At 47.3% G+C, this 135252-nt stretch overlaps 14 protein-coding genes and 1 non-coding gene across 29 annotated transcripts in view; 8 read left to right on the top strand and 7 right to left on the bottom strand.

The window, feature by feature from the left end:
- The window catches only part of ZBTB33 (zinc finger and BTB domain containing 33), an 8031-nt gene extending 7646 nt beyond the window's left edge, over positions 1 to 385 (bottom strand). The window contains exon 1 of the mRNA XM_051629940.1: positions 228 to 385. Coding sequence (XP_051485900.1) covers positions 228 to 255 — 28 coding nt within the window. The 5' untranslated portion in view covers positions 256 to 385. The remainder of the gene's footprint in view (positions 1 to 227) is intronic.
- Positions 386 to 428: 43 nt separating this feature from the next.
- On the top strand, positions 429 to 4447 carry NKAP (NFKB activating protein). Its single transcript, XM_051629944.1, has 9 exons — positions 429 to 695; positions 1764 to 1844; positions 2234 to 2307; positions 2524 to 2643; positions 3113 to 3158; positions 3316 to 3431; positions 3577 to 3652; positions 3915 to 4064; positions 4177 to 4447. The coding sequence occupies exons 1-9, from the start codon at positions 454 to 456 to the stop codon at positions 4349 to 4351; spliced, it is 1080 nt and encodes a 359-aa protein (XP_051485904.1). The 5' UTR covers positions 429 to 453; the 3' UTR covers positions 4352 to 4447.
- A 4572-nt stretch (positions 4448 to 9019) lies between these two features.
- Positions 9020 to 9896, bottom strand: NDUFA1 (NADH:ubiquinone oxidoreductase subunit A1). The gene is made up of 3 exons (XM_051629939.1): positions 9724 to 9896; positions 9377 to 9466; positions 9020 to 9115 (listed from the first exon to the last, which is right to left on the bottom strand). Exons 1-3 carry the CDS (start codon positions 9823 to 9825, stop codon positions 9095 to 9097), a joined length of 213 nt encoding a protein of 70 aa, XP_051485899.1. The 5' UTR covers positions 9826 to 9896; the 3' UTR covers positions 9020 to 9094.
- Positions 9897 to 9982: 86 nt separating this feature from the next.
- On the top strand, positions 9983 to 17939 carry UPF3B (UPF3B regulator of nonsense mediated mRNA decay). Its single transcript, XM_051629938.1, has 10 exons — positions 9983 to 10220; positions 10367 to 10473; positions 10563 to 10669; positions 12471 to 12569; positions 12911 to 13021; positions 13737 to 13780; positions 14437 to 14625; positions 15107 to 15258; positions 15959 to 16271; positions 17091 to 17939. The coding sequence occupies exons 1-10, from the start codon at positions 10047 to 10049 to the stop codon at positions 17235 to 17237; spliced, it is 1443 nt and encodes a 480-aa protein (XP_051485898.1). The 5' UTR covers positions 9983 to 10046; the 3' UTR covers positions 17238 to 17939.
- A 173-nt stretch (positions 17940 to 18112) lies between these two features.
- On the top strand, positions 18113 to 20680 carry RPL39 (ribosomal protein L39; the record flags this gene model as incomplete). Its single annotated transcript, XM_051630607.1, has 3 exons — positions 18113 to 18286; positions 18571 to 18674; positions 20347 to 20680. Coding segments are annotated over 3 exons (327 nt in total), but the record flags the coding sequence as incomplete, so codon positions are not given.
- LOC127389868 (small nucleolar RNA SNORA69) lies at positions 19828 to 19958 on the top strand. The gene has a single exon (XR_007890724.1). It is a non-coding gene; the product is annotated as a small nucleolar RNA SNORA69 (small nucleolar RNA).
- A 2123-nt stretch (positions 20681 to 22803) lies between the features above and the next one.
- On the bottom strand, positions 22804 to 25274 carry SOWAHD (sosondowah ankyrin repeat domain family member D). Of its 2 annotated transcripts, XM_051630199.1 has the most exons (2): positions 24184 to 25274; positions 22804 to 23303 (listed from the first exon to the last, which is right to left on the bottom strand). In XM_051630199.1, the coding sequence occupies exons 1-2, from the start codon at positions 25250 to 25252 to the stop codon at positions 22957 to 22959; spliced, it is 1416 nt and encodes a 471-aa protein (XP_051486159.1). In that variant the 5' UTR covers positions 25253 to 25274; the 3' UTR covers positions 22804 to 22956. The 2 variants fall into 2 exon arrangements, with proteins under 2 accessions (XP_051486159.1, XP_051486160.1); XM_051630200.1 differs by having other exon boundaries at positions 22804 to 25274.
- A 2084-nt stretch (positions 25275 to 27358) lies between these two features.
- Positions 27359 to 55120, top strand: SEPTIN6 (septin 6). 6 transcript variants are annotated; one of them, XM_051630727.1, is made up of 11 exons: positions 27359 to 27470; positions 34090 to 34204; positions 41325 to 41520; positions 42066 to 42252; positions 42485 to 42646; positions 45866 to 45962; positions 46194 to 46362; positions 46920 to 47052; positions 47714 to 47904; positions 49807 to 49850; positions 52372 to 53362. In XM_051630727.1, the coding sequence occupies exons 1-10, from the start codon at positions 27444 to 27446 to the stop codon at positions 49808 to 49810; spliced, it is 1281 nt and encodes a 426-aa protein (XP_051486687.1). In that variant the 5' UTR covers positions 27359 to 27443; the 3' UTR covers positions 49811 to 49850; positions 52372 to 53362. The 6 variants fall into 6 exon arrangements, with proteins under 6 accessions (XP_051486687.1, XP_051486686.1, XP_051486684.1 ...); XM_051630726.1 differs by lacking the exons at positions 49807 to 49850; positions 52372 to 53362 and adding an exon at positions 54602 to 55120; XM_051630724.1 differs by lacking the exons at positions 49807 to 49850; positions 52372 to 53362 and adding an exon at positions 53419 to 53536.
- A 659-nt stretch (positions 55121 to 55779) lies between these two features.
- Positions 55780 to 63984, top strand: NKRF (NFKB repressing factor). Its single transcript, XM_051630720.1, has 3 exons — positions 55780 to 56190; positions 59603 to 59724; positions 61635 to 63984. Exons 1-3 carry the CDS (start codon positions 55985 to 55987, stop codon positions 63620 to 63622), a joined length of 2316 nt encoding a protein of 771 aa, XP_051486680.1. The 5' UTR covers positions 55780 to 55984; the 3' UTR covers positions 63623 to 63984.
- Positions 63985 to 66365: 2381 nt separating this feature from the next.
- UBE2A (ubiquitin conjugating enzyme E2 A) lies at positions 66366 to 75316 on the bottom strand. Its single transcript, XM_051630728.1, has 6 exons — positions 75054 to 75316; positions 74715 to 74795; positions 74564 to 74589; positions 69218 to 69307; positions 68180 to 68268; positions 66366 to 67780 (listed from the first exon to the last, which is right to left on the bottom strand). Exons 1-6 carry the CDS (start codon positions 75095 to 75097, stop codon positions 67652 to 67654), a joined length of 459 nt encoding a protein of 152 aa, XP_051486688.1. The 5' UTR covers positions 75098 to 75316; the 3' UTR covers positions 66366 to 67651.
- A 1057-nt stretch (positions 75317 to 76373) lies between these two features.
- STEEP1 (STING1 ER exit protein 1) lies at positions 76374 to 79267 on the top strand. Its single transcript, XM_051630480.1, has 7 exons — positions 76374 to 76735; positions 76846 to 76963; positions 77122 to 77163; positions 77274 to 77412; positions 77926 to 78015; positions 78141 to 78233; positions 78800 to 79267. Exons 1-7 carry the CDS (start codon positions 76612 to 76614, stop codon positions 78860 to 78862), a joined length of 669 nt encoding a protein of 222 aa, XP_051486440.1. The 5' UTR covers positions 76374 to 76611; the 3' UTR covers positions 78863 to 79267.
- A 5837-nt stretch (positions 79268 to 85104) lies between these two features.
- SLC25A5 (solute carrier family 25 member 5) lies at positions 85105 to 88396 on the bottom strand. The gene is made up of 4 exons (XM_051630056.1): positions 86928 to 88396; positions 86352 to 86838; positions 86094 to 86234; positions 85105 to 85499 (listed from the first exon to the last, which is right to left on the bottom strand). Exons 1-4 carry the CDS (start codon positions 87441 to 87443, stop codon positions 85342 to 85344), a joined length of 1302 nt encoding a protein of 433 aa, XP_051486016.1. The 5' UTR covers positions 87444 to 88396; the 3' UTR covers positions 85105 to 85341.
- A 95-nt stretch (positions 88397 to 88491) lies between these two features.
- Positions 88492 to 105262, bottom strand: SLC25A43 (solute carrier family 25 member 43). The gene is made up of 5 exons (XM_051630057.1): positions 104894 to 105262; positions 101758 to 101999; positions 100611 to 100783; positions 90935 to 91069; positions 88492 to 89841 (listed from the first exon to the last, which is right to left on the bottom strand). The coding sequence occupies exons 1-5, from the start codon at positions 105163 to 105165 to the stop codon at positions 89638 to 89640; spliced, it is 1026 nt and encodes a 341-aa protein (XP_051486017.1). The 5' UTR covers positions 105166 to 105262; the 3' UTR covers positions 88492 to 89637.
- A 4514-nt stretch (positions 105263 to 109776) lies between these two features.
- On the top strand, positions 109777 to 120778 carry LOC127389488 (A-kinase anchor protein 17B-like). 9 transcript variants are annotated; one of them, XM_051630007.1, is made up of 7 exons: positions 109777 to 109818; positions 110933 to 111027; positions 111748 to 111831; positions 114201 to 114327; positions 115973 to 116209; positions 117469 to 118984; positions 119548 to 120778. In XM_051630007.1, exons 5-7 carry the CDS (start codon positions 116120 to 116122, stop codon positions 119682 to 119684), a joined length of 1743 nt encoding a protein of 580 aa, XP_051485967.1. In that variant the 5' UTR covers positions 109777 to 109818; positions 110933 to 111027; positions 111748 to 111831; positions 114201 to 114327; positions 115973 to 116119; the 3' UTR covers positions 119685 to 120778. The 9 variants fall into 9 exon arrangements, 8 of the variants coding, with proteins under 8 accessions (XP_051485967.1, XP_051485975.1, XP_051485970.1 ...); XM_051630010.1 differs by lacking the exon at positions 109777 to 109818 and adding an exon at positions 110059 to 110599; XM_051630013.1 differs by lacking the exon at positions 109777 to 109818 and adding an exon at positions 113797 to 113945 and having other exon boundaries at positions 110059 to 111027; positions 114218 to 114327.
- A 2617-nt stretch (positions 120779 to 123395) lies between these two features.
- PGRMC1 (progesterone receptor membrane component 1) lies at positions 123396 to 130183 on the bottom strand. Its single transcript, XM_051630016.1, has 3 exons — positions 129761 to 130183; positions 127684 to 127839; positions 123396 to 125550 (listed from the first exon to the last, which is right to left on the bottom strand). The coding sequence occupies exons 1-3, from the start codon at positions 130077 to 130079 to the stop codon at positions 125453 to 125455; spliced, it is 573 nt and encodes a 190-aa protein (XP_051485976.1). The 5' UTR covers positions 130080 to 130183; the 3' UTR covers positions 123396 to 125452.
- Positions 130184 to 135252: the final 5069 nt, after the last annotated feature.

Below are 135252 nucleotides of genomic sequence, written 5' to 3'. Positions count from 1 at the left end.
AGGCCGGGCTGGCACGTGCCGCATGAATTGTCAACAACCGGCCGAGCAGCCGCCGGGCCCGGGGGGAGCCCCGCGGGCTCCGGGGAGTAGGGGGGCCCGGCCTCCGTCCCCGCTGCGGCAGGGCGGGCCGTGAGCTGTCCGCCGAGCGGTGCTGCTCCGGGGCGGCCTGGACACCTCCCGCCCGCCGCCCCCGGGGCACGGCCCCGCCACCACCCGCGCCGCCTTACCTGGCACCCCCGCTGCCCGCACGTCCATGCCGCCGGGGCACCGGGCCCGGCCGCCGTGGAGCCGGCCCGCCGCCGGCAGCACAAAGGGAGCCGCCGCCGGGAACGCCGCCGCCGCGGCGCCGCGTTTCCGCACGGGCGGGCGGGGCGGTGCGCCAGGCCCCGCGGGAGGGGCCGCCCCGCCGGAAGCCGCGCGCCGCCCGGAAGCGGCTCCCCCGCAGCGGCCGCCATGGCGCCGGCGTCCCGTTCCCGCAGCCCGCCCGCCGCCAGCCCCGAGCGCCGCGGCCGCAGGTCCCGCTCCCGCGAGCGGAACGGCCTGAAGCGGCCGAGCCACCGGCGGAGCCGTAGCTGGTCCCGGTCCCGCGAGCGCACGCCCGGCGGGCCGCGCTCTGCCGCGCACCACGGGCACCACCACAGCAAGGCCTGGCCCGAGTACTACGAGAAGGAGAAGGAGGAGATCCTGCGGCAGAGGTGACGCCGGCCCGGGCAGCGCTTTCCGCTCGGCCTGTCGCGCCGGTTCCTCCCGCCGCCCGGAGGAGCTGGCTGCCCGGGAAGGGCGGGGGCTGCTCCGTGCGGCCCTTCCGGGCCTCCGCGCGGGGCTTGGTCCGTCCTCGCTGGTTAAAAAGCCGGCCGGGCCCGGGGAGCTGCGGGGCCTGATCCGGCTGGCAGCCGGTCAGCGGGCGTGTCCCGCGCTGCTCGGCTTCGGGGCCGGTCTTTGTTCACCGCCCCTGTCCGTGATCTGGGCGAGGGGCACCCTCAGGAGGTTCGGAGGTGCCTCCAAGCTGGGTGGCGGTGCTGATCTGCTGGAGGGTAGGAAGGCTCTGCAGAGGGGCCTGCAGAGGCCAGTGGCGCGGGGCCCGGCCCGGCCCGGTGCTGGGCCCTGCCGCTCGGGCACAGCCCCCCGGCAGCACCGCCAGCGCTGCTGCAGGGTCTGGAGATCAAGTCGTACCAGGAGTGGCTGAGGGAGCTGGGGCTGTTCAGTTTGGAGAAGAGGAGGCTGAGGAGACCGCATTGCCCTCTACATCTACCCCAAAGGAGGTTGTAGGGAGGCGGGTGTTGCCCTGTTCTCCCAAGGGAGTAACCACAGGACCAGAGGAAGTGGCCTGAAGCTGTGGCAGGGGAGGTTTAGGCTGGATGTGGGGAAGAATTTCTTAATTGAAAGAGTTGAACAGCCTGCCCGGGGAGGTGGTTGAGTCACCATCCTTGGAGGTACTCAAGAAATGTGCAGATGTGGATCTTCAGGGCCTGCTCTAGTGGCCGAAGTTGTGGGGGTTTTTTTGTGTGTTGGGGGGGGGTTTAGTGGAGTGTCTGGATTGGTTTGGGTTTTTTTTTGCTTTTTGTTTTGGTTTTTGTGTATTTGTGTGTGTGCATGCCTAATAGTTGGACTCGGTGATCTCAGAGGTCCTTTCCAACCATGATGACTCCATGATTCTCCTGGCTGTGGCTGCTTTAGGCGGTTAGAAGGTGGCAGGAATCAGGCTTGCAGTGCTGATGTGCTGGGTGTAGCACACGGGACTCAGTGAGGTCTTCTCATTACAGGAGGCTCAATGAGAGAGAGAGGATTGGAGAACTGGGAGCACCTGAAGTCTGGGGACTGTCACCAAAGGTTCCTGACCCTGAGTAAGGCACATGCTTCTTTCTTCTGGTCTTGATGATATTTGGTATCTGTGTCAGTTTAATTTAGACAACCATCTCATCCCTGTGCTAGTCCCTTTGCCATCATTCATGTTGTGTCAGTTCGTTGCTGAATCGACTTTATGACTTTTTCCCAAATAGTTCCAACATACCAATGATGCAGGATATGATTTATTGTAGGTCAGGTGCCCTTTGTATATAGTAGCTCCAACCAGGACATTCTGAGAGTGTTTCCCATGCTGCAAATTAGCTGTGTGATAGTTTATTGCAAGAATTGATTCCAAATCTGCACACACACCTTTATGTCACACGTGTGCCTTTGGTCTTGTTACTACAAAGTGGATTTTAAATGGCCAATTTTAATTTTTATTCAGTTCCGATGAGCATACACCGGTAGAAGACGAGGAGGCAAAATCTCAGAGCAGTTCTTCAGATTCCAGCTCAGAAGGTATTTTGTTTTGTTTGCACATCTTGTTTCAAAAGTGGGAAGCTACTGATGTCTAGAATCTGCTGCTGTTGCCTGCAGGAGGGTGACTGACTGACAGGTGGAAGACAGTGTGGTGGGCTCCAGTTCAAGGCAGAGTGTTGTTTTGGGAAGGTCAGGAAATAAAGATGGAGCTAGCAGATCTCTCTTCTCTAATGCTACTTTTTGAAAACATTTTAGAGGAGAAAAAGAAAAAGAAGAAGAAAAGGAAGAAGAAGAAGCGGAAGGCGTCCAAGAGAAAGCGCAGGAAACACTCTGAGGACAGCGACAGCGAGTCGGAGTCGGAGCAGAACTCCAGTGGTAAGAGAAGAGGGTTTGGGCTGGTGTGTGTGCTGTGGAGCTCTGCTTCTGCCCCTCTGGACATGCAGGGGCACTTCTGGCACTTGCTGCACACCTGCAGTGATCAAAGCTACGAGGCTGCAGCATCAATCTGTTGGTCTTTCCTCTCACCGTCTTGCTGGGTTTGCGGTGCCCCGCATGCTGGCAGGCAGGCCTCAGGAGGCAGGATTGCTGCACTTAGCACCCACTGGATGTCTCGTGCCAGAAACATGTTTGGTCTGTTCTCACACAGAACAATACTGCTGGCAGCTTTCTGCTGAGGCTTCCTCAGTATTCTCTGGTAGCTAAACTGGTCCCCTCTAGGCAGCTGTGTTCTAAGGCATGCTGGGTGGAGGCAGTGAGTAATTCACCATGCAGCAAACTACTTATTTGTAGCTAATAATATATATACTTTTTAATATATATACCCTTTCTTTATATTTTTTTTCAGATGAAGATAAAAAGAAAAGCAAGAAGAAGAAAAAGAAGAGCAGAAAGTAAGTTTCCAGGTTGTTGTTTGTAATTCGACTTGCTTTCTACTAGAGGGCAGCACCACTTTCTCAGCAGGTAGTGAGGGAGCCTGAGCTCTTACTCGTTACGGCGGTAGATGCTGTCGAATAATTTTAAACAGCCTGTCTTTGACTTTTATCACAGGAAGAAGTATAAGAAAAAGAAAAATAAGAAGAGCAGGAAGGAATCCAGTGATTCAAGTAGTGACGATTCTGATGATGAAACCTTTCAAGGGGAAGATCTCTGGATTGAGAGATCAAGTAGGTTCACCTGACTTTATACTTGGATTGAAACTTTTTGGTGTCCTTTTTGTGGATTGTTAAGTGTTGCTGACCTGTGTAACTCTTCTGATAACAAAGAACAATGGGAACAATATTAATCTTCCTCATTATTCAATTGTTGCAGAAAATACAGAAGCTGATAGCTTGATTGGCCCAGAAGCTCCCAAAACTCATGCATCTCAGGATGACAGGCCCTTGAAGTGAGTAGTCAGCTCTTAACAGTGCTTTGATCAAATCAAATAAATCAAGGTGGAAGGACCTTCATTACTGTTTAATCAGAATAGATTCAACTGGTGATTTAAGGTGTTGCTAGTGTCAGCCATAAGGACAAAACAGGCCAATGTGTAGGAAAGAATAAGAAAGTCCTGTAGCAAGTAGTGAACAGGGAAGTTGGGTGTTTATCTCCCACTCTCTGTGTTTGGGACTGGTTGAAATCACTGCTTTTGTTGGTTTTTTTTAAAGCTATGGACATGCCCTCTTGCCCGGTGAAGGGGCAGCAATGGCAGAGTATGTGAAGGCAGGAAAACGGATACCCCGGAGAGGTGAGATCGGCTTGACCAGTGAAGAGATTGCATCGTTTGAGAGCTCTGGTTATGTCATGAGTGGCAGCAGGTATGGTTTAGGTGATGGGGATGGTTCAGTGACGTTTGCCAGAGCTGCCTCCTCTGTTGGCTCTGCATCCCCAGCCCGTGCTGACGCGCTCACTCCCCCGTCCCGCCCGCAGGCACCGCCGGATGGAAGCCGTGCGTCTGCGCAAGGAGAACCAGATCTACAGCGCGGATGAGAAGAGAGCTCTGGCATCCTTCAACCAGGAGGAGAGGAGGAAACGAGAGAATAAGATCCTTGCGAGCTTCCGAGAGATGGTCTACAGAAAGACTAAGGGCAAGGAGGAAAAATAATTCTTCATTTGAGCTGTGCACCCTAAATTCTACCAAGCAGGAGCTAACCTGTTCCAGGCACCGTTCGCTAAAAGCTGCAAGTGCTGCAGTGCCTTTCACCCAACAGGGCCAAGCCTCAGGAGTGGATTACAGGTGTCAAGGAAACAGTTACTGTTGTCAGATTTTTATGGATGATTTGTTGAGTGTCTACAAGGTATCCCTGTAAAGTGAAAGGCTACAAGGCAGGAAAGGCAGGAACAGGCAGGGAAGATGAGAGCTGCCAGTGTTCTGTGCTCACTTTGAATCAGACAAGCAGGAGGATTCCATAGGAGGGCTTTGTTACCTGATGCTGATAAGTGAAATTTTCCATTTATTTTGCCTAATGAGAGTAGACTGGCCATCAAAAGCAAACTACTAGTAACAGCAGCAAAAAGGAAGGCACTTCTAAGTTCCTGTGTAAGATCTCAGACTGTCCACGTACGTATTTTTTCCTAAGTCTTTTTAATTTTTTTTCTCAAAACAGTTGACTTTGGTTTGTGGTTCAAACTAGACTTGTAAATAGAAATGATTTTGTAATTTAATACAGATGGGCTTCAGTTCTTTTAAAGCAAGCAGTTGGCAATTGGGGTCTAAGTATAGTGATGGTGGGTCTGATCTCCAGTCCACCACAGCCTGTGATGAAGAACTGAGCTGCTTGCTTCCTTTTCCCCTATGTTATACATAGGTGTCAGAGCAGTGGGGTGCAGTGACTGTAACCACTGGTGTACACAGGTGGTGACAAGGATGTATCTTTCCTTTATTTTAATTTTGTTCCTCTATGGAAGTATTGTAGATTAAAACTTTATTTTAACTCCTGTGGTATTTTAATTTGGTCTGTTTCAGCAGTGTTACTTGGCTGTTGTTAAACTCTGTACTCAGAGGCCTGCTCTGGGTAGTGCTTCTGTGGTGGTTGTCTGTAATTCAACTGCCTCTTTCCAAACATAGCCTCCTTAGCACTTATTTTTTTCAAATGCTTTTAAAAACAAAGTGTTACCTAGAGGGACATTTTTTTTCCTCCCAAATCTCTGTGTTGTAGTGTTGCGAGCCGATGCCAGGGGGGCACATGTAGTTTTGGCAGCAGAGATGTCTTGTATATTTGTATAAAGAAAATAAAAATCCTGTAAGGTTTACCCTGGAATTTGCAAACAGCAAGTCCAGCCCAGCAGCCTCTTCCCATTTACACTCCAGAACCTGGTTCCCTCCTGCTGTACCCACCCATACCTGCAAGGGACCTTCGTGTGGAGCCAGCTGCCAGGTCAGGCTGTAGTTGATTTTGCACAGATTGAACAATTTTAATGTATCCACAAAGCAGAAATGCTAATCAGGAAGAGCCATTCTTTCTTCATCGTGTGTATTTGATTCTCCACAATGCATTGGTGATGGTGCATTAGAGCTGTTTATTGGGAAGTAGGTCTTTCCATGAGGATTATTTTATTTTCAATGATGTCCTTAAGCCACTTTTCATTAAAGTGACACTTTTCTGCCCTGGAGGATGAAATAAAAAGAGGGTGAATGGTAAGAATAATATTGAATCCGAATTTGTCCAGCTGGCCTTTCTTTACAGGGCAAGCCTGTCAGCTGAAAAAAAGACCACCTCCTAGACCTGTGTAAACCCAGGACAAATCCATTATGGAGTAGGCAGATGCTCATGGGGTGGCTGTCCATGTGTGTGGTGGAGTGAAGCCAATGAGAAGCAGGGTTGTTTGGTTTTGTGTTTGGTTTTTGACAGCTTCCTCCACCTCTCTGCTGTTATTGCAAACTTACTTGCATCAACCTCTCAGGTTTTTTTTGGCATGAAAAAGCTTGCTAGAAGCTCCCAGGCTGTGTTAGTGATGGAAGAGTAATGACATTTACCTGTGAATCAGCCTGCTGCACTCCAGAGTGAAGAAAACCTCCACAGGTGAGGTCTGCAAGAGAGGGAGAGGCAGGGCAGGGTTGACATACAGGACCTCAAAAAGCAGATACTGTAATTAGGTGAGGGCTGCTACCTACTTTCTCAAAAATAACCTGTGTGTTTATACATTTCTGATATGGTTTAGAATAGTTTTGGTTTAAAACCTCTGAGTATTCTCTTGCGAAAGCAAAGTCTCAGGTGTTAGAATTTTAAGCTTGTGCTAGGATACAGGATTTCTGAGCAGTGTCCATGAGCTGCTGTGCTGGTTTTGGCTGGGACAGAGTTAATTTTTTTCATAGTAGCTGGTGTGGGGCTGTGGTTTGGATTTGTGCTGAGGACTGTGTTGATAACACAGGGACGGTTTCGTTATTGCTGAGCAGAGCTTGCACAGAGCTGAGGCCTCTTCTGCTCCTCACCAGTGAGTGGGCTGGGGGTGCATGAGAAGTTAGAGGGTGACACAGCCAGGACGGCTGACCCCACCTGACCAAAGGGATATCCCAGAGCATAGGACACCATGCTCATCAATAAAACTACTGGAGAGGTCAGCAGGGGAGGCAATGACTGCTAGTTCCACCACATTTTAAATTTCCCACTGTTGCTCTGGTGATGCCCAGGCCTCATCAGCATCTCTCCTGAGAGTTTCCTGCTCCTGGCTGGTCTCTGCTGCCCTGGCATTTCCTTAGCTCAGGGACCTCCCTCTTCCCCCCTTAAAGGACTGGTGCATGCTATTTCTGAGCACTTACAGCAGGTTTAATTTTGGAGATCTCTATAACAAAGTAGACACTTGCTGTTGCTTGTGGGATGGGTTTTCTGCGTGTTGGCATGCTCCAGCAAACTCTGTAGTGGTACCTCTTCCTGTCCTCCTGTTCTTCTTCCTGGAGAAATTCTGTCCAGTGAAGCCAGCTCTCGTGAACCACCCATGTCTACAGAACAAACACAACACTAAGATTCCCTCTCTCTAGCAGAGGTGACTTGAGAGAGGTGCTAAAAAGGATCTGAGCTGCTGGTTTCCTTTAATTTTTCCCACTTCTCAACAGTGATAAGGTGTGACCTTACTGAGTGGGTGGAATTGTCACTCACAGAAATGACTTCTTCAATCTGCTGCTGTCCTGCCTCCACTGTGAAGTTGTTGCCTGTGACCCACTTGATGTTTTTCTCTTGGTTTTGGATTCTAAAATAGATAAAATGCTGATAAACCCTTCTGGGAAGACCCTGACACACGCAAATAGAGCAGGCACCCTACCTTTGGCTTTCTTCTCCTTCTGTGGAAGAGGTTCCTCTGTACTGCTTCAGTTTTTTATCAGAATGTAAGATTTTCATCACTGGCAGCATTTTCTGCTCCCTTGTCCGTTGTCTTCACCTTTAGAAAGAGAAACACACAAATATCTTGAGAGAGAGGGTTGGTCTTCAGAGCTGTAGGACACATCTGAAAAACTTGAGGATGATCTGGATGGGGGTTCTGAGACAGCAAGAAGAGCAACAGGCCCGTCTCCCTCTCTGAGCCCTCATTCCCTAACTGCCCTCCCCTCAGCCCACCCTAACTGCCCACAGCAGTTGCTGTTGTTTCCAAACACTCCTGGCCAGGCAAGTAGCAGCCCAAAGGAGTCTGGTTCCAGACAGGGGTGGCCAGGGAGCTGTGCTGGGGCCCTGGCAGTGTCACTGGTCTCTCCTTTCCGCTGCACCAGCCAATCCCTGGAGTGTTTGGTTGGTGTTGCCATGGCAAGGCAGCAACGGCAGGGCCGGGCTCCTGGGTCCCCACTGGGAGAATTCCTCCCCAGCAGCCATCGTATCCCGGAAGGGGCAGGCAGTGGGACAAAAGATGTGGGATCCTGCCAGATCCTGTTTGCCGTGTTTCTGCCAGTCCCCAGGCCCCTGCTCTGCCAAACTGGCTCAGTCCATTATGGAGTGTTCTCCTCATTCCATGGTACCTATTCCTCCAGCCCAGTGGACTGTTTGGCTGGTGATGGAATGAGGTGTATTGGCCAGGTGGAGTCCTAGATTTTAGAAAACTCTCCCTTGCTTCAGCCTCACTCTGAGTTATGTGGCCTCTGCTGCTCAGACAGTTGCCACAAGCACATCACTCAGCAGATACAACCCAGGGAGGTTAGTGGTGCAGCAGATACCCTCCTGCAGCCTGGGGAGGACCCCACACCAGAGCACGTGGGTGCCTCGAGAAGGCTGTGACCCCACGGGAAGCCTGTGCTAGCAAAGGTCCCCGGAAGGACTTTGGACCCATAGAAAGAGAAGCCCGTGCTGGATCAGTTTTGCTGGCAGGATTTGTAACCCTGCAGGGGACTTCACGCTGCTGGAGCAGCTTGTGGATGACTGTCTTCCATGGGAGGGGCCCCACAATGGAGCAGAGGAAGAGTGTGAGGAGGAAGGAGCAGCAGAGACAACGTGTGATGAACTGGTGACATGACCCGTCACCCAGCACCACTGTGGGTAGAGAAATGGTGAGTGAAGATGAGCCCAGGAAGAAGGGAGGGCTGGGCAGAGGTGGTTTAAGATTTTATTTTATTTCTCATTACCCTGCTCCAATTAGATTGGTAAGAAGTTCAGCTAATTTCCCCAGGTCGAGGCTGTTTTGCCCATGACAGCAGTTGCTCAGTGATCCCTCCCTGTCCTTATCCTGACCCACAAGATACATGTTATATTCTTCCCCTCCTCTTCCACTGAGTAGGGGGGTGATAAGAGCAGCTGTGGTGGGCACCTGGTGTCCAGCTGGGGTCAGCCCATCACACCAACACAGACACAGGTTGAATACGTAGATATCTTTATTAAGGACTAAATCATTTTATATAGGTATGTGGTTTCTTCAAAGTGCTGCCACCTTAGTCGATGTTCTCCAGACCCTGAAAAATAAAAAGTAACGTTTGTGTCTGCACTGTTCTTGCTGCTGACTTGCAAGAAGCCAGAGCTGGAAATACAGGTGTTCAAACTACGCTTCTTAAGTACCCAAGCCCCAGTCAGAACAAGGCAGATCCCCTCAGAGAGATCAGCTGCAGAGCAAGCTCAAGCAGCCCCCAGGGCCGCCCCCGCCCCTGCAGGGCTGTGGGACCCCCGGGGAGCAGCCCAGGGCTCCCGCTTCCCCACCCCACGCCCCGAGCACCTGCCTTGGAGACGTAGTACTTGTTGACACCCGAGAGCCGCCTGTCCCTCTCCATCAGGGTCCACTGGTAGGGGTAGCGGGCAACCCGCTTCTCCTGCGGGAATCCACAGCGCTGCCTGGGACGGGCCCCGGGAAAGGGGCTCCCCGGGGATCCCAGGGGTGCTGAGGGAAGGGGGCGCGGGGAGGGAAGGGGCCCCAGGGGGAGAAGGGTACTGAGGGGGGGTGGAATCCCGGGGGAAGGGGGATGCAAGAGGGAGGGGGGCCCGGGCAGACGGGAGGCAGGGGAAGGAGGGCCCCGCGGGGGAGGCCGGGCGGGGCCTTGGCGGCCCGGCGGCCCCGCCCCGCGCTGACCTTGCCGCCGTTGCACCAGCGGTTCATGAAGACGGTGGAGAGGCCGGGGATGCTGAGGCAGACGCCCATGATGGCCATGCCGGGCAGGATCTCGTACCACATCCCGCCGCCGCGCCCCGGTCGCTGCGGGCACTCCCGGCCTGCCCCGCGCCTGGCCGGCCTGCCGCGCGCCGCGGGGCCCGGTGCACGCCGGGAGCTGTAGTCCGGGGGCCCGGTGCACGCCGGGAGCTGTAGTCCGGCGGGGCCCGGGCAGGCGCAGTCGCGCGAGAGGCGCGAGGGCCAATGGGCGCGCGGGGGCGCGCGGCGCGGTCCCGCGGCCCGGGATGAAGGAGGACAAGGAGAACGCCAGGCCCAAGGAGCGGCGCGGGGCCGCGGCGGGGCCGGGCGCCCTGCTGGGCACGGGGAGCGGGGCGGCCGCCGGCAGCGAGGGCGGGGCCGGCGCGGCCGAGCTGGAGCGCCTGGAGCGGCCCAAGGACAAGAAGGAGACGCTCAGCAAGGTGAGGCCTGCGCCGTTCCCCCCGGGCCCGGGAACGGGCCTCGCTCGGCGGCCGCGGGGAAGCGGGGAGAGCCGGGGCCGCCCCGGAGGAGCGGGCTGGGGCAGCGCCCGGCCCCCCGGCCGCCCCAACGCAGCCGCTTGTCGCAGGTGGTGATCCGGCGGCTGCCGCCCAGCCTGACCAAGGAGCAGCTGGAGGAGCATCTCCAGCCCCTGCCCGAGCACGACTACTTCGAATTCTTCGCCAACGACTCCAGGTAGGGCCGCCGGACCCCCCCGCTGCCGCAGCCGGGCCCCGCGAGGCGCCGCGGCCCAGTCAGCCATGCTCTGCTCTGTCTCTCCGCAGCCTGTACCCCCACATGTTCTCCAGAGCCTACATCAACTTTAAGAACCAGGAAGACATCGTCCTCTTCAGGGACCGCTTTGACGGCTACGTGTTTGTCGATCACAAAGGCAAGTGGAGGCGCTCGCTGCCCGTCCCCGTCTCTCCCGCCGTGCGCGGGGGGCTGGGCGGGTTGCGGGGGGGGGGGGTTCGAAGAGCAAAGAAAACGTCCGATGTTTTGTAAAGCTTTGTCATCTAAATTTGATTTTGTATATTTCTGAGTGGACTTTGTGCGGTGTGTGTAAACCCCAGCGAGGTGCGTGTCCAGGAAGCAGGGCTATCAGTGCACGAGCAGTTGCTGCCTTGCCGAGGTTAATACTTGCATTGTCATGTCTGAGTATTAAGACTGAAAAGTGAAAGTGGGTGGTTGGTGCTGCTGTCCAAACCAAATGAAGCTCAGGTTAATGATGCCACCCTCAGCTACTCCCCTCACCTGTTCTGCACTCTTCTAACAGCGTGATGTGATCTTTTTTCATCAGTCTTTAATTCAAATTATTACTTGTTCCAATTTACAACGGAGTGAACCATCTTGGCTCAGTAAAAGGAACGTTTTGTTCCTTGCAGTCATAAGTTGTGGAAGTGACTGCTCTCTGGAGACATTAATATGTAGGGAACAAATACTTAGTTTAATTCATTGGTTAAATATCCAAACATTTAGTTGTCACCTTTTTTCTAAAAACACCTTGGGTATTTAGTGCATCTCATGTTTTTAAATTTTGTATTCCAAAACTGCTTGCATTGGGTAGCACTGGAAGTTGTTAGTCTCTCATCAATAGACCTTAGATGTGCCTATTTAGCAGAAGCTTTAATGAGAGTCTTTCTGTTGCCTTCCACAGGCTTCAGGGAGACTTTATAAGCAGCCTTTCTGTACCTGAAGGAGCTACAGGAAAGCTGGAGAGGGATTTTTTACAAGGGTCTGGAGAGATAGGACAAAGGGGAACATTTTCAAGCTGAAAGAGGGGAGATTTGTATTGGATATTAGGAAGAAATTCTTTACTGTGCAGGTGGTGAGACACTGGAACAGGTTGCCCAGAGAGACTGTGGATGCCCCCTCCCGGGAAGCGTTCAAGGCCAGGTTGGATGGGGCTTGGAGCAGCCTGGTCTAGTGAGGAGTGTCCCTGCCCATGCAGAGGGGTTGGAACTAGATGTTCTTTAAGGTCCCTTCCCAAACCATTCTGTGATTTCACCTGGAACTTAGAAACCAAGTCCATGTGTTTTACATTTCATCCAGCCAGATGTTTTAGGTGACACACAGCTCTGTCCACAAGGTGCTCCTTTATGTAGGAGAGTTGCATGACAAGGTTGTTAAGAACACCTGGATCTTTTAACTAAGCTGGTTTGCAGTGTGGCAGCACACTTGTGTTTGCCATCCCTGACAGCAACAGGGGATTTATGCAGCTGTCAAAGAATCCTCCTTGTCAGAAGAGATAACTGTAGAGCCTGCCTGAAATGTGTTGCTTCTATTGCACTTTGCAATTGAGATTTGCCTCCATTGCATTAACTTAAAGTATTCTCTCCTGATTGCACAAACAATGCACAGTCCAGGATGAGGGTCTGTTGGGGTCTGCTGTATCTGAGCTAACTGAACTGTCAGTCCTAATTGTAGGGTTGCCTTCTTGTTGTGAGTCTGTGAATTTGCTGTTTTGTTAACATAGTGAGAGTGTTTAGATCATGAATTCTGCTGTCTCTGAAATATTTTCTTATTAAATGGCTTTTGAAGCACAAGACTCTTTTTGTGCTTTCCAAGTAGTCTCTTCTGCTATTGCCCATTTCTTCTGAGACTTCTTTTTCTGCTTTACACATGGACAATATACTCTATTTTATATCTGTTTCACCTCTATTTTAATGTGTTTTCCTGTCTCCTCACAACAGGTCAGGAATATGCTGCCATAGTTGAGTTTGCACCTTTCCAAAAAGCTGCGAAAAAGAAGAGTAAGAAAAAGGACGCGAAAACTGGAACCATCGAAGATGGTAAAACAGCTGGCTTGTTTGGTTTGCATGCCTAGATTGGAAAGTCCTAGAAGTAATTTGAATATAATGTTTTTACTGTGACACTGTAGTTTATCAATAGAATGTTTGCTTAATTACATATTAAGCTTATTAGCAGCTGCAAATCTGTTAAATACGCTTGTCCTTGGCGCACATATTGCAGCAGCTCATCCGAGACCTGCCAAGTTACAAAAAGGTGACACATAAACTGCACAGCTTATGCAAATCTCACCCAGCCTTCCAATGTAAATTATTTTCATGCTACAGTGTATTTTTTTTTCCCTTTTTTTTTTTTTTTTTTTCCTCTTTCCCCTCTCCTGTAGACCCAGAGTACAAGAAGTTTTTGGAAAGTTACAGTGCAGATGATGAAAAATTAACCTCCACTCCTGAAACATTGTTGGAGGAAATAGAGGCAAGAAACAAAGAGCTAATAGGTATGGAAATCTATGTACTCTACTTATATTTTCCTGGAGCACAAAGAGATGTACGTGGTGTAATTTGAAGCTGTGATTTCTCAACCTGGAGGGGACTGAATTCTTTTGTGTGCTTCCTTGGTATTTGTTAAACCTTTAGGCTAAAATTATTCACTGTATTTTATTTTGCTTCTGTGCTCTAAATTCTTCTTTAGGTCTAAGTTTTGTATGGTAACTTTCCTGCCTGTTCTAAACTGCTAGTCAGATGTTTGTTAGCCAGACTAGGCCATGGAGTGGCTGCATTTCAGTGAGATGCAGTGATGTTTAACCAGAATGCTGTGAGTAGTGATGGTCTGTGCAGGCACCAGCTAAGAGAGACTGTAGTTGGGTAAAATACAACAAAAATGCTCTTTATCATAGAATGTTCTTTTTAAGCCTGTTACAGGTATCTTTTTCAAAGCAAGAGAATCTGGGAACAGCCTAGACTGAATATCCTTCTACAGATGGGTGCACTGGATACTGTATGTGTCCTGAAGAAATTTATGGAATCCCAGTAGTTGCCACTGTTTGGGGATAGCAGAGAGCAGGATACTTGTTTCACTGTTGTATTTTCTCTGTGTGAGAGGAGAGAGGCAGGGTAGTCCCTAAGGCTGCTCCATTTCATGTAGGATTTTGTTGTAGGTGTTTCAGTGTTGGATAAGGCACATTGCTTACATTTGTTTTATATATTCTCTAGCTAAAAAGACTACTCCTTTATTGAACTTCTTGAAAAATAAACAGGTAAGACTTATCTCCAGAATTTTCTTGTTGCTTGCAAGAACGATTTGCTCATTTATAGCATGGGTGTGTATGTTGCAGTGTGTACATTGGTATGTTTCTACCCTTCCTTTTGAAGAAGGTGCTTTAGACCCAACTGACTTGTTAACATTTGGGTCAGGTATTTTAAACAATGAGAACTCTGGCAGGTGTTTTGTGAGTGTTCTGGTCAGAGCTGAAGGTCCCTTGTGGTTTTGCCAAAGCAGATTCCCTTGCAATGCTTTCCTTTTTAGTGAGGTTATGACTGAGGTCCTTGTAGATCATCTTTCTCCTAGTACATAAAACCATTTTATCTTTTAGCAATGGAGGAAATCGCAGCTGGGGCAGACGAATTAAAATTAAAATCATAAAGGCTGAGGCTAGTGCTGTGTTTGGGTTCTTTCAGACAGATTCAGTACAAATCAAGGTTCATGAGCAAGAGAAAACAACCAAAGTGCTGCTTTAACATGTTCAGGTTCACAACAGAACAACAGAGACAACAGCTTTTCTTTTAAAATAGATACAGTTTTGAGGTCAGTTATGTGGGGATTAAGTACTTCATGGCAGGGTGTTGTGTTAGGCTTCAAGAGATGATTTCTAGTGTGGAAATACAGTATTTCTCTTTGCTTTTACACACACAGAGACTGAGAGAAGAAAAAAGAGAGGAGAGGAGGAGGAGAGAATTGGAAAGAAAAAGACAAAGAGAAGAAGAGAGAAGAAAATGGAAAGAGGAGGAAAGAAGGAAGAGAAAAGAAGCAGAAAAACTGAAGAAAGTAGACAGATGTCCTGAAAAAGAAAGAGACCGATCAAAAGAAGAACCAAAGATTAAGGTCTAGAACAGTTCTTTATTATAAACTGTTACACTCCCTTTCCCCTATTATTTGTATATCAGTCTCTCAAAATGTGCTTTGAGTATTGTGTGAAGAATCACATGAGTTTGGTGTTAGTAAATTGCCACTTTTTTGTAATATTCAATATTAGGCATTGTAAAGGTTTCCATGCTGTAATGCTTCATAGCAATATTTAAAGCTTTTGTCATGTGACTGTTGTACATGCTGTGGTAAACAGAATTGTAAATTCACTATGGAATGGAGACTATTTTTAAGCTGTTTTAGGAGAAAAATCCTAGTCTACTGTGTGAATTATGCTTACTCATACACTCCAGCTTTTAGAAATACTATGATTTGCAGTAATACTATTTTAATGTTTATTTCTTACTGGACTGTGGCTCCTTTGATGCAATTTCGGTGTTGTGCCAGACAGTATGTGTTAGAGTGAGCTTTTTAGTTGAGACTTCTGTTTTCTTTGTAGCTACTTAAGAAGCCTGAAAAAGATGAAAAAGACTTGGAGAGAAAAGAAAAATCCAAGAAACTGGAAAAAGAGACTCTGAGGGAGGAAAAAAATGCGAGTAGTGCATCTGCCAAACGATCTGATGGGGAGACAAAAGAAGAGAAGGCAAAAAAGTATTCTAGTACTTGCTATAAATATATCTATGTATATATTACTTGTTTCCTGATTGTACTGAGGCTTAAGCAGCTCTGCCATGACCATGTTTTGAAACTCCTTTGCAATTATTTTTCTGATCTAAGGCATGGGATGTGTTCTCTGTGGCAGCGCACGCCCCCGTGGCTACAGAAAGCGGTGTGAGTCACCTGACAATTCTTCACTGGTCTACAGATTTTAATATTTTTGCAACTGATTGTAGGAGCTCTCCAGAGAAGCCCAGGTGTAGGTGGCCTGCAACAGGCTGTGAGCACTGTCCTTGCAATGAACTATAACCATGGCAAGAAGAGAGGGGTACTCCAGCTACTAGTCCCTTTAAGTCTTGGTAAACGGTCAAAGTGGAAAGTGTAATTCTCAACAGCTCCATGGTCTGTACAAGGTTCAGTTCTGCCATGTGAGAAATAAGAGATGAGACAGAGAAACTCAGGTGTTTTCCAAAGCCAGAGGAGACTCTGCCAGCTATGTGAGCAGAAGGCAAGGAAATGCTAGTGTCATCTCTGCTTATCATGCATGACTCAGGTTATTGCAGCTTCCCAAAAGCTCCCTAGAACCTACCAGTGTGTCGTCTTCGTATTGCAAATTTACACCAGTATTACCTTGATCTCCCAGCTCTGTTTGATGAATCTTTTGAGCTTAATTTTCAGTTTTGTTTTCATACAGATCAGAAGATGAGTGTGTAAAGGACTACAGGGACCGAGATAGAGATTTTGAAAGAGACAGAGAATATGAGAGAGCACAGAGGGAAAAACTGAGGCGCCAAGAAGAGGAGCGTCGGAGGCAGAAAGAGCGCTTTGAGAAAGAGAAGGTTTTTAGAAGAAAAGAGGAAGAGGTGAAAAAGGAGAGAGACTTGCTCAGAGAAAAGGGAAAGAAAAGTGATCTTACAGACTTTACCAGCAGCACGGACAAATCTGAGAAAGTAACCAAAGATGATAAAAAAGAGGATACAATCAAGAGGGATCGTATCAGAAACAAGGTGCTGGATTTCTTTCAATTCATGCATTGATTCGTAAGGATCAGCTTTGTGGGTTTTAGGATAAAAGCAGTTCAAGAAAATAACCATGTGGTTTCTTTGTTGAAACTTTTCTCCCTGTTCTGGTAACAAGCTCTGCATTGCTAGAAAGTTTACCTGTTTGTCCACTAAACTTTTGCTAAACTGTGACGTTTCTTGTCACTTTATAGGAATTAAGCCAAGGTGTCATGGGATAAATTACAGACTGATCCCTTTTCACTCCCTGCCTCACACCCCTTCAGGGGTCAATAGAGCATCAGTTGATGTACCTGTATCTGCTGATGCTTCGCATGCCTGAGAATACTTACCAAAGTGGGAGTGTAATTGGACAGGTTCCTCCAAAACAGGGACAAGACTGCTACATGCAGAGTATGACAGCAGATCTCCTGTAGACTCAATAAATCATGTCTTAAGTTTAGTTTTATATACTCTGCCAATCTGTTTCTGCAGCATTGGTATGCAAGTTTTCCATGTCACTTCAGTGTTACTGAAACTCGGGGTTAGAAGTTGGCCTCTATTCTGAGAGAGGGTGAGCTGAACTCCTCTCAAGAGGAAGCTCTTCACAAATGACTTCAGCTTTGTGCAGTGTTCTTTGTGACCTGAACAGGGACGTTTCTTTACAACAGAGACAACCTCGATGGGAGTCGGTTGAAGTTACGTTGCCACCGCGGTGGAATAATTTAACTTAGAACACCTTGAAAAGTGTGCACTTCAGCCATGTCTAGTATCACTGAGGCCAGCGTGGGGCTATGAAAGAGTCTAAAGAGTTGTGGTTTGTTTCAGGACCGCCCAGCGATGCAGCTGTACCAGCCGGGCGCCCGCAGCCGCAGCCGGCTGTGCCAGTATGAGGAGAGCCCTGGGAAGCCCTCGGATCCGGGCGCTGAGCGGAAGCTCGAGAGTGAGACCAGTAACATGAAGGAGGAGGAGTGACTCGCATGCAAGCCTTATGTGTTCTGACTGTCTGTGCAGCCAAAGAGCATGTACTACGCAATCCAGAAGTGCCTTCGAAGCGAAGAAGGAACAAAGGAAGGAGAGGGGGCTTTGTGCTGTTGGATGTTTCTGGTTAAAGAACCTCAGTTGTAGATTCGGCGTATGAAATGTGTTCTCATTGTATTTTCAGTTATTTGAGTTTATTTTCCTAGCATCCAACTACAACAGAGAAGAGAATCTTTGCAAAGTAGAAAGACTTTATGGCCTTAAGTATAATAAATGAGTCATGTGGTCAGGAGAAGATGACGCCTGGAGCTAAAGCCAGAGCTTCACTGAGAAGCCATGGGAGCCAGTGTTCGATGCGCTGAAGCAGAGGGAGCTTGGAGTTGGCCAGAGTGGACACAGGTGTTGTGATGTGCGGTGCTCCTGCCTGAGGCAGTGGCAGCTCAGTTGTGCTGGTCTGGCACTGAGGCAGGTGTGCAGGTGGGGCTGTGGAGCTGCCATGAGCAGGAGGGGGGGTCACCTGGCCCCAGAGGCATGGCCTTAGGGAGGAGAGACCTTCCTCTCCAGTGGTTCTCTGGATAAAGTAACTAAGTTGGAGTGTATGAATAAGCTGGCTTAATTCTTGACAAATTCTCATGTAAAATCTACTTACATTGAAATGCTTATTTTGAATGAAATGTAGCTGGTTTGAGCATCCCATTCTTTTCCAGCATTCTCTGAAACGTTTCCTAACTCCTGCCCTCTCGGTTCAGCATCATCTTCCCTCATAACTTGAAGTGTTGTTTTACAGCCCAGAAAGAGACTTCACCAGTAGCAGCTCCTCCTAAGCTAGCGAATTTTAGCCATAGCTCTTTTGTACCGAAACCCAATAAACTGGCAGAAACTGCTCCCGCCGCCCTCCCTCTCTGAGCCCTCCGCGCCGCCAGGGGGCGCTGTGCGCGCCGGGCCCGCGCCGTCCCGCCGCCGCCGCTCTCGCCGCTTCTCCCCGCCCCTTCCGCCTCTTCTGCCGCCGCCATCGCTGGGACGCCGGGCCGCTGCGCGCCATGGTGAGACCATCCGCCGCCATCCTCTGCCGGGACGCGATGTTCCGAGCCCTCTCGCCACCGGGGGCTGGTTTGGGATTCCCGGCAGGGGGGAGCGGCCGCGGCGGGACGGGAGGGCCCCGGGTCCATCCTTCCCGGTCCCGGCTGGCTGAGGCCTTGCAGCCCGCGGGCCGGTGCCGGTGCCTTGCTTCGGTGCGGCTGAGCTCCCGCGGCGAGGCCGGCCCAGGCCCGGTGGGGCTGCCCCCCGGGGGCTGCCGCGTCGAGCTAACGGCTGCTCTCTCTTCCAGTCGTCCCACAAGACCTTCAAGATCAAACGCTTCCTTGCCAAGAAGCAGAAGCAAAACCGGCCGATTCCGCAGTGGATTCGCATGAAAACGGGCAATAAGATCAGGTAATGCGATGGGCTGCTGGTTTTTGAGGAGCTGCAGGCTCTGAACCCGCCTGCCTCTGTGCTGCGGGCTGCAGCCGGGGGCTGTAAAAGCGTTTCTGAGGTGCAGTTTGTGACCCTGAATCCCACACAAACATGCTAGTGCAGGTACACAGTTACCCGGTACTGGCATAGAGTCATAGACGGGTTTGGGTCGGAAGGGACCTTAAGGATCGTCTAGTTCTAACCCCCTCCCATGTGCAGGGACACCTCGCACTAGTCCAGCTTGCTCCAAGCCCCATCCAGCCTGTCGGCCCGGTGTGTTTTCTGGAGGCAGAGTGGGGCTTTCATGCCACTTCTTCCTGTAGCAGTTCAGTTCATTCCAGTGCTCTGCAAGTATCCACAGATGTGAGGTGATGGCACGTTGAAACTGAAACCATGAACTGTACCTGTGGCTAATTTTCACACTGGTAACCTCTTTGCTGCTGACATTCCCCCTCCCAACCCTTTCCCCTCTCACAGCCATCACTGGGTTCCTGTGCTTTCAAGCATCAGAATCTTGCTGAGGGTGGGTGTCCTGAGATACAGAAGATGGTGTGTAAGGGAGCAAAGGGCTGTTAGGTGTATGGGAGACCAATAAGATCCTTGGCGTGTGACTGCAGAATTAGTCTGCAGCGGTTGCTTTTTGATTGCATGTAGTGCTCATTTTCAAGCATTGTACTTAGGAAAATGCAGTAAGAGAAAACTGCAGAACTCAAGGGAAGTGTGAGACATGCTGAAGGTGATGCATATCCAAGCCTTGTGGTTTAAAGCCTTCAGCTAGTGTGGTTTGGTCACTCACCCTGTGCAGTAGATTTTTATCTCGTATCCTTCCTTCCCTGTCTAGATTTTTTTAAGGGAACAGAATTCTTCTACATCATTTTTTTTAAATAGTAAGGGCAGGGACAGTAGCACTGGCTGGCTCAGGTGTTAAACCAGCACAGAATGGCCAGGTTCTATTCCTGTTACTTCTCCTAACTTGTTTCTTTCTAGGAAAACTCGGTGTTGTGTGCTCCAAACTGTATCCTTGTCTTCTAGAGGCTGATTTAGCAACATTGCAGTACCTCAGAACACTCGTATTGTGGGGCAAAATCCTGATTTTCTGTCTTGTGGCACTTCAGTACCCAACCTGTATGCTAAAGCAGGCTGCAATTGCAGTGCCCCATCCCGTGGGAATGCTGCCATGTCCCTGCTGAGAGCAACTCTGTTAACACTGGCTTCGGTTTCGCTGTGTGCTGGTGAAACCATTTGTTCTTAACAGGTACAAGTACATACTCCTGAGGGAATATACTTCCCTGGAGGAGGGTCTTTTCCATGTGCTGCTCTGCTTTCAGATTTTGAACAGTAATTACACTTTCTGTGTTAGACTATGAACTATATTCAAGAGGTGCTGATGCATCGCTGCAGGCTTGTCTGTCTCTTTGAGGTTTAGACTCTGCTGCAGTAACATGCTGGTTGGTTAGTGAATGAGGAAAGTGATGCAGAGGTGGAAATTTAGAAAAATGAGTACGCAGCTGATTATTTTGGCAGCTTGCCACTGTGTTGTGTTAGAAACATGTCAGTCCTTTACTGCTGAGCCAGTTCCAGGTGGTTGCAGTCCACCTGGATCTTCAAATGTGTGTCTGAACTTGGCTAATTTACATGGCTCTTGTTTTAGGTACAACTCCAAAAGGAGGCACTGGAGAAGGACCAAACTGGGCTTGTAAAGAGAAACCATCTCCTGGGAACTCTAATAACACTTGTCTTTCTGCATCAGATGGGTGTAGCCCATACGCTGCTTGGCAACCCCACGTGATTCCTTCTGTAGTGTTGGACTGCAATCCCCAGTGGTTTTTTTATAAATTAGTCTGGGATATTGATGTTAACTGGGAAAATCTGGAAGTAATTTGCATCTGAAACATGAAGACTGTGTTCTATTAGTGTTCTTTCTTCAGGCTTCATTGTGAGTGTTGACAGTGTACAGGCTTACTAATAAAGATGGACCTGAATTACTTGGTTGAAATTATTTCATATATATGTATGGTGGGGTTATAATAGAGAACAAAAACTAAGATTATTATTAATATAATCTGACTTAGTTTGAGAAACCTTGTCAGCTCCTTTCAGGTAGAGTAGGCTGTGTCATCACTTCATGTAAACCTTTGAGAGCATGGTGTACCATTATTTTAAAGAAAAGGGGTAAAAATCAACTGATTAGAGGAATGAATTTGAAGAAAATATTTTACTAGATAAACTGAAATACTTTAAAAATAAAGTTCTAGCAGCAGGTTTGAAAAAGGCTGCTGCTCCTTTCCCTTCTGCAGGACGGACCTGAGAGCTGCAGTGGTCAGCAGGCAGCAGCCAAAGGTGCCTGTTTTTGGATGTGGCTGTGGCAGAGCCCATCCTGACAGGGCTGTGAAGTCCTCTCGTGCTGTTTTCTGTGTTCAGGCTGCTGTGGTGGCTCAGTTCTTGGGTGGCAGCTTCCTGAGGAAGCTTCAGGCTGCCACACCTGTCTTGCTGCTTTTCATGTTGAAGATAAATAGATTTATGTCTGCATTACAATTCATAGCTAATAATGCTGGGTGCAGCATCTGCCAAACACACTTAAATGCATAACAAATACCTCACTCAGGGGTCATGGCAGTTTCTCCCTCTTCAGCCATGCTGGAGGTTTCTCAGGACAGGGAAGCAAGGCTGGGATTTTACCCACTTCAGGACACTCCAGAGGCATCTTCCAGTTTCTTTTCCTGTCTGGTAAGAGTCTGATTTCTACTTGGTTTCAAAGGGAAGCAGTAAGTCACTGCAACAGGAAAGCAGCGACCAGCATTGCCAAAGATGTTTCAGTAGAGGCCCATGTGCTGCAAACACTTTGACCCTGATGTTTTAAATTACTCTGTGCTTTTCTCTTCAGGGCTTTTAGGAAATAACAGCTCAGCCAAGGATCGAAGCTCAGCCTTGGAGCCTGCGCCTCTCCCCAGCACCACTGCTGGCAGGCAGAGCTGCTCCCTGAGCTCCTCTTTCATTGTGTCTGTGAGGACCTGGCTGAGGAGGAAAACTGTAATTTCTTGGACTCAAGAATGGAAAGAAACAGTTTTCTCCATGGCATTTATGGGAAAGCTTTTCTGAGCAATAGGTTGAACTATTTATTCCTATAGTCTCCCTATTACTATCATTACTGTACTATTCTTATTAGATGGAAGCAGCTTGTACCAAGGAGCTGCTCTGGAGAATAACCACGTGTATTATTTTTCCCTGTTTGACTGAGTCTGCTTTTCAAATTGGACATTAAGGTATAGCACAAAGTAAATTTAATAAATTATAATTGGGTTAAAAGCAATCTGCAGCACCGTAACTAGCAAAACTACCTCTGGGTTTGAATGATCTGTGTTCCTGTGGCAGCTCTTTTCCCTCGTCCCTGGGAGAGGGAGGATCAGGGATCTGTTTAGAGCTGAGCTAAGACATGATGACTGACACATCAACAGAAGCTTTAAAGAAAACATCTAAATGAAAGGTAAAAGCTGCCTTTAGGGGTTTGTGTTAGCTGGCAGGGGGAGGCATGTACTACACATCATTTAGTCCCATTTAAGCCTGGCATTTGCCAGTTAAATTTTACTTTCGAATGGAACGTTGAAATCCATGTTTCCTGGTGGAGCATGACTAAGCTGCAGGTACAAATGCCAAGGAGACATTCCTCTGTTTACTCTTACTCAGAGGAGGATGTAGGAGCGATCCCGTGCCCTCTCCCCGCAGCGTGCTGCTGCAGCAGGGGGGCAGAGGCCTGGCAGGGCTGAAAGTTCTTGGTTAGACCTGCACCCACCTGTCTTATCAACAGCACTTGGTCACCTCTGCAGACCCTTGGAAAAACAAACCACACCTCCCCTGTGAAGTGTCCCCACCAGTGCTGCTGCTCTGCGATGGGGAACAGAAACTCCCCAGCTGCTGCCTGAGAGTCACTTCTCAACTGGGACTGCTATTTAAGGGAGTAGAAACAGTCTCATGCTGATGAAAAAGAGGAAGAGGCAGTTGTTTTTCTGAAGACATTTTGAAGCAGCCCTGGCCTTCAAGAATGTGAACAGCAAGTTGGAATCAGCAGGGCAGAGCCTCATTTGATGAACAAACCACAAACAGGCCAGCAGAAGCTTTGCCCTTTTAATGCAGTTACCAGTACATACACATGGGGTTATGCTGCTGTAGGGATGTTTCTCAAGAGTTTCGTTTTTGAGCATGAGGACAAGCAACAACATAATCTCACAGCCTTCTTACATTTTCCATGGTTTTGAGCAATGAATCATCTTTCCAGAGCTGCTCTTGGACTCCAGTCCCCATGGGAGCTACTGCATGACACCCCACTGGGTGTCCCTCCTGCCTCCTCTGCTCTGGCCCCCATCTCCAGTGGGGCTGAGCATCTCAGGTGCCCCTGGATGGAGATGCCCAGGGAAGGGGATTTGTCTTGTACTTGAAAGGCTCCTCTGGCAAACCAGGCACCAGCTCTTGCTTTACTGAGAAACAGCTTATCTGTCATAAACAGACAGCAACCCAGAGGAGATGCATATGGTGGCGACCCTGGGATCTCAGAGGGAGCTGGAAAGCGTTGGCAGCTGGGTGGCATGTTCTGCTTGTCTGTACCTGCTCTCCCTGCCGGCAGAGAAGCGTACAAAAAAAAGTGTTTGGAATTTGTTGTTTCTGAAGCCATAGTTGCTTCTCCATGATCAGCCCAGTGCCAGGCCTCCAACATCACAAGCGTGGTTGTGAAATAATTAATTATATTCTGCCAGTGTCTCTCCAGGCCCCCTGAGGCACCATGACCAGTTCAACCTCACAGTGTTGCTGGCAGCTGGGGCATGGCGAGGGCCTGGCTCTGTAGGGAGAACCAAGACACTGAGTTGCTGCCATGACCCACCTACAGCCACAAAGTCTGCTGGCAGCCTGGGATGGGCAGCCCCAGTGTCCACCCTTTGCCCCTGGCATGGGACACCAACTCCCATGGAGGGTCAGCATCCCCCCACCAGCACACGGGTGTCAGAGAAGCAGCTCCACACAGCATGTGAGCCCTCACCATGGGGCTCTGCTGGGCTGCAGAAAGGAGTCCCCATCAGCAGGGGCAGGGCTCAAAAGCCTTCTGGGGACAGGCATTTTTTGGAAGGGCTGTCCCCAGGCAGTGCTCCTGGTGGCCATGGTTGCCCCACACATATTCACACCATCACAGCCCCAAGAGACCACGTAAGACCCTGGGCAGCCATGGTGTCCCTGTGCAGGGGGGTGATCCCTGCTTGGCTGGGATTTCAAGTGCTGACCCTCACCAAGTTCCCAGCTCCCTGGAGGCTCTTCTGGCTGCTATTCAGCATGTGTTTGCAGGAAAATGGGCCAGGGGAGCTTCAGGGCTCTTGGAAGAGAGCAAATGCCTGTCTGACAAAGCCCCGGAGGGTTGACAGTCTCCTTGGACGCTGGGTGGTCCCCCTGGCCCCAGAGGAGTCCACACAGTCCCGCCCTGTCCTGGCCTCTCTGGATGACTTACAGTTGTTGTTGGTGTTGTGAGAGCACAGCTGGACCAAGTCGTCCTCTAAGGCCCCCGCCAACTCCTTCAGCTCCCTGGAGGTGTCTGCCCTCAGGTACTGCCAAGCCTTGCGTCCGTTGTGGTCCCTGAGGCTGGTGTCTGCCCCATAAGCTCCCACCAGCAATTTGATGAGCAGCTCGTGTCCTTGCAGGGTGGCCAGGTGCAAGGGGGTGAGCCCACCGCTGGCTGTGGGGATGTTCACGTTGACCGGATAGCCCTTCCTCTGGGCGTGGGAGATGACCTGAATGAAGCTCTCATGGTGGCCATGCTTGGCAAGCCAGTGGAGAGCAGTGAAGCCTGTCACAAAGTCTTTCCTGGTCAGCAGGCTGGGATCCAGATCCAGCAGCCTGATGATATTGTCTGCATCACCCTCAGCCACTGTCAGCAGCCACTCGTGCTCCAGGGGATCCAGGGCAAGGGACAGCACCTCAGGGTTCTGCTCAGGCTTCAGTTCTTGGTGCTGCCCTGCAAGAAGACTGCTGCTGTTGGATGTCTTCTGAGCAGTGGCCAAACGCATGGTGCTGCTGGGGCTATTGCTCTGCAGGAGGATTTCCTTCAGCTCCTTCCTCCGGGTACTGCCAGGGCTGATGGACAGCCTGCCCATGCTCCTGCCCCAGCTCCCTGTGCCCTGGCTACCTCGTCTGATGCTCCTGTTGGTGTCCATCTTCTGCAGTGGCTGCAAACGTTCCCTGCTCACCATGGTGGCCGGCCAGAGGTGGGAGCTGCGGCCTAGGCTCCCGAGCTGGGGCTGGGCAGCTTCCAAGACAGAGACGGTGCGGGCAATGCCAGCTGCCCTCTGTCCTGCCGAGCCCTGCTCCCGCTCGCGCCGGGCCATGTCGGGGCTGCTCTCCGGCACGGCACTGCTCAACTCCCCAGCTCTCGCCCCACGCTTCCTGCTCCGGAGATGGGGGAAGGAGGAACCGGCTCCGCACGGCGGGAGGGCCCGGCAGCAGGTCCCCGGGGCGGTGCACCGACCTTTGGTCACGCTGCGGCTGCTGCCGGCGCCAGCACCGCCACGGCCACGGGCCATTCGCGTCCCCGGGCCACGCTTGCCCGCAGGGTCACAGAAGAAGAGTGGGCAGAGAGGACCTGGGGAGCATGCAGTGGGGACAGCGGGGTCCCGGGCAGCCCCATGCTGGTGCTAGGGAAGAAATTTAATTAACTTTGTTCTCTCTGAATAGTCTCGTTTTGCATTAGTGGCATTAATTAGCAGCTGCGGCAGCTGAAGCCTTAGGATGCAGGAGCCTACTGAGCAGAAACTTCTGGTAAAACTGATGCTGGTTAACACAGAACTCACTGAGTTTGGCAGACATGAGCAGACTGAAGAAGATAAACACCAAAGAGACAATTCCAAGAGAATGAAGTGATTCCAGAAGGCAGCCGGCCCAGTGACAGTGAAAACCAGTAAGAAATTAAGAGATCACCAACCAGAAATAAGTACTTGGACTTGGGGATGGGCTGCTGGGTGGAATGGGTGTAACTGAGAGCTGTGAATTGGGGTGGGTGTCCCTTTCCAGAGGCAGCCAGCTCGAGCTGTAAGCAAGCACTAATAAAATACTAATTGGAAGTCTTCACTCGGACTTGGCATTGTCAACAGGATTCTAGAGTCAGACCCTGTTGCAGTCACTGGTGTGCCTAAGTCCCTGACACTGGTCCCGGGCACACTTCCTCTGGCCCTAGCAGCATCCTGAGGGCCCAGATGCCTTGCTGAGGCTCCTGCCTTACAGTTTCCCCATCACAAATTGCCCCCCCCATTGCAATGCTTCTCCTTGGTGCTGTGCTTCTGAAGGCCGAGGTTGCTGCCACAAGGAGCTACTTTCACAGTAGCCAGTGGGTCTCTGTGCTGTAAGGGATACTCAGCCCAGAGCAGAGTTTTGGGTCCCTTGGCACCCAGTATTTCAGCCTGACCACAGTTTGGCCTTCCTCTCTTACTGTGTTTCACTTCCCAGCAAAAACTCCATGCCTGGTGCTGTTGGCAGATGCAGCCACCAGCAGTTTGTACCTAATTTTGTTAGGAATCAGGACAAATTCCTCTGTCCCAAAAGCCCCCAGTCCTGTTTCTCCCAAGGCCTTTCTTATCCGTGACTCCTCAGACACCCACAGCATGGCTGAAGTGCCACCAGGTGGTTTTGCAGCTAGCACAGCAGCTGAAAGCCATGCCAGCCCCTTCAATCATTTTTCTTTTCCTTCCTTAAGATTTAGCCCTGCTCTGTCCTGCCCAGGGCTGGTCATAAGCCCTCGAGGGAGCTTTGCCTTCCTCTTGCCACTTGGACTAGTTTTTCTGGGACCTGGCGTCATCCCATAAAGCCCAAATGGCTGGTGGTGAAAACATAATTGTCCCCTTGCTCCCTTCCTGGCTCTGCCAGGTTTTGTCACACTGGTTGTTGGTGGTTTCTGTGGGCTCAGGGAGGCAGAGGACTTGACCCATGCAGCCATGGGGTGTTTGGTAGTGGTTTAAAACACTTTTTGTGTGGCAGCTCAGGAAAACAAGGAGGAAAATGAGTTGCTGCTTTTGGGTAGTAAGTCCGCCGACAGCGCAAAGCACAGCACACATCCAGGGCCACCCTGGCTGTGGTGTATTAGGGTCTGGTCACGCTGTCAAACTGTGACCGGGCTCACACCGGGGTTCCAGCCTCGGGGGCTTTACTTGGAGGTCCCCGGGGCTGGGAATATTACTTGCTTTGGGTAAGGACCAGATTCCCTCTTTCTCAGCCTCTGCTGCTTGTGCATCCCATGAAGTGAGACCCAAACCATAAAGCCCGGCCTGGCCTTCGCACCGCACGGCTCGGCCCGGTTACCGGCGGGGCCACAGGGCAGCCGGGCAAGGTCTCCCCTGGGAGCCCATCACCGTGCTGGGGCCGGCAGGGCCCGGGGCCTGGCAGCGGCTCTGGGGGCCGAGGAGCGGCCGCTCGGGGCCTCGCCCGCCCGAGCACCTCCCGCCGCCCCGGCCCCTCAGCCCGCGCCGCTCGGCGGCCCCGGCCCCGCCCGGGCTGCACCATCGCGGGCGGCCGCGGGGGTGGGGACGGGGAGCCCCGCGCCCCCCGGAGCGGGGCGGGGCGGGGAGCGGCGGGACCGGCGGGGCGCGGGGCGGGGAGCGGCGCGCGGGGCGGGGGCGCGGGGCGGGGCCGCAGCCGGGGCCGCAGCGAGTCCCCCCCTCGCCGTGCGCGGTGGGAGCGCCCGGAGCCGCCCGGCGGGGCGGGCGCTGTGGCGGGCGCGCAGCGATGGCGGCGGCCGAGGTGGCGCGGCAGGTGGGAGCGGGGCCGGGCAGGCCCGGGGCGCCGGGCCGGGGCGGGCAGGGCCGAGGGAGCCGGGTCGGGGCGCGGGCTGCGGGGGCATCGGCCTGAGGCCTCCCGCGGGCTGCGGGGCTCGGCCCGGGAAGGCGGCGGCCTCGCGGGGAGGTCGGGGCTTGGGGGCCGCTCTGAAAGGATCCGGGATTACCTGGGGGCAGTTTGGGGTACCCCCCGCTGGCTGCGGGGCGGCAGCCCGACCCGGCGACCTTGGGCTGCCGGCACCGGGGTGGGCCCGGGGATCCTGCCCTGCCGGTCCCTCCGTCCCTGGGCCGCAGAGGGACCCGCCGTGCAGCCCGGGTTGCTGGGGAGGTGTCACCCGGGACTCGTGCCCTGGGCTGGGGCCGCGCCGTGGTGGGCGAGGCTCTCCCAGGCATCCCCGTCCCTCCAGGGATGCTGTTCTCCCAAGGAATCTGTCATCCCGTGCTCGTTCCTGCGTGACGGGGGGAAGGTCGCCAGCCCAGAACCGTGTGTTGTAGAGGAGCCGTGGGAGACCACGCCAAACATTGGCACCACATCCCATCCCCGTGGCACTTTGTCACCGAGGGTTCCCCCGCAGTGTCCCCAGCTGCCTATGGGCACACTTGCTGCTACCGGTGCTCGCCTCCCTTCCCAGCCCCTCGCCTCCCTTCCCAGCCCCTCGCCTCCCTTCCCAGCCCCTCGCCTCCCTTCCCAGCCCCTCGCCTCCCTTCCTAGCACGGCACAAAGCTCTGTGTGTGTCTGTGGAGAATTATCCAGAAGAGAAGTGGAGGGAGTTGAACCACCTCTGCATTTGTTAGAGAAATGCTAATGTGGCATCTGTAACACGTTTGCATGCGGAAGCGTTTTGTCTGTGATTTGATGGGCTTCCAGCTTTCCTGTCCATGTGTTAGAACAGAATTAATACTTGAGATGAATGCTTGCCGTTTCGTCTTCAAAGCAGTAGGTTTTAGCATGGACCCAGTCTTGTTGAACGGGTAGATGTAGCCATTCCTTGCCAGTTCATGATGTTACTTCCTCCTGGACGTACCCATTGCCTTGTATGTGACTGCCAAGGTATGTAAAGTGACTCACTTGCTCCCCTGTCTTTTTAAGAAATTGAGTGTTAGGTTGTCCTAAGATAATGTCCAGGAGTTTCAGACATCTGCGAGTGGCCTGGAATGAATTATGATACAGCACAGCCTCTCCTTGGAGGCAAAAGAGAAAGCTAGCTGAGAGACAGGAAATGATTGTGCTGCGAGTTGAGAATGTCTTTGTCCAGACACTTGTCAGCCCAGGTCTTGGGTATCTGGCTGTGGCAGTGGCTGGAGGAGCTGTCAGCCTGGTGACAGAGCCCTGTGCACGCTGACAGGATAAACGTGAGAGCTGTGGCTGGAGTGTGGGGGAGTTGGGGTCACCATCCTCCCTCTGTCCCAGTGAACCCTTCACCTAAACCCACATTTATTGTGGACATGGTCAGTGAAAGCTGCTCCCGCCTGGGCAGGCAGAGCGGCCCCGTCACCACCGAGCTGAGGCCTGTCCTCTCCCTGCGTGGGAGGTGCAGGTCTGAACACTGGGACCGCGGGATGTGTCCACAGGGGGATGTGTCCACCCTGCTCCCCTGGGGTGCAGGGTGGGTGCAGAGGACTGGCTTGCCAGGCACTGTCCAACTCTCGGTCTCTATAGTTCAGCTCAGAAAAATCATTAAGACTGCTGATCTAGATAATGTATTTTTTAATTGCTGGAGAAGACTTCTTCTGGGAACGTATCCAAACAGGATGGTGTTTCTGCAGCCCTTTGACACAAGGGCATAAAGAAATGAAATCTTAAGAGCTGTCAGAGATTTTGGAAGCACTTGACCGATCATGAATGTTGAAAGGCTGAATGATGCAGTGTGTCTGAAAAGGGTGGTCAGTGGTCAGGAGCTTTGGTGAGACATTTCTTGCTTTCTGTTGTGGCCGATTCAGAACTGTTTCTCTCCCTCTTTTCTGTTGTTTTTCTTTTATACTCGTCCTGACAATGTCAGCCAAGCAAAGAGAAGAAATGCAAACTCTTGATCCACACTTTACATTCCTGCTTTGCATTTATCTCTTGGAGGATGTTTTATACTGTCTGCTGGATAATTCTCTCATTGCATAAGAGAATTATACATTTGTACAAGTGAGAAGTAATTGGTACAAGTGTTGCTCTAATTTGCTGTTTAATGAGAGCCAAATGCAGTCTGGGGAAGTGAATGCTGTAATACCGAGGTCATGAGAGGGGATCTGATGTGCTGGCTTGAAGATGATGATGTGGAAACCCAAATTCAGGTTCTGCCTTGCTTTGCAATTTGTTATTTGAGTTCTCATGCAAGAGTTGTCTCAAGTACAGGAATTAACCCCCTGGGTCTTGGCATTCCAAGGTGTCATAGGGGCAGGGGAGTGGCTGCAGTGAGCTTGGGCAGCAGTGGTGGAGCTCAGAGAGCTTGATTTGTTTTCCTTGTGGGATGGTTGCTGCTGTGTTCTTTGTGGCCTTTGGAAATCCTCTGAAGGGGGTCTTCAAGGCCTTGGTGTCTGAAGAGATTCTCATCTGGGTAGAGGTGGGAAATTGTGTTAGAGGTACTAAATGTCAGCTGTCAGTTTCCTCAACAGAAGCACTCTTTTCAATTAGATGCAGAAGAAGGGTTATACTGCAGTCTTTGGGAGTCTTTTCTTCTTGTGCAGACCCCATTTGAGCACTAGGACCCTTGGGTTCAGAGCTGTAGCATTCTTTATTTGCTATGCTCTGCCTCCCTGTCTCCAAATGGAGGCTTTTCCTTTGCCGTGGTGTCTTTTTTTCATTATTCCTTTAGTCCAGGCCATCAGAAGTTGTCCTGAGCATGGAGCACTGATGTTTGCAGTGAGCAGCACCATTGTGTGTCCCTGGAGGACACTGTGCTTTGTCTCCACAGAGCAGTAGTGGCCTGTCAGGGCTCTGGGGACTCTTAACAGCTGACAGTGCTGCTGTGCCTACCTGTCCTGTAAAGCAGATCAAGGCAGAGATGCACATTCAGCAAGGTTTTCCTCTAATCGTTTTTTCATCCTGAGGACCCTGGAGTGATTCAAAAGCCTGGATTATAAATCTTGCTCGCTTAATGTAAGCTAACATCTAACGTGCAGTGCTTTCAGGCTTGGTCATTTATTACAACATCTTTGTATTTCCCATGCATTTCTGGTAGTTCTCTGTAAGACTTAGAGTAGGCAGCCATGGTGTCTGTGTAATGAAGAAGCCCTGATAAAAGATGTGTAAATCCTCCAAAGACAGGGAAAAAATAAAATAGCCTCTCCAAGTGGCTGTTCCTTACTTTCACTCTGCAATAGCCCTGCTTGGTAATTCAGCAAGAGAGCGTGTTGCTCTTTTCATCTTGTTTGTGGCAAACACATTTTGCTTCCTGCTGAGCAACAACAGCCCATTCTATCCAAGCGGGGGTCACTCTGTGTATATGGGGGAAAAAAAGCATCTGGTATCTTGGTGTGGTGCCAGTGTTCACACTGGCTTCCCAGAGATTCTGTTTTTGTCTTTGTTCCAAGATGCTAACTTTAAAATAGAGAGTACTGAGGGACTCTGCCATCCAGCTCTCAGTGATGCTTGTGGAAAAAGCCTTCACACAGGCAGTAGTCAAACCTTGCTTGCCTTGTTGATACCTCTTTTTATATGCTTCAAATTTGACCTGAAAGATTGTTTTTGAAGATAAATAACAGAAGATGGCTCTGGAACACTTTTTCAACAAAAGTCTTATAAGCTGAACATTGTTCAGATTTCAACAAGGTAATCCAAACCTGCATGTAATGAACAGACAGGATGACTAATCACTGTGCTCATATGTTGTTTATGATGGTGCTGTTTATATATAGCAATGTTCTGGATGCAGAGACACCACTTGGTGTGTGAAGACTGGTGGATTGCACTGTTTCTTGGTGGATCACACAGAAAATGTCTCTTTCCTCTCTGCAGGTTTGTTAATTGCTGGCAGCTTTCTGATGTGTGCCAAAACTGGTCTGACCTTAAAACATCATTTCTTACTTTTTTCCACCACATATGATCTGCTGATGCTTTGGAATAGCAGGCTTTGGATTTTTAGCAAGAGCGGGGCATTACAGCTCATGGCTGTGTACTTAACATGAAGGCTCATCTGGTGCGACTGGAAATCAGATTTTGCAGTACTTATTTCCTGGCCTGTAGCAGATGTGAAGTGTGGTTTAACTGCATTATAGAATCACAGGTTACAAGAAAAAGAGGCTACAGGAAATGACTTGTGAGCTGAATTCTGTGCGATGGTAAATGCCTCCTCTCAGCCAAGAGTGGCTTAACTTCTACTGTTTATTTTATTCCATCTGGATCACACTTATATTTAGGGATGAGGAGAAGATTTGTTCTTAATGAGAGCCTACACTCCCACCCACACTTCCTAGGGAGAATAGTGTTCAAACAGCCTTCCAACAGTGCAGTTTTAAGGCTGAGTGTTAAAAATACACTTGATATTTCTCTTCTCCTAGGAAGAGTGTTGCCTGTGGTTGGTTCTCTCTTGGGTCTTTGTGGACTCTGTCCACTCCTCTGCTCCTCACCGGGGCCGTGGTGCTCTTGCTGCAGATTAAACACTGCCATGAGATACCCCAGTGCTGGGTTTTTGTTTTGGTGAAAGCAGCTTAGGACAGTTTAGGTGTGTCATCACAAAATCTGTGTGCCTGATGGTCACCCTTTCTTCTGCTTTAGCTGTTTGTGAGTTATTTGGCCTCAGAGCTGCAGCCTCAGAAGGCAAAAATAGAATCTGCTGGGGAACTCAAGCTCTTTCCTGATAAACATGTCATTTGGAGGCAAGGTGCTCAGGAATTAATAAAGCGCCATAATTGGTGAACATCTTGGCAGGAAGAGTCAGACTAATACACAAAATATGGCCAAGGGGAAACATATTTACACATCACAGGGTGGTAAGTATGGTTAATGGCTGAAGTGTATTTGGAGCCTCGTATTGGGAAAAAAACCCCATACCAGCTAAACAGTGGCAAGGCAAGTGATCATACCCTAACAGGCTGCTTTAGTAAATGCATTCCTTGGGGATGTTTTCCTTGCCTAAAATACCAGTGCCATTAACAGAAGAGGGAAAACCAGTAAGCCTGTCCCTATGAACCGACTTTCAGGATAGGTGAAAACATGATTCTGAAAGAGTTAGTTAACAATTACACCCTATAAACTGTTGTCTTTTGGCTGTAGTATTTCTTGCAAACTTCTGATGCCCCTGAATGGCCAGAAGGGTATTTTCTGTATTTGACACTAAAATACATTGTTAAAGCCTTTGCTTCAGAGAGGGAAATACCTTTTGGGGGGGCTGCAGGAGGGGAACTTCCCAGTGCACACAAACTCACAGGGTTAGCACCAACTGTCCATTTTGCATGATACCTTTTCTGAGGCTGAGCCCCTGCATGCAGTGTATGGCTGTCTGTTGTGTGGGTTTGGAGCCCAGAGCACCTTGGAACCACATCAGCCTTTGTGCTGGGTGTGGAGCTCAACCTGAGCAGGAGCTGGAGCCCGAGCCCTTCTGCTTCCTGGGGGAGTAAGGGGATGCCTGGCCAGGGAGGCTGGGTTGGTGGTGTCAGGTACAGCAGAGAGCAGAGCATGGGAGCAGCTTCTCATGAAGTCGTTTGGGTGTCTGGGCAGGGGCAGCCTATGCCCCCCAGCAGGCAGGTTTGGGTACCTCTGCTTCCACAACCCCATGCAGGCTCCCTCCTGCTGAGGTTATGTGGTTATGAGCAGCTCAGTTCTGGGTGCTTTTTCTCAGCTTTTTTTCCTTCTCCGTTCCCAGCTTTGAGAGCTATGCTGCCAAGGTTGGATAGCAATACTCAGAGCTGGAGAAGACCTGCTGTCTTGCGTGTTCTGGCCACCAACCCGTGCAACCATCTTCTTTGCAGCTTCCTTCAATGATCCCTGATTTTCTGGTGCTAATGGCCATTTTATAGATTTGGATGAACTCCTGTTTGCAGTCTGAGATTTTAATCTTTGCAATAATATGGAAGATATTGCTGTGTTTGATGGCTCAAAGGCTGTATTCCCTGCTGTTTCTGTGCTTTGCAGAGGCAGTGTGTTGGGGTTGTTCAACTACTACATGTAGATACAGTTTTCCCAACCACTTCTGACTCGTTTCTATAGTTGTGGCTGTGGATGTGAATTCCATGTGAGTTACAGATCACATTAAGTTAATTTTAACAGGCTTATGGGAGGAGGCATCATTAATGCATTCCTTTGCACAAGAGATTCCTTGTGTTTTCAGTATAAGTTGAGACTTGAACGTCTACATAATTTCTCAGGAAACAACAGTTTTGCCACCTCTTTATTTCAGCAGGTGTGTTTGGGTGTGTGTTTTGCACAGTTTAATATTATTCCTGACAGGGCTACCTTCTAATGGGTGGCAAATGAAACGTTCTGTTTGTGCCGTCTGGATTTGTTATGGAGGAGAGGGAAGCACACTGACATGGTTTACACTGTACAATTTACAGGATAGATGCAAATCTCTGCTCAGACTGTGCAGTTCCACTTGGGAGGTCCTAAGGGTTTATACAGATAAGATTGTTTTGCTTGAAAATGAGACAACTATTTCTTTGTATTTCAGGGTGAAGGCTGTCGTACTGTCCCGCTTTCCGGACACGTAGGATTTGACAGTTTGCCTGACCAGCTGGTTAATAAGTCAGTTAATCATGGGTTTTGTTTCAACATCCTGTGTGTGGGTGAGTATTTCCATTTTGGGAAGTTCTCTTGCTGAAAAGGGTTTCTCTGCTGCTGGATGTAGCTTGTAGGTGATAGAGTTAACAAGGTAGCTTTGATTTAAGTTTCCCCCATTGTTCTGTCTGTTTTCAATAACAAGATTCACCCTGGGAAATCCCTGCTGAGGTTATGCAGTATGGCTTTCTACCAAGCAGTGAACCATAGAAATAAGATGTCTAAAATCCCAGGCTTTTATTACTATATTTATTTTCCTAGTATGTTTCAATTTCATGTTTTTAAGAGAAAATAGGTACTCATGCCAGAGAACTTTATTCTGAAGTTTTCTTTGGTTAGGTATTGAATTATTAGAATTATTTTAACAAAATACCAGTCATGCTCCTCTTAAATCACTAAAAGCTATTTTTTTTTCTCCTCCCTTCTGTGCATACTTGAATTAAAATAGTGTCTGGCCAAGCCTTAGCTGGTGATACAATTCTCCAAGCTGCCATGTGGTGTGGATCTCAGCTGGGGCCTGGCGCTGCAGTGGGACGTGGTGTCTGTCCCTGCAGCGTCTGCCCATCTGACAGGTCTTCCCCAGGCTTAGGATCCCAAATGGTCCCTCCTTGGAGGCACTCCTGAGTAACAGAAGTAGTGTCTTGTATGGCTTTGGTATGGCAGTTTGATAAGGTGGGTAAAGAAATTAATAAGAGAGATTTAGTAATTGTCTGATAGGACAGTTAGTTTGGTTTACTGATGCCGGTGCCCTGCCTCTGGGAGCACGAGGTTACTGTGTGGCCATGGCTGTTTGGAGTAAGCCCCCTGTCTGCAGATGCTCCCAGCAGTGCCTGGTGACAGAGGGGAGAGCTACAGCTGTGGATACCTCCTGGGGACTCAGCCTAGCTGCTGGTCAGCTCTGCACCCACACAAAGGCTGTCTCCCCTCTGTGGGAGATGCAGCTCATGGTAGGGACCTGGTGTTTGCCCAGGACAGGGTTGAGTCTGAGAGGAGAGTCACAGATCAAGGAGAGGGGAGCAGAGCCCTGTTAAGTGGAGCTGAGAAAAAAACTTTCCCTGACAATGGCATTCACGTGAGATGATAAACTCTGCTGACAAGTGGAGGTCACTGTCAGGCTGAGTCGCCAGATGATTTCCACAGAACATGAATGTGATAAGACCTAGTGAAACCCTTGTTCCAAAGATCGAAGTCTTACACCATTTCCTTTTGCATTTATTGAGCTGCTGTGGCTTTTTTTACAAGTTACAGGTGCAACAGTGGATGCCTCCTGTGGTTATATGTTCACTTTGATGTGTGGAGAGTTGAATGCTTCTGCTTTCCTCTTTGTAGGACAAAAATTGAATGAATTAATAGCTTGTTGATCTGAATAACAAGGAGCCGCCAAGATCAATGCACATTAGTTATTAATGTCAGTCTTCTATGAATAGTAATAACACAGACATGGTCGATCTTTAAATGAATAAACTCTTTAGAAAAAATTAATAAGCTTCATTAGAAAAGGATCTGCAAATCTTGAGTTGAGGAGGTCAGGATTTTAAATGTCTTTTAAGAGTTGTCTGGTGACTATAAACGTGTGATAACAAAGTTAAACTCTTAAACATCCTGAAGAAAGAAAACAAAAAGTCCCAGAGTCCATCTGTCACTTATTCTCACTTGTACAGCAGGAGTTTGGGGTGAAAAATTGGAAGAACAGGGAGCAAATGAGGATTGGAGCCAACAAACAACAAATAGGTGAACTGATCCCATAGAAAGGTTCTTCATTGCTTCCTGTTTTTCAGCTATGTGGGGCATCTGTTGGAGGAAAAATCCAATGACAATTTTGCTGTGCTCCATACTGGATCTGAGCCACCGGTTCCTCCAGCTCCCAGTGGAGGAGCCAAGGAAAGCTTCAGAAATGACTCTCAGCAACATATCCAGAGCAGAGCAATTTTTAGCTCTTCTCATGCTGAAAGCTGTCTCCGCTTTGAGTTTAGAGCCAAAGATAGAGTGAATGAGCAAACCTCTCATAAGAAGTTAGGGGTTGTGGATGGCTTCTCTGATACTTTATTCCTCTGTAATAAAACATTAGTTGCCTCTTAGTTCAGTGCAAAAGCTGGTGAAGTATTTAATGGCTGAGACCTTTTGTGCTATCTGTATTTCTCAGTGAGATGGGGAAAAGAAAGAGGAAGAATAGGCTGACGTTTTGTGATGAAAACTTTCTCAGTTTTGGCCAGGGTAGATTATAATTGCATTAGGTGAGTATTCCGTTATGAGTAGGAGTTTCCCCCTCCTGGGATTTGCAGAGGATTTGTTCTAAGCAGCCTGTTCAGTGCAGTGAGAAACAGCTATTTTGTGGCAGAAACACCTTCTCTTCTCCCAGGAGCTGTACCACAGCTCTGTGCGCTCTCTCTCCCCAGATGAGTGAGTCCCTTGGCATGCAGGAGCTCTCACCGGCTGGGTCAGGGAGGGATGCACACAGCTTTCCTTGTGCAGAGCTGCTCTCTGCCCTCCAGCAGGCAGCTTTCTGTGGGTTGATGAGCTGTACAGCCTGGAATTTGCCCAGTGGTTGTTTTTGAAGTCACTGGTGCAACGAGCTGAGGAGAGAACGGGGTCTCTCCAACCTAAAGGCCATCTGTCTCCTCAGCCCTCTCCTGCCCCCTCACCCCTGGACCCTGGGGCAACCTGTGGCAGCTGGGTGGTCCTCTGAGGTGCTTCATGTTGCTCCCATGGTGATCCCATGTTGCTCCTCTTGTCCCCACAGCTCAGCCTTTGCCTTGTGATAGGTGAATCGTGCCACATCTCAGAATGCCTGTCAGATGAAAAGAACTGTTTTTTTCTCTCTCTGAGGGAGGTGGCCTTATCGGGCTGAGCTGCCTTAGGGCTTGTCTCAACAAACCTGCTACATTGGATTAGCTCCCATTTCTTCAGATGAAGGGGTGCATGTGTCTACGTTTTCTTTAAGATTGAATTATTTGATATCTGGAGCCACAGTTGTTAATCTCATGAAGGACAGGTGTTGCTCTCTAGTGAAAGGGTGCTCCAGGGAAAGCTGCTGGATGCCTTTGAACAGGGAAATACTCCAGGGCCTCCTCTGTCCTCCCACAGAGCTGACTGAGGATGGTATGACTGGGCCCTCTAAAATCCTAAGTGATGTGGAGAAGGGGGCCAGCAAGTAGTTGTTTGTTGTTTCACTTAACATGTACTAGGGAAAAACAAATTAAATTCCACTAAAAAGGAGGTAGAGATTTTGTGGTGTAATTCAGCTTACTGCTGTGGGGTGCTCAGGATGTTGAAATCTCTGTGGAAGAAGGAATCCATGAGGGTGCATTCAGTACAAAAATCATAGAATCATTTAGATTGGAAAAACCCTTTAAGATCATCAAGTCCAACCTTTAACCCTACTCTACCATGTTTAACCCTACCCCTGAACCATATCCCCAGGCACCTCATCTATACACTTTTGAACCCACCCAGGGATGGTGACTCAACCACCTCTCTGGGCAGCCTGTTCCAATGCCTGACAGCTCTTTCAGAGAAAAAAAATTCATAATATCCAGCCTCAACCTCCCCTGGTGTAGCTATACCCATGTAGCAGTACCCATTTTGGTTTGGGAAGCTGGGAACTTCCCAGAAGACTGAGCATTTGTTGTGTGCACAGCTTCTTCTGTTCCTTCACCCTACCTGCTGGCCAGTGTCAGAGGCAGGTATGGTAGCACCTCACCTCCTGCTGCCTTTTGGCACCAGCTGTGCCTGGTCACCAGCTGGAGGGCCCCAGAGAGTGTGAGCAGTGTCCTGTCTGGGCAGTACAGAGGGCACAGTCTGTCCCAGTGTGGAGGATCTCTGTGGAGTAGCTGAAGGGAGCAGAGTGGTGCTTTTCCCAGCTGTGTTTCTGCACATGGTGCCACAGCTTCCTCAATGAGGGATTTGATGAACCATTTCCATCCTGTGTACTTGTGCACGGAGCATCTCTCACGGGACTGACAAAAGATGTGGGGAGCCCAGCACAGCATCTCTATCTTGGTAGGCTATGGGGTGTTAAGAGTGGATGGTGCCTTCTGGGCACTGGTGTAGGGTTGTTGCATGTCCAGAGCCTGACTGGTGTGGTGCCTCTTGCATATTTTTTTAAAATTTATTTTTTGTGTGTCAGACTTTAACAGCAAAAACCCATTCCATGATGAAAGGCACAACTCCAAGGCTGTTGAGTAGCTGTCAGAGCTTCCTGGTGCAGAACACTAGCAGTAAAGGTCACCCTCCCTGCCCTGTCCTCCCCACAGCCCTTTGCCAGCCCTGCTTCAGGAGAGGAGACCACTGCTGAGCTGCATAATCCTGAAGTATGGTTTTGGAGCTCAAACCACATGTGTGCCTCTAAGCCTGACATCAGGAAATAATCTCCCTGCCAAGGACGTCTCTCACTCCAGCTGCATACACCACTGCTTTTTCTGCGGGAATTCTGCCTCCCTTAATCCCCATTCATCCTTTCTGCTTTTTTGGAGAAGATTCCAGCGCTGTCAGCTGGAACGAGCACAGACTACTTGTCCTTTTCATCAGACCATCTGTTCCATCTGGACTCCTGTCCTTACAAGAAGCAGTTGGCACCATTTACATCTTCCAGCCAGCAGAAAGTTGCCTCTGTGTCAGTTAGAAACTCCCAGGAGATTCAGAAATCCCTTCAGTCATTTTGCCCTTCAAAGTAGCACTGCTCCCTAGCTCTGGTTGTATTTAACACAGCAGAGCTCTATATTGACATCTTCAATCTTTTACCATCTCATATCACTCCACCAGTGTTAATGTCATGTCTCTTTTAGCTGAGATGGAGTATGAAAGCATGTTCCATCTTTAAAGTTTGCCTGCATCTCTTTATGCACTTCTCCTGGCCCCTCTGAGAGTTGAAGTCACTCCTTCTTGAAACAACACCTAGATTGATTTAAAGTAGGTGATAATTAGCAGGTTCAGGATGCAGTTAAACAGCAGTCTTGGCCTCACATTAACACCTTTTGCCCTAAAGAAGGAGGGAGGCAGAAAGAGGTGGTTTACACAGTGTTGTGTTTGCCTGGAAGCTTGCGTGATTGACTGCTGACCTTGTGTATCTGCTGCAGAGAGCAGCTCCCTGCCCTGTCATCGCTGCTCGAACACCCCAGGGATGCCTTCCCAGCAGGACAAGCTCAAGTGTCCCAAGATGCCTTGTCAGGGATCCTGGCGTTTGCAGGCAAGCAGCTGACTCCCTGCTCTGTCCCACCCATCCCTTGGCAGGGGCTCTGGAAACGCTGCAGCCTTCTCAGGCTGTTTAGATTTTTGTCTTTTTTTTTTACACTGCTCTTTTCCTGGAATCCCAGAGAAAGGCCTGGCAGGGTGGTGCTGGCTGGCTGCTGTTAACTCTCAAAACGCCCATCCAAACTGTGCTGATGAGCTGGTCTGCTGTGCTTTGTGCACCTGCTCCCCAGTTGGGGCACATGGTGCCCCAAAAGCCCAGACTGCAAAAAAGACTTGCCATGATCAGCCAAGAGTCTTCTGATGTTCCAGCTCATTCCCCCGTGACAGGGATAACCCCGTGCTCTGCTGGGTGTCCCTCTGTTTCTCAGAGCACTCTGGTTGGCCATGCTGTAGATGTGGCTGATCCATGGATGTAGCACAAGTGGTTGCAGCAACCCCAGCTCCTGATGCTGGCTCCTTCTCCCCTTTGGGTTGCAAATGAGATTGGTGCAAAGAGCTGTTCTGGCTGTAGCTGCCATCAATCAGTGATGGAGCACAATCTCTTAGTTGGCTCCTGGGCAGATCTGCAGCTCAAGGTGTACATTGACTTTCAAATGTTAATGAATCTTGCTGCCTTATGGAAAGATACTTGATATATGATCCTGGCAATCAGAGACCGCTCAGTTCCCAGAGCAGCGGATGTTTGTCCTGCCTGCCTGTCGTGTACTTCAGCCTTGAGTGAGAGAAGTCCCTCTGGGGCTGTGAGAGAGGAATTTGCTTGCTTCCAGGAAAGGTTTGGACAGGGAGGATGGGGAGGAGTTTCTCCTGGTTGAATTGGGTATTTCATGCAAGTTTTGGATCTGTTGCAGAGCTCTGAGCCTACAAAAATAAGGTCTTTACTTCTGAGCAATGTAGGAAAATGATGAAGTTGTCTTGGTTAGGAGCTGAGGGCTGTGGGAGGGAGGGGAAAGGCTTCGTGCAGACATGGTCTCCCTGTGGTCCTGCAGTGGGGCTGGAGGAGCAGCCTTCACAGTGGGTGGGGCTCAACTGGCTCCTGGAGTTTCAGTAAAAGCCATCTGGGCAGCTCAGAAATCGATGGTTGCCCGAAAGCAACAGCCTTGGCAGGGCAGCAGACCAGACTGCTCACGGGTTTAGCACGGAGTCAGGTCCTCTGAGCTGGGAAAGCTGGCTCTGTTGTCAGAGCGTGGCAGGGGAGGCTGCCCTGGACATGAATGCATGGAGTGGCTTGGTTTTTCTGGGCTGTGTCTAAAACAAATTTAAGACTGGTTTCTAGGATTTGTCTCATCCTTTCAGACACAGAAATAGTTCCTCAATGATAGATGGCATCCAAATAGCAGTTGAATGCTGCAGAACTTTAGGAAGCAGTTTTTGGAGTATTGTGTAACTTGCATAGCCCCTAAGATATGGAAACCAGATATTACAGAATGTTCCCTCCCAGTGTAGAAGGCTGATCTGTTGTGGGTATAAAAAACCAACTGTACAGCTTGCTGTAGGACTAGAACCAACTCTCAGTGTGTCTACTCAGAAGGAGGCTATTTCAGTGGCTGCTTATTAGAGACAGATTCATCTGGAGCATCTTTTTTTGGAAATGGCAATGAGCCCCATTCTGCCTTCTGTTTTTATAATGAAAACAGCATCCTCTGTAGTGTAGTTGTGGGTTTATTCAGGATCTGAACGATGTTTTCCCCATGGCCTTTTCACCTCTTTCTTTTCATCTCTATTTTCTACCGATATTAATGGCCATTAGACTGTGAAATGTAATTTGCCCAGAATACAGACCTCCCATTGTACATGGCTTTCTGCTTGCCAGATGATCCCTTTGGAGCATGAGATCTGCTTTCATTTGCTACAATTTCACCCCTGTTAATGGTTGGAAGCTGAAAGGCCAAGCCATATTAATATTCAACAGAACATTTCAACTCTGTTTTTCTCCAACAGGGGAAACTGGCCTCGGGAAGTCCACTCTCATGGACACACTTTTCAACACCAAGTTTGAAGGTGACCCAGCATCTCACTCACAGCCTGGGGTCCAGCTGAAATCCAATACCTATGACCTGCAGGAGAGCAATGTCAACCTCAAATTGACTATTGTCAGCACAGTTGGCTTTGGGGATCAAATCAACAAAGAGGACAGGTGAGTGAAGGGAGAGAGAGGATGTATTATGACCTGGTTTTCTCATACAAGGTCTCACCCTGTGCCCTAGTTGGGCTAGACTGTGCTGTACAATTTTCCTGCTTTCTTTTTGTGGGTTGTCCTGGTTGTCTCTTTGGGATGGGCAGGTGGAAGAGAGGACAGAGGCTGTAGGGTGTCAGCACTGCTCCAGCTATCAAAGCGGCCTTTCTCATGCTGTCAGAGCAATATCTGCCCTGCTGGGAGCCTTCTCACCCTCACATTTCAATGTATGAGAGTTTGCTTTTCCTGGAGGGGGTGGTGTGTCTCCTGTCCTCTGCTCAGCCTCCAATATTGTGTTTTGTCAAAAAGGCTTCTAGAGTCTGATGGAAGAACACACCTCCTTGTCACCAGTGCAACTTTAAAATTTCTTACATGTGGGGAGGAAGGGAGATTGAGAGAATTTATCTTGGGAAGTGAAATCAGCTTGTTTGTTAAAAGCCAGCAAAGGAGCCCTGTGTTTCTTTTCTGACTGAAAGATTTATAACTTCTTTCTTTTGTCACCAAAGCTATAAGCCCATTGTCGAGTTCATTGATGCTCAGTTTGAAGCCTACTTGCAGGAAGAACTGAAGATAAAGAGGGTCTTGCACAACTACCATGACACCCGAATCCATGCTTGCTTGTACTTCATTGCTCCGACAGGCCACTCACTGAAATCCCTAGACCTGGTGACAATGAAGAAGCTTGACAGCAAGGTAGGCACGTTTAACTCTTACTGGGCAGGTTTGCTGCGTGTGTGGTGGAAAGGCTGCTGCTTCTCCAGAGCATGTCTCCCCACCTTGAATAGCCCTTATGCAAGTAGAGATGACAGGGTGGGTCATCTAGTAGATTTAATGAGCACTTTTAAGTTTTGTAATTTGTATTGCAGACTTGGAAAAACTCCCTGGAGCAAAGCTGACAACTTCTTACGACTCTCTTCCTTTCTAGGTGAACATCATTCCCATCATTGCCAAATCTGATGCCATTTCCAAGAGTGAGCTGACCAAATTTAAAATCAAAATCACAAGTGAACTGGTCAGTAACGGGGTTCAGATCTACCAGTTCCCAACAGACGATGAATCAGTGGCAGAGATAAATGGGACAATGAATGTAAGTGACTCAGCACTTCTTCCTCTCCCAGAACAACATTGTCACTGTAGGGATTGGTGGCCCATTTTCTTAAATCAAATTTCCCTTTTATTTTGTGTCTTACAACCAGAGGATTTCACAGGGATCCCATTCTTGTGGTGGCTAGCAGAGCCTTGTGGTAGGCTTCTCTGGTGGGCTTTTCTAGTCAGAAAGCAGACTGTCTTTTAACTCCTTCCTTGTCCTAATGCGTATCTGTTGAGGGACTTGAAGGAAATGGGACAGATGGTGAAGCCTGGCTGTGTGGGGCAAGGACAGTCCTGGGTTATGAATTAATCAGATGGATACTGCCTGTCTGGTGTGAGGGGCAGGCTGCTATAGACACACACCTCTCTGCTCCTCTCCCTGTGTTTTCTGTACAGTTTTCCTCTCCCGGGCTGGTGTTTCCTGCAAAGCCCTGCCTCCATGGGTGTCTCCTCGTGCCTGTGGCTATCCTTACAGCAGATCCTTCAGCTGGGGGAGCTGTTGTTTTATTATTGACCAAGTTACTTAGCTAGGTCTTTGGTCTCATTTGTCCTTTTGGCTCTGGTGCTCTTGGCTAGAACAGGTGGGCAGGGGATTACAAAGTGGGTGGTTAGAGCAGTGTCTTCGCTTGAGCTACATCCAAGTGCTGATGTGAGAATAAAACACAAGGGTGGGACCAGAGGCCCGTGAAGCCCAGTGGCTCTACCCTAAACATCTGCTTTTGGTCACTTTTGTAGTATATAAGAAGAGGGGGAATGTATATGATGCTTTACTTCCCCCAAATACTTCCCCAGTGTCTGACCCTATTCAGCTCAAGGGTTTCTCCACGTTTCTGTCCCACACATCACCTAATGCCCTCCCACCACTGAACTTCCATGATCATCTGGCAAGGAGTTACACAGCTTAACCAGCAATGTGTGAGAAACAGTACACAGCTCAGGCCAAGCATGTCTCAAGGTGCCTGAAGGTGCTTGTTCTGGCTCTGGTCTTGCCAGCATTGTGAGTGCCTGTCTGTGGCTCCCTGCAGATGGAGCAAAGTGTCCCAAGGCCCCTCTGGCAGCACATCTTGACCATGCTCCCATTTTCCAAAAGGGTTTTTACAGGAAAGCAAGCATGGAAAGTTGCTTGCTTAGCTGTTGTTGATGAAATACCAGTCTTGCTGACGTACCTTTGTGCTGTTTCTTGATCCACTATTGGTAGTTATGGAGTCTTGTGGAGAGGCCTGAAAGATGCACGAAGTTTGTCCTAACGTAAGAGCTGTCAGTGGTGGTTTCCTGGTCAGGGTGATGGCACCTTTCTCAGTGCTTAGTGCTTCACTGTATAGGAATACAGTTACTCCTGGAAATGACGATGCAACATCACACCATCCTCAAGGAACCAGAGGTGTGATGAGAAAGGGAGAAGTCTTCTCCCCTTGGCCCTCCTGAGGCTGGAGGTAAAACTCTGTTCATCATTTGTCTCAGCCATTTCTGTGTCTGCTGGGAGGGAATTGCTGTCTCAGGTTGTAGATGTTCTGGGTTGTGTCAGCTACTGCACAGAGAGATGAACTCTTTAAATCCTCCATTAAACTGGTATAAATAATAATTACCAGATTTATGGGGACTAAGCAGGCCAGAATCTGAATCTGATCAAGGCAGTTTTGCAGACCTGGAAAACTTGTATCCAAATACTGATTTTATGTGCATTGTAAGACAAATCTGCTTATGCTTCAGGTCAGCTTGTGGAGGGATTGAGACCAGTAGAAGAGCCACAGTGGGTGAATTTAGATTTGTGACTTAAATTACCAATTTTAGTCATGGTTAAGATTGAAGAATGGGAAACTTTGATATAGATCAGTTGCCTTGACATTTATGTTTGTACTTACCTACAGAAAGCTTAATTGTCTTTGCCTGTTACACATCAACATCTTTGAAAGGTTGTAAATGCAGTCTTTATACTTAAGTAGTGCTTCTTGGTGATCAGCACCTTCTCTGAATCAATCACTTCTCTTTTATTTTTAATTTTTATTTCCTTTTTTGACTACAGAGAAAATTGAGATTGGTCTTTTGCTACTTAATGTTTTGCCTGTAACCTGCATTCATTGTCTTCCGCTTGAAAAGTAAAATTAGACTTTACTTCTGAGCCTAGAGAGGTGTCAGGAGTATTTCTGTTCCAACTCTGCTGAGCTTGCACTGGGCAAGTCTCTTAATGTCTCCGCAGAAGGCAAAAAAAGTATCTTTACAGAGAAGTCACTGTTTTTTATTTCTGAGTTTTTGAAAAGCAAATTGCTCTTGTTCTTAGCCTTCGGGTACTTGTAACAAATGTTCTCTCTGGAGTATGTCTCAGCTTGAGGAGCGTAGCAAGGCACAGCTGAACTGGTGGTACAGCTCTGCTCTGCTGTCCCCAGGGTCCCTCTTCATGGGTGTGATCCTTGGATTTGGCCTCCTTTGTCCTCTGGCTGTGCAGCCACCTAGCAGTGGCTGCACGTAGTGTCAACGTCATGAGGATTTTATAAAGCCCTTGGCACTCCTTTGGGTTTCTCAGAAGCAGTTTTGATAAAGGAGTGCTGTGGAATGTGGGAGAGGAGGTGCTGAGGGCTCAGCACAGACCAAGGAATGCTGAGTCCTTCCCAGCTCAGCCTGGGACAGACCTTGGGGCACACGTGGACACAGAGGCTGACCTGGTGCAGGGACGTGTCCAGCCCTTCCTCACCAGGGCTGAAGCAAGTGAGCAGGACAGAGCTCTGAGTCTGGGGGTGAAGGAGGAATGCCAGTCTCATGATATGGTAGAGTGAGTTGTCTTGTGCTCCAGTGTGAGCTGAGGAAGTGGTGGCGGGTTAAAATCAAGAAGGCTCCAAGACCTCTTTTATTGCTTCTGTGCTTGTGCAGATGTTCTCCTCAGCCACGGCAAGCCCTGGGAGAGCACCGCAGCCTGAGCTGCGCAGCGCGTCGTTAGAGCTGTCAGGCTGCTGCTGGTCTGCCACTGGCTCATCTCACCTGAGACCCTGTGGCTGGGAGGATCAGCCAGGTAGAGGATATAGAGTGGTAGCACTAGCAAGGTTTCCAAAAAGGATCCTCCCTTCTCCCCCCTTGTCTTGGGCTAGTGACCAGTGACTAGACTCGCTGAGATTAACGTGTGCGCAGTGGCTGTCTTGCTCAGTGGCTGTGCTGATGATCCCTGTGCTGGCCAGTCAGCCAGAGCTGAGAGGGACTAATGAGGGTGTCACCAAATGTGTTCCAGGCCCACTTGCCGTTTGCAGTGATCGGGAGCACGGAGGAGCTGAAAATAGGAAACAAAATGATGAAGGCTCGTCAGTACCCTTGGGGCACAGTGCAGGGTGAGTTGAGTCCTGGGGTTTTCGTGGCATGAGGCAGTGGGTGCTCATGAGGGGAGCGAGGGCCTGCTGGGCTTTAATACCTCATTGTTAAATCCTTGTGTCAGGCCTGTGGTGACAGTTTTCCCTGCTCGGAAGGGCTGCTAAACCTGTTGGAGGAATAGACAGGTGGGGAATGTGGGAAGAGACCTTTGTTTCTGCCCCCATCTTACTCCTTCTCACGTCTCCTTACAGTGGAGAACGAGGCTCACTGTGACTTTGTGAAGCTGCGGGAGATGCTGATCCGTGTGAACATGGAGGACCTTCGGGAGCAGACCCACACACGCCACTACGAGCTCTACAGGCGGTGTAAGCTGGAAGAGATGGGATTCAAGGACACTGATCCAGACAGCAAACCCTTCAGGTGGGATGAGCTTTAAGGTCCCTTCCAACCCAAACCATTCTATGATTCTTTGATCCTTGGAGGAGACAGGAGAGCTTGAGAGAGGCATTGCTGGATGCGCTGCACGTGTGTGTGTATGTGTGTGTCCTTGAGAGAGCATGTAAAGAACCAATGCAGCAAGGAAACCTGCCAGGTCAGATAAATGCAGACTTCAGCAAAGGTGCTGGCTGAGTGAGAGAAGGTTAAAACACAGAGAGCGTGTGCAGGATCGACCATGAAACTGCAAGTATAGGAATAGAAATGTCCATGCTGCAGAGATACAGCAGTGTTCCTCTGGACTAGTGTTTGTTGCCAGCTGGTCTCTTTGAATTGCCCAACATTCAATGTACAGAAAAGGACAACACCTTACCGACCCCAGAAATGGTTGAATAAAGAAGATCTTGGGCACACGTGGGTGGGTACGTAGTGAATGTCCTGTGGTGAGCAGTATTCATGGTGAGGGGCTGATTTCAGAGGCTCAGGGGAAGCAGAGCTTGTCCCAGGTGATATCACTGGACTTTCCTTTTGTTTTTTTTTAGCTTACAAGAAACTTATGAAGCCAAAAGAAATGAGTTTTTGGGGGAACTGCAGAAAAAGGAAGAGGCAATGAGGCAAATGTTTGTCCAGAGGGTCAAGGAAAAAGAAGCAGAGCTGAAGGAGGCTGAAAAAGAGGTGAAGACTGCACTACTTGTTTCTTCGAGGTTGTGAGTGATAGATCCACTCCCGAGCAGGTTGCTGCTGCCAAAGCACTTTCTGCAGAGTGTGGTTTAGGACTTTCTTATCTAGAACTCTAAAGTTTAACCTGAGGTCATGGTGACATTAAGGTGTTCATCCTGCGGGACAAAACTAGATCACAATGCTTGTAGTGTCCAATTTACTGTGCCACGAAAGTGACATAGTCTTGATTCTGATGGAGAGTTGCAGTGTGGCATAATTCAAGGAGAGAAACAGCCCTTGATATAAACTTGATATATAAAAAATATATCCATACAACTTCCTTAGTGTTATGAAAAATCCATTAATTTACTGATCTTTAAAGAGGACTAAGGTGGAGGCGCCTGGAAATGGATTAAATATTTTGACTATTATGCTCTCCCAGTCCTCTGTTTTTAGTCTGTGCAATGGTGCATCACTAGAGCACTGCCTGTTTGTAAGCTGTTGTGGAAGGAGACTGTTCCCTGCCCTGCAGTGTCCGCTCAGGGGGCTATAAATTATTAGAGACCAACTGAGACTTGCAGGCTCAGATCCCATGGGATCCTTCCATTGTCCTCTTTTCCTGTGAGCAGAATATCTGGAAGTGCTGGGTCCTGCTCACCTCTCTCTTTCCCTCTAGCTGCACGAAAAGTTTGATCGCCTGAAGAAGTTACATCAGGATGAAAAAAAGAAGCTGGAGGATAAGAAGAAGTCTCTGGATGATGAAGTAAATGCATTTAAACAAAGGAAGACAGCAGCTGAATTGCTCCAATCTCAAGCTCAGCAGGCTGGAGGATCCCAGACTCTTAAAAGAGATAAGGAAAGAAAAAAGTAAGTTGCTAACCCAGTGACATTTGCTTTTTGGCAATGGTTCTCCTTTACTGTTTTTCTGGGTGTTCATGTCTCTCTCCCAACCTAGCCAGTCTTTACTGGGGGAATGTTTGCAGCCAGATTTAATCCCCAGTAAGGCTGAGCAGTAGCTGGAAGCAATTTACCTTTAGCTGTCATGCTGAGGAGCAGGGATGCTAACCTCCCTCATTGCTTGCTGACAGTGTGTGAGAGGATGAACTAATTTTCATTCCCCGAGATTTCCTGCTTCTCCTTTGGTCTGTCAGTGCTTGTAATGAAGTGGAACAATATTAGCTGCCAAGGCTAGGATTAGGGTGTGGGAAGTAGGGGATGTCCCCTACCCCCAGAGATGAGAGTGTCCTGTCTCAGGGTCTTTCTTGTTTAGGTTGGGAAAAAGCTTTTACTGTGGGAATTATTCAGGGAGACCAATAGTCTTGAATTCCAGAATCTGCAAGATCAGTTGTAGCTCCCAGTTAGTGCTAGTACTCTTCTCCAGCCCTAAATCAGCTTTTTGCCCTCCACAGAAACAATGAGAGATACTGTGTGGCTTTAGCAGGAGTTTCCCATGCCAGGGACTGGTGCAACAGGATCCAGCCCCTCCTCAGGTTCTGCAGTACCCGTGCCAGGCTCCTGAAGCTCTGCAGTTGCTCAAGAGCCACCAGCTGTACAGCTGAACAGTCCTCCTGGCTCACCTAGGAGTGAACAGTTCCTTTTCTCCTCCTCACTGTGGTAGTTTCCCAAATGGAATGCTGTGCCACCTTAGCACGTGTATAAAGACCAGTGCCCACATAAACAAGGGTCTGGTTTCTGTGCCCCTCTGCACATTCCTGGGGCAAATCCAGAGCAAATCTTGCCTGCAGTACACAGTCTTCAGTACATGGAGAAGTGCTGTTAATATGAACAATATGGCATGTGCCCGAAGAGCTGACAGGACTGTTTGTCAGGGAAGTAGCCCTTGACTGTCAAGCTTGGAATCAAATGAGACAGGAGAGTAAAAACCCGATAACCAGAATGAGATCCTGGTTTAGTCGTTTTAGTTTTGAGCTGGAGCTGCTTCAATGTCAACATTCTTCTGCGATGAGCAATTAGCGCTGCCCTTTTCCCGCTTGTCCGCTCCTTTTTCCACTGCGTATTTTGATTTGCTCCTTCGAATTACCTTCAGGGGGTTTTAATATCTTTTCATGCTGAGGAGCCTGAGACTGACTGGGGACAGACTTCTCTCCCTAGCCTGGACTGTCTAAGGAATACACAACTGAGTTCTTTTATGCTTAGAGCCCTCAGACTTCTGCACACTGAGGACTGCAGACTTCAGCCCTGAGATCAGCCAGGGTCAGGAGCACAGAAGAGGGAGATGACTTGTCCTGTAGTATGAGCAGTTAGTTGCTGTGGCCCAAGACACACGCTTGTTCCTAGAAGCAGTTCTGATGTCCAAAGAGCTGCTTAACACCAAGCACATTCATATGGAAAAGCATTGGTACTGTCCTTGTTGGTTAAGGACACAGGAGGGCACCGGAAACTCCATTAAGAGAAAGGTCTGTGCTTTGGTGAGACTTGGGAAGGTATTAGGAGGCCTCTCTGCTCCAGGAAAGTAGCTGTGTTAGAAATAGTGTTGCTTTCTTTACTCTGTAACTTCTCCAATTGTTCTTAATAATTCATTTCAGTATTTAGATCATACATATCTCAAACAATCCATGAATTTCACAAGCTGTAGCTTAATTTTATCTTGTTTACTTGTGGCTGGCAGTACACTAGCCTTTTTCTTTCACAGGTGACTCAAACCTAAACTCTGCAATTTGCACTAATCATGACTTAGTTTCTTTTTTGTTGTTGTTGTTTTACATCATTGTCATCATGATTAGCTCTTACATGTATGCTGTTTTACAGTTAGCTGCTGTTTGGCTGCATGGTGCATGAGGCACATTGTCCTGGTAAGCGTCATTAACTAATATATACCTCACAGTGGGATCAGTTACACCTCCTAAAAAAGCAGACCTTGTGCAAGTCCAGAAGCCTATTAAGTATTATTTCTGTCTTACTCTGCTTTCACCCTTACTATACATGCTCTACCAGTCTCTGTCTACATATACAGTTGTAGAAAAAGGATGCAATGCAGTTTGTCTGTAAAGATTCTACAAAGTAAAATGCAGAGAGACTCAATATTAGGATGTAAAACGTAAAAAAATGAGGATTGGGTCCTCTTCCCTTTAAACATTCCTGGGACTTTGTTGACTCTGTTTTCTTTAGTCCATATCCCTTAGAAATAAATTGTATTCTTTAATCACATAGGCCATGTTGATACTATGGCAACAATTGCTATGGAGATGTGGTGATGGTAGAGCCCAGCTAGTCTCAGATATGTCTTTTCCCTTTCTCCTCCTTGTCCCCCACCCCTCCAAGTTGTAATGGTAACTTGTGGTTACACTGCAGGGGAGGGTAGATGCAAGACTAGTTTCTATCCCACCTTCACCTACTAACAGATGGTAAAATCTGCCAAACCTGGAGCTTTCCTTTGTCCCAAAGCACCAGAGAATCACCAGACTGTGTGTGTGTATGAGTGTGTGTGTATGTGTGAGGGGACATTAAAGAAGCTACTGCCAAGTAACCAAACCAATATTCACCTGCTGAGTGATCAGAGTTGATTGTCCAAAACCACAGGAGATGATGGGCTGAGAATTTAGCAGATAGTGAAGGTTCTGAAGATAGACAGAGAGTTTGTGACATTTTTAACAGTCAGATGGGTCACCCATGGATTGGATATGCAGTTCTAGCAGACAAGACACAGAACCACACTGCTGGGGCTGTGCCAGCTGCGCCCACAGTCAGGGTAAGGCTAGTGGTAGCAGAGGGCTGTATTCAAGACATGTCCAGAAATCCTGCTAGAGCACTTTGTCCCTGAAAAAGGCCAATGCTTGAGTTTCCAAGGAGTTTTGCCAAGGCGTGGAGAGTTCCCACTGGAGCGGAGCCTTGTCACCAGTGTTATGCTGTGAGTTGGCTCTTTTCCACTTGCTGTGACTCTGTCCAGGGTGTCTCTTCATGTGAGCAGGGATGGAATGTGGCCACATGGTCATGGGCAGGCTTGTGGAACAGACAAGGTTGCCTGAAAGGGTTAGCAAACCTGGCTTAAGCAAGTGTCAGCAGTGCAGGGTGCTAGCATCTGTTGTAAAATGAAGGCTCATTTAAACAGACACCTAAGAGATGCACCTGCCTGGCAGGAAAGCAGCATCCTCGTTAGGGTTATTAGTTAAACTGCTAATGATAGTGGTCTGCTTATAGCTAGGTTGAGTGTGTTTAATTGAGCCTTTTAATTTGCTGTTGATTCTCTGGTGAGGGGAAAAAGAAAGCTCCCACAGGAATGTCGGTCTTCTTGACAGAGCAGCAATACTTATTATCCCAGGACAGCACCCCAGGCTGAGGTGAGCCGGTCTCTTGGAGAAGGGACCTGTTGGAAAACAGCACTTAACTATAAAACACCATAAAAACTCATCCTCAGGTCCACCCTTCCCTGCAGGCAAAGCAAGGATTTACATTCTCTCCAGGATACAGTCCAAACTAACTTACGGTCTGCCCTTAAATAGGGAAAAGCTGATTCCAGGATTCCTTCCCTCTTAGCTCCACCAAAGGAAATGGAAAAGCAAGTAAACATTACACTGGCAGTGAGAGGCATTTGAATTTAATTTCAATGGGATGTTCTTCTACTTAACAGAAGAGCTTCAGAAGGGTCTTGCACTGACTTGAACTGGAGCTTGCAGTCATCTTGAGAAGTCCCTTTGAATTAATGTCTCTGCTGCCAACTGTAACTGTAAAACAATGGAAAGAAGAGTTCTCTGCTTATCAGGCTCTGAATGTGGAAAAGTAAGCTCAAAGACTTAACAGTGTTCATTCTGGTGCCAAGTACGAAGACATGACTAAAGTGCAGTCAGAGTGAACATTACTGATTTTTGTTGGTTTTGGATTGCTTTTGGCAGCCCTTATAACTGTACTCTGTTGTGTGCCAGACTTTAAATCAAATTAAGTTTTTTGTTCTCACTATACAAATGCAGACAGTGCCTTTTTCAATGGGCATTTGTCCTTCCTAAATTAAATATGTATATATGGTACTTTTCCAGAATTCAGAAAAATACTCTCCATATTGATCCATAAAGTATTGCAGGGCTCCACTGTTTTGCAAGGATACAAACAAGTCACAGTTGATGAGCCCTGTAGCTTGCAAAACTGTGAAAGGATTGTTTTAGAAGATAAATTTGATTCATCCCACTGCTGAGTGTGTGCGTGCGTGTGTGTGTGCATGTGTGTGTCTGCATAAAGCATGTTTTGTAATCAAATTAAACCTTATTAACACTGAGCAACATTTCTCTGCGCGCGTGTGTGTGTTAGGAAACATTTATATTCATATTTTATTTTGTCATTAATCCATAAAACCATTAATCTGCCTTTTTCTTTCATTTTCAGTTCGGGTTTCCTGTAGAGCCTTTCCCTTCACACCAGAAGCGAATGCCCCCACATTCGGTTAACCCGCAGCTCTCCCGTTGTGCCTGTCTGCTCCCCCTGCCTCCCTGCTCCCCTTCCCGCCCTCACCGCCTTGTTTTACAGCGAGAGGCCTCACCCCTGGCTCCTCGGGGCCGTGGGTGTTATTGTGAAGAGCTCAGCCTGCCTGGAAGTGCCCAGAGGTGCTGGTTGCTGACACCTCTTCCCCTGGGCAGCCCAGCCCTGGCAGGGCCGATGTCCCTCTCGGGGTGGTGTGGCAGGAGGGCACAGCAGCTCTGTGGGGTGGGACCTGCTGTCTGCCCAGCCTGGCTGCTCTTCCGCCTTCGTAATTTGCTGTAGCTAACCCCTCATTATCCCCCCACCCCGTGCTGCCACATGTGTCTCAGATAATTTTTAAGGACTTTTTGCAAAACTTGACATCCTCACAGGCCAAACCTCTTAGTCCCCAGGCCTGGGGGGTTCTCAAACTTGGATCCACGGTTTGCAACTAAGTGTTCTCTGAATGCTGCAGGGGTCACGAAGGATCTCTTGCCTTGTCTCCCTCTCAGTGTGCTGGCCTGGATGCACATCCTGGATCCAACCTCAGGGAAAGCTGGACACCTTGCTGTACATATCAGTGTTTGTGAAGAAAGACGATGATGTTTCTTTGACTTTCTTCTCAGTGATTCCAACAATTACTGGTTTTAATGCAAAAAGTATTAGCTTTTTTTTCTTTTTTTTTTAATTAGGCATCTGTTTAGAAGTGAACAGATGCTGGCAGGTTGCTTCTCATATTTTCTATTCAGCAAAAGCCTTATTTTACTGCAAGATTTGCACTTTGAAAAGGAGGGTATTTTGCTCACCGTGGCCAGGAGTTCACTCTGGCCAAGTGCAACTGTAGTTTGCCTGCAGGTGTCTTCTGTGTGTATTTTCGGATGAGTTTTGTTTTTAAATAAAGACTTCATCAGACAGTGAATTCTGGTTAACATTCACTTTTTTTGTTTTTTTGTTCTCTTTGCCCTTCTTTTACAGTAACCCATGGCTCTGTACTGAGTAATTACCCCTGAATACAATGGGCTGGAATGGACCTTCGTTTACTTGTTAAATTGGAGGGTCTAATAAAACGTGACAGCATTTCAGCTGTGACCTTTCCGTGGTGTTACCCTTGCTCTCTCCTCCTTCCTCATTGTGATTCTGTCTTTACTGTGTACTGGCAGTTGTTGCTTTATTAAACAATGTAACATTAGTCCAAGTGAGGTTTGGGATGCTGCAGCTTTCAGCCCTACAATTTTTTTTTTTCCCCTCTCTCCTGGTCCCTCTCCACCCGGATAAATAAGGGATGTGGAAATAAGTTCTGTGAGTTATTTTTGCTGGCAAAATAACAATGCAGTTTAAATGTATTTATTGGTGACGTTAACATGACAACACCACCTTAGTTTAATTATTCCATAGTTCAGAGATAAAAATTCTCTTCACTTTGTATTTGGTGTCATTTCCATGACATCACCTATCTTTTATTATTTGGCTAATTCATGCTACCTGCAGACTAGCATGTAGTCCTCATTTCCACTTCAGACTTGCTTGTTGTGACCCTGATCCTTCAGTCTCATGATGTGCAGGCCGAGTTCTGTGTCTGTGGGTGAATCCACACGCCCTGGCCCCACTGAAAGATCAGGATGCTTGCTACCTAACGTTTGCAACAAAAACCCTTCAGAGCCTGGCTGTTTGGAAGGTGAGCACACCTCAGAGGTGGCTGTGATGGGTCATGCTGGTTTTAGTCCAGGCCACTGCTGCTGATGTTACCAGAAGGCTGGTCTGGAGCTGTTCCTGCATTCAGCTTCTCCTGGCAGCAGCAAACTCCCATAACCAGTCAGGATCTGTCAGTGACTCCTACATTATCTCCTAAAAGAACCGTTTAATGTGGCTTTTTTTTTTTTTTTTTTACCATATTGCAGGTCACTGGGTGTTCTTCCAGACCATTTGCCTTACTAGAATGTTGTTTAAGGTTATGTAAAGTCTTAAAAAGACTTGAAAGAAAAAAGGTTTTTACTTGGGTGGTTTCCTTGAAATACCTGAGGTACCACAAGGAGGTTCCGTCTCTCCTGTCAGCTGATGTCGTGTTGCATCTCTTCTTCCTGCTTTTTGAATGTCTTTCTCTTTTTTGCTAATCTTCTGTTTTTTTCTCTTTTTTTTTTTCCCTTTTCTCTCTCTGTAGCTTTTTTTAATCTGTCTTCGCCAGCTGCACTGGGTCTGAGGGAGAAGACTGCCACTTCTAGAAGAGTTTAAGGGTCTTATGTCAGGGGAGGGGGGGGAACAAAATCTTCAGTGTTAGTGTTTTGGAAAGAAGCTCTTTTACTGACTTGCATGGTATCTAAAATTGAAGTGTCTTGTAATTTGTGTGACAAGACAGGGTAACTGGGGGAGGGAACTGATTCTTTACCTGAATTTTTGAAGAGCAACAGAAATGTGGTATTTGGACTAACCATGTAGCAAATACATTTTCAAACGTTGTTATGGGCATATTTTTTTTTTCTAATTTTGTCTTTAATAATATAAATGTCATGGGCTTCTGTGAGGTGTGAAGCCTGAGGAATATTTTCAATATGCTGTTATTTGATTGGTTTGGGAAACTGTGCATTCAGAGTCAAAGGGAATACGAACATGGTGCAATTCGGTCTGTTGGCAGCCACGAAAATATTTAACAAAGAAATAAAGTAAGAACTGTGTGTTTTCATTGGTGTCCTGTGTCTCAACACCTTATTAAACGACCTCCGCTGACCAGCGGATGTGGGTCGAGTGGTCGTTTTTGTTTCCTAACTCAACCTGCTCCTGTTCTTTAAAGTCAGGAAGGAGCTGGCAGTGCCGGGGGGGAGAGGCGGGGCCGGGGCCAGGGCAGCGCGATCCAGCCGGCTCCCCGTGGAAGTGCCTGAGCCGCCCCCGCGCTCCCGCTCCTCTTCCCGCGCTGCTCCCGCTGCTGCTCCCGCTGCCTCCGCCCGGCTGAGTCTCCTTTGCCAAAGTGGGAGCGAGCGAGGGTTACACGCACGAAGCACCGCACGAGGGACGCTGCGTGTACGCGAGGAGCGCGGAGGAGCCAGCCCTGCTCGGCGCGGCACCTTCCTGCCTCCATGTACATTCCCAACAAACCCGCGCGCTCCCGTTGCTGCGCGCGCCCCGGGGCTGCGGGGGGGGGGGGGCAGGTCCCGGGGCGCGGCTGTTCCCGCCGCCGCCGCCAGGGGGCACCGGGGGGGCAGCGGCGCCGCTTTCTCGCGGCGTCTCGCGCAGCGGTGACGCGCGGTCACGTGAGGCGGCGCCGGCCCGGCCGCTCCGCGCGAGCGGGGGCAGCGACCGGCGGGGGCGGGGGCGCGCGCTGCCGCGGCGGGGCCGGGAGCGGGAGAAGGCGGGACGGGCCGGGCCGGGCCGGGCCCGCGCTCCCCGGCCGCCCAAAGCGAGCCGCGAGCCGCGGCCTGGTCCGCACGTGGGGCCTGGTCCCCTCCGGCAGGCCCGGGCCGCTTCCGCTGCCGCCCGCGCCTGTGCCGGGCGGGCCGGCCACCAGCGGCGGGGACGGCCCCTCGGGGGCAGAGCCGAGCCGCTGCCCGCCATGCCGCCGCCGGAGCCGGAGCCGGGGCCGGAGGCAGTGCCCGAGGCGGTGCTGGAGCAGTGGCGGCAGTACAACGAGACCGAGCGGCAGTGGGGGCTGCGCCGCCGCTTCATCCTCCGCCACCTGCGCGGCTACCCCGGCGCCGCCATCGACCAGCTCCTCTCGCTCTCCGTCCTCTGGACCAACCACATCTTCATGGGCTGCAGGTGAGGGCTGCGCCGGGCTGCTGCCTCGGGCGGGGCCGGGCCGGGGAGAGGCCCCGAGGCGGGCCCGGGGTGCGGGGCCCGAGGCGGGCCCGTTGCCGCCGCTCGCCGCCGGGCCTGGCTGCTCCGGTGTCACCGGGTTCGGGAGGCACCGAGCCGGCCGGGGCACCGGGGAGCGGCCCGGCCTGCTGGCAGGAGGTGGGGTGGAAGTCAGAAGCCGCCTCCCGGAGGGGGCCGGGCTGCTCGGGCTCCCTCCGGCCGGTCCTCTCGGCACCCCCCGGCTCTCCGGGGCTCCCGGTGCTGCTCGGCTGAATCCCGGGCCCCCGCTGCCGGTTGAACAGCAGCTCCAGAACAGCCGGGGTGGAAGGGGTCGGTGCAGGAGACCTTGGGATCCTGGGGAGCTTTCTTTGCTCCAGTTTGCGTGTGTTTGTGGGACAGGGGAGCGAGTTGCTGGAAAAGTGCATCTGTTTTAGAAGTAGTTCTTGATGTCCCACCCCTGAGGACTCGTTAATCATGTGCTATTGTGCTTTGTGATGTACGTGAGAAGTATCCCTCTAAGCACAGAGCAGCCTGTGCTGTACCCTTAAAGCTAAATTTTCCTGAGGGGAAATAGGCCCGGTGAATGGAAGAGGATTCTCCTCATCCTCAGGATGACTGTTAACGTGCAGAGACCACCATGCCCTAACGGGCAAGGTTGTGGAGATCTGCAGAAACAGCGCTCACGTCCCGACTGACACTTCTGATGTGATTATTTTTAACTGGGCATCAGGCTTTAAAGACAGAAGCAACTGCTTCACGACTAACTGCAGCAAGTTGTGCGGCGACAGAGGAGCTTGTAAACGCCGAAGGGCAGGCGTAAAGCCTGGCTTGTGTTTGTGTCGCTGTCCCAGAGCCCTGCTGGGAAATAATTAGTGTCGTTTGTACAGACCCAAGTCAACAACTTTAAACGTAGAACATAGTTTTGAAACAGCTTCAAATTCCAAAGCTGGAATAGCGTGTTAAAATTCACCACATCTTCTTATGCTAGAGTCTCTTTGGTCCATTGTCTCATCTTACTGTGTTTATGGGCTGTCTTAACGGTGCGGCCTTCTCTGTGATGCTGCTTTCAGGAGTCAGTGCAGTAACACGGTTGTAGGGTGCTGATAAGGACTATGTGGCAAGATCTCAGATCCTAAAAAACGATGCCATTTAAGCCTGTAAGTGCACATACTTCCCTCGATGAACATCCTTACCTGCAGCTCTCGGGGCAGGCAGGAGCAATGGGTTAGGCACGATGCAGTGCAGAGCCATTTTCAGCGAGAATATTTCCCCAGAGCTTGTGTTGTGCACAGACATGAACACACCCCCGGGCACGCGAGCACGCCCGGCTGTTGGAGAGCAGCTTTACCCAGAGCTGTCTGGGGAAGGCAGGGAGCCCACAGCTTTCTCTGGAAGCTGCCTTTTGCTGCTTGGGAAGAGCTGTTGTTGCTGTATCAAGTGAATAACTGCAAAGCTTGGGGGAATTTTTGTTGTTTTAAGTTTGTTGGTTGGTTTGGGAGTTGTTTTGGGTGGGTTTTGTTTGTTTTTTTGTTTGTTTTTTTTTGTTTGTTTTTTTTGTTGTTGTAACAATCAGTTGCTAGTCAAAGACAACCTGATTGTCAAAATAAATGCAAATTGGAGTCTTTGCTGATGAAACCTGAGTGTTCTGCTGAGGGATTACGTGGAGAATGTCCAGAAGGCTTAGAAATCGTGGTCTGTGAGGAAGGAGTTAAGTAACAGGATTCATTTAGTTTAGGGGTGGATTAGAGAAGTTGCACATGTTCTCAGATGTATTAAAGGTGGCTACAAAAGGCAGAGGGGATGTGAGGAAGCTGTGTTATGCTCTAGAGCTACTGGGATCAGGATTTAAGTCACACCAGGGAGGCTTTGGTTTTATGTTGGAGGCCTGGGGTTCCTCTGCCTCCACGTGCAGCCTCCACAACTGGAGATTCCAAAGGCCAGGTTAGACAAACACGTGTTAGGACTGGATCTTCCCCCGGGCAGAAATCTGATCTCCAAACATCTCCTTCCTTTGTGAGGAAAAGTTACGCACTCATACCAGATCTAGCACTGTTCTCCTGACCTGCTGAGAAATGGCATCATCGGTCATGTTCCCATCACAGGTAACACTTCTCTCTGTAAACCAGAGGAAGGAATAGAGATTCCCACCCCTCTCCCTTCTGGCTGTGGGAGGATGAGGATAACACCACTGCCAGCCACCCTTTGATCCATCTTGACATCTTCCCATGCAGGGTTCTGGTGCCCCTCTGCTGGAGGCTGAGCTGGGCTGGGTACCTGCACGTGAAGCAGGGACTGCAGGAGTGTGTGTTCAGAGTTTTCACCCAGTAATTTAAATGGATTTAATTTCTGTCTGGCCCTCTAAATCAGGAGTGGGAAGGGCATTCCCTGAGTGGAGAGTGAGTAGGCTTCCAGAGCACTGGGGACAGTCATGTTTAAAAGCTGGTGTAAGTTACTTCAGCACTAGCTCTTGTGACAGTTGTGGGCTCCTGTCCATGGGCAGTGAACTGATGTTTTTGACTTTGGAAGGTGAGCACACTATGGCACAGGAACAAGATGGCTTTTTCTCCGTTCTGAACTGCAGTGTGAAGCTGTCAGATGCTAGTTTTCATGCCACACTTGTAGGTTCTCCTCGGATAGAAAGGTTTGGGTTTTTTTCTTGTTGTTTCAGCCATGCAAATGGCCTGAAAACCCATCACAGTTCCCAGAGCAATGCAAAACTTAGATGGTGGGGGATATAATGCCAAGAGGGATGGGGCTGTGCAGTGCATGTCCTGCCCGTGGAACTGTGAGGACACTGCCGTGGGGTCAGAGGTTGCACCTCAGCTCTGTCATGGTTCAGGGATTTAAAGCCTGTCAGTTACAGCTACCAAGCTAGAAATGAGGGTGGTTGATAAGGGCTGAGCTGTGCCCTGCCACCCAACATGGGCCATCCCAGCAGTGGTGACATGTGGTCTTGGCTGCTGCTCTTGTGCTTAGTTCACTGAAGACAGAGACTTCTCCACATCCCTGTGTTCCTGTGTTCCTTACTGTTCCTAGCAGCTCTGTCTAATGTTATATTTCAACAGTTACTGTATTTAAAGTGTAAAACACCATGGGTTTGGTGACTGCACCGTTTGTTACTTGCAAAGAGGTTCACTTAGAGCCAGGTATCTCAACAGCTGGCGTGCTGGCTGCCTGCCCATGTGAGCTGCCTGGGGCTGGTGATCACTCCTGTGCTCATACCCAGCAAAGTCAGGGGGAGGGTCACCCTTGCACCAGGTGCTGTGGCTCGGGCAGCTTTAGTTCTTATTTTGCACAATAAAAGTTTGTGTGTGCATGTGTGGCTGTTGCCCCTGTGGGCCCAGTTCTAACGTGGTTTGCTATTGACCCCACGCAGATATGGCTTGCAGGTCATGGAGAAGGTTCTCAAGATGGCTGAAGGCATCGATATTGGGGAAATGAGGTCGTATGAGTTGGTCCCTGGCAGGAAGCACAAGAGATTCCGCTCTCCATCTGACAGTGAGTATGTCTGCCTGTGCCAGAGGAGATGCCCTTCCCTGGGCTGGTTGGGGGGCGTCGGGACGAGCATGGGGAGAGCAAAGCACCACAGGCTGCCTCGGAGAGCCAGCACAGCCAACTGTGAGAGGCAACTGTGATGTCCTCTGCTAGACTGCAGCACTTTCTGCCCCTCTGCCATGCTGTGGGCTGTACATAATTCATGCAGGGTTCTCTTTTTGCTTAGAAAGTATAATTTTTCATTGAAATTACCAGGTAATTGATTTTTCCGTAGTGATAGTGTTAGGGAATTGAATCTATGTAATTAAGTATCTGTCTGCCCTTCTTGACTGTGGTGAGGGGTGATGTTCTGACCTGAGAAGAGATTGTACATTTGCATGAAGATGTGGAGTTCAGCTTATTGACTTAGAGTTATGAGCTGCCTGGAGCACTGGGTGGTGGTAGGGGGGTTATTTACGGGTTTTTTTCTCCCTACTGGGCCTGAAAGAGTCCTGCATATATCAGCTCAGTCCCACAGTCTAAGGGGTCCATGTTGTAGCTTTTCCAGTGGAAGAAGTGCAGCAGGGAGAGAGGGCTGGCAGTTTGGTGGCTCCATCCACTGGCTCCTGTGCAGCAGCTCCAGAGCTCCCTGCCCTCTCCAGAGGGAGGAGCAGGGAATGGTTCACGCCTGCAGGAGCGGGCAGGGGATGCAAGCAGGCAGGCTCTTGCTTTGTGAGGCAGTCCTTGGTAGTTGGCTGTTTAAGGCATGAATGCTCACACAGCACAGGACTCCTCTAGCCTGGGTTGTAATCCCAGCTCTGCCAACCTGTCTTCCTTTACCTTGACACCCAGAAATCTTTCTGAGCTTCCACCGGCCACCTGCAAAACTGGGAAAAATACTGCTTTTCTCCCATGTTTTGCCTGTCTCCCAGGCAGCAGGGGACGGGTTCTCTATTGCATGTTAACACAGACAGCATAAAGAGCTGTTAGGCTGCTGGGAGCCATTAGATGTTGCTGCAGTGCAATCATCAAAATACCAGACTGGGCAAGAAACTTAGACCTGGCCATAATTTGTCACATCTGGCGACCGAAGGATTTAACACACATGTGAGAGCCTTGTCACCTGATTTAAGTATGAAGGCCTGCTTATGCTGTATGCAAAGTGGTTTTTCATCTGCAGTGAGCTAGGCTATGGTAAATACACTATGGTAGTGTGGTGTCTAGACAGATGTGCTCCCTGACCTATATTACAGTTGGACACATTGGCATTGGGTTAGGCAGCTTGTTACTAGGCACTGAGGTGGCCTTTTGTTCTGCTGATGAAGTTACACACATGAACCTTTTCAGCCTGTGGGACTAACTCATTCACAGGACATGTCTTGTATAACCATCTCTCAGGTGTAAGGTATTTGCTTATCAGCTGTTTGATTCTCATTTTCTGCAGTAGCTGTGCATATCAGGATATTCTGCCTCATTTGCATTTCTTATGGATAAGAAAAAAGAGGTCTACCTGCAGCAGAGTTGGAGCTGACACTCTAGTCCAGCTCTGATGTTCTGTCGTACTACTGGCCCTAGTTTTAACTTGTTTTAGTAGCTTTGAATGGATTTACTTGAGAAATGACTGGTTAAGTTTGGTGGGCAATGTTGGGGGGCAGAGCAAGTGATTGGGATCTAAAATCCATGTAACTGAGTATGTAGAGATTTTTGTATGGTAGTTGTGGAGCTGGAAATACCACTGAAGTGACCTGCAGGAGAATGAATGGCTTTATCTGATCAATTGTGAGTGTCTTTGGAAGGAAGCCTTTTGGTTCACGGCTAACAAGTGGGAATCCTGTGTTCAGAGCCTGCAGGCTCCTCCTGGGGATCACTCTGAAAACACTGCCTCCCTATCATAGCACATACTGATAATCTTGTAATTTTGTTCCACCCTGCAGGTCCAGAGCCAGAGCAGATGTCTGAGCCGCCCAAAAAGATGGCCCCCAGGTTCCGGGTACGACCACGTTTTGAACCCATACACTTTGTCACCAGTGCTGAGAAGGGTGACAAGAAGGAGGATTCTCTGGATAACCAAATGCAGGAGGTGAACCAGGAGGCAAACACAAACAGCATAACGCAGCCAGCTGAAAATTGCACCAATTCTCTTGTGAGTGCGCAGGAAGCGGATCCCCAGCTCTCCAGCTCAGCTGGGCTTGGCTTTGCAAGCCAGGCAGCAGCAGCCAAGAAGGCTGTGAATAGCATGGACTCTACCACAAGCAGCGTGATGCAGGTTTCTGTTTCTCCTTCAACTGCCCAGTCTGCATCAGAGACTTTCCCTCCATCAGCTCTAATGCTGAAGCAGAGTTTTATTGAGAAACTGTCAGCAGCTGTCTGGAAAAACCTTGCTAACCCAGATGCAAACACTGGGACTGAAAAAATTAACTTTACTTATCTTTTGACACGTTCAATTCAGGCTTGCAAGACAAATCCTGAGTATATTTATGTTCCTCTAAAAGAGATTGCCCCTGCTGACCTCCCCAAGAACAAGAAGCTCCTAACAGATGGCTTCGCTTGCGAAGTGCGGTGCCAAAACATCTACCTGGCCACCGGTTACGCCGGCAGCAAGAACGGATCCAGGGATCGAGCTGCAGAGCAGGCAGTGAAGCTGCTGAAGAAGTCTGTGGAAGTGAGAGTTGTTCAGCGGAAGTTCAAGCACACCTATCACGAAGACTTGGTGGTGTGTGAGGCAGGCCTGAGTCGCCCAGATTTCCCTCCTGCTCTCAAACCCCATGAGGAGTTTGTAGTTGCCAACAGGGACTGTGTCCCAGTGCAGCCTGGTTCTGAAGCTGTGAAAGGTCCCAATAACACCAACAAACACTGGACTAGTTTTGTCCTCACAGAGAATGCCAGCGATGCAATAGGAATACTTAACAATTCTGCCTCATATAACAAAATGTCTGTTGAATATAAATATGAATTAATGCCCAACCGCTTGTGGCGTTGTCAGGTGTATCTACAAGATCACTGCCTGGCCGAGGGGTTTGGCACCAAAAAGACCAGCAAGCACGCAGCAGCTGAGGAGGCCTTGAAAATTCTGCAGAAGATGCAGACAAATCTAGCAGCCATCAAAGTGACCCAGGTTCAGAAAGTCGGCTGCTCGTCACGGGCCTCCGGAAGGAAGAAGGACCTGAAGGACCTGGTGATTTATGAGAACTCCAGCAATCCCGTGTGCACCCTGAATGACACCGCCCAGTTCAACAAGATGACGGTGGAGTACGTCTTCGAAAGGATGACGGGCACGCGGTGGAAATGCAAGGTGATGCTGGAAGATGAATTTATTGCAGAAGCAGTTGGAGTGAAGAAATCTGTCAAGCATGAGGCAGCAGAGGAAGCTGTGAAAATACTCAAAAAGACTCAGCCAACTGTTGTTAATAACCTGAAGAAAGGAGCCGTTGAGGACGTCATCTCCAGAAATGAGATTCGGGGTCGATCAGCAGCAGAGGCTTTCAAACAGAAGATCAAAGAAGATAACATTGGGAATCAAATTTTAAGAAAGATGGGCTGGACAGGTGGTGGCCTAGGGAAAGCTGGTGAAGGAATCAGAGAGCCCATTTCAGTGAAGGAGCAATTTAAAAGGGAAGGACTTGGGCTTGATGTAGAAAGGGTGAACAAAATTGCTAAGAGAGATATTGAAGAGATCATTCGAAACTATGCACGCTCAGAAAGCCACATTGACTTGACTTTCTCTAGAGAACTGAACACGGATGAGCGGAAGCAGATACATCAGATTGCCCAAAAATATGGTCTTAAAAGTAAATCTCATGGGCAGGGCCACAACAGATACTTGGTGGTGAGCAGGAAGCGGCGCAAGGAAGATCTTTTGGACCAGCTGAAGCAAGAAGGCCAGGTTGGGCATTATGAGCTCATTATGCCTCAGGCAAACTGAGGTGAGGTGTCCCATTTTACCAGAGACTGAGCTTCCTAGGTATTCAATTAAGGAAAGAGATGCTGCATTTCTCTTGTCGGTTATATTAACGTTAAAGTCTTTTACTTCGTTAATATAATTTCTAAAATGTTAGACATTTAGAACTGACCGAGTTCTATTCATGTATATTAGCACAACTCAAAAAGCAGTAGTGCTGTTACTGTATGTGTCTTTGATATTACTTCTTCCTTCACATTTTAATAGTTTTGTAATAACAAAAACACATGTCCAACAAGAATGAATTCGACATCATGTACAATTATAATTCCCTTATTCTTCTTGATCAAGGAAGGAAAAAAAAAATGCCTTTTTTTTTTTTTTTTTTTTTTTAAAAACACATTCAAATCATAAAAAGCAAAGGAAATGCAGTCTGGAGGAATAAACCTTTATGTAAAGTTGGTATTAATGACAATAAAGTTTTATTTCTGGAACAAAACAGGATTTGTCACACTGTGTAAAAAAAACCCAAACAAAACAAAACAAAACCTGGAAACTGCATTTCTTGAGAAATAGGGATAGTGAGGTCCTGTCTCTGCTGAGTATCTGTGTGGAGAGGTGTCCTCAACCAGTTCAACAGCACAGGTTTATTCATAGATTTCTACCTTGATTCTCCCATTCTGAGAATTACTGAATGCACCTCAAGCGTTGCTGTCAGACCAGGATCCTGCTGGTGCATTTTTACCTCAGAGCACTGCTGGAGATGTGCCAAGACCACAGGGAGGTGCGAAATATAAAAAACTGGAGGTAAAGGCCGAGCCCACGCTCAAAGATGCTCCTGTAGCCTGTGGGGACTGTTATATAACTTATTTTTCTGCTTGGAATTTAAGCTCTTTAATCCTGAGCAGACTCAAATCTGTGCCTCATGATGTCTCTGCTCTGTTACTGTACCTGTGCCTGCTGCGTCCAGGGTGAGTCACCAGGAACTGCTCCCAGATGCTCCAGAGCTGTGAGTCCCTCCAGGCCCGGCAGGCGCCGCTGCCCGAGTGCTGCCCGCCTCCTGGGACAGCAGACTCTGCCTGTGCCCTTCTGCCAGCTGTGCCTTGTGAGCCTTCCTGCTTGGAAAACAGGGTAGGGATTGACCTGGGAAGAGCCAGGAGCTCTGGGGTGTTTCCTGTCAGTGGCAGGGCCGGCTGATGATGCTTTAGTGCCAAGCCAGGCCAAGGAAGTATTTCTCTGGGCTCCTGTTGGCTCGTGTTTGTGTTTTTCTGCTGCTTATATTTGCTCCTCAGTCTTTTATCATCCTCTAGCGTTCTTCCCACTGCCTGTTTTTAAATACTCCTAGCGCTGAGGGGAGGATGACTGACAGCACCTGATGGAGCAGGATGTGCTGGTGATGTGCAGTTGGAGACATTTTCATCCCCACAGTGTGACAAAGAAGCAGCCATCCTGGCAGGTAAGATGGGCTCAGGAAGATGGGAGTGAGCATTCCCTCCTAGCCTGGAGGGCTGCAGCACATGGAATTTCTCACAGGGAAACATGCTGCTGCTGGCTTTGTAGAAAATGAGCTGGCAATTAATGAGCGAAATGTGTTGGAGTTTCTTGGTTTTGTTGTTTTGTTTTTCCTTGTGTGCACTAGTCCTTCCCTCCCAAATTCTGCTCAAGAATGCTGGGCTCTAGCAGATGGTGCTGTAGGAGTGGAAGAAGCCTGGTACTTTCTAGGCAGCTATTCCTGCAAGCAGGAGTGCAGCCCCCCCACCCCCCTCCCTAATGGGTATGCAGCAGGGTTTCAGAGCCTGGGGATGCCAAGAGAGGCAGGGAGAGCAGCCCTGCAGCATTTGGGATGAGAAATGCCTCTTTTGGGATAGGGGTGCTGGCTAGATGTACTGGCATTGCCCCAGGAGTGGGTTTCTGGCCCCAGGCTGTGCAGGACATTGCTTTCGCTGCCCAGGCTCAGAGCTGTGACTCTCGGCCACCTTTGCCACGTGCTGTGTCTGTGCAGGAGCTGTCCCCTGCCTTGCTGCTTGGTGGGTGTGGTGGCTGTGAGGTTGATGGTTGCACTTGATGATCTTGGTGGTCTTTTCCACCCATGACAATTCCTTGATTCTGTGACTGACTGGGTGGTGTCTGAAGCACTGCCAGCCCTTCCTGCTCCCCTGGTTATGGAGCCAAAGCTTTCTGGAGAGCCAGTGCATAGTTTAAAGTGCAGTTAGTGGAAGAAGGCCTTACCTAAGGGGTGCAAAGGTGAGGTTTGGGATTGGCTTGTTGGGGTTTTTTTTGTGCAGCTCTGGGCTGCTCTTGGTTCCTGGCTGCCTTGAGAGTTCACTCCATCCCTTTTTTTTTTTTCTTTAGTGCCTAGCAAGACATACAAAAATCGAGGGACTGAAACAAGGGCTTCTGTGACAGCAGAGTAACTTGGTCCATCCTGAAAGCTTAAAACAGCTTGCAGAAAGGCAAGTTGCAGTAATTAACATTACATGTAACTATCATGAGTTATAAATTGTCAACAGTCCACTCACAGGCACCACAAGCTGCTGAGCTTCTTACAAGTGCTTTTGCTAAGCCATGTCAGTTTCTCTGCTAGTCAGTTGACCCTGGCCTATCTTTCCTCCTCTGCCTCCCTCCTCCTTCTGCAGTATAGCCCAGTGCAACAACTGCCCAGCTGGGCAGGAAGGATTCCAGAGTCCTGCTGGTAAAGTCTACTTGGAGCTGGAGGCCACAACAGCCTCCTCCCCTCCCAGTTCAAATAACCACAGTTATACACCTGTTGCCTATTTATACAATAAGCACTAAGGTTACACTTTATTTACAACTTTTGAAAAATGTACAGTTTCTTACATGGGTTACTTGTGCAAAGTTAAACTTCTCAACTAACAGACCAATGTGCACACAGAAGACACCGGAACAGTGGACAACACAATTGTAGGTTTCATCCCACACTGCTGCTTAAGGTACTGTATCCAAATGTACAAACTTAGCCTTACAAAAAAAAGTGAGTCTGGACTTATAAATGTTTCTTTTTTTTCAGAGTTGAAAAAAATACTTTCATAAAACTGAAGGGAAACTCAAGCATGCAGCAGTAGCTCACACAAACCACACAGTAATCTACAAAGAGCAGAAACTTCAGAGACTCAAGTGCCTACCCCATTCTGTATTGTTACTTGCCATGAGGCAAAGTTGGATCCCAAAGAACTTATCTTTCTTGGTTAAAGATAAGGGGTGGGAGAAAGACACTGAAGGACAGTAATCCCACCCCGGGAACACTTCAGGTTTTATTCTTCCTTAATGTGGAAGGTCTTTTGCTCAGAGTACCACAGCTCTACCTGGTTTTGTCCAGTAATGCCTCAGTGACAGGATTATAGAAACTCATTGACACAGTCTCCAGAGGCATGTCCTTTAAAATAAAAGAGGGGTTGTTTCTCACCCTAAACCAAGATCAAAGTACCACAACCTTAGTGATTTATGTATATCTATACATACATCTTGCAGGGGCAGTACAGAAGTATCTAGCATTCCACGGTCTTACTAAATATTTTAATTTGAATCCATTTAAGAGTTGTTTTTTTTTCCATGATAAATCAATACAAAAGGGAAATGAGGTTATTTCTTCACTCAGTACTTACAAACGCAGTGGGGGTCTAAACCAAAATGACCAGCCTGGACAGATCAGCACTTTAGTTAATATCAGTTAAAAAATGTGTATGTATATAAACATCCCTTTTATCAAGCTACACATAAGCATCACTGTGTATAACACAATTACAATTAAAAGCTTAGTGTACACTACAGAAATGCACAATACTGCCCTAAGACTGGAGAGGGACCACAGAAAATGAATTCAGCATCAGTAACTCTTTTGCAAGTAACCCAAGTACAGAACATTTGACTTCAAAGTGGGTGCTTTCTGATGTCCAAGGAGAAGCTTCAGCAAGGGAGGGTGGCAACAGCACAACAGCTATTCTGCTTTCAAAGTAAATGCTAGGAGGAAAAAGATGACTCAGACACTTTGTTTATTTTCCTCATCAACAGAGTGTTCATTTGCATCATCCTGGGTCAACAGTCACGCCAGCTCTGTTCTACTATTGCAGAAACCCGTTTTTCATATTCCCGCTTATTCTCTTGGTATAGCTGAGCTGCCTGGCTGTTTGCTGGGCTGTTGGGATTTGGCTCATCCAATAGGGACTGTGCAAAGAGAAAAACATTCTTAGGCACTTGAAAGCAGGCAGAATTTTCCAACATACTCCTTAAACTATCCCTAGGGAGGAGTGCAGCAGTTCATCCAGACACAGGTAAAGGACATGGCACTCCAGCAGCCCCGAGTTACTGGAAGCTGCTGCTCCCAGGCTGACTCCTGCAGCCCAGGTGGCTGCTCAGCCCACAGTGCAATCCCAGGATGGTCCCTTGGGTGGCCACCTGCTGCCACTGGCCCGTCCATTTGCAGCTGAAAAGTACTCACACTTTAGCAAAGAATAAGGTATGGCTGCTATCCTGGCTCTCAGGAGAGGACTAAAAGCGTTTCCTGAGCTGTTTTGCTGTAGCATTCTAATTTAAATCTGCCTTTGCAGGCAGAATTGTTTTTACCTGTATGGATGTTAAGATGGAGGAGACATCATAGGTAGGACTCCAGCGATTCTGAAGAATATCCAGACATATACTACCATCTGCATAGACTAGAAAGGGTTCAAGAAGAATGACTTTAAACACAAGTTATAGAGCTATTTATTTTTTTCCTAGTATTCCCTGATCCCAAAACCAGTGTCTGACAGACTTAAATCCAGCAAACAAGCCTGTAAGGTAGGAAGAGGTGAAGCTTCTCACTGATAGTTGCCTGAGATATTTAAGCTCAACCCCTGCTTATTATTTCACATCAGGCTCTTCTGTGACACTATAACCACTGCTATGGAAAACCATAACTAGATTTTAAGGCAAAAAAACCTGAAGCTATCCAGAAGTGAACCAAATAAAGAACACAAGCAAAAAGCTGTCTACACATAAGGCTTCCCCAGTGTCTAGACACCTTTCCCACAGCACCTTTAGAAGAACCCTCCCTCAGGGCACTTTACCCACACGTGCTTACTTGCTGCACTGCAGGCTTCCAGTATTTCTTCACTAGTACTTGTTTGAAAGCAAGAAATATATCTCCAACCTTTAATTACCAAGGAAGGCAATTAAACCATCTTACTACCACTGGCTATAGAAGGAAACTACATTTCAAGGTCTATCATTCTTACAGACATTTTTGGGAACAAAGTGATACAAGACAACTGCATGCAGCAGTGTCAGCATGCTGTGTGTGCACCACAGGTAAATAGAAGTCCAGGACACTGCTATTTAGGTACAAAATATTATTCTGTAAGGTTACACAAGGCAGTTGTGAGACAAGGTCTCCTCAATACTGTGCTGTAACACCTGAAAGGTAAGAAGCTCCTTTTATCACCCCTTTCGTTTCACACTGCCCACATGTACATCCTTACCAAAACTACATAGAACCACACTGGATTTTGCTACCTTCTTAAATAGTGGAAACTTTGAAAATAAATAGACCTTTTTCTGCAGCATTATAAACAACTTTAACTTAAAAAAAAACCAAAACCAACACACCATTGTGTAAGGACTTACCATTTGGATGAAACATTTTAGAGACAAATCTAACAGTAGGTGGCTTGTTTGGATATTCTTCTGTGAATTCTATTGTAAGTTTGAAAGTTCCTGGAGTGGAAAGAGAGATAAGTAACCTTTATTTGAATTAATTTACACAAGGGATCAGTAAGTAGCATCCCTCCAAAAGCACAAATTGACGCTACTGTCCTCATACATGTGTGTTGAATATGGAATAGATTATTCAGTCCTGCAATGATTCTGCTACTCTCTTTTGAGTTAATCATTAACTCTGAAGTCCTAGACAGTACTGATACCAGAGTATCTCCTGTGACTTATTGCCAAAATCACCACCCCAGTCAAAATGTTTGTGTAAGGAAAGACACCTGCCCTTGAGGTTTTCTTCCACAAAGCCTAATCCCAGTGCACTGTAAAAACAACACAAGGGGGTGTATAACCATCTGTGTAACAGACCATGATTTAATAAGTCCTAGAGACTGGAATAGGCTACCATGACAAGGAACTTCTTACTCATTTCCTGTTTAAATTTCAAAAAAATGCATTTTTACCAACAACTGTAAGGTTATGGTCTTATTACAGAAAAGTAGTATTGAAAGCAGCATCCAAATCAGACACTTTAAAACAAAAATCTGGTAATTTACTTCACACTAACTAGTCTGTCTTTGAGAGTGATTAAGCAGAAACAGAAAATGCTGCAGTTAAGTCCCAATCCAATCATTTTAACAGGCTGCACCAACACAAGTTACTTTAGCCCTTCTCCTCAGGCTGTGACAATCATGAGACATCTGTCAACCAAGCTGCAGAAGTATGGAGTCCAGGGGACTAAGCACTGCTACTGATTCAGATCAATACCTAAGGAACTCAACACATTCCACTTCACAACACGTGAGCCATCACCTCAGACCAATGAATCTGGGAGGCAGCTCATGAAGTTCCTGCACACACCCAGACACAAACATCTGAAGCACCACCATATAAACATTCAGGTCTCCTGTGAAAGGAATGCAACTGACAGTAACAGATGTAACAAGCTGCCAGGAGAGAGACTACTTTTTTTGAAAAGGCATTCTTACCTGTCAGTGACAGGCTTACCTCCCACCAAAACTCAGTGTCCAAACTAAAACTCAGGGGCTCAGATGTAAAGCTCATTCTTGCTTCCTACTGTGAGGGAGCTTTCCAGCAGCAATATAACTAATGTATTGCTTCATTTGGCTGGCAAACATATGCCAAGAACTGGTAGCCAGTGAATAGATTTTTTCAACCCTTTTCATTATTTTTTTTAGATCAGCAAGGCCCAGCAGTATCTCCCAGAGACTCTTTATAAGGAGAAAAATTATAACATTGAGTTGCAAAAAATGAAGGTCATTGCTTTGACGTTCCAGTTTGCATAAGAAGACAGAGTACAGATGCTTCAGAGCTTTCTGCACAGCAGTGGGAGGCCTCAATGTCCTCAAAATAAGGTTTTGCATGCTTATTTTTCATTAGCAGCCTAATAACACAGAAACAGAGAGCCAAAGCACTATCTTACTGTAAAACAAAAGGAACAAGAATGGTATCGTTAAGATTGTTCAAATTACTGGAAGTCTGCACTGGGGCTTCCAAGCTTTACTCTGGCTAATCCAGAGGCACAGAGCCAGATCCGAGGCCAGTTTGAAAGCCAGCACTGGAAAGTTCCTAACAACTTCTACCAGCTGCAAACATCAGCTCAGGGCTACCTTTCCTTCCCTACATGGTGACAATCCCAAGCAATCTTGGCCCTCTAGAACTGAATGCCTAGGGATTAACTTCTAAATCTGAAGAGATTTTAGCTCTCCCTGCCCCAGTTCTGTTTCTCAGCAGCCTCCTTATGAGATAGGAAAGCAGGAACCTCCTTCTGTGGAAGAGTGACTAAGCAAGCAGTAGGCTGAAAACTGGGGACAAACCATCAAACAGTAGAGTTCAACAAGCATACTTGAGAAAATGAATGCTATTCTAGAACACTGACTGAAGTGGGAGCACAGGGGACACATAAGGCAGCCAAAAAGCAGTGACAAGGGTAGCTTGGTCTTGGAATCCATTTAAAACTACTGAAAGGGAAGCCATCTGTCCCACCAGGGACAGGACAGTGTTACTTCTAACACCATTCTGAATGAGTGGTTTAGACAGCTTCCACCTGGAGTATCTACCTACTCATATGTTGAAGTCAAGACCCAGAGTGGCAATGGCTCCCTGAAAGCCACACTTCCTCATTGTGCTTTATTAAAAGACAAACCCAAAGATCTGGTGAACCAAAGTCTAAAGTTCACTTGCTCTGAAAGCCCACACAAGTGAAATGGGTAGCATGACATGCTCCTGGGGATGAGGCCTTCAGTTTCCAGACTCTTGTGTCACTAATTTTAAAGCTTTCAATTGGTAATCCTTGTAACACACCCCTAGACAGCAGATTTTAAACTGTACATTATCATATTCACTGTCATTATTGATATCAGGACCATTTTTGATCTTTGGAGAACATTCTCTTTTGTACCTAATTTACCTCATTCATCAGTCTCTCCTACCTCAGGATGTGAGACTCTCACACAGCTAACTTCTCTGTGACCTGTGTGGCAGCCCAAGTAACCCCCACCAGAGCAGCATCCATGTCCCCGCTGGGCCCTTCTCGCTGCAGGGAGGAAGAGCAGCCCCTTCCATTCCACTGCCCATAAAGCAGGGATGATCTTTTCCTCTCCCACGTGAGGATACTGAATCCATATTCCATAAGCAAGGAAAAAAAGCACATGGAAGGCAAATGCCTTGCTTTCTCTGTCCCAGCCTCCTGCCTGCTGACAGCAAAGCAGGATACCACAAGAGCTGTGTTACTTAACTCTCTCCAAGCCAGGACTCCTGCACTAACCGCAGTATCATCATCCAGTTTCAGAGAAACAGGTCTGAAGGACTGGGAGAGGCTGGGTTTCCATCACTGTGACAGCACTACCACTTTAGATGCCACACACATCTAGACTCTCAGAAATATGGTGAAGGGCAGGATAAATATCCCCAGGGTCCCACTGCAGACACCTGCAATCAAATCCTCTTAAAGCAGAAGATGGAAGTTACGCTGCTCATCTAAATTAGTAGCTGCTCCTAGGTCAAGCCAGCCTGCACACCGAGTTGTGTCTGGGGGTGGAGGGGAGGGAGGGTTGTTGGCTGCACTGGGCTGCTCAGCAAGTAAACAAGTGTGTTTGAACTTAAGGTTTGCAGTTCAGACAAAGCTAAGAAACCTCAGAAGCTGAGACTGAAGAAAGGTCCCACCAGAATGAGAATAAAGAACAATACTCAGGATGCTCAAATTATTACAGGTCTGGTTCAACAATAACAAAAAATTCACAGGCTACTTTCACCAGAATTAAGTATCTGAAGTCTTGCAGTATCACCAGGAAGTGACAGAGCCTGAAAAGGAAATACAAAGCCACTTCTGAAGAACACTGCCCTTCAAAGGCTTAATGAGAAGGACTACAGAGCTCCACTGTACCTTCAGCTCATGAGGCCTGCACAGTTACAAACAGCTCAATATTGTTAAAGAAAAATTTCCTTAATTTTACCTAAGCTGAACTGCATCTGAACTGTGCTACCATCATCTGAACCATGCTACTCTTCTCACTTAATGGAGAAGCACAGCCCAGGCACTAATACACCCCCATCTCTAGGCACCACTTAGCATTTTGTTCTAGGACAATGTAAGATCCCAGAGAAAAGAAGATAAGCATATGCTGCAACACAAGACATAACTATTTTCCTGAGCACATGCTGTGAAAATACACACTTGCTAAGAAAAGAGCAATCCATCACACACCCAGATTATATTAGGAGATGAACCAAGGCAGGACAGCAGCAGCAGACTCAAGCATCTGTTTCAACTTCAAACTGCTGTGAGTGCAACATGTCCTAAGTATCTGAGATAAAGACACAATGCTGCCACAGTGGAAAGCACAGACAAAACCAGTATGTCAGGGCTCCTGAAAGCAGTCTCCAGTCTTCGACAACTAAATGGAAATATATGGGAAAAAAAAAACCTTTCAGTATCTGTTAACCCCATACTGAGCTGGAAGAGCCTGAACATGTAAACAACCTACATTTTAGAACACTGCAAGGAGACAGATTTCTGCTCCAACCAGCAAATCACTCTTAGTGGCAGCACACCAAGAACCTAATCAGCTCTATCAACCCTCAAGAAGTTTAAGAAAGCCCTTCCTTTAGGTTTATTTAATAGAATACATTTAGCCCATCCGTTCTATCATGTGATGTTATGGAATATTCAAGTTTTAAACATCAGACTTCTGACACAGCTGCTACACCAAGCTTCTTAACTAATCAAATACATTTAAAAAAGTAACTGGAGTCTTCAGAGTTTTCTTAGGCCTGAAATACTTAAAATCTTCAGAGAAAAAAAAAATAAATCTGCAATTTACAGGCATGCCCACAGGTGCTACCTCCAAGGATAAACAGAGACAGAGGAGTTAGCCAAGAACAACATAAGAGTTAAGGAATTTTTCCTATGCTTTTGTCATGAGTCATGGAGATCTACGATTAATTACAGCCTGCACTGAAAGTATCTTAAAAAAAATAATAAAATAATAAATGCATCACTGATTTCAGTTAGTATTTCATGTCTAACAAGTTTCCACAAAGTATTCATACAGCAAGACAGTAAGGCTGGACGGAAACTACCAGGACACAGGTACGTTACAAGGACCTACTTAGCCAGCTTTTAAAGTTAAGAAGTCCTTTTAATTGTTAACCCTGAACGATACCAATTGTAGCAGAATGAAGCAGGTGCCAAGAAAAAAAAAAACAACAACAATCAAAAAATCTGTCGTGAACTTCCTCAAACATTCAGCCTATTTCCTACTTCAGCTGACTCACCTTGGGACTTAATCTCAAAACACTTCCAGCATCATAGAAAACAGAACTCAAAACACATTACAACGGTTCTATACCAGGGGTTTTTTTATAGTTCTCCAAGCACAAGTGTCCCTAAAAATGTGACCCTGGGTTCAACCAAAACACTTAGAGATCCTGAAAACGGTGTATTAAATTAGGCTTGGGACAGTCAGATTGGGTGATTACAAGCTAATTTCTACATTTCCGTGAATCAACACAGCAACCTAAATAAACCACGTTTTCTTAGGGCAGGATAAAACTAAATTTAAAATATGTTCAGAAGTGCTGGGGGCAGCACAGGGCCAGGTGAACATACACTCATGCCCCTTCCTCACCCCCAGGCCCACACCTGTTGCAAAGCCCACGGCAGTGCCACACTAAGGCCCCGTCAAGCTGCACATGACCCTAAAGAAGCCAAGCACCAGGCCCGCACGTAGCCGCACTTACCGTCCTCGAAAGGGGTCCCCTCGGGCCTAGAGGAGGGAAGAAGCAGAACACAGCGTTACCCCGCGGGCAGCCCCATCCCTGCCCCCGCGGAGGCTCCGCGGGAGCTGCCCCCCGCGGCCCGCCGCCCCCGGCCCGCCCCCGCCCCACTCACCCGAAGATGACGGCGTTCCACACCATGATGTTGTTCTCCGAGGGGGCCCCGCTCACCCCGGCCGGGGGATCCTCCTGCAGCCTGCGGGACACACAGCGCTGAGGCGCAGGCCCCGGCGGCCGCCCCTGCGCACTTGGCGTAACCCAGGCAGGCAGCCGCACGCCCTGCGCCAGCGGCGCACCCCGCCGGCAGCCAGCGAGGCCGGGCCCTACGCAACCAGCGGAGCGCGCCCTACCCCGCCGCCATGTTGCGCTGCCCCCTCCTCCCCCGGGAGAGCCGGGCCCGTCGTCCCCCCCCCCGCCCGCTCTCCCCCTCTCCCTCAGCCAGCGGCCTCGGTACCTCTTGAAGTCCCGCATGAGGCGCCTACGGGCCGGAGTGGACATGGCGGGCTCAGGGTTATAGATCACTCATACACTGTCCGAGGGAGCACGGAGCGCGCAGAGACGGCGGCGGCTCCAACTGAGGCAACGGCGGCGCCGGCGAACAGGAGCGACCGCGGCCTCTACCACTGCGGCGGGCGCGGGGGGAGCCCGGGCTGCGCCGATCCCGAGCGGCTGCCGGGCGCTCCGGGACGTACCAACGCCGCGGGGAGGGGGGGAGGAGCCGGATGCCGCCGAGCGCCCCGCCCGGCGCGGGAGGCGGGGCCGGACCAAGGGGCGGGGGGGCGGCCGGTGACGTCACTGGTGGGCGGGGCAGGCGGGGCGGCTGCGCGGGGCGCGGGGCGGGGCGGGGGGGGCGGTTCCGGTGTGAGCCCCGCGGAGCCCCTTGCTCAGGGCTCGCCGTGGGGTGGGGAAGGAGGAGGAAGTGAGGGACTCGCGGGCTGAGGTGAGGACAGTTTAATGGGTGAAGCAAAAGCTGCGCAGCCAGGGCAAAGCGAAACAGGGAGTTCCGTCGCTGCTTCCATCGGCCGTTCCCAGGAAAGCAGGGCTCCGCCACAGACAGCGGTGACCTGGGAAGACAAATGCCGCCCCGCTGCCCGCCCCAGCGTGGTATGGCTGAGCAGGATGCCACGCGGCAGGGAGTGTCCTCTGGTCAGCCGGGGCCAGCTGTCCCGGCTGCGTCCCCAGCCCCCGCGGTGAGCGCTGCTCGGCAGCGCGGAAACCATCCCTGCGCGGCCAGCGTCCTGTCCAGCACCAGCCCAAGCCACTGCCCTGCCCGCTACTGTGAAGAAAATTCTCGACTCCAGCCCAAAGCGGCGCAACCTGCTGCGCTGCACTTTCTGCTTCCACACAGGGCTTCTTCCAAGGGAAAATAATATCTCTTCTACCTTTTTTTCAGTTCCCTTTGGGAGTAAAGAATTTCTGCTGCTGCCTAGAGCAGGCTGGACACGGCCCATTTCTCCAGCTTAACCTCATCAGTGACCCTAAGTCACACAGGGGAGGAGGCTCCAGAAACAGACCCGGGAGGAAGACCCACTGCCTCCGCAGAAACTGAAAGACAATAATAAAAATGCTACGTTCACGCCTGCACTGCAGGCCTCTCGTTCTTGGCCTTTCCTGCTCTTACCCAGCAAGAAACGGATGAGCCCCCTCGGTGCTTGTCAGGAAGAGGCTCTCCCCAACGCCTGTAAGCGCGCCAGAAAACCGTATCTGCCAGAGACCGCGGGTTCCCAGCGGGTGAGGGAGGCGGGGACGGAGCCGCCGCCGGTTGGGAGCGCCCGGCCCCGCCGCTGAGCCCACAGAAATGACGTCAGGACACGCTCGGCCGCCGGAATTTGCATTTAAAGCGCGATCCTGCCGCGCTGGAAGCGGGGGGTCTTTAAGCCTCCCCGGCATCCGCGCCTCCCCTTTCGGGACAAGCCGCCGCGTCTCGGGAAGGGGCCCGCACAGCCCCGGAGAGCAGCCGGGGCCCTGCCGGGGCCGGGCGGAGCGGGGCCGGGGGCCGGGCCGCGGCCGCCATGCCCAAGGTGGTGTCTCGCTCCGTCGTCTGCTCCGACACCCGTGACCGGGAGGAGTACGACGATGGGGAGAAGCCGCTTCACGTCTACTACTGCCTGTGCGGGCAGATGGTGCTGGTGCTGGGTGAGCAGGGGCCGGGGGCGGTGCGGGCCGGGCCCAGGCCGCGGGGCCGGGCCGGGCCGGGTTGCAGGCGCTGGGGCCCCGGGGCCTGAGGCTCCTGCCGCCCTCCCCAGACTGCCAGCTGGAGAAGCTGCCGATGCGGCCGCGGGACCGCGCCCGGGTGATGGACGCCGCCAAGCACGCCCACAAGTTCTGCAACGCGGAGGAGGAGGAGTGCGTCTTCCTGCGCAGGTGGGAGGCGGCCGGGACGTGGCCTCGGCCCTGCGAGGGCCCCTCCGCCGCCCGGGGCAGCGGCTGCTCCGGCCTGGCTGGGGTCCCCAGCCGGCTGGGGTCCCGGCAGCGCGCTCCGCTGGCTGCCCAGCCCTCTGAAGCTCTCCCTCTCTCCCCAGGCCAGAAGGCATCGAGCGGCAGTTCAGGAAGAAGTGTGGCAAGTGAGTGACAGCAGCAGGTCTTCCGTGACTTTCAGAATCTGTTGGTGAGATAGCTGTAGGGATCCAGAATCTGGGTTTCTTCACAGCTGTGCGTGTGTTTTTGTTTCCAGGTGTGGCCTGTTGCTCTTTTACCAACACCAACAGAAAAATGCACCCGTGACCTTCATTGTTGACGGTGCTGTGGTTAAATTTGGCCAGGGTTTTGGGAAAACAAACATATATACCCAGAAACAAGAACCTCCCAAAAAGGTAATCAGCTTTAGAGAAGCAAAAAGGCTGTCTTTGCTTTTCAAAAAGGTGTGGTGAGGTGGGCGCAGAGGAGAGAAACAAGAAAGAAGAGGACTTCTAAACAGTAACTCAGCATGGTGTCTTCTCCCTGTTTGCTTTAAGTTCTCCTTTACAGAGGTCACTGTAGTTTGGAGTCCTAGCATGAAAGGAAAGCAAAATAAACTTGGAAGTTCAGGCTATGCCTGCTCTTCAGGCTGTTACCAGAACATTCCCCTTTGTAAGTAGGTCAGGTTGGCAGTCTGCACGGTGATTTTCAAAATCTGGCTCATCTATTTATGATGTATCAGTGAGTTTGCTTCTGATAACGACAGCTCTAAATCCAGAAATCAATGGGGATAAGTCTCCTTTGCCACCCACAGAGTTCTGGTAATCTTAATGACTTGCACGAGAAGCCTTAAAAGCTTTGGAGGGGGAAGTCATGCCCAGTGGCACAGCTGTTCCAGGGTCTAACAGAATGCTCTGTGACTCGTCCAGGTGATGATGACCAAACGCACCAAAGACATGGGCAAGTTCAGTTCTGTCACCGTCTCCACCATCGATGAAGAGGAGGAGGAGATTGAAGCGGTGAGTTGTGCCTGCCTGGGCAGCTGCCTCAGAGGCTGCTCAGAGCCAATGACTGTCTCACTGTGGGAATGGGTTGTTGTTACTTCGGTGTTTGCTGTTGCGAAGTGGCACTGTATGTGTTTCAGAGGGAGATTGCAGACTCCTATGCCCAGAATGCAAAAGTGATTGAGAAGCAGCTGGAACGCAAAGGCATGAGCAAAAGAAGGCTGCAGGAGTTGGTGAGTGGTGTCTTTGGGGCCGAAGGCAAAGCCCTGGGATCTGTTGGCTGGGTACACAAAAGCTATCTTGCAGATTGAACTACAAATACAGAGAGGTCCTGGTATAGTCATAGGTAACTTGTAGCTCTGTGAGGATGGCTTTTTCTTTACTGGTTATACAGAGAAGTTCTTCTAGTTCTCCTGAACTTAAAATTGTGTGCAATTACCTATAGAGCTAACTGAAGAGCAGCCAGCAGAGCTTTGGAGGGAGACTTCCCATGACCTATTGGACAAGGAACGAGGGAAGGGGAAACCAGGGCATGGCTTTACCAACCAGAGCACCTCAAGTGCTCTCAAGCCTGCTTGGCAGAGCAGGTCTTTGCAGTGAGGCATCAGGGCAAGCTAAGGCCCTTGTGGGCTTTTTATGGTGGTCCTCATTTTGTACCTCGGGGGAGGAGGGAGTCAGCAAAATACTTCAACTACTCTTACTACTGAAAAGCCTGCAGTGGTCAGACCAGAAGACCAAACCTCATTGAAGGGAAACTTATCCAGACACTATTTAATTCTGTCTTAATTTCCTCAATCAGGCTGAGTTGGAAGCCAAGAAAGCTAAGATGAAAGGAACCCTGATTGATAACCAGTTCAAATAAAATGCTGCACATCTGCTGGGTATTTGCAGAGAAAGCTACCAGGAGCTATCACAAATCTGTCAACAAAGCAGAAGTAACAGACAGTGTTCATGGGCAATGTGCTGCAACCAGCTTGGAGGATGAGTACAGCTCTGTCATAAATGATACTGTGGTAACAATTTTAATAATTCCAGTGGCACTGGAGACCTTGTTGTTCTGCAGTTCTCTACAGACCCAGTGTTATGAGCAAGCTGTTCCAGCCAGAATATTTACTTTTGGGAAAATCTTCACTGAGTGCCTTGCTGAGATCAGTGCACCTTTAGATACCTGTCTTTTTATTTTTGTGGTTTTCAAATGTGTAAGATTTCCCTAAATGTATTGGAACAAAAGGTCAACTGTACAACAAAGAAATCATTACAATAGTCAGCTTTGTGCCTGTTCTTAATTTTGTTATTTTAAATGTGTCCACAACTTGTAGCAGTTTGGAAGACATGCCATTCCAACAGTCTGGAGCAACTCAAATAGAAGGCTCAGGGATTGTGCTGGTGCTCACCCTGACCAGCAGACAGGCTGTCAAGGGCAGCCACCACAGGCTTGGCTGCAGCTTTAAGTCTCAGCTCCTACTGAATACTGGAAGACCACAGTTGTACACAACTAACTACACTGTCCCAAAAGATATTTCCTGATACCTAAACATGAAATCCAACCTGGTTTTAAACTACTGAAAACACAAACTGACTGAATTACACCAGTAATGAGTACAAATACATAGTTGGAAGCTACTGCTGTGATTGGTGACCATTTAAAGTAGAATATAGCTGCACGTCTGAACTAACCTGCTCTGCAGAACAGCATCAGTATTTGGACTTGAAAGATGTGAAGGAAAAATTGTTTTTAATGTACTGACCACTAAGGACTTAGATAAAGACAACTTTTAAGAATTGTTGTCTAAAGTAAATAATATTTTATGTCTCTTGTGTGCTGTAATAACAATGCTCTACAGCTCATGTCGTTGCTCTAGTTGGGAGTAAATACCATGTTACAGATTTGAGCCAAAATACTTTTCCTAGGGTGTTCTTACTCTACCAAGTACATAAAATAATGTGAGCATGAACAAGGTGCTGCATCTCCCACAATTATGGAAGACTTCCTATACTCAATAAAGATTTTCCATCTGGCTTTATAACATTGACTGGGAAAACTCAGACCTGCTCAGCCTAAGGATGTATTCTTCCTTTCTTTGGGAAAATAAAGTGTAAGGGAGGAAATGACCTCTGCCCCAGACCTGGCAGGCTGGGATGCATCAGTCATGAGCCAATTTAATGCCAGGCAGAGTAAACCCCCGGTTAACTCAGGTTCAGGTTAACTCGAGCAGCACTGATCTTGTTCACAGCTGATCACCTGCTCATCAGGAGCCTATTTCCAGAAGCCTGTGTCCAGAGGCTTTTCAGTTAAGCAGTTATAAGGTGGTGTGTAATGCTTGGGAAGGGCACACCTTTTCCAGGTGTGGCTGCACAGTCCAACCTGGTGAGAGCCTCAGGCTTCCTTTGGGAGTGACCCAAGCCCCCAGTAACCACAGGTGGGTCTCTCTAAAAATCAGGAAGTTTCTTCCAAGCAGGAGTTAAATACTGACTTTTGAAAACAGGCTTTGCACCATGTGAGGTCTGTTGGGATGCAGACTTCTTCGTCTCCTGTTCTCATAAAGGACAAAGTACAGTCCTGCTTCAAGTGACACCCAGAACAAAAGCTGATGCAGGGATAGTGCAGTTTACAGTGAGGGTTAAGGTCAGGAGTGACAAAATGCAGGGCTTCAGCTGACGTGGGGCTGTGAAGGGACTGCCAGGTGGGGCTGAGACCATCTTTGCAGTTTGGTGAGGCACCAAGAAAATGTGGTGAGTGCACAGCTCAGCACAACTTGTCCAAAGTAGCAGTTACCAACTGCCATGGACTTCCTCAGCTGCACACCTCCAGCCTTGAGGCAGTGTTCACAGCACAGTACAGCACAGCACAGCACAAGCACTCTGTTGCAACTTTTAGAGTACCAGCCCATGCTGTCACGTGTCTTTTCATTCCTGTCATTAGAGATCTGCCTTGTTTGGCTCAGGACTCTCTCATGGACCAATTTGGGAAGTATGTGGTTTGTCACTCTAGCAGTCCCAGAGATACTGCTAATAAATACACTTAATTATGCAGTCAATGGCTGAAACAACTCCAACACGGATAATCTGATCCAATACATTACTAAGTATGTGGGTTTTAGCCTAACTAGATCTAGTTTACAACAATTTAAATCAAGTTGGGTTATTAATTTATAGATCTAAAAGATGTTAGCTGACTAGGAACAGGAAGCAGGGGCATCTAGTTCAAGTATTAATTAAATGTCCTCATAATAGATACCACCATTCTGCAGAGTTTCCCACACTCTGGTAGCAAACAGGTAATCTGCAGCAGTGTTTGGACCAAAGAAAAGTCAGATTTTGTGTTACCATAAAAGGTAACAAAAGTTTTTATAAATCTGTAAACATAGGTGATAGATTTGTTTGTTTAACTGAGCATTATATTTTGCATGAGAACTTGTCCTGATGCAGAAGTACTGCAAAGGTCTAGCATATGAAATAGAAGTGGATGAGTGGATCTGTTCCAAAAATAATGCCATACATGGCCAGACTTACCTTAGTGTGTTTCCTGGATTAGCCCAGTCCAGTTTCCAAGCGCCTTCACAAGGACCTAGTCTGAATTAGCATGTCAGAAAGCTCCTTGTGTAGCAATACTGCTTTTTTCCTCATAACCTGTAAGAAATAACCCACGCAGTTCATGAACACTGAAGAGAAGCAATAATGGTGAATCCAACCCCATGAGTGTTAATGGCAGATCTCTGCTGGGAGATCTTACGAACCTAGCTGGCCACAGCATGCTGGGTTTTTAGCCCGTCTGCTTTGGGCAGTCAACAGAGGCACCTCACACGGCCGGGAAAGGGAGGATCAGTCCTGCAGGTGGTTTCAACACACTTGCCTTGCTGGAAACAACTGATTTTACCCAGTGTGACCCAAAGCACTGTATCACCCATGGTACCCACTGCAGGAGCAGTGCAAGCGGTACATAGAGGACACTGGGGCCATGCCTGGCCCACAATGACAAGAACACGGGAGCAGGGGGACTCCTGGCTCCATCCAGAGCACAGAGACACAGCCTAGGTTGGCCCAACAGCTGCTGAAGGGGACAGCAGGAGGGATGAGCTGGCGCTGTGTTGGTCTTTCATGATTCAGGTCCTTGAGGTGGGACACTCTCCATTGCAAGGCTCAGCAAGATTCAGGCAACATGAACTGGAGAAAGCTTTCAAACAAGCCTGTCTTTCCTCAGGAGCAGGTTTATTCCATGCAACACAACCAGTTTCTGCTGCTCCTCCTCCACCCAATGCATCCATCCTCAGCCCCTGCATCCAGCTGTGCCAAGCACTGGGCACTTGGAGGTCAGGCTCCATTGGCACTTCAAAGGCAAAGCTGTTAAGGGGGATGCAAGGTAGAAATGGGGCCTCACACAGGCAGAGCAAGCCTGGAGCTGCCCGCCCGCCTGCCAAAACACACTCCAAGCCTCTGCTCCCTGCCTGCACCAGGTAGATGAAGACCCCCCAAATTGCTGCCTGGCCCTGCACCCATCTTCAGCAGAGAGAGCAAGGAAGTGCAGCCATCACACCCTCCTCCCGCCACCCGGGGCCAGCCCCACAGCTCTGCTTCCATCTCTGCTGCCATTAGAGCCTCCTGCAGCCCTGGTAAGACGGCGGTTGCCCCTGTCTGGCCTTGCCCAGCACCCAAACCTCCCAGCCAAGGGTGGTCCCCACGGGCTCCGGGCCAGCCCCGCAGGGCTGTGGGGAGGGAGGGCAGCCCCATCCCGCAGCCCCAGCACCACGGCCAGCCCAGCCCCAGCACACACGGAGCCATTCCAAACCCCCAGCACCGCTCACCACCTGCCTCAGCCACTGACGAAGGGTTTCACATGATCCCATGCGCAGCCGAGCTGCGTCAACAGCTCCTAAGCCTGAGATTTGCGGCCGCCGGGCGAGGGGCCAAGATGAAAGCAGCGTCACAGGCCCACCCCAGCCTGCCAGCAAACGGGCTGATGCACCGGAACAAGATGTTCAAGACTCCCCACAAGAGAATCATCTTTAAGAGGAAAATCAACCCCTGTCCCTGCTGTCCTTGGGGCAGCCAGGCCTGGTGGACAAAACGCTTGTGCTGGAGGAACCGCACTCAGCTCGCTTGCCTTGTCCTGGTCCCTTTCCTCTGCCTCAGTTTCCTCACAAAAACAAAGCCCTTAATCCCTCTGTAATGTGCTCCTGTGGCAGGCAAAAGCAGCAGCTGAACCCCCCCAACCTGATTACCCAGATAAAACCACCCCCAGAGGAGCTGCCGAAGGGACAGGATAAACCCCCAGGGAGCCCCAGGCCAGAGGGGGCTGCCAGCCTGTGCTCCCCAGCAGTGCCGCTCAGGAAAAAGGAACTGTAGGCTCTGCCCCATGGGTCCCGTGCACCAGAGCTAAAAAAACCCTGTGAAACACATCCTTGTTTCCCAAGTCCCAAAGGCAGTAACGATTGTGGGTAGCTACAACCCATTTCATTTGGTGCCAGGCCTGCACCCTAAACCCAGTGCAAAACACTGTAGGTGTAAGGACTTATGGGTCCCCCAGCTCAGCTCCTTTGCAGCCTGGCACAGCACCATGGTCACCCACCACCACGTGGAGGAAGAAATGATGAATGTACCTCACTGTGCCAACAGCCTGGCCATGCTTTCTCTGTGAAGGAAAGGATTCCCCATGCTCAGCAACGAGCATTTCAGTACTGCCCTTGAAATCCAGGAGAGCTTAGCAGCAGGAGGCAGTAAGAGCCCTTAATTAAATAGCTGGCACTTGTACAGCAGGAGTGGGCTCACCAGTAAGGCTGCCCCGTGGCACAGACCCCTGCCTGCTCCTGCCAGCATGCTGCCCACCACTTGTGGCACTGCTCTGCATCCCACAGGAAAACCTTCAGCCCATTTTTGTTTCCACAGCCGGGAGCGGGGAATTTCACACCACAGGAGCCCAGGGGCAGTTGAAAAGCACCAGCAGGGGCTCTTGGCTCAACAGCATGGCATGAGACCATCTCCCATCATGAACACACATGCCCATTCACAGGGCCCCAAGCATGCTAACACCAGCCACGGCAGGATGGTGTTGCGCTCTCGTGCCTGGCTGGCCAGCTTAGATCTCAGCAATAAAACCAACAACTGCCCTCTGCAACACAAGGACTTGTTTATCTGCCTTGGACAGTGATTGAGATTGGTTTCAGTGATTCAGATCAACCACTTGGAGCAGCCAGAAAGGACCAAAGGCATGGAGGCAGTGAGGAAAAACATGCTGATCTGGAAGGCAAAGGACCAGGAGAACATCCACTCACCACCCCAGCTCCCCAGGTAGCTTCACTGGGGTGGCTCACAGACCCAGGTAGGTGTCTGGGTAAAGGCCAAGCCACACATATTGCCCAGTCTTGCAGTGTTCTTCCCAAACTGTGCCAGCAGCATAAAGGAATTTCCCCCTTCCCCCAGAACTTGGGGCTAGGACAAGCTTAACTTCCAAGGGATAAGCCTGGGGATGTGGCTCCCTGTCTGGCAGGCAAGCACCACCCTGGCACAGGAACTGTCTCTGCTCAGCTACTACATCCTCACCACACATAACTCCTGCAAGGGCAAGCCTAGCCAGAAGCTCTACAGAAAAACAGCAATTACCTGCACTTAGGTTCTCTGGCTGGGTTTTAACATGCCTGAGTTCTAAGCCAGAGTCTGTGATGCCAGCTCTGCTCCCCCAGACAACAGCAAACAACTCTTGAACATTTCTCCAGCCTCCCAGGCGTTCAGTGCTGCAGGGAAGGCTGTGCTTTGCAGAAGCAAAGTGTCATGCGTTCTGGGTATCAGACAGGCCAGAAGCAGGACTGTTGGCACTCAGCCAGTGCATCATCTCTGGTTAACAGGGTCTCAGGGGAGACCAGCTGCTTGAGTCCTTCCAGCTGCCAGTTCCCATTGCAGCCCAAACCATTGGCCTCCACGAGGGAGGAAACACTACACATCTTCCTCGGCAGCCTGCACTGTGTTTACCTGCCGGATGCCACAGGTAGTTAGCAGGCAGCAAGGTGTGCAGGATGGAGGTGGTTCATCTTCCTCCTCTACAGTCAATGCAGAGACCCCCACTCCCCTCATGCTGCAGCTGCTGCAAGAACAAACATGAGATGAGGAAAGTTGGTTTCAAATTTTTATTTCTTTGTACTCTTTAAGCTGGAGTGACTCAAGTAGAAACCATGGTGGTCCCATCAGGGGGAATAGTTTGATAAAGACGGGGCAGGCATTCAACCCTGCCCCACACCAACCTGTATAAACATCAGCTGCCACTGTTTAGTAACTAGACAGTTTTCAAACAAGTCCATTAACGGTCAGAGACTACATATAACAACATGCCAGTTCACAACAGAAAACAACTTATGTGTACTTCTTGATTTCATCATACAGGACTAAGACAAAAGCACCACCCATTCCTCGGAGTACATTCGACCATGCACCTTTGAAAAACGCCTTGGAGCCCTCATCCCGGGCAATCTTCCGCCAGCAGTCAATAGTGCCGGTGTACATTATGTCATCTGTGGGAGACAGACAGCATTAGGAATTGGATGCCCACAACCTCCAACATCCAGGTCAGAAATGGCCTGACGTATCTGTCAGCTTCATAACCTCAAGCGTATCCCAAATCTTGACTTTCTCCAGTATTAGCACATCAGAGGACGAGGCAGCCCAGGACATAGCCTGCTGCTGCTGCACTGCCCCTTGGAGACACTGGATGGACCGGTCTGAGCAGAAGAGAAGGCAGCTACTGGTTCCTTTGACACAAACACTTTCAGACCAAAAAGCTATTGCACAGTCAGTCAGGATGCGCCTGCTACCAAAGATGTCTCTTCTTTGCCCAAAGACACAAGTTTGCAACATCCTTGGGCAAGTTCTGCCATTCCTGCCTACTGACAGATACCTGACTGGAGCACGCCATGTTACAGGCATGCTGCAGAGACTGACCTGCCCATGCCTCCTGCTTCTACAGCCCCTCTCACACATCTGATAAGAGGTGAGGATATCTACATGGCTTGGTGAAAGGCAAGCCACTCAGCCTTCACCTCAACTCCATCATCAACTGTTGACTGAGGGATGCCTGACACTTCCTACACCAGGAGGTAGAACCTTACCTCCTTTACGGCCAGACTGCATCATCATGCGACGACGAACCGTGTCAAAAGGGTAGGAGACCAAACCAGCAACAGCAGTGACGGTCTGAGCAATCATCCAGCTGACAATGATGTGGGTGTTCTTTGGGTCTGGAAGCATTCCTGCAGGAGAGAGGTTTTTGATGAGCACGGCAGGTGAGCCCCCAGCATCTGCCAAAACGCCCCACAGGCCTGCTGCAGCCCAGCACCTCGCTTTTAGCGCCACTTTGGTCAACCTACCCTTTGCGGTGTCATAGATGCCGAAGTAGGCAGCTCTGTAGATGATGATGCCCTGGACAGAGACATTGAAGCCCTGGTACAGGCCCTTGAGCCCATCCGATCGGAAGATTTTGACCAGGCAGTCACCGAGCCCGCGGAACTCCCGGTCAGCCCCAGCTTTACCCACGTCCGCTGCCAGGCGGGTTCGGGCAAAGTCAAGGGGGTAGACGAAGCAGAGGGAGGTAGCGCCAGCGGCACCCCCGGACGCCAGGTTACCAGCGAAGTACCGCCAGAACTGGGTTCGCTTGTCCACGCCGCCCAGGAAGACCTGCTTGTACTTATCCTTGAAGGCGAAGTTGAGGGCCTGGGTGGGGAAGTACCGGATCACATTGGCCAGGTTGCCGCGCCAGAAGGACAGGACGCCCTGCTCCCGCGGGATGCGCACCACGCAGTCGATGATGCCCTTGTAGTGCTTGTCGGCGGAGATCTGCTTGCTGGCGTGCTGCACCTGCGGGGGGCGAGACCTCGCAAATCAGCGCTGCTGCCCCGCGGCCGCCGCCCCCCTCTCCCTGCGGCGACCCCGGCCCCGCCGCTCACCTGCAGCAGCAGCTTCACCCTCTCGATGGGGGCGACGGCGGTCTTGGAGATGGCGGCTGCCACTCCGCCGGCAAGGAAATCCTTGAGAAAGGACACGGCCGCATCGGTCATGGCGGGAGGCGGCGGGCGAGGCGGCAGCAGCTGCGGGGGGCGGGTGGCTGAAATGGCCGCCTTATATAGCGGCGGTTGCGGGCACGTGGGCGGGGGCGCGGGTCCCGCCCGCCCATTGGCTGCGGCGCGGGGGGCGGGCCCGGCGGGGCGCGTGGCCGGTGGCCCCGGGTCACCCCTCCCGGCCCCGCCGGGCCCGGCCCCCGCGGCCGTAACGGGGCGTTCCGTGCCCGCGTGCCCCGGCGCCGCCGCTGCCATCCCGGGAACCCGCAGGGGTGCCGGGCAGAGCACGGCGCGGGTTTGGGCCGGGAGGGCGTTGGCTCCCCAGGCAGGCAGGCCCAGGCTCCCCGAACCGCGGCCCGGACCCCCGCACTGACCGCTCCGGTACCAGCCCTGCCTGGGGCACATGTTGGCGTGACCCTGGGGGGCTTCTCGCGCGTGGATGTGATCACACAAAGGAGAGGCTGGGTTGATGAAAGGTTAGTAAGTGATGTACGGGTCGTAGGAGTACATGACAATACGAAGGTGTTTTTAGCATACCAGAAACAAGTTAAAGGGAATTTTTGACTCACTCGACTCTTACCAGGTTGGAAGAGCTGATCAGATACTCATATGCACCCACCACTCAATCTTTAAAATCTATTTAGAAATACAATAGTAAAAAAACATTCAAATATGCTTGGACAAGGGCACTCTTTAGAAATCTGTTCCTCCCTAACAGGCTCACATCTCCTTATTCACAGATCTCAAATAACCCTCAGTATTACTACCTGCCCTGTGCAGATGGGGAAACTGAGGCACGTAGAAACATGCTCACTAAGCAGGTTGATTTGAGAACCAAAAGCACTTACACCATCAGAGGGATGCACATCCCACCAGATCTGCTCTCTACCATCTCAATTTTTTGCCATTCTTCTCTGGTAAAAAGCCCAGTGTGCAGCACCACTGCAGCAGAACTGGGCAAGCCCATTTAAAGAGATCCTGGAAGACCTCAGCTGTAGAGTGCATCAATGCTGAGGTCAGGTGCAAGGCAGGCCTTACAGTTACCCAGATCTTTCTGCAGATCTCTCTCCGTAGCCACAGACTGTCCCTGCACTAATCTGCCATTGCCTTATCCCACTGTGACCTGGCTGAAGGAAGCAGTTTCTGAGATTTCCATATTTCCACCAAGCAGGGACATAAATGGTACAAGACGACACAGAAAGTTGTGTAAACCAGCAGGCAAACCCTGTGCTGAGCCCAGGCTGCTGCAGCTCGGGCAGGAGCAGGGCTGGTGGGCACACACACCTTCCCCAGCTGCTGCTTCACAAACTGCCACAGCCTGAGGCTGGTGGGACGTGCAGTGGCCTTTCCACGTGGCCACAGGGGTTTAGGTTTTCTATCAGATGGCACTAGGATGGGGCTGTTCCGTAGCTCTGCTTCTACAAGGGAACCAGAGTAATACACAAGTCCTCAGTTATAATGCCAAGATGATCTTTTATTGCCCAAAAGCTCCCCAGAGTGGTGAGAGGCCTATCAATTGCACTGGCAACAACCTAGTGGTCTTGCAGAATCGTTCGTATCTACAGAAACTATCTGTGGCTGCTGGGTCACAGCACTTAAGTGGAAAAAGAAAAATCACAGGTTGTGTGCAGTGATATTCTGCTGGCAAGTTCTGAGCAGCACAGTTGGCCTGGGTCTGTGCAAAGAAGTTAAAAAGTAGTTTAATATAAAAATAGAGCTTTAACAATACCAAAACATGACAAGGCCTGTGGCTCTGAATTATCTAACACATTTACGAATGGCATTCTTCGGGAAATACTTCAGGTAGAGAACTTCAAGAAAACTGCTTGTCAAAGCCTGAAATAACTAATGTACATGCAGTAACAACATAGGAGAAAGGGGAGAATTATATTCTAGTATGCACTTAAGTTTGCAAGATTGTCATTCCAGTGTATGACAGCTCATTTTGCACATTGCAGTTCTCTCTTAGCAAAAGCACAGTTGCAGCAGCATATTTTATCTTTACACCCAAAATTAATACAAAACATTATTCTCAAGTAAGTCTCAAAAACTGAAGAGTGGATTTTGGAGTGTGACCAAACTGAGCCTAGCTCTGCATCAGCAGAATGCTATCTCCACATAGTACCATTAGAAAAAAGATTTCAGTATAAATTCTTGCATGTTGGATGCATTCTGGTCTGTTCATAATTTTTTGCTGGCTCGGTATCTCAGATTCCTTAAAAAAAAACATTTGAATTTGCTTAATATCTTTGAAGACACAATTTATGCTTTTATCTCAGTTCTCTTGCCTTTCTGCAAGTGGTTTTATCTCAAAATGGCTATTCAGTATTGAAAAGCACCTAGAATACTGTAATTTCAAGTTCCAATCACATAGCTTTTTCAAGCTAGTTGCATCTCTCCTCTTCAGTATATGCTTGCTATTCACATTGTTTATATCCATTCAGTAAATGAGATACAAGACTTACTCATTCCTGGCACTGGTGTTTCAGTACCACAACCACACAATCTGCTGAGATGCTGGTACCTGTAGTTCAGCATGTCCTTCTTACGAAGCTCCTAAAGAAAGGCAGTGTGTGTATCTGCAGCAGACACTCCAATGTCAGTTTTCAAGAGCTGATTTACTTGGCTCAAAATTTGCCCTTGGGAGGAGCTTTAATTCTCTGAGTTCTTGTGGCTGTAAACTCTGGTCCACACCAGGAGTTAGCTTGTAATTTAAAGGAGATTCAATATAACCATTTCTGTACAGACAGACCCGCTTGCAGAATTCAAAGGTGCTAAACATCACACCAAAGTATGGGACAATCTGATTAAAAAAAAAAAAAAAGCAACATATGATTAAAAAGCAGCATTAGACTCACTAGTAGCATTCTTAGCTTAGGCATTTTTTTTAAAAAAGGAAACTTCTAGGACGTCAAATCTGATCTGATCTGCTAATAGAGATGTGCTCATTTATATAAAATCAGAGCCTCACCTCAAAGTAGGCAGACACCTGCAGCTTGCTAAAAGTAGGAGTTCATTATTGGTACCTAATTAATTATAACAATATTGTGAAGAACATGGTCTATGTTAGCCTCTGGATTATCATAACTTATCAAACACCAAAGCAAATCCCAGTACAAAATGTGGGATTTATTCCACATATAGCAGAGTGACCAGACTATTTTCTTCTTTTGCTCCATGTAGAATCAGCACCTCTGGTGCCAAGTGGCTTTACACCAGCCCAGGCAGGGCCAGGCACAGGCAGGCCATCACAATCAATCACCTTGTCACTCAGTTACCAGTCATTGGCTCACCTGTAGTACTCCACGTAGTTAGTCCTCACCACAGCACTATAAAATGTATTTATGTGAACTAAATTACCTTCTGTTTGAGCTATTGTGCTCTATTACACACTTTCAACTCAGCAAGGGCTGTGGTAACCGATAGGCATGCATTAAAGAGCTGGTCGAGAGCACAACTTTTGACTTCTGAGGAAGTGGCTTCTACAAGGACAAACTTTACAGCTTGGTACAACATGTCAAATTACTGGGGCTCAGCTCAGAAGCAGAACTTCTTTAGCTGTCCTAACTGGATCACTTGCAATCCCCCATCCATACCTTAGCTTGTGTGTTAGCAGCACTCCCTTCTGTAAGTACATTCAAATGAAAACTTTAAAGGAAACTTTCAAATGAAAACATGCAGAAGCCAAGCTGACTTTTAGGGAAATATGACCAAACCAAGTTCCAAAGCTGGTTTACAACCTGCTTGAGGTTGCACCCATTTTGTCACAGACTCTGTCATGTATAAGCTGCTAGTCAGTATGGAGGCATGTCATAAGCATTATAACCCCAACTCTCCAATAGTGTGTCTTGATCACTTCCAGACAGTCTTTGCTTGGGCTGAAAGCAAGATCTCACCTTGAGCAGACTGGGTGTGAGCCCACTCCAAAGTCCAAGCACACCCTTGTTCTTCACAGTTTGCCGGAAACAGTCAACCATGCCAGTAAAATGGACATCAACTGCTCCATAGTGGGGAAGCCAAGGACTCTGGGCCTGTTCAGGAGACACCCAGAGGGATTTAGAACAAGCAGAGGAAAACAAAAGAACTAAAGAAAATTATTTTCTCCACTCTGGTCCATAAGGAAGGTTTCAACAGACTGATCTGGATTCCTCCATCAGCCCAAAAGATTCAGCTATTTTGCCTTGAAATACAAACTAAAAAGAGAGGGAATTCTGATACCTATGAAAGAGACCAGCAATTTCACACTGCACTTCCTTTTGTGCCATGTCACTTCTGTAAGTAAATCCCACCCTTGTGACAACAAACCATCCGATCCAGAGCCACATTACACATCAGCCCCACCTCTGCCAGCTGCTCAGCCTGGGAAGAGATAGTTCACAGCACCAGCAGTGAAGCACCTACGAGAGGGAAGCCTGGGGCTGGCCAGATGCCACACGGCCTTCCTGGAGTTCTGATCAAAACCCAAGAGCAGGCTGACTTGACACTGGCTGCTGAGGCTGTGTCCATGCTGCAATGAGAAGGGCAAACTGCACTATAGCTTGAGCAGCACAGCAGAAACAGAAGAACACAGACTTCAGCCCAGGCTGCACCAGCCCACCAGGGGCTGTAGGGGAGCAGTTGGTGCCTGTGTTCCTGTATCTTTGCTACATGGTCAGTTGATCTAGTTTGGTTAAAGTTAGCTTGGAGCTACATTTCCAACTGCAGTACAGTGTCTGTTCACATGGAAGAAGTGTAGTGGGTCATTTTTTAACAGCAAAATCCTGCCCTCATTAATCTCCTACTGTGTTAGGGCAGACAGGATAACCTGACCTTCCATAATCTCAGCCTCACCCATCTGTGCACATGCAGCCATGGTTTTCATCTGAGTGAATCAGGTTTTCACTGAAACATGAGGCAAGTGACACTTCTCAGCCAGGTGTGTGTGGGGACCCCTCAACACAGGTTGGTGACTTGCATACACAAGCTGATCACCACAGGGCAGAAATTTGATAAAAATGGGACTTTGACAGTTAATTGGGTGACTATGGAGATGATTATCCCTTCATTGATCTGAAATACCATGTGGTGTGGCATTTTTCCCCTCCTTGGCCAAACTAACCTATAGCTTCTCAGAGCTGCTAAGCCTCTGACAAGGCTTTCATAAACTGACAAGTGGTGATGACATTTTCTAGATGCCTCAGCTACAGCATTTCAAATACTTGGCAACTTAGATGCTTGCAATGGAAATAGATCAAAACTCATGCTCCAGGTACATATTTGCTAATAAAAAAGTTTTAATGCTGTTGCATCCTCTTGCATTACTGGCAAGCCTGCTAAAATTTCAAAGAGAAAAACTCCACATCACCCCACAAACTAACTGCAGTCTTCTTTATCTACAAAAAATAATTTATCCTTTTTATTCCTTGCTTTTTTGCTCCTTGATTGAAATGCATGTGAAATATTTCTGATGGCAGGTAATGGGTAAAACCATACAGTTTCCTTTGACAGGGCTTTGGGAGATGATTTTGGGAAAGCAGCTGACTGCACTGAAAAAGAAGGCAAGAGGCTTCCACCACACCCATTGTTCTGTTCTGGATCCCCTTTATCATGTCACGGCTTCTTTACCCCAGGTAAGAGTAGGGCTAAGGATTTAATCCATGGTCTTCTACACCTTAAGGAGGAGAGAGCAGAAGCATTTGATTCTCTCTGAACTTTCTCAAAAGTGTACCTGATTTGTGAGAGAGGGATCACATTTGTAGGGAAGAAAGTGTTTCAACTGTTCTGATTGCTCATCCCCTTTGTCTGCGTCAGCCTTGCTACCTCCATGGGGCTAGAGCAGTCATAGGAGAGCTGGATGCAAAACCTGCTGCTTTCTGGACTGTCAGCCAGTTGCCACAAGCTTTTTTGATAAAGGAAGTGTAGACAGCCAGGCAGTGAAGAGGGATAGGATTCTAAAACGCTTCAGGAAAGCAGCAATGCTGTTAACATGGTGATCCCCTCCCTTTTTAAGTTTCTCTGTGGTAGGCAGGGCACGACCTGCCAGAATTAATGCATTGCTCTATATATTGCAAAGGTACATATCACAGGGTTTTGATCACAGTATCCACCCATGCCTACAACACCCAGACAGGCCACCAGAACACTACGGGTTTCAGAAAGATTCTACACACAGTAAACATATCCAGAGACAGTTAAAAAGGACAGGTAAGTCAAAGCCCCAGATTTCTAATTTTCCCCACAGACACAGATCTCTTAAAGAGATTTACTGAAATATTATGCACAGTAACATCACAGTTACAGCCATTTTCAAGATTTCACCCTGTGGGGTGAAGTTTTTCTGCCTTACAGGAGCCCAGATACAGTATTTAAATAACATTTGTCTACAGAGTCTCAGAGTCACCTACTGCCAACACAGCTAAACAAAGTCAAAGTGTATTAATTAAAAAAAAAAAAGTTAGGAAGGTTTTTCATTTGGCACTTTTTAAAATTAATAATAATAAAAAAAGCTGTGCGTTTTGGGTGGTTCTGCATCATCTAGATGTGTACAAGAGTGCAATCATTGCAACCACTGCACTAGAACCAGAAAATGGAAGTCGCCAAACAGATCAAACTAGTTTCTCTACCTTTTGTTTTCTTTTTTTTTTTTTCTTTTTTTTTTTTTTTTTCCCAGAAACCTACAATGACATACAGATCAAACAGCTAATTTCATACCAAAAAGGACTGGGTTTATGACAGAGGTCTTTCACACCATGCACCTCAAAGCAGCTTGACTCCCTTTCTTTTGACACCCCTCGACACCAGGCGCGTTTCACGGAAAATGGAAACCTGTTTATTATGATCATTTTTAAAGACTCCCTTTTCCCCCAGTTACAGCTTCCTCATACTGCAGAAGGCTGAAGATACAGTACAGCTCACTGTGCTGCTGAGTGCCAAGTTGTTAGTCACAGTGGTAGCAGGGCTGAGTTGCTAATCTTTTTACGTCTGGTGGACGATGGGCCCTCTAAATGATTAAAGCACATCAACAGTAGAACTGGGTCCATCTGCTCTCTCACAAACACAGTACTTCAGTATCCAGAGACCACCAAGTCTACTAAATGACTGTGATACATCCCCAGAGTGAGCCGTCTGTTCTGCCTCAACAATCTAAATCCACAAGACAGAGATGTATAAAAATACCCCAACTACCTGCAGTCACATTTTTTATACAAACAAAATATTTAAGTAAGGGTGAATCATCATGACAAAACTAAAATTAATTATTAAAGTTAATTGTTACCTGAAGACATCTCTCCTATTGGGTGCATGATGAGGGGACTGCCAGAACAACAGTTGCATTTTGGGAACTAATCCCACAGGCCTTTATAGAGATTTCTCCTTCCACAACCTCTCCCAGCCCCCCTCCTCCTCCTCACTTCCTCTTACGATTGACATGCACAATTCACCACACCTGCAGTGGGATCTGTGCCCATCAAAAGATCAATCACTTGAATCTTTCAAGGCTCACAGTACCCACATGGGGACCAAGCAGAGACCACCAGGTCAGGAGGTGGCAGACACTGTAATTAAGCCACCTAAGACTGTGCCCAGATTTCAGCAGATACAACATTCCCACTGGCACTTTAGCACATTGTGGTTTGCAACTGTCTGAATTTACACACATCAGAGACTCTTTAGAAATACTTCCCCCTCAGTTTATGTACTTTTTTCCCCTTTCTTCCCTGTTTGTACAGTCTACTGGTACAAAGATTTGCTGTTTGTTTTGACATGCAGTACTTGTTGGCACAGAGCACAAAAGATCAGCTGACAGTGAACAGCTGCCTTAGCTGGTATGCTGTCCTGATGGTAAATATAGTAAAACTGTTTGTTATTTATATATTTTCAACAAATTCAGGTGTCCTACACTTCTAATCAGTATTTAAAAAAAAAAAAAAAAAGCACAGGAAGGCACTTTACAACACTCTTAATCTGGAAGCTAAATTAAGAAGTCTTTGCAGTCTGGGTTAATGAGGACACTTGCAACAGGCAAGTGTAACTGCAGTTCAAAGGAAAGCAAAGGATGAGGATTGCCATTTTCTTTCAAGCTAATGCCACTTGGCCAACATGACCACTATGGTGAACAGAAATTCCACTCAAGTGAAAGGTGAATTCTTGAAAGAGTAGTTCATTCCACTCAAATCAGAAAGAGCTAAAATATAAGTATTAATACTGGGAGGGGAAGGTATGCATCCTCTTAGGCTAATCAACCCTTTGCCTTCAAGAATAGCCTCACCTGGTAGTCATTGTCTTTTCTGTGCCAATGGTTTAGTAATGCTGAGTTACCCCTGGGTAAAGTCCACTGAAGGTACTCAGGCATGTAGGAAAATGACAAGGTGACAAGCTATCAGGAGAGCAATCAGTTCCAGAGCAGCACAGCAGAGCAGCTGACCTCCAGCTTCCTGCACTCTAGGAACATGTTGTCCTTTCCTCTGTAACCTGAACTGGGGCCAAATCATCTCGTCTTTCTGAGATCAATAGCACGGAGTGAACAAAACAGTTTACTGCTGCCTAAGTTACTCTTAGCTTTAGAAACACTACCTCCAGGCCTGTTCCCTGAGGCTTCAGTTTGTTGTAGAATCCCTCCTTTGCTACTAGACCTAAACTTTCCCTGCTTTTAACACCTGCAGAATGATGAAATCTTTGATGGGGAACAGAGAGGTCTTTTTCCTTGAGGCAGTGGAAGCCCCATGTGTGGACACCTTTATAGTTTATTTTATGTATGGTGCAAACACTTAGTTTGGTCCCACACCTCACACTGTGTACAGCAACACTAGTTGCTGCTTCTCCCAATGTCTTTATAGGAACTGAGAAAATCAATGTTTTACAAGATTTATAGAAGACATACTACCATTTGCTTTGTGTGGATGAGGCTGATGCCTGAATCCTAGCAGTGAGGAGAAGGGGAGCATGAGATCACTGGGAGAAGAAAAATAAGAACTCACACTGCAGCCTTCCCCTCAGATGATTTTTAGAGTTATATCTCTACTGTGCACTTGCTTTCACAAAACTTGAAGGAAGTTAATATCTGAAAACTCCACTTCTCTGTCAAGTGTAGTTGAAGTTGGACAGCAGGATCAAAAGCTATGTGGGGCAAGGACAGACAGCTAGCAACCATATAAGCCTTACTTCCACAAGAAATCAGACTAAAAGTAGTAATATTGGTCCTTACTTGCTTCCACACTATGGAATTTGCCATTCTGTCTGGTCAAACGACTCTGCCTCTGAAACTCTTCAAGGTTCAGACTCCTATGCTGCTCACTATTAAAGGGTCTCCCTGCATGAAGTGTCTAAGCACATATGCTTTTGAGACGTCATGTGAACCACATGACCCAAAAACGATTTCTTATTTTTAACCCGGGTCATGACTCCAATAACTTTCATATTCCCAGCTGACAAAAACAGAGATCTCACAAACAGCAGGGACAGCTTGAGAGCTTTCAGAGGCTGCCATGCCAGCACCAGTGACCATCCAGTGACAGAGCACTCTTTGCAAGTTATTCATGTTTCAGCAACGCAGGAGCACTCTCTTCATTTCAGCAAGGAGAAGGTGATTTTTTAATGAACATTCGCCATTTTTTTCAAAGCTTTATTTATAACCCAGGCACTGGGTTCTTGCTAGACTGTCTTTTACCAAGGACGACAGTTAAAATAAATACATAAATAACAGTACTACTTTTAAACAGAGACTTCAGTATCTCCTTTAACTGACTTCAAACTAAAAATGGGCCAACAGGACACAAGATTGCATTTGCTTTAAACAAGCTACCTCACCAAGGCAATGACTGCTTAGTTTTCTCCAGGTTACTAAGAACTCATAGCATCTACATAATTTACACAATTTACGTAATTTCACACTTGCAGAGCATGTTGTGTTCCAATGAACCACCTCCCCCCAAAAAAAACAACACCCCAAACCAGATTTATAGGCAGCCGAAGTCCAACTGCCACTGAAAAAGAGGCCACTTTGTGGTTGATGGGTGGCAAGTCTACACAGAGGGAAGTGCCAAACTTGGGTATTAGGTTTGCAATGACCATATGCATGTTCATAGATTTTTCAGTTCTCCACATAACCTGGGATCTGTGTTATTCTACTAACAATCTTCTGTGTGGCATATATCAGCTCTAAATTAATCTTCCCTTACTGAAGTGACAGAGCTCTTTCCAATAGGCACTTACGAAGGTCACCATAGGCAAAAAAGATTATGTGGGGAAGGAGAAATATATTACCAGTGTTTCCCTTTGACTCAAATTAATTAATAGGCAAGTATTTCTCTGCACTTCAATAAGTCTGCAAAGTGAAACTGCCATACCTGAATATCTCCTGGATACTGGATTTAACAAAGAATGTGGTATTGCAGGAAAAGGAAGGAAAGCAAAGAACAAGAAACAGCAGAAGGATACAAAGATCAGTAGGATTTTGTCCAGAAACTGATACAGTAAGAGTGAGTCAGGAAAGCACTTGATATAAACCATCCCTTTGAACAACCCTCTCCTTCACTAACCCCTTCTACAGATGCACAACAAAAGCAGTATTTCCATGCCGAAACATGCATACAGTACCTCTTAATTCTCTAACATGCCAATCAGGAGCAAAGTGAAAAAAGGAAGACAAAGGAATAAAATTAGGATGAGCACAACAAAGAGAACTAACATACTCAGTAAGACGCACTCATTAATCAACATTTATTTTAAGAAAACCATTCAAGTATATTTAGCAAACATAGTATCTTTGTAAAAAAGGTAAACAAGGTAATTCTAATAACAGAGGGGGAAGAAGCCATGGTTACAGGGTGAATCTGACATCATAAGTCATCACTAAAACACAAAGAATTGTTCAGTGACATTCAGCTCCTACTCCCACAGATGTCAGTGACAGAAGCTGCTGACATCAGAAGTGTAGGATTCACATATGTAAAATGAGAAAGGATGAAACAAAATTATTACAACTGAGATTAAAAATAACACTTTTTCCTTTTCTAGTCTGTGCAAACAATTCAGGCTCTGTCTAGATGAGGAAATGGATGGAGCTAACTCTTCTGACTGCCTAGTATGTCAGACAAAGATCTGAACTGGATGTTCTGGTCTCAGGCTTGTACTCCCATCTCAGAATCAGAGAAGACAACCTCGTGCCTTAGTTTCTCAGCTTTTGAAGCTCCTGAGACTGCCTTACAGCTCCCTAGTTCCTCCTTTTCTCTGGCAATATACTTCCTTCATCAGTGGGACAGAAGGAAATGGAGAGGAATCTGACCCTGACCTCTGCCGTCTCCTGTGTTCCTCTTCATACACACCACTAGAATTCATAACTTCCAAAGCCAGCATTTCTCTACTCATGCTGCAGAGCACTCAAACCAGGGCTGGGCAGCTGAAGGCTTTGGTACACCCCTCTTTTGCTTTTTATCACCTAGAAAGGTGAATCACTGAATGGAGGTTGATCAGAATAAGGTGTCTGAAAAAAACTGTGGTCAGAAGTACTTGCTATGAAGCTCTGTTCTCCCTGTCTTAATTCTCCCCCTTGTAGGTCCCTTTGCACGGTATCTTTTCTGGTGCTGTCCTAGACATGTGTCTCTCCTGACCACCACCCTGCAAACCGAACAGGCCAGCCAAGTAAGCACAAAGCAGACTGGATCCCTGCAAGGCTGGGCCGTACCCTGCTGCTGCCTGTGAAAAACAAACTTCTCAGATGACCTTACACAAGTTCCAGTGAGCTCTTGGTATCAGCTTGGGCGTCTCTTTTCTAGATAAGCCTCCTGACTCACATCATTTTCAAACAAATTATGGGCTTTCACACCTAGGCAGCTACTTCTTCTGAAACACCTTTGCCTTCAGAATAAAATCACTGAACAGTACATGTTTCTCTAAGCTTGGAAAATCACTACTCAGTTGTGGAAAAAAAAACCCTGAGCCCTTTCTCCATCCAAAGTATTTTTAGCATATCTACTTCCTACATATTTAGGCAATAAATCCAGTTTCCTTCTTATTTCTAGAAGTGCCAATCAGACGTCTGAAGCATCCCTTTGGTGAAAGAGTACAGCCTAGTGGCAGGAAAATAAAAGATGGGCCTGTTTCACTGCTCTACTTTTTTGTAAAGACAAAGCTGGACACAGAACTTCGCATCACACCAGCTACTAATGAGAGCTACTTTTGAACTGATTATGGAAACTGAATGTTCAACTAACTGATGTATTGACAGAAAATATTAGAGGGGAAATAGCACAGTAAATGCCTTTATTTTCTTTATTCTTTAGGGTAACAGTATTGCTCTGAGCCTAAGGATATACAGAAAAAGAGAACCTGTAAGGAGTAATTGCTTTTTTTTAGACCCACTGATAGAGCTGAAAAGAAACAATCGAGTTTTCATGATCAGAATCTCTTTCTCATCTGAAATATTTTATGAGACAGCAGATGAAAAGGCTCAGCTTACAGCTTGACTTCTGGACATGTCAGCTACACAGGCTGGCCTAATAAAAAAACATTACTTCTCCTGCTGAGGTCCTCCATTACAAGATGGAGAGAGGCCAGTGAAGGCTTCTGTGCCACTGGATCTGAGCCCTGTCTGAGAAAGGGAACCTGGGGAATAGGAGAGGGAAATTCACAGTTTCACTGACCTTTTGGTAGCTTGTGACTTAACAACCACACAATCACTTGAGGAGGAGGAAGGGGATCACACTAAATAACTGAATGCTAAATGCTGCCACCCCAAACAACTACTTTTTTTTATAAGAACACAAAAGCTTCCCATGGACTGGGTTGAAGGAACAAACTCTCATGTCACAGCCAGAGAGCCACCAGACAATGACAGTTACTCACTGTCACTCTGCTAATGAAGTTCTAATGAAAAGTCAACATTACCAATTGAATTGTGTCAGTGGGATGGAAACTGTGGGGAGATGTTTGTCTTATTTTGTTTTTTAAAATTATTATTACTAAACTTTCAGAAGAAAGGATCAGCAAGTTAATATAAAAATTGTACAGTAACTTGATATAGTAAGTTTTATGTTGCTGATGCTCCAGGAAAGCAGCAGCACCAGCAACTGGTAAGCCACCTGTCAACCAGAGGCGTCTGAGATAAGAATGAGGATAGTCTTGACTCTTCAGGCTTAATACCTGCTGTGCATGTTTCATGTGGTTGCCAGTATGTAGGTCAGGCATAAATGACAGACACACAGGCTCTAAAAATGATACAGATCTCATTCCTCCTGCCTACCACCAAAGGGACTGAATGCCTGTATTTGACAGGAGGTTTGCCAATTCTGAACTGTGAGCATTGGATGGAATTGCTATAAAAAAGTAAAGAAATAATGCCAGAGTCTGAGAGTATACCTATATCCCATAACAGTACTTGAACTCACCTTTAAAGTGTGACAACATGCTTGTAACAGTAATTTTCAGATTAAACCAAACAAACAAAAATCCCCAAAATATCAACCAACCTAAACCAAAGCCTCCCTAGTTTACTGGTAAGAGAAACAAAGTGGCACTCATCATCTCGCTAGTCTTGTCCCAAGCTCCTGCAACAAGCACCTATAACAAGGGACTAGTAACACCAATAGTCAGTACCTGCATCTTCCTCTTGACAGTCTCAAAGGGGAAAGAAAGTGTCTGTGCCACAGCAGCAGCCACACAGCCATTTATGAAGTTCTGAAGAGGAGTAAAATGAACTATGGGTTTTTGCCAGATTTTGTCCAGATTGATGTAAACAAAGAATGAGCCTGCAGAAAATGGGACAGCACCTAGAAAGCAAACCAGATAGAGGATCCTATCAGCACATTGTAAACTAAAAAGCGATGCTCATCACATAACCTAGAAAGATGGAATGAGCTCCTGCCAGTTTACACCTTGCATTGCTCAAACCAGATCATTATTTTGAAGAACTTTGCTTATATTGTAGCATCAAGATGTGGTGATAAGGGCATACATGTACATATTAAAATGTGCATCTTGTCAGAAGTAACTGCTTTAGTTTCATGACAGGTCAGCTCTTCCTCCAGGTTCTCTTTTGTGACAAGCTCTTTCTTCAGTCCAGCACCACCCCAGCAGTAGTACAGGTAAACAGAGCTGTCTCTTCAGTCAAGCTGATAAGGGATATTTCTGTCCTCTTTGCTTGCTTTATGCTCTTGTCAATTTTATAGTGGGATTATAAATTATTATTATTATTATTATTATTATTATTATTATTATTATTATCCATTTTTATAATGTCATATTGTGAAATAATGGACTCAAAGTTAAATGACATTTTTAAAAGCTATGGAGAGTAAGTACATAATTAAAAGGTAATTTCATAAAAAGAGAGAATATCACTCATCATTTTTCACATCAGTGAGCTATTACTGCTCACAGTTTTCACTGAACAGCTAGGCAGACACCCTCACATAGATAGGAATTAGGAACACTGTGTGAATATATACGTATTTTTTAAAGAGTCAAATGGTGGAAATCTTGCATCCAAGCACAACTAGATCATCTATAAAAGGAAGAGAGTATTTAGTTGAACACTTAACCATACATAAAAATGCTACCCACTTGGTTGTAATTTGAAGCAATAAAGCAGCAGCAGAGGTTATCAGGACTGTCACGCCTTGTAAATCTACATACTCTCTACAGAACAACTTGCTATTTGCTTTTGAAATCAAGTGGCCAAATGCACTACGTAGCTGCAATAAACAATGTGCAATGAGGTGATTTTCCCCCATTATTATTTTACCTAATATGGCTGGTGAAACGCCACGATAGAGTGCAAGGAGTCCTTCTTGATGATAAATTTTGTAAAAAGCATGAAGAATTCCTTTGTAAGATGGTTCCAGTCGGTTCTGCACAATGAGCCGTGTTTTAATTACATCAGTGGGGTAAGTCACAATGGTTGCAACCATGCCAGCCAGACTTCCTGCCATGATGGCTCTCCAGTGGGAAATATGACCCAACTCGTCCGTGAAAAGTATAACAAGTCTAAAGTAAATGCATAAAAGAAGTACTATTAATGACAGTATGAACAAAACACACGAAAAACGAAGGCAGATTATTCCCAGTGTAACTGTTCTTCTGCCCACAAGCCCCTTCAGCTGCAGCAGTTGAAATTTTGACATGTATTTCAAGACCTTATATACAACACCTCACAAGCAGCAGAAAGCTCTGTTCAACAGAACATGTGAATGGGAAAGCATAAGCAGAGTCCAAAAATATGCCAAGGAGCTCAAAGAGATTTTAGGTAAATCCACTTTGCATGGAAGTGCAGAAATGCAAAAGTTACCATTAACAAGTAAGTCAGGGACCAGGACATATAATTCTGCAAACAGAATTTGCTTTGATTTTAGTGTTACTGAGCTAAAATACTAATTGTTCAAATAATACACTTTTTTGCCTGAGACTCTGAATGTAATTTTTGACTGCAGAATCCTCATTTGTATTTCTACCTGAAGGATGAAAGATACGACTTAAAATGTATCTGCAAGTAATTCTCTGATCACCACTCATCAGCCAGAGACATTGGTCAACCCCTCCCAGTCAAAGTTATCATGCAAGAACAAACACATAGATACATAACCCTAGGCCTTCTGAGAACAACTGAACTCTCCTCTGTTACTTCTGTTGGGATAGAAAGGTCCACGGAAATACTTCTCTTCTGTCCAGGCACTATTATGCTTAGAAGATTGTCTAGAATTTGAAATGTTGAGGTTGAATTAGAGAATTTTAAAGGCTAACCTACAATTCATGCATTTGTGTTGCAGAGGAGGACTTTATGTGCACAGGTTCTCTTACATCAGGCAGAAGTGAAAGGAGCAAGAAAACAAGTAAAAAGACTTGAAAGGAGAATCTTAACTGGAAGCAACGAAACTTCCTATTTTACTTTGGAAGGTTTAGGTAAACTGCCTAAACAACACAGTTACATTTAAACTACACGTCCAGAAGAAAATTTTCAAATTTTTACAAGTCACTGCTTGCTCAGTTGATGTTTTCTCAAATGAGTGTTCATGTTGTGCTGCATGACAGATCCCTGCATCTACTTGTTTCATGCCCTGGAGAGAGCTCAGAGCAGAAAGACTAGCCAAGCAGAAGTGAAAGAGCACAAACTTTTTTCCCTGTCTTGTACAGCCCCTATAGCAACAGAGCCTGATTTTCCTGTGTGTGCACAACTGCCTGGGGAGGGTGGTGGGGTGTCTCTAGGTACTACCCAGGAAAAATTTATGCCAAGGAAAGAGAGGGTCTGAGCACAGCGACCACAGACTCAGTGCAGAGTCAGCTGAAACCCCTGTTTCCCAGCCAGCTCCCACCATGCTGGGGGGGCCACTGACTCCCCAACCCTGGTCCTTCTGCAATTATACTTAAGTTACCATGTAACATTTATCTTTTTGTGTTTCTTGCCTTTATACACACACTTCCCCCCCCCCCCCCTAGAAAATACATTTTTAAATCCCCAAATAATGTATCAAGAAGTACGGACAGGAAGCTTTTTTTTACTATCCTGGTACTGTACTTCCACTTGCAATTCAAAATAACAGCCTGTGCAAACTAGAGACAAACCACAGCCTTGCAAAGGGAATACACTGTTCCCAGCCGAGCAAACAATGAAGTTGTTTTGCTCAAAACCTACTGGCTTATTCTGCTGCAACACAGTGACTCTTCTTGGAACTTTTCAATTATATTTAAATAATTGCTTCTGCTTTCCCACTGCCATTACCTCTCCCCTTTTCTGACCACTGGCTGCATTACAAGCAGAAGGACACAACAAAGCTGGCCAGTCCCAGGGTCGCTCCATCTATAATTTCCTGAAGGGCACAGGCAGAGCTGGGAGGATGACTCTTGCTCAGCCAGATGATGAATGATGAAAACAAAGCCCAGCAGTCTGCGCAGCGTCAGACCAGGCTGCAGCGAGCTGGATTGGCCAGCACGGGCTGAGCCCATGCCTCTCCCCACCCAGCACAGCCCTCGAACTGGAATAACCCATTGCCCAGCTGGGCGGAAATGTCAAGTGCCTATCAGACACACAGCTGATGTGAAGGGGAAAAAGAAGGAAATAAGAAGGAAAAAAAAAAAAGAAAAAAGGGAGAAACCCAGCCCTCAGAGTGGCAAAACATGCTGGTGTGTGCCAACAGCCAGGCACTCCCTTCAACGGCTACAGGACGCTGGCAGCAAAAGGGAATCCTAGGCAAGAGCGCTGGTTGGCAGAGCTCGGTAACGCTCCGTGTTGATCCTGCTCCAGCACTTCCAGTGTTTACCGTGATTTAATATCTGTATTATCGAAAAAAAGATCTTAAAACAAATAATATCACCTATTGACTTTAGAACCGATCAAATTTGCATAACTGCTGCATGATAGGGTAAAAGATCTGAAGCTTGATTTTGCTATTTTCCTTTATACAGCCAATATAAATACCTGAAAACATACAAATGACTAAAATTGGTGGCAAAAAACAGATGCCACGGCCACATTTGTAGCTAGCACCGTAACTTCATTTCTAAAGGAATCCCTCTGAGCAGAAGAGACTTAATAGACGATCAACCCTTCATCGTTTGAAAAACACCCATGACTGCACAGGCAGCGGCTGGCACACCGCCAAGCCCTGACAGCTGCTGCACGCCCTGGGAATTAAACAGCCCAAGTTAATTAGTTTGCTGAATAGGGGGGTTAGTTCACTCAAGAGGGGTCGATGTCTCTGGGGAGAGGGGACACGCAGCCCTCCGGACTGAGCTCTCCGCTGCCCATCCCCTCCTCTCCGAACAGAGACCCCGCCGAGCCCCTCCCGGAGCCCCTCCCGCTCCCGGAGCCCCTCCCGCTCCCGCTCCCGGAGCCCCTCCCGCTCCCGCTCCCGGAGCCCCTCCCGCTCCCGCTCCCGCTCCCTTACCGGCGGGAGGCCGCGAGCTGCAGCGCGCTGTAGGGGCAGAGCCGCAGGCAGGCGGTCAGGTTCCCCTTCCAGAGGGCCCGCAGGCCCTCGGCGCGGCAGAGGCGGTGCGGGGCGCCGCGCAGCCCCCGCCGGCAGTGCCAGGTGCCCACCTGCGCCAGCACCGTCAGCAGCTCCAGCGGCGCCGTCAGGCTGAGGCTCAGCGCGCCCGCCAGCCCGGCGCAGCCCAGCCGCTGCAGCGCGGTCACCCGCCCGTCCCGCCGCCAGCTGCCCATGGCCCGGCCGGCACAGCCGCCCGCACCGGACGGGCCCGGCCCGCACCGGCGGCACCGCAGCCGCTCGCAGCGCCGGGCCCGGCCGGGCGTGGCCAGCGCGGGGGGCGGTGCCGGCGGAGGGGCGGGGAGGCCGGGCCCGTCCGGCCAGCGCGTTCCTGGCGCTGAAAAACCCGCCAGGCCTCTCAGAGGCGTGGGCTGGGTGGGTTCGGGGCGCTGCCCCTGGTCTGTCACACTAAACCTGTTTCCACCGTGATCAAACGCATCCGCCGGTTACCATCTACTTCCTGCACGGCGGGCCAAAAATCACGGCTTCCTAAACAGCGAGTTCTGGTTCCGAAGGCCTGTTCTGGGTCGATGTTGAAAGCGAGGAACTGAGTCAACATCGTTAATGAGATTTAGGAGGTCAATTAGCTCAGGCTTTGCTGATGTGCCACTAGAGAAAACGGGAAAAAGGCGAGGGGAGGGGAGAGCAGGTGGAAAGGAGGTACAGGCAGTGACCAGGAGCTATGGAGAGAGGAGGTAACAGCTGGGAAGAGGGCAAGAGCAGGGATTTGGTCCAAAACAGGATGTCTGCTCTGCTTCTTCTAATTAAAACAACAGAAAACCGTAGCAGACAAAAAGCAAACAAAAAAACCCCAAACAAAAAAACCCCAAATGGAAACCTTACTTCATGGCGTGTCCAACAGAACAAGGTAAGAAGATGCCCCTTATTCCATCTTTGGCCAGAACGCCCTGCTGCTGATCCAATAAAGTATTTCCAAATCAATAAGAGAGGAAAAAGACATCTCTCTAGTTGCCAGGAACTCACCTACTTATGGTGTTGCATTTCCTTGGTGGGGAGAAAGTGTTTAATCAACTATTTAAAGGAAACATTGGAAACATGAATAAATAGGTTTAAACTTGCCATACATTAATACTGCTTGGAGATGGAAGGGTGATGGTTCCTCTAGGGGTTTGCCTTTCTTGCTCATCTGCACAAGACGAACTTCAGCTTAAGGTTCTTCCTGAACACAGGTTTTTTTCATCCAGTCTTCCCATTTCCATTACTCATTTTTGGTAGTTTTTACATACTTGTTCTGGCTGGTAAAATTAATCAACAGATGACCTCAGCTTTCCACAGCACAGTCTAATCCATAGGGAAGGTGGTGGTTGGTGTTTTTCTGTTGTTATTTTTTCTCCTGTGTAAAAGGACCTGCCAAAATAAAACTAGTGAATAATAAACAAATAAATAGATGGATGTCACTGGCAAGATTACTAAAGATTATTAAAAATCAATACTTTAAATTGCACTTTCTTTTCACCATTTCTGGTTTATACTGGTTTTGTCCTACTTAGTTTCCTGAACCTCACAAGCTATCACTGCAAAAACAACCACAGCAAGTGAATCTTCTGAAGGAATGGGTTTTCTTTTTTCTCTTTCATTGATCATACAAAAATACCTTTTTTTATTACAGTTGGAGACTGAATTTCATGGAACACACATTTTATGCAGTCAAGTCCTGTGTAAGAGCTATTCTGAACATGATTTTTGTTTCCTAGAAGATTATAGTGTATGTCTTTAAACTTTGTCTTGCATAGTTTTAGCTAATAAAGAAAAATGTACACTGTCTTTAAAGTAGCTAGTAGGTAATTCTTTACTAATTCCTACATTAACATCATCCTGCATTACTCTATACCTTGAAATCAATCATGCCACCTTTGAAATTTGCCTCAGACACCCTTGCAGGGGAAACATCAAGTTCTGGACTGTTTTTTTGTAGTGTTGGTTTGCTTGACTCTGCAAATAGTTTGGTCACTATCAATGAGTTGCTTCAGGATAATACAGTTGTGGCTAACTTCAGAATCGGGCACAGCACTGAAATCTGTCACACATTGGTTTTATTAGTAAAGGTGATGTTGGACCTTCCTGTAATTTCCTAAATTAAGCTCCATTCTACTCAAGCACGTCAGTACCTAAGAATAATACGCTTAAAGTCTCACAAGAAACATCTGAGATCAGGGAGAATGAACAAAGATGTCAAAGAACCTACTTTTCTGCCTGTGCCATCTCCATACATGAGTTAGAAAAAGCTTTAAATTTAGTCCTGCTTTGAGGTGTTCAATTGCCACTGCTTTCCAGGACATTTGTGGGAGACTCCAAGAGCACAACACCCTCTTGGTTAATTCCTTCCTCGGTGGTGGGAGGAGAAGACACTCCAGCAAGCAGTTGGGTCGTCCCCTATGAGTGACACTGAAAATTAGCAAATCTGGCTGTGATAACCCAGGACATCTGTGACCGAGACAGAAATAGAACCTCATGCTCCCACTCCTGTGACTGAATCACAAGCCTGCCTTTCTGCACTGAGCAACTCACAGTGCCAGCAGACTTTAGAAAAAGGAAGCAATCAAGAGACTTCCTCAACCTCTGTGGCTATGACACAAAGCTCACACTAGAATCAATACCATTGATATGCATTCTAAGTGTAGCTCAGGTATGTTGTAAAACAGAACTATATTTAAAAGGATTCTGTGTTCTGGAATTTCTGTATAAATTATTGCATCTCCTCTGGCTAGACAGCTTATGTTTCAGAACAGTATTTCTCCTTACAGCCAAAACTTGTGTGTTGGACTAAGAATGTTTTGTTTTGTTTGTTTGTTTCTTTTTTTTTTTTTTTAATAGCCTCTAAACAAATTCACCCCCTTATATACAAAGTATTTCTGAGGTAACCTTGTTGTAGATGACACCCATCATCACACAGGCTGTTTAGAAAGTCCTGACAAGGAAGTTAAACATGTTAAAAACAAAACAAAACACCACCAGGTGTTTTAATATATATATTTTTAATATTACCTTAAATAAATATAAGTTCAACAAGCTTTCTGTGCAGCCAGCCAGAGGATGGCAGTATTCAACCCATCATTCGGTTGCTTCTGGCTAGAAAGTGACTGTGTAGGTGACCTGCTTCTCACTCAGTAACTGATCACATCAGCAGTTAGGGAAAGAATATTTCAGCAGTTCACAAATGAGTTTCACGAGTGAAACCTGCAAAGACAGCCATCTGCCATAAGCAAGGTTGTATTATTGTTATTTCTGAAACAAAGCTACGCAAGATTCCTACTGTTCCTTGGATCAGGTGTCAATGTTCTATTTCAATATTAAATATACAATGGGGTTTGATTTTTCCTATAGACTGTACAACCCAAAGGTAGGGAGATATACAGTCTCACAATGGGAAGTTATCTTAGCTTTTAAATTACTTAAGCAGTAACGTCGAGACATAATGCCTGGAATGACATTGCCACGCCACAAGTAGAACCATAGCCAGAATTCTTAGTTGCACGTACTTAAACATGTTTCATGCCCAAAGCTTCTTCCAACCATCCTCCTCCCCAGCCCATTTCTGGAGCTCCCGGAGAAAGCCAGTCTACGTGCACTGGTTGCCAGGCTTTAAATCAAAGCCCTTTGAAATGTAGTAGTTATGATGTTGCAAACTCTGTGTGAACGCTCCTGTGCGTGAAAGATTATTTACTTCAAATCCACTTTAGCTAAATGAGAATAAACAAAAAAGCTGGGCCTACAAAGTTCTTCTCACCAGTTTTGCCTGAACTGATTTTCAAAGCCATCATGTGAGTTGTACAGGCAAGGTTTCACCTTTCATTTCTGTCCAGTTTTAAGAAGAACGTTTTTGTAAGAGCAGAGCAAATACAGGGTGTGCAAAAATCTAAGAAGGCTCTGCCTGCAGCCCTCGCCTCGTGGGCATCCTTCAATCGCCGACCCTGGGAGCTACAACCGCACTGCAAGGGAAAGACTGAGGTGTCTGGTTTTGAGAAGGGGGAGAAAGGATCTAAAATGTATTATGTTCTGTAGTCACGATTGCAAGAGACAGAAAAAGCACTGAAAACTCAGGGAATGTGTGAGTGAATGAGTGCCCTAAACTGAATTCCTGTGCTGGAGAAGCCAAGTGCTGGGAAGCAGAGACAGTCCCTTCAGCAGAGGCAGCGGCGGGCGCGGCTGGGCGGGCAGCTGCCTGCCGTCCGGGGCCCAGACACAGCGCCGGCCCACTGCTCAAACTCCTACCATCTAGGACCAAAACAAAGAAAAGCTGGTATTAATCCTCACACACAGACGAAGCAGTGGTGCGTGAGGCACCTTTGTTACAGGACAAAGGAAACGCGGTACTCTATCACACCCCGGTAACCAGGCTGTCGCACTGCCTAAGCCAGGCAACAGCGAGGCAGGAACTCATTCTCGTTTGGTTTTATTTTTTCAATTCAAGGCACACAGACGGAGCCGGCAGCCCTGAGGGGCCAAGAGCCGGGCGGGAAGGCGCGGCCCAGAGCCGCCCGCACCTCCCGGGGCTCAGCCCTGCCCCGCTTTGCCAGTGGTTCCTCAAACACGCGCGGGAAATCCCCCAAGACCGCACAGCCTCGCCGCCCCGGGCCGCTCTTACTCGGGGTCTGGCCGCCACAAAATGGCCCCCGCGGCCGCAGCGCCGGGACCGAGGCGGGCAGCCGGGGCTGGGACCGAGGCGGGCGGCCAGACCCTCCCGCGGGCTGCAGCCCCGCGCCGGGAGGCGGGCGGAGCGGCCGGCGCCGCGCCCCGGAGGCGGGTCCCCCCGCGCTGCTCGGCGCTCCGCCCCGGGGGCAGCATCGCCCGTAGCGGCGGCCGGAGGGGTAAGGGCAGCGGGTGTGGGGGCGGGCGCTGCCGGCCGAGGGCGTCCGCCGCGGCGGGAGTGCTGTGGGGCGGGGCGGGTGCTCTGGGCCCGATGCCCAGCTGCTCCGGGGAGCAGCCGTGGCTGCTGGGTGCCCCGCTGGCCGAGGGCGCCGGGGGTCCCGGCCCCGGGGAGGGGCCGCGCCCGCAGGGCTGCCGCTGCCCTCCGCGCCGCCGGGCCTGGCCCGCGCCTGCCGAGACGCCGGGGCCGTGCGGCGGTTCCCGGCAGCTCCGGTGGGGCTGCCCAGAACCTGCGGCCCTGGCGGCACTGGCTGGCGGGTGCCGGGCTCGGCTCGGGCGGGCTGGCCCGTCCCCGGGCTCGGCCGGAGGAGCGTCAGCCGCTCGCTGCCTCTCCCGGCCTGCGCGGTGGGCTCCCTGACCCGGCTGGGGTGCGCGGAGCGGGGCCCGGCGGCAGCAGGGGGGGCTCCCGCTTCTTCGCCGGGGCTCGCAGCCGGGGCAGCAGCCTCCGTCCCGTAGCTCCGGCTGAAACCTCCTCCCGGGCGGCGGCCGGGCCCGGCGCGGTTCCCCGCGGCCGGCGGTGCGGTGACCGGCTGCGGTGCCGGCCGAGCCCGCCGGAGCTCGGGCCCCTGCCCGCTGGGCCGAGGGCCCGCGGCCTTGCGGCTGCCGTGTCCCCGGAGGTGGGGCTGGCTTGCGGTTTTCTTTATGCTCGCCTCAGAACAGGCAGCACCAAGTGGTGGTGCTGGGAGCGTTTGCTTCAAAATGTCCCGTTATTGCAAAATTTGGGTGAGCAGCAGCACCTCTGATCGCTTCTGCTCTTCACAGAACAAACTAGGCCCATCTGTTGAAAATCTCTTGTTTAAACTTCTCCAAGTGATGCTTTCTGCTAAATGCTTTTCCCTGTGTGTCATAAACTCTTTCTGCAGCTGTGGATCAGTAGATATGCTCCTGCATACCCGCCTCTGTGGAACTGAGGTGGTTTCTGTGCCTGGCGCTCCCCTTGGCTCTGTGCTGGAGCTGCTCAGGGGCTGTGCTGTGCCCCAGGGCAGGGACAACAACTGCCTGAAAAGTAACCTGACAAAATACAGTTTGTTGTTTGTTTTTTTTTTTCCCTCCAAGCTGGAATTCTTTCCTGACCCAGTTGATGGTGAGGTCTCAAACAGTTGGGATGGCCCAGGGCCTGGAATCAGTGACCCATTGGGAAACCAGGGATGGTAAGAGCTGTTTGAGCTAGTGGTACTGGGAGCAAATGTGAGGGGCACCTTTGGGTCAAATTATACTCACTACTTGCATTTTGCTTATGTGGGCTATATGAGTGTCTCAGGTTAGATATTTCTGGGCTGTTACTGTTTCCCTAAAGTCTAATTTTGTGTGTTTAAGTGGTGATAGAAAGTAGGCTTTAGTGAGTTAATTTGCTGTGTATAGCACTGAGGAAGTTCATACTCTGTTAGGGTTTGGGATTTGTGTGTATCGGAGGATGTTAAGACCATTGCAACAAACAATACATGGGCTGGAGAAGGTGCCTAACAATGAGGGACTATGAGAGAGCTCTCAAAGAGCTCAAGCTGTGTATTTTATATAAGAAAATTGACTGAGAGACACCTGGATTGCAGCATGTAAGAGGGGAAAAAGAACACCCCTAAACCCCACAAAACCACCTAGATGCTAAAAGGATGTGAATCTGCTATAGAAATGCTTAAAAAAAATCAGTATCTGGAAGTGGCTTCCATTTCAAATGGTGAATGAGAGAGGAGTGGAGCTGACTGCCTGTGGGGAGGGACAGGAGTTCATTGTGTTTTCAAACCAGAGCCAGGTGCCTTCCTGGAAGAGTTGCTTCATCCGAATACCATGAGCACAGGCCAGAGTAAGTGATCTGATGGCCTGTTGTGGTCCTGATCAGCTTGAATCTGTTCTAAATTACTGTATTATTTTAGGCCCCTGAGACATAGGAAGTTGCTGGGTTTCACAGGAATTCCTCAGCAGAACTGGGAGTTGATCACAGATCTGTAGAGTCCCAGGTCAGTATCTTGGTTTCTTTTTATACATTTAAGTAACACTTTTTTGTGTGTGTGTGTATATCAGGGTTATCAGAACATGTGATGACAGAAGAATGGTGTGCAGGTAGCAAAAGACAGTTCAGCCTGCAGTTATCTTAGTAAACCCAACTGCAAGGGCAAATGTGTTCCTGATGTTATAATCCTAGCAGAATGGCTAGAAGGAAAGAATAATTTGGTAAAGGGGTTGATTGTCAGATTCCTAGTGGTTTATCAGTTGAAACAGCTAAAACCTAAAGTTAAGACAACAGCTTATTAATGTGTCAGGGTTGATTCCTGAAGGCTATGCTGCTGAACAGCCAGGGGATCAGATAGTAAAGAATACTGTGCTTTATACACAGTTTTGTGATGAGAAATGCATTTCTGGTGCTTGAAATGCTCTTGGCTATGAAGAAGAGTGGGGAAGAGCAAGAGTGAGGGTCTGCACTGGCAAATCACTAAAGCTTACCCAGCTCCATGAAGGCACTTTTTGGCTTGTTTTCAGGTGATGGTTGCAGTTGCAGCCATGATGGCGTAAGGATGCAAGTGAAGAAAGATTTGCAAGGGCAGGATAATATCAGTTGGTTTATCAGTTAGTCAGCCTTTCCTGACAAAATTGGGGTTAATTCTGAGTGCATTTGGCAGCAGTTCCTTAACAGGGGTGATTCAGTGCTGCAGTCTGTGTTGTAGTTGCTGCTTCCAGAGATTCCCTGTTGTTTTTTTGTTTTGTTTTATTAGATGAGCTTTTCCTTTAGTACATATGTATTTCTTTGTCATTCTGAATAAAGTGTAGTCACCCTCTTTCACCAGTCAGCTTCTTGCACTGCACTTGTTTTCCCCTATGTCTTCCTATATTGAAGGCAAACAGGCATTTTTCAAGTAACAGCAGTATAGTTTTTAACCTGTGACAACAACTTTTTCTAATGTTACTTCAGTGGAAGCTTTTATGTGGCACTCCTGCAGTTCTCTGTATATATGGGATTTCTCCCCACTTTGGTTTAGTCTGTATTTATGTTAAAATGACAGCAAAAAAGAAAGGAAAATACATCATATAGACAGCATTAAAATATTGTAACCTTTATTTACGACTAGCTGCTGAGATTTTATGGAAGAAACTGCCACAGGTGGTGGATTGCCAACTTCTGCTCTTTTTTTTCCTTGAAGTTAGGCCTAATAAGCCCTTGCTCACCAGTGGAGGCTTCTCTGTAAACTTTTTAGACACTTAAGCTTGTGAGGGGAATAAACACTATGATTGTCCTGTTTGTACTGGATGTAGAGATACCGATAGATGAAATTAAAGCATCTGAACTTAAATCCTTTAATCAAAACCTGTTTTACTGGCCTGGTTTCCTGAAAAAATGGTGTGGGTAAGGTAAAAAGTTGTCAATATTTTCAATGTGGTTGGCACTGAAAGTGGGAGATGATCTCAGGAGCTGGTGAGGCTCTTTGAAAGATACTTGGTTTCTTACTGTTAGGCATGAAGTAGCTGCAGCAGCTGCCTTGATGCAGGTGATTCTTGGCTAGTAAAGGCTACCCTTTCTCTTTGTATCTTTTTGTTGAAGTAAGTGGAGGGATGAATCCATTTAAGTGCTATGCTTAGCCTGTCATTGTAAAAGAAAACTTGGAATCTGTAAGCTTAATTTCAGCAGCTTATTAGCTTACCTCCATAAGTACTTATTAGGGTGCCCCATTTTGATACATTTTTCCCAGCAGGTGATTTCTATACTGTGACCCTAGAATATGCCTCTGTGCTGGAAATAACACCTACTTATAATTAGATTTAATTTAAAATAATTAAAAAGTAATTAAAAATAATTACCTATTTTTTTTTGGTGTGGGCAGACCTTGATGCAGTTTTCTTGAGTGTTTTCTTTTAGTGTGCACACATCTGGGCGTTTGAATATGATTACATGCAGCACACATCAACAGAGTCCATTAATTTTTAAGCAGGCAAGCATTTGGTCCAAAAGATGTTGCTCTAAGAGTCAGTGAATCTGGTTTTGGCAGAACTGCATGGATCCTGCAGCCAGGAATGCTCTGCTGAACATACTGAACTTTGAGTACCCAGCAAAGCATGCCAGGAATGAGTTTGACCAAAGGTATGATGTCATATTGTGAACCCTTAATGTCACGGCAGCAGGAGGAGATATTTGGGAGTGGGGTTTTTGAGCCTGCTTGACAACCCAGTGTGAACTTCAAAGTGGTGTTACAGCATGCCAGGGTAGACAGAGACATTCTCAGGGGTGCAGGAGTATTTGGTAGTCACCTGGGGTCTCTCACTTGCTCAGCAGGTTGTCTGTATAAATACACAGCAAACTGGACTATTAAGTCTGATTCTGCTTCTTCTGTGACAGGTGATTTTTTTATACAGGAGGTGACTCCTTAGTGAAGGAGCTGTAAGAAAGAGAAGCCTGGAGAGACTAAAGCTGCAAGAACAAGAGCACATTTGAAAAAGGGGGAAAAAAGAGAGGGGGTTGAAAGGTGAGAGTGTATTTTTAGAGAATGTCCCATTTTATTGAGATTTCTCACACTACCTTATACCAAGTAATATCCAGCAAGAGTAGCTACTGTAAAAATTCAGGCTTTGAGGAAGTGAGTTGGAGAACTTGAAGCAGTTCTATGTAGTTTTTAATTTATGTGCTACTGTCCATGATAATTCTGTGGGTGAGGCATCAGATGGAGGGGCTGGACAAGGTTGGTCTAGAGACATCCTGAGGTCCCTTTCAGATTGGATTATTCTAGGATTTTGTGGACCTGGAATTAAATTGGAAAGCTGTTGCTCTCAAATTGATGTGAGGCTTGATTGCCTAAGATTCTGCATGTGGACTTTTTATATTGCTCTATGCAGCATCACAAATTAATGTCTTTATGCCCTGAAGGGAGATTATTTAATATGTTGTACATTTTTAGGTACCTCCCAGTTGACTGGAAGGTCCTAAGCCAGAGATGAACATTTTTTTGCGTATGAGTGAGAGTAGTATATTGAAGTTTTATTTCTGTAGATAATGTGTTTGGATGGCATCCTAAACTGTCAGTAGCAATTAATCATGTTACACACTTTCATCTCTCAAAAAAACCCAACACTTAGAATGGAAAGCATAGTGACTCTAATGTTAGGTCTCTGAAAACATTGCTGTGCTTCCATTGTCAACACCTTCTTACTAAAAAATATTAAAAAAATATATTTCTAAACAGTTAATTGGGTGAACACATTGTTTATTGAATTTTCTGGAGTTTTCTGTGGCATGTCATGTTGGTTATTTAGTAGATTTGCTTTCTACAGGACAAGGTTTCCAAAAATTAGTGGCTGCTTGCTCCCTCTCGCCACAGTGGGATGGGAGAGAGAATCAGAAGGGTCAGAGTGAGAAAGCTCAGGGATTGAGGTGAAAACAGTTTAACAGGAAAAGCAAAAGCCCCATGCACAAGCGAAGCAAAACAAGGAATTAAATCACTACTTCCATCAGCAGGCAGGTGTTCAGCCATTCCCAGGAAAGCAGGGCTCCATCACATGTAGCAGTGGCTTGGGAAGACAAATGCCACCACACTGAACGTCCACAGCTTTATATTGCTGAGCATGATGTCATATGGTATCTCTGTGCAGTTTGGGTCAGCTGTCCCAGCTGTGTCCCCTCACAACTTCTCGTGCACCCTGGTGGGACGGTGTGAGGAGCAGAAGAGGCCTCAGCTCTCTGTAAGCACTGCTCAGCAGTAACAAAACCATCCCTGTGTTAGTCTTGTAGTATCTCTTAAATGGGACCCTGATGCTGATCTGTAGGGGACATTTGTTAACTTAAGAATTAGACCAAATGATTAGTCCCTAGTTGTGTCCTTAGACACAAAAGATGATGTGATTGTTGTCTTGGCAGTGCTTAAAAGAGAACCCTAGAATACAAGCCATTTGAAGAGAGAACTTTCTAAATGTGTGCGTCAGTTGGATGCACGTTATCTATCTGCCATATTTTTTTAAACATGTTATTCTAACAAACAAGATTGCTTGTTAGCCACATGCGGATTCTTGGCGACTGGTTGCTTATTATTAGCACTTCAAAGACTTGCATCCAATTCCCCAGGACTCAAAATGTAAAGCAAGTGTCATCTAAATTGTCCCATATTGATAATTACCTAGAAAAAGACGTGGTGATGAAAAGAAGTTCAAGAGAGAAAAAAGAAAGCTAAGCTCGAGAGAAGAGAAGAGAGGCAGATAGATGGAGATGAGAGACATCCCCCAAAGCAGCAGAAGGTACCAGCTGAAGAACAGCAGTGGCCAGAGAATATGCCTGAATGGGAAGAAAGGAAATCCCTGCTAGCTCAGAGAAGAGTGGAGTCTGTCAGACTGCTTACAGTGCTGTTAAACCGTGTGAAAGTAAGACTATTTTAAAACATATTTTGAATTTTGAAGGGTATTTATTAGAGCTTGAATACTTATCTGATGCTGTTCAAAAGAATGCCTTGGGACTGAGTGAACACCTGAAGGCCAGAGAAGGCCTGAAGGTCTTTACGTGTTGTAACAAACTGCTCTCAGTCATGCCCTGAAAGCAAAGGTAGGGCATTTCCACCCAGAAGTTGTCTTTGATGCTTGTTCAAGGCCTCGTTATTACTGGGTAAAAATAGGGCTGGAAGGGCTGTATCAACTCTATTAGACTTGATCCAGCATGGCAAACAAGGAGTTTCAGGGGGTGAACACAAACAATGCTTCCTCTGCTTGTTTTGGTCTCAGGTGTGGAAGTGGCAGAATTAAAGTGACACAGATTGTGCCAGTTGCATTTCTAGTAGCCTTTGTTTTGTGGCCAACACTAAGCTAAGTTTGATTCAGCTAATGTCTTGAGAAAGTCAGCAATGAAGTGATAAAATTTTGAGTGGTAAAAATTTGAGCACACGCTTCAATGTTTGGAGGTTTATTTTAGTGCTTTGGGCTAAAAAAAAAAAGGGTTTAAATGCGAATAGGGTTTTGTTTCTCAGGGGTGCTAACATGGCTTTATCTTTGCCGTTTGCTAAGTAAAAATTTGCTTGCAGCTTTTAAAAAGTGTGTTTTCCTCAATCCTTAATGATTTCTAAAGAGCTATAATTTGCAAAGGGTTGAAGTCAGAGGCTACCTTTACCATTCTGAAGAACTTTTAGGGCCCCATAATATCATCTTAGCCTTCTTAATTATGAACGTGATGTGTTAAATAAACTTCTATTTTTTTGGCTTTACCACTTGGGGAGCTTTAGATTGGTTGTTTTTGGACCATTTAAAAAACAATGTGTAACAAAGTAATTTATCCTAAATAAAATTTTCAATCTACACAAGTATAGTAATTTTACTGTTGCATGCAATACTAGTTATTGTAATGCTGTGATCAAACGCATAAACATTTTCTTATGCAGCTGCAGTGAGATAGATGAATTGGTTGAAAGGAACACTTTCCTATTTTAATTGAGAGTGCAGCTTTCTGAGATGATGAAACATCTGATTTAGGAGTAGTGAGATTGTATGATGGAGCTCTGAACTAAGCCAAACTTACCCCTTGTGTATAATTCTGATCATGGGACTGCTTGCTTATGAGTGTGCAGTTTAGCAATATTTATAGCATAATTTACATAATAATTTTCCTGAATTATTTATTTTTTTTTTATTTGAAGGATTTTGTGCAGTTGGCAAGTCAGAAAGTGGATCCTTCATTGGGCTTAAGGAAGATCAATTCCTTTTCTGAAGCAGCATTAAAAGACACACGTCAGGAGCTGATTAACTCCCTTTATGGCACACACAAAGAGCTGAAACACAAGGAGCAGTTTAAGTGCCCATTAACTCAAAAAGATGGCAGCTTACCTGGTGAGGAAGGAGATGAGAGAAACTTCCATGCCTCTACTTGTCATATAGCCAGGACAATTGTAAATGATCCCTCTGCAGCCCCGAGTCCTGCTGGACGGCCTGGCAGAGATGAGTCCCACTCCTCTGGTTGTGCATCTTTACTGATTACAGTTACACAAGACTGCAGGGTCATCGAATCTCTCGATGGAAGGAACTACCCAACATTGAATGTAGTTCACACACAGACAGTGTCTGATGAAGGCTGTTGCAAAAAGCAAAAGGTTTATGAGACTGATGAATTCATCCATTATTTACTAAACTACTATCAGACACCATGCTATGCACGTGTTTGCTTAGAGCCAAAAAACACTGTGAACAAGTCCAGGTGGAAGAGAGTGGTGTTTGATGATGATAGTGGTTTTGACACCAGCTTGAGTAACAAACATGGTCAGTGCTTCAGAGAAGTGAGTCCTGTACAGACCCTCAAGAGAAATTGTAGTAGTGGTGATAATTACAGACTGGTGATCACTGTTGGGGAGCTTGAGTCAATAAACACAGTGTTAGAAAACAAGACCCATGGGGGTAAGCTTGAAAAAACACTGCAAGTGCAGAGGAATTACTCACTTGCTGTTGATAACTTAGCACATGCTGGACTGAATCATTCTTTGGATTGCACTGCTGTTACTTGTGATAAGGAATTTAGACAAGAAGATGGTAGTGATGAAGGTTCTGTACCATATAAAGCATGTGGGTCTGCTGGCAGATTAAAGGATTTGTTGGAAGAGATCAGTGATTCCCAGTACTTTAGCGAGGCACCTAGAGGCTCAATGAAGAGAACAGAAAGAAGGTGTGAAGAAATTTACAGCAATTGTAATAAAAGGTGCTTGCCTGCAAAAGCCAGGGAAAGAAAATTACTGGTTTACCTTAAAAATGTAACTCTGGAAAGTCAAGAGAAGGAAAGCAGCAATTGTAGCTTTTGTTCTAGTTCTGTCCATGAGGGCTTCACAAGGCAGTGTGAACATAAGCTTAAAAAGGCATGCAAGAGGTCAAGTAGTAAATTAAGACATGAAGAACAGAAAAGTGAGAGACCACCCAGGGAAGAGGAGAGAAATGCTCACAAAATGAAGAAAAGGCGAAAAAAACTTTCTTCTAATCTTTTATCTGATGAAGGTGGCTTTCCAGAGACAGACAATTGCATGCGACTGGAGTCACTCACGAAGATGCAAAGAGAATGTAAGAAAATGTTCCACAAAAAAGTGAAATTCAAGACATTTCCCCCTACCGTGGCAGCACCAGGTGTTACCCCTTGTGATGGCTCACCACTTCAGGAGACCCTCCAGAGAGCAGGTGAGAAAGAGGGACACCAGAACTGAGGTGACTGAATTTGATAGGTGAGGTTAATTGCTACAGTTCTTACAGTGATGGATGGTGTGTTTTTAAAAAGAGTTTTTAAAAATATAAACATGGCATTAAAGAAACCAAAGAGTGTAACTTCTGCAGTTCCAGGTTTGTTCAGTTTAGCTTGGGAATATGATGCAGAGAAGTTCAGTATTGGTCTACGTGATTGGATAGCAAAACATCTTGTCATGGGCGTTAGCAGATTGCTGGTTATTCTGTTAATAAAAATGTGCATGCCAACAACTCAACATGCTTTAGACAAATGAAATGGTGTTAGGCAACTCAGTATGTGGTATATCTGGGTGGAAGTACTGTCTGAAGTTACTGAATTTATATATAGATAGTCACCTGATCTCCATACGAGACTGTCACGTTTCTGGCTGTTGCTCACAGCCCAAATCGCTGTGCTTCCAGCCTGTTGGTGGGTGCCTTACAGCTACCTCCCCATACCCCTTCCCTCCCCACCCCCAACAAACTCATTTCAAGTAACTTTTTCATATACTTATCTACAGGAGATGAGAGGAAATTAATGTTGAGAAGAGAGATGGATGCAGATGTCAGAGGATGCTCTGTATTTCCTCTTGAGATAATTCAGACAAACCCCTGCTCAGATACTTTCTGTGGAGCAGAGCCCAGAAGAGGATGCTGAACAGCTACTATATAATAGCACTGATTTTTTTATATATATAGAAGTGGGAGAAGAAAGCCCTTTAATAATTTAAAAGTATATAAAATACTGGGGTTAATTTTGCTTAGGTAATTCCTTCAGTTAAAATATCTAAGTGCTGAAGTGAGCCACAAAACCTGCATCTGTGTTTGCCTTTTGGATAACAGAGGACCAAAACTTTTCCCAGGGCTAGACAAACTTTCATAGACAGTTGCGATGAATTTGAAAGAATACAGATTGAGATCTTGTAGTGTTGTACTCTGATTAAATGTAGGGAACCATGTACATATCTAAGTTTTGGTGTTTAGTAATAATGAGTAACTGGAGAAAAACATAGCTATGTAAATACTAGAGCAAGCTTATTAAGTGCCTCCTCACTTTGATTGTTAAAACGACGAGACTGGAAGGTGTGGAGGACATTTATGCTCAATTATGGGAAGTAATAGATTTCCAAAGATGAAAAAAATCCCATCTTCTGTAAAACCCACACTGGAAAATGCTTGGTTTGTATTCAGAGTTCTAGAGTTGTTTCTGAAAACTTGCTGGTCTTTGGGAGGAAGGGTTTCCCTGAACTTGTGCTTGATGTAGTACTTCAGGAATCTGAATGATTGTCTAAGCGAAGCTTTGAATGTTAGACAGTGAAGGGGCAGTGCTTGTCAGCGTGCTGACAGTCCCCATGTGTATGCAGGTTAAAAACTTGTTCATGAGATTTTGAAGGTACATTTAGTGTGAGTTGGCTTACAAATAATTTCCAGAGAAATTGCGAAATGTCATATTTGTGCTGCATGTAGGTAAAAATGTGAAAACACGCTCTAGGAGCTTGTTTTATATCCTTATTTATTCAGCTGACTATATTTAGAAGAAAGCCACAATTGCTTTTGGACAAAGTCCCTTAGCAAGATACAGAGAACCAGTTCCAAGTTCAATACACGGAGTATTTCAGCTTTCATTTTGCTATGCTTTATTTATTACATGGCAATATACCAAGTTAATGTGATAATTTTGTCTTCATTACTTAAATTCACCCATGTTTGTAACTTCTGCTCTAATAAATCGTAATTAAAAAAAAGGACAAATTGTAATTGTTCATGGTAGCTTTTCCCCCAGTGGTCAATATTGGTGATTCCTACAGGTTTCTGAACCAAGTCTTATCAGTCTTCTCTGTTCACATGTTCAGATGTTGAGTGCCTTTTCAGGGTCATGAATGGCAAATGGTTGCTACTCAAAGTACTGTTAATCTATTACTTTTATTTAAAAAGATCTTACTTTCTTGACAGAAATATTTTCTATTCTGGAGAACATTTATGCCCCTCTTAAGTCTCCTTTTTAGAATTTTATACACTTACAATGCAGATCAACTCCTGTATTTATTAACCATGTAAAATGTTTCAGTTGCATTGGTATGCCATACCAAGGGTGTTTTCTTTCCCTCTATGCAATATTTGCAGAGTAAAGATCACAAAACTTCCCCTTCTGCCAATCTGTAGGCACTTGTGTGTCTGCAATTACCCATGTCCCCTGAGACAGGCCTTTAGATGACAGGTGAGGAAGTATTTATTTTTGTTAATATGGGGGAACAGGACGTAAAGACTTCCTTAGGTGTAAATTTCCAGTGTTTTGTCAACATGCTGCAATATTCAATAATAAATAAACCAGTTCTGTAATTGCATCATGTTCTCCTATGTTAATGGAAACAGAAAACAAATCCTCTATCCCCAAGTCCTTGTTGTGTGTAAAACATTGTTAGTAAATAAAATGTGTGCACTTTAAAATGTGAGATACCATTGTAATCTTCATACTGAAACAGAACTCGTGTTTCCTGTATGTTTACAGGTGGCATTATTTAGAACCTGTTTTCAGGTGTTTTAATATTAATTCCTTTTTCCTATCAACACACTTAATTTGAGCTCCATCCTTTCATACACTGAATTGTTCAGTATAATTTTGCTTTTTATCCTGAACCTTTTTTTACTATCTTAACCTTTAAAGATACATAAAAGTTTGCTTTCAAACTTTTAAAATTTATAGCCTTGTAGAAGAAATTTCAATAGTTAAAGGAATGACACATCTCAAGTATGAAGGTTACAGAATGTTGAGACAATTAGAACCTGAAATAGGTTAAAAGATATATTAAAGACAGTGTTTGTATAGTTCAGCAACACAAATGTATGACATTGCTGGCATGATTAATTTTACACCTTTCAGTTTGAGCCTGGCATGTGCTGTTGTACTCAGCTGGTGTTTCAAGAGGTAATGGAAACCCTGTTTACTCTGACGTGTATGAAGCAGGGCCTGAGACTGCAGATCCTGCAATCAAATCTGACTTTCTGTACAGAAGTAATGAAAACTCCTAACAGAGCTGGTGAGAACAGAAGTCCTCTCAGGGGAGCTGTCTGAGCTAAGCTTTATTACTGGAAATATGTGGCCAGTTGGTTGTACCTGCAGCTGAATGCTGAAGTCAAAATCCTACAGGCTATTTTTAAAGCAGAAATATACAATGCCCATTATTACATCATTCTATCTACTTGAAATACAAGAACACAGCAATTACGATATAAAGCCTTTTCTTCTTAATCCAGAGATCCCAGACAATGCATAGAAATGCCTTACCTTTTGCAATACCCTTACATAACTCTTGACATAAGCATTCCTTTCTTTGTTTAACTGAAACACCATGAAGTAAGAGGTAACAAAGATGATTAAAAGCAGGTAAGAGTCTAGGTAAAAGAATCTCAGAATTTAACAAAGCAGTTGACAGTATGCCAGGACTGGTTGGAAATGAGCTGCTGCTCAATTGTTTTGATTTGTCCTGGAGCTCCTTCAGTGTGCCATGGTGCCACACACGAGTGAGGGCTGTTTGGGCACTTCATATGACTGAGATGGATGACAGTCTCTGCTCTTGGTCTGTCATGTTCTACTTTGTTATCTGATAAGCCACCTGGCACAACTCTTAGTCATTGCAGCCACTCACTGTTGAAAGGATGGGTCAAGCTGTCATTTACAGAGAGTAAAAAAGAAGCTAAAACCCCTCCATTTTCTTCAGCACTTCATAAGAAAATAAAATCTGTGCCTGCTGCTTCATGAAACCACTGCTTTTGTGACTCACTTCTTCCCCTTTCACAATAAATTATCTGTTTTCTCTGAAAAAGTTCTGGTCTCACCAAAGTGTAATACTTCCTTCCCAAGAGGCATGGATGCTTAACATTAAGCTTTGTCTTTTGTTAATACCAGTTTTCTGTGTAGTTTTCATTTATTATTACTGTTCTCTGTGACTAATCATGTTGTAACATACAGATGAGTAGTTAAAATAGTGTTGAGTTCCTCAGGATATGGACTTCAGTTATGGACTAACTAAAGAGTCAGATGGTTGGGTCCACTGAAGGGTAGGTTACAGCCCAGCCTTGTTCCACTACATCACAGCCTTCCAAAGCTCCAGCTTTTGCTCAGTGTTAACAATTATTTTGGCCTTTTTATGTCTAACTCTTTTTGCAACAGCAGGAAAGCATGTTAAACATGAACCTGTTCTGTTAAAGTTATACTCCAGAACTGCATTTACAGGCATTCAGTTGGAACATATTTCACTCTATGCTTTGGATAATGTAAGACACTGGAAAAAGACAATATAAAACCTGAAACATTGGGGTAATATTAAGGACCACATTCAGTTACAGTAAATAAAACCAAACATCACCATTATTCAAGAATATTTTATTTTTTGCCTTAAATAAAAAAGCACACTTCCAATTTGAGGTAAACCATTAGTAGTAGTTTGTAAAGAGTATAAATGTCTCTAAAAATAAAATAGCAACACAAAGGTCATGACAAGATTTGTATTTGTCTCTAGACCTTCACTAGGTAGTTCACAAACCACTCTACCTGAGCTAGCTGGCTCAAACAACTGTACTCCTCATCTGAAGGGCCTGTGCAACCAGAAGAAAATGTCATGACAATGTTGGGACTGAGGGAAAGTCATTGGTTCTCACCACAGATGGTCCCAGGCACTTCAACATGTTGTGTCAACTTGTTGATGACAGCTGCTGTTGTGCAATGCACTCTACTTCTGAACAATTTTGCCTAGTTTACACCTTCCTACTCAGGACTCGCTTCATCATTTTCATCGTGTTGTCAAACTGAAACAACTCAGCTGAACAGGAGAACTAAACAGAGGGAGCTACACCAGACAGGCACCCAAGCAGAATCACCTGGACAAGAATCATGCTTATGAGTGACCAGCAAATCATCAGTTGTCTCCTTGGAAGTTCTGAGGAATTTTACAGAAGTTTTTGGATGATGAAGGAACACATGGACATTTTTCCCTGCCACCTCTGGTAGGAGACTAGGTCACATAGTCAGAACAAACCTAATAATTAAGTGTAGATGTGAGCTGGGAGAGCAAATAAGTAAAAAGCAATTCAAAGGTCAAGTCCCCCAGGCATAGCATTGCTGGTCATGTATGAGATTGTGCCTTTTCTTTTAATGGCAACCTTCCAAAGCAACAAACCCCTCCACACAGAAATGGCTTACACCGTGTTATTTTATTTTGTACAGAAAACTTGTATAAATTACATTGACTGGTAATAATTTTCTGCTAGTTAAAGCTGTGTGTACAAGAGCACTTGTTATTCATGTCATACCAGGAAGTCTTTTTTTTTAGGCCTAGGAATTAATAGCAGCTGATCATCTCCATCATTAGGAAAAAGTTCTTTACCATGAGGGTGGTGGATCACTGGAACAGGTTGCCTAGAGAGGTGGTGGAGGTGCCATCCCTGGAGACATTCAAGGTCAGGCTTGATGAGGCTCTGGTAAATCTGTTCTAGTTGGACATGTCCCTGCTTATTGTAAGGGGGCTGGACTAGATGACCTTTATAGGTCCCTTCCCACCCAAGACATTCTATGATTCTAATTTCATTAAAATTCCTCAAAGCGTTTTACTAAGAGGAAAAGTGAATGAACAGTAGTCCAGTTGAGTCACACTTCATGGTGTAGCTGGTTTTTAGGGATGCCTAGTTACACTCTAAGGCTTTGTAACACTTCAGATGTGCTTTAAAAGTAAACAATATTATTCCATGCATAATTATGCGTGACTGAATACATCAAGTATTCATCAGTCCTTACTAAATTTCTAAGTATCTAAAAGTAATTTAACCTCTCAAAAATTCATGTATTTTTAAAAAGCAGTTAAGTGTTTAATCTGTAAGCCCCTATGTAACTCCTTGAAAGCCAAATTATTTTACATAATATTTAATTACTTTGCAACACAAATTAGTATGATGCTTCATGGACAAATAAAATATAGTCCCTTTTTCTAAAGGAATCACAGCCCAAGGCCCAGATCCTGCAGAAGCTAAGACAAAACAAGATTTTGTGGAATTTGTGTTGGATATGGGAAGTTATTCTTGTGCTTGTGTCCACAGTACCAGGCTGTTAATGAAAAACTGGATTTCAACCTACTCTGCACTAAATGGTGATAGAAGAAAAACAGTACTAGTCCTTTATTGCCAAGATTGCAGTTGAGTTTTACACACCTATTTTTTCGTGCATACTTCAGATTATGCAAGTTTAAAGGAAGACAGATCTTAGGCAGTTAGTCCTTTACCACTGAATTTGAGAAGGAAACCTTTGAAAAGACTATTTATTGTAACTCTAGACCTTTTGCAAGGCGCATTGTTGCTGTTGCAACTTATAAAAAACAAGTGGAATATTACAAATGATCCTTTACCATTAAAAAATAGATAGCTTCTCAGTGCACTCTAGTCTTTCTTGGCATCCTGGCCATCTTTTTCTTCATCAGAGTATACAGTGGGTTCCTCCCCTTCCTTCAGCAGCTTACCAACATGGCGATACTTAACTGGGAAAAAGAAAAGAATCCAAGTCATTATTCTGCCCTGAAGATGTACCTTTTTAACTCCTAGGTCTGTTTCCTGAATTAATAACATGCCTGTATTATAATAAAACAGCTCTCAGCGACTAGTTCCAAACACTGGGGGGAAGAAGAAGAGCTGAAATTAACTACTTGAACTACTATTAATGTTGTAATAAGTTTATGGAAACGTGCAAAGTGAATGTAACTGTAATTCTCCTGTTGCCTAAGATGAAAGATTAATGAATGTAAAGACATGTGTAAACGAAGGGACTCATCCAATCCTGGACTAGATTATTCTTCTTGCCCAAGCTAGTTTTTCAACCAGTGGCACTGTTAGAATATTTATGTTACGTATTATACATACATGCATATACATATGTGCACACATGTACTCAACTTCCAAGGTTTTTATTTTTTTGTAAAGGATGTTTAAAATATCCAGTTGGACAGATGAGAGATCCTTTCTCCCAAAGGGAAAGACAGATCTGTTATGTAGTTAAGTCTCTGCCTTATTTTATTTCTCTTTCTGAACATATAAAAATGCCAAGACCATATACATGTAAGAACTGAGAGCTACACCATGGTGCCCATCTGTCAACTTCAACAAAGCAAAAGATGCCTCTGACTACAGGTATTACAGACTAGCTTTGTTGTTATTATTCATAAGAATTTTAAGTTGCCAAATTTACTAGAAACATAGTAATAAAAAGAGTGCAGTTCACAGTCAGTCCTGATGCATGACTCTTGAAAAGGCAGATTTAAACACTAGTTTAGGTCAGATATTTGGCAGCAAAGTTCTGGTTTCTGCAATGTACTTGTTAGCATCATAAAACAGCCATTCAGTGTGGCATGATTAACAGCCTTGATTAAGACAGGGAGAGTGCCAAAATAGTAGGGGCACATCAGGTCAGGACTGAGATGTTCTAATGACATTATGTGGAGGAAAGCTCCATTCTAGCTAGTGATAATAAATCTTTAATAACAAACACTAGATTTAAAAACAAAAAATTGATTTCCAGTATACTACTTTTTTTAATATGAAATTCCCATCATATATATATATATATATATATATGTATATGTAACAATTCATGAAAACAAACAACCGATACATGTATTTTTCTGTCTTATCTGACAGTAGAAAAGAGTCCTTTTGGTGTTCACTTGCCTAAAAGGCATCATGAGATGTGGAAGAATTATTTTTCATCATCAAGATACACAATAGGAGGAAAAAAAAAAGAAATATCACTCCAGTAGGCATGCCCTGGTACCAGGTCAACGTAGCCATTTCCATAAAACAGGTTTGAAGTTCATCTTTTTGAGCAGCAAGTTTAGGTGCATGACACAAAACAGCTGGAATTGCTTTTTTAAAAAACTTTTAATACTAAATGTAGACAAGGCAACTATGAGACTGACTTGCTTCTGTTACTTTTAGAACAAATAGCTTAAGCTTGCAAGTTGCCTTTGTCCCTCTGCCACTCTGGCCATTGCTGTCACAGTAATGACCAGGCTGTGTGCAAGCGCAGAGGTGGCATTTGCCCATTGCTCATCACTTCCTAGGAGAGAAAGTCAGCTGGATTGAGTTGTCCATGAGTCTTACAAAGCAAGACCATGCAGCATAATTTATTTAGAGTAAAAAAAGCTTTATCAAGATCTCTTAAGGGGAAAAGGCCTAGTTTAAACTGTCTTCAAAACTCAAAAACCTCAAGAAGTAAAAAATTAAAATATTACTCGTTTCTGAGAAGCTGAACACAACATAAGCTTCCCTTTTTGAGAGCACTGAAATCTAATTTTCTCTGTAGATGGGGTATTAACTATATCAAAAACATGCTCTTTATTTCCAATTTCTGTCAATGTTCTGGGTGGTCTTATAGATCACATCCTATGGCAGAGTGTGGTTCTGTAAGAGGTGGAGGGAGGGAGAACACAGAAGGAAAACCTGACTTTTCTTAATTGTTTTGAGTAACAGTAATTCTAGTAATAATTAGTGAACTGAGGTATTAACTCAAAGTCAGTTTCCAGACTGACGCTTCTAGCTGATTACAGCCTTTTAACCATTGCTTCCCTTATTACACATTAGTTAGCTACTGCTTTGTAAATAGGTTTAAAATTGCTTACAAGTGAATTGTGACTCCCAGTCCCTCAAGGTCTCTTGCTGTGTAGCGTCGAGATCAGAGAGGTCATCATAGTCATCCCTCAGAGCCTCCTTATCCAGGCAGAAGGTGGCAAGACCTCTGGATGCATCTCTTCCAGCAAAAATCCCATATGGGCCATCTTTCAAACAAAAACACGAGCAGCATTATTACAGAGGTAATGGATACTGTATCATCTTCATGGATCAGAGTCCCCACACTGAAACAGATGATGGTTCCTACCCTGATCTGTGGGTCAGAGGTCGCTCAAACTTCTGAAATGTTTTTTAAGTTTCATTCTAGTTGGTAATAAAGGAAAACAGAAGAGGACAAGAAACAAAAGCATGGGAAGAGATACTGAGCTTGCCGAAACATCCAAGACAATGAACCACAAACAGTGCAGGGAACAAACATAAAGACAGGGCAAGAGTAAGTGTACAAATTGGGAAGCACCTCCTCAGAAAGAGGAAGAGAAGGTTTTGAAGTCTGAGGTGAAATAGAAGCTAAGAGATGCTCCTAATTTAAAAAGCTGAAAGGATGACTTGAGAGGAAACGTGGCGAGATACAATAAATGAACAGCTTGGAAGAAGCACCTATTCAAACTTTGAAAATGCAAGATGAACTCCAATGACCAAAACATGCAACTCAGCAGATCAGAGATATCAAGAAACTCTTGCTAAACTTCACTAATTATTAACTTGCTTGCATGACAAGCTGAAAATAGAAGTTATCACATGTTGCAACTGGACATTGAAAGTTCTTCTTAAGGGACCTGAACAAAGATGTGGACTCTGTTACTGCAGAGAGCATGCCACCTTCCGTGCCTCCTAGAGTGAGCTTTTCCTAAATTAATCAAAAGAATCCTACTTTTCCATTAAAACAAAAACCAAACTAGCCAGACACTGTGAAGAACCATTCAGCAGTTACCAAATTAAATACAACGGGCAGCTTTTACTGTTGTCCAGGAAGGTAGCATCCGAAGTGGGTTTTAGTTGGCACAAACACAAAACAGCACATCTAGCTCAGCTGTACATGCCATCTTAACAGCTGCAGAATGCAAAGCTACAGTCCAGCATCATTCCAGGATGGTTTCCAGTCTATGTTTAGACCTAAAGTAATAATCTCATGATTATTACTTCCAAATATGTGGTGTCTCCTGCATGAGTCTCCTTGTCTCTGAGTAGCACTGGCAGCTCACTTCAGCTATCTAAGCGTGCTTGTGCCAGACAGATCTAGTAGACATTAGCAAGTCTCAGAGAGGCTTTTAAACAGGAGGCTTCTTTTCATTACACGCTTACACTTGGGTACACAAACTTCCACCCTCCTCACCACTACCTGCTCTACAAGTCTGCACAGCTTATTCAATCTCTGCACATTCGAACTGCCTGCACTCCTGATGGGAAACTGGTTTAATCTGAATTGCTAGGTATTTAGTATAAATATTATGCAACAGAGCGATGTCCACTGAAAGCTGGGGACGGAATGCAAACACTGAAAGAAAACTTTGCTTCTGCCTCCTGGCATCAGGCAAAGGCACCCGAGGCCGAGGAAGCCGCCCGACCCAGCGGCGGCACCGCCCTGACGGTCCCTGCGGGACGTGTGACCTGCCCGGGGAAAATAAAGAGAACAATGAAGCAAGGTGGGCTGGCACAGCTGCAGTTCTTACAGCACCGAGGCCCGACACCGGCGCCCACGCCAGAGGGGTGACCCGCCCCGCGGCCCCGGGAGGCGTGCGGGGACACCGGCCGAGCCGCGCACACCTGCCCCGGCCCTGCGGAGCCCTTCCCAGCCCCCCGGGCCGCCGGCAGGACGAGGGGGCACGGGCAGCTTAGCCGAGCGCTGATCCCGCAGGCCGGGCGGGCCGGGCATTAGCGCGGCGGACGCCGAACCCGCGGCCCAGGCCCAGCCCGCCCCGCCAGCACCGGCCCCGGCCCTCCCCGGGCCCGGCCCCCGCCGAGACCGCCGCGATCCCCCCGGCCCGCGCCCCAGCCGGATTCCGGGCACACGGGGCAGGGGTCCCCGGCCTGGGCCCGGCCCCCCCGCCCCGCGGCCGCCGCCCTCACCGGGCCCGTAGAACTTCTTGGCGCTGGTCACGTCGAAGACTTTGCCGTTGACGGCCATGAGGATGCGCGGGTCGCGCACCCCGTCGTAGGCCCGCAGCTCCGGCAGCGTGAAGTCGCGACGCTTCATCCTGGGCAGCGGCGCCGGGCCTCCCTCGCTCGCCGGGGCCGCGGGCCGCTCGCCCCGCAGGATCTGGTAGAGCAGGAAGAGGCAGAGGCCCAGCAGGCTCAGGTTGAGCGGGGAGCCCACGATCTCCAGCAGCAGGCCGCCCCCCTCGGCCGCCGCCTCCTCGCCGGCCACCGCCACCTCCTCGGGGGCCATCGGGCTGGGCTGCGCTCCGGCACGGCGGGCTCTGCGGGGCGAGGCGGCGGCACCGGCGGCAGGAGCAGCCCGGCCCGCCTCGGTCGCGGAGGGGCGGCCCGGCCGGGCGGGGCGGGGCTGCGGGCGGGAGGAGGTGCTCCCGGGGCTCGGCGCTGCCAGCCCGGGCCCGGCAGCAGGTGGTGGTGTGAGCCCGGCGGTGGCGGGGGCAGCCCGGGGAGCCCGCGGTCGGCAGAAGCTGAGAGCAGGGCGGCCCCGTTCCCCGCCGGTGCGGCAGCAGGTCAGGCCGGGCCGGGCCGGGCCGCTGCAGCGCTGGCTCCCGGGAGCAGGTTTTCACAGAAATTTTGTCCAGCGTTACCTGGGAGCTGCATCAGAGCCGTGTCAGAGCTGGCAGGCGGGCCCTGCCGCGCACTGGCTCCCGTGCGAGGGCTCATTGCTCTCCTGGCAGGGCAGTGTTCGGAGCGCTCGGCAGGCGCAAAGGGAGCAAATTACCGCACCTCTTCGTTTTTCCCATTCAGTTAATACTCCCCAGCCCCCCCAAAAACACAGAAGCAGCAAACACAAGGTACTGTTACGAAAAGAAAAGTGTCCAGTAGTGAACGTCTTTATTCAGGCTTCTTTTCAGTGGACATTTTTGTGAAGTAAAACTGCAGGTGAAGGCTGTACTAACTTGATACATCTGCTCCATTCAGTGTTCACACGGAGCAACCGGAGCCCTGCATGCAGTTTAGTACTGCTGAGCTCGTCTGCTCCTTGCTCTCAGCTGTGCAAGAGAGGTGATACTTGGGTCTGAGTAGTTGTCTCTGCAAAATGGTGACCTTGCCGTGCTTAAAAAAGAACACAACCCGGTGCCCAGTCAGAACACCATCATTCCCTCTGCACAAGTGAGTAATGTCCCTCAGGGTGCACACGGAGGAGAAACGCAGTGTGCAGATATTGATCTCACGCTGCAGCTTGGCAGGTGTTTCATGTCACTGCTTCATCGATGAAGCCACGTTTCTTGAACCCATGGTTGGGACATTTAGTTAGACAAATTCGAAAGTACTGCATTTAATATACTTTCTGATTAGAAGTTTTAGGAAAATTTTAACTCTGTGGGCTAGCAGGGCTACTGATAAAGAGATTTGCCTTTTGGGACCTACTGGTGATCTCTCAGTACTAGGGTGTTTAAAACACTTTGGCTCTTGCAAAGTAGGATGCTTGGTTCCACCTGCTGTCTGATTTGGGAAGCTCCTTGTTTTGTTGCTCTGCCGTTGGACCTTGATCTGTCCTTTCATGGTATATGCTGACTTTTGCTTCCACCTGCTGTGTTACTTAAAAACCTCATTGTTTCATTGGTCTGATGACTGAGATTTGTATTTGGTAATAAAGTATGTCTGGTATTTGACCCTATTTAGGATACTAGGTAAACCTCTGAAACTTCAGAATTGTTCAAACTAGGAGCTGTATTACCTAGATGACAGTTAATTCTATTCAGTGTAGATGTTACAATATTGCACTTCATCATGTTGATCTTACATGTTAGAGGACCAGAAGTAGAAAAAGTAGACATTTGGAGGGAGATTTTTCTTTCAATTTTTACAATACATTTTGTTCAAGAGACGAAAAAACCCAGACTACAAAAAAACTCCAGCTCTGAATTTGACCATGAACCAGATACTGAAGGGAGGCAAAAAGAAGCTCTGTTTATGCCTAGTATCCTAGAGAAACCAGCCAAGAACAGTTCATTCTCAGATAAGAAAGGCCAGGAAACATTGCCAAGATTGATAGAATCTCAAGTTATCTGCCACATGAGCACTGGTACTGCAAGTTACAGTTGCCCAACTTCAAGCTGTTTTTTCATCTTGCAGCATATAAAAAAAAAATTATATGCCTCAGAATGTGTCTTACTTAAGAAAAAAATAGGGTCAGATATTTATAAATAAATGAGTGTAAATAAAATTATAATAATCAGTCAGGCTTATCTAAATTAATAAACTCTTTGTTATCTGTTTCTCACTAGCAAGCTTACTTGGCTGTTCCTTTAAATAGAATGGAGGTTCTAGTCAGAATGGAGTTGGCCCCAGCTCCAGTCAAATACCATAGGCATTAGCTCTGCTCCCACACAGGTTTTCCTCTCCATTCTATAGACAACAATAGCTTCCTTCTCAAAACATTATGCTGTTAATAACATCTATGAGATGGGTTGATAAAGCTGTCCTATTGATATAATGCTCTCCTTATTAACTGAAGAAAACATTGAAACTCAGATAACTTTCATATCCTTGTAACACAGTAGTTCAAGCAGTTTAAACATTTTCTACTTGTTTTTTTGTTAACCAGCATGAGTCTGTTAGAGATGAAGCAGAATCAGCTCTACAATACCTCAGCATTTTCTTTACTGCTCTATTTCTACTTTGGAACTTGTCTGATAGATTTAATCATTCCTTTAGAGTATATTTAATAGTTCTAAACAAAGTGTGCCTTGCCTTGGTTCCCTATGGGGACCACTGGTGCCAAGCCAGTTTTGGTCCTCATATTCTCTCATTGTTCCTTTGGAAGCCCTCCACAGGAATTTCCTCTTCTCTCTGACTTACCTGACTGACAATTTTAATTCAAACTAGGACTGCAAGAAAGTGCTCAGATGTTTGCAAAGCTACTGATGCCTGATTTGCATTACTTGAGAGCAGGTTCCCAGAGCTGCTGGTCACCTGGAACTGTTGTTAGTGGCTTCCATTGGCCCTGCAAGGACCCAGGGTTTCTGAAGCAGAGATGAGCTATCGTAGTCTCTGAGCTTACTGAGAACTGATGGTGAATAAAACCTCTGTAGACTTCTCAGGACACTATGAAACTAAAAAGCAAGATTAAATGTGCCTTACAGGGACAGAAGGAATTCAAGCTCCAGAGAGAGACAACATAGTATATGAGACCATCCAATAAATGTACATAGGCAAGCTCCATCATACCTGTCTGTTTCTCACGGGAGGGAGAAGTAATACTCCCTAATTTAACTTACCTGCAAGGAAAAATAAAGGAATGATGAGGAGCTGTAATCTTGCTCTTCTTTCACTGACAAGTGCCAACCTATGCCAAGAAAACAGAATCCCTCCCTAAACTGCAGAGATCTAGCAGGTCAAACGCTGGCAGCAGGCACTATATTACGCTGTCAGAGTGGGTCTGCTCGAGGTGCACAGACCCTTTTTCTGCTGGACTTCCTTTTTTTTTTTAGTGGTTTTTTTTGTTTTTTTTTTAGTTGTTGGGGGGTTTTTAGTTTTTTATTACCATTTCTGTTTATTTATCAGTTGCATCTTTTGACTTGCTAGCTGTGTTCTTCATCCAGCTAAGTGCTAGAAGAAAGAACTTGCAATGTGAAGGTGACGCTATGCTGGAGGCTATCAAGATCCTGTCATTCCTGGAGATGTATGTGTAAACATCTGCAGCATAAAGCAGCTCCAGATGGGAATTTTTACCAAGTTTTAGAATATGAGTCAGAGAAGGAGGTTGGAATGGCAGAGACTGCCCATGCTGGTGAATTGCTTTCCTCAAAAACACACTGATGTGAACTTGCAACTAAAATATTTGCCTGCCCTCTTCACCTTCCCCCTTGCTCGCTTGTTTTTTAGGCTGCCAGGGCTATGGTTTTTGGTTCAGTCATGCTGAACAGGACTGACAGTCACTGTGACAAGAAAGCTTTCTTGGTCAGTATGTATGGCAACTATGCTAGGAAGTTTTGGAGATGTCTTGTCTTTTAGACTGTAGATGAAAATTTAGGTGTGAAAACTCAGCATGGGTTCCTTTTTGAAAGGCAGCAGATGTCAAAAACAATCTGGACAAGCTGTAGGTACTTCTGGAAGAAGCAAAGAAAAATGCAAAGTCTGCATGTGATTCTTGCAGTGTAAAAGTATTCCTGGAATCTCAGTATGCCTAGAAAGTGCACTGATCGATGCTGAAAGGGTAGATAAAAATCCCTAACTTTCTGACAACAACTCAACAGTTTTGCTTACAGGTCTGATGAGCCAAAATAACCGGTTGGCATGGAGGAAACTTGCTGCATTCACACATAGAGTGACATTAGTGGCACTCTTAGAGGGAGCAGCAAATGTTCTCTCTGCTCTGTTAGTGTTGGATAGGGAAACATTCTCCATTGCATGTACCTGTGTTCTTCAGAAGGAACAATTTTTACTTACACTGGAGCCATTCACTTTGCATTTTGGAATGTATGAGCCATCTTCACTGGTGTCACTATATGCCTGAAGCAGGGCCTGCTATTCCTCCTAGTTCTGCTACAGGGCAGATCAGTCTGTTTCCATGGGAATTGACAACTGACTTCAACATTAATAGGTTTAAAGGTTAGAACAAGGGAGGTATCAATAAAGTAGGATGGCAGAGTTTTATAGGTGTAACCTTGCAACATTTTAGCCAACAAGATAGGAATGGATTCTCACCTCAGTTTGAATTTATTTAGTTGAAATCTTCTTTTAACCCCCCTAGTTGATTACATAGTGCTTTTGCTGCCTTTCTATGGTCTGCTTTAGTTAGGTTGCCAAATCCAAGGCAGCACAGACAAAGTGGGGGTGGTGGAGTAAAAAGAAGCAAGCAGCAGCAGGCAGACAGGCAGGTGGAAGGAATGTAACTTTTTTTTTTTTTTCCCCAGCATTGTCAAGGTGTCTAGTTAGATTAGATACACTTCCAGGTGCACCCAAATTTCTCTCCATTCCCCAAATGGTTCCTTTCATCTTTGGTTTTCTGATTTTATTAAAGAGTTCAAGACAGTTCAGTCGTGCTTGGTTTGACACAAAGTTAGATAGCTACATAATGATCCAGTGGGATCCATTTTTCCACACACTGAGGAAGAGCTCCGCTCATTTCCCAGCCTGATGCCTTTCCAGCTGCTTTCACTATGCAACGTCCTCATTGGGAAAATCTTTCAGACCCTCAAAATCATCTCTCAGCCTGGAGGTCGTTGTGCAAATCATGAATGCTGAGAAGCTGCCTTGCACTTTGCCCCGGAGCCTCTTGGCAATGTGCTGAAGGCAGACGTTGGATGGAATCACAGACTGGTTTGGGTTGGAAGGGACCTTAAAGATCATCTAGTCCCAACCCCCCTGCATGGGCAGGGACATTCCTCACTAGACCAGGTTGCTCCAAACCCCATCCAACCTGGCCTTGAGCACTGCCAGGGATGGGGCATCCACAG

The sequence above is a fragment of the Apus apus genome, chromosome 12 (genome assembly GCF_020740795.1).
Source record: "Apus apus isolate bApuApu2 chromosome 12, bApuApu2.pri.cur, whole genome shotgun sequence".
Taxonomy (NCBI): Eukaryota; Metazoa; Chordata; class Aves; order Apodiformes; family Apodidae; genus Apus; species Apus apus.
The sequence above is the reverse complement of the archived record's forward strand: the minus strand, read 5'-3'. Positions and strand labels throughout refer to the sequence as shown.

Coding starts and splice junctions, on each gene's coding strand:
- SLC25A5 (XM_051630056.1), bottom strand. CDS start 87,443: ATGTGCCCCAGGCAGGGCTGGTACCGGAGCGGTCAGTGCGGGGGTCCG. Junction 86,839..86,927: donor GGGTGAAGCTGCTGCTGCAG/GTGAGCGGCGGG, acceptor CGCCCCCCGCAG/GTGCAGCACGCCAGCAAGCA. Junction 85,500..86,093: donor GCAGTCTGGCCGTAAAGGAG/GTAAGGTTCTAC, acceptor TGTCTCCCACAG/ATGACATAATGTACACCGGC.
- STEEP1 (XM_051630480.1), top strand. CDS start 76,612: ATGCCCAAGGTGGTGTCTCGCTCCGTCGTCTGCTCCGACACCCGTGAC. Junction 76,964..77,121: donor GAGTGCGTCTTCCTGCGCAG/GTGGGAGGCGGC, acceptor CTCTCTCCCCAG/GCCAGAAGGCATCGAGCGGC. Junction 78,234..78,799: donor AAAGAAGGCTGCAGGAGTTG/GTGAGTGGTGTC, acceptor TTCCTCAATCAG/GCTGAGTTGGAAGCCAAGAA.
- UBE2A (XM_051630728.1), bottom strand. CDS start 75,097: ATGTCCACTCCGGCCCGTAGGCGCCTCATGCGGGACTTCAAGAG. Junction 68,269..69,217: donor TAAAATGTTTCATCCAAATG/GTAAGTCCTTAC, acceptor AACCCTTTCTAG/TCTATGCAGATGGTAGTATA. Junction 67,781..68,179: donor CCATCTTAACATCCATACAG/GTAAAAACAATT, acceptor CTCTTTGCACAG/TCCCTATTGGATGAGCCAAA.
- LOC127389488 (XM_051630007.1), top strand. CDS start 116,120: ATGCCTGAATGGGAAGAAAGGAAATCCCTGCTAGCTCAGAGAAGAGTG. Junction 116,210..117,468: donor TGCTGTTAAACCGTGTGAAA/GTAAGACTATTT, acceptor TTTTATTTGAAG/GATTTTGTGCAGTTGGCAAG. Junction 118,985..119,547: donor GGAGACCCTCCAGAGAGCAG/GTGAGAAAGAGG, acceptor ACTTATCTACAG/GAGATGAGAGGAAATTAATG.
- PGRMC1 (XM_051630016.1), bottom strand. CDS start 130,079: ATGGCCCCCGAGGAGGTGGCGGTGGCCGGCGAGGAGGCGGCGGCCGAG. Junction 127,840..129,760: donor CAAGAAGTTCTACGGGCCCG/GTGAGGGCGGCG, acceptor TTTGTTTGAAAG/ATGGCCCATATGGGATTTTT. Junction 125,551..127,683: donor CTGGGAGTCACAATTCACTT/GTAAGCAATTTT, acceptor TCTTTTTCCCAG/TTAAGTATCGCCATGTTGGT.
- NDUFA1 (XM_051629939.1), bottom strand. CDS start 9,825: ATGTGGTACGAGATCCTGCCCGGCATGGCCATCATGGGCGTCTGCCTC. Junction 9,467..9,723: donor GCTGGTGCAACGGCGGCAAG/GTCAGCGCGGGG, acceptor GGATTCCCGCAG/GAGAAGCGGGTTGCCCGCTA. Junction 9,116..9,376: donor ACAAGTACTACGTCTCCAAG/GCAGGTGCTCGG, acceptor TTTATTTTTCAG/GGTCTGGAGAACATCGACTA.
- SLC25A43 (XM_051630057.1), bottom strand. CDS start 105,165: ATGGGCAGCTGGCGGCGGGACGGGCGGGTGACCGCGCTGCAGCGGCTG. Junction 102,000..104,893: donor CAGCTCGCGGCCTCCCGCCG/GTAAGGGAGCGG, acceptor CATTTACTTTAG/ACTTGTTATACTTTTCACGG. Junction 91,070..100,610: donor CTGTCAAGAGGAAGATGCAG/GTACTGACTATT, acceptor TCTCCTGAACAG/GCCCAGAGTCCTTGGCTTCC.
- SEPTIN6 (XM_051630721.1), top strand. CDS start 27,444: ATGGCGGCGGCCGAGGTGGCGCGGCAG. Junction 41,521..42,065: donor CAAATCAACAAAGAGGACAG/GTGAGTGAAGGG, acceptor TTGTCACCAAAG/CTATAAGCCCATTGTCGAGT. Junction 42,253..42,484: donor TGAAGAAGCTTGACAGCAAG/GTAGGCACGTTT, acceptor CTTCCTTTCTAG/GTGAACATCATTCCCATCAT.
- NKAP (XM_051629944.1), top strand. CDS start 454: ATGGCGCCGGCGTCCCGTTCCCGCAGCCCGCCCGCCGCCAGCCCCGAG. Junction 3,159..3,315: donor AAGAAAAAGAAGAGCAGAAA/GTAAGTTTCCAG, acceptor CTTTTATCACAG/GAAGAAGTATAAGAAAAAGA. Junction 3,653..3,914: donor CAGGATGACAGGCCCTTGAA/GTGAGTAGTCAG, acceptor TTTTTTTTAAAG/CTATGGACATGCCCTCTTGC.
- NKRF (XM_051630720.1), top strand. CDS start 55,985: ATGCCGCCGCCGGAGCCGGAGCCGGGGCCGGAGGCAGTGCCCGAGGCG. Junction 56,191..59,602: donor CACATCTTCATGGGCTGCAG/GTGAGGGCTGCG, acceptor GACCCCACGCAG/ATATGGCTTGCAGGTCATGG. Junction 59,725..61,634: donor ATTCCGCTCTCCATCTGACA/GTGAGTATGTCT, acceptor TCCACCCTGCAG/GTCCAGAGCCAGAGCAGATG.
- SOWAHD (XM_051630199.1), bottom strand. CDS start 25,252: ATGGCCCGTGGCCGTGGCGGTGCTGGCGCCGGCAGCAGCCGCAGCGTG. Junction 23,304..24,183: donor TCACAACACCAACAACAACT/GTAAGTCATCCA, acceptor CTCTGCCGGCAG/GGAGAGCAGGTACAGACAAG.
- UPF3B (XM_051629938.1), top strand. CDS start 10,047: ATGAAGGAGGACAAGGAGAACGCCAGGCCCAAGGAGCGGCGCGGGGCC. Junction 10,474..10,562: donor TTCTTCGCCAACGACTCCAG/GTAGGGCCGCCG, acceptor GTCTCTCCGCAG/CCTGTACCCCCACATGTTCT. Junction 15,259..15,958: donor AAAGAAGAGAAGGCAAAAAA/GTATTCTAGTAC, acceptor GTTTTCATACAG/ATCAGAAGATGAGTGTGTAA.